This window comes from Cynocephalus volans, chromosome 2 (assembly GCF_027409185.1).
Source record: "Cynocephalus volans isolate mCynVol1 chromosome 2, mCynVol1.pri, whole genome shotgun sequence".
Classification (NCBI taxonomy): domain Eukaryota; kingdom Metazoa; phylum Chordata; class Mammalia; order Dermoptera; family Cynocephalidae; genus Cynocephalus; species Cynocephalus volans.
Window position 1 is genome coordinate 201,753,542 of NC_084461.1, and position 129,649 is coordinate 201,883,190.

A 129,649-nucleotide genomic window follows, 5' to 3' on the forward strand; every position below is an offset into this window, starting at 1 on the left:
ATCTAAAGCCAGGATCCCCAAGGGTAATATTCTCCAAGGAAGAATAAAGCAGGAAAAAAATGGTGTACAGGCAAAGGACAGCAACAAGGAATTTTGTCTGTCTTGGCTTGGGCTCAAGATGAGCAAAAAAAAAAATTCCCCTAAGACTGGATAAACATGGACCTCCGATCACACCAATTTGGCATTTAAATGTGTACTACCTGCATAGAAAGGAACCCCCAAACTGAGAAAAGTATAAACCCCAGGCCAGGGAGGATAATATCATGGGAGACCAGGCAGAAGCAAATGTTAAACCTCCCTGCTAACCCAGACACACCCTCAACCTTGACATCCAGGATTCCCACAGATATGGCCATGCCAAAGATTAGCTTGCAATCCCAAATTACAGAACACGTGAGAATGCAAACCACTGAAAAACACTCCTGGAAAGACAGTGGCTGCCTTTAGAGAGTAAGAGAGGGAAGGAGGGAAGCAAGACTGTAGATTTTTACTTAATACTTGCCTAGGCAGTTTGAGTAAGGAGTTTATACTGCTTTCTTATTTCAGTTTTAAAACAAGAGATATTTGAGTTGAAAAGAAAGGAAGGAAGGAAGGAGGGAGTGAAAGAGAGGAAAGGGGAAAGAAGGAAGGAGGAAAGTCAGCTTTTGTAGCCCCAGCCCCAACCTCCAAAACTGCTCCCCTTCCTCACCCCTGCGCAGCTATGGGCTGTGACCTCTGGCTCTAGTGATGCTTCATAGAACAGAGTTGGGATCTCTCCTACTTGCCAAGGATGTTTTCATAAACAGTGATCAGCCACTTTGCCTAAAATCCATAATTGGGGTCCATGCCACCAAATTGCTTCCAACAGAAGGGGCCCTCCTTTAATTCCTCTGCTGGCACTAATCCATCACTAATCTCATTTCCACCTCCCCACTATTCCTCAAGCCCTGCCATCTTTCTCCACCCCCAGCCCCTCCACTGTCCCAAACACTTCTCATGCCTTGCTCAGGGGTCAGTTCACCCGGCTCTTCCTCTGACCTTCCACCAGCCCATCCTCCAGCCAGCATCTGGAGTAATCTTTCCAAAATGCAAGTCAGATTACTCCCCTGCTTGGAATGCTCCTACCAGTTCCCACTTGCTCAGAATGAACTCCAAGATCTTTCCACAGCCTACAAGTTCTTAGGAGACCTGATCTCAACTGACCAGCCCCATGTTATCACCCATTATGTCCCTCCCTGCTCCCCCACCTACCCATTCTGTTCCATTCATACTGGCGTCTTGTAGGCCTAAGAACACACCAGCTCAGGCCACAAGGTCTGCACAGAGGAGGCACGTCCTCCCCCTGGTCACTTTTCTTGCACAGGCAAACTCTTCTAGTCCTTCAGGTTCAACCTAAATGTTCTTGCCCTTGGGCAGCCTCACTGTACCCACCTGGAGCAGATGCTGAAAGTGCCTCCCAAAGATGTCCATGCCCTAATCCCCAGAACCTGTGAATATGCCACCTGACCTGGCAATAGGGACTTAGCAGATGTGATTAAGTTAAGAGCCTGGAGATGAAGAGATTATCTGGGTGGGGTCAGTGTCATCCCAATGCTCTTTATAAGATGGAGGCAGGAGGATCAGAGTTGGAGAAGGTGATGTAATGACAGAAACAGAGAGATTGGAAAGTGCTACAATGTTAATTTTGAAGATGGAAGAAGGGGCCACTAGCTATGGAAGCTGGTAGCCTCTAAAAGCTGGAAAAGGCAAGGAAATGGATTTTCTCGCAAGGGCCTCCAGAAGGAGCACAGCCCTGCTGACTCCATGATTTTAGAATTTCCAACCTCCAGAACCGTAAGATAATAAATATGTGTTGTTTCAAGCCATAATGTTTGCGGTAGTTTGTTACAGCAGCCATAGGAAACTGATATAGTGCCCCACCCACATTCCTCAGACCTGACCATCTCTGTATTCTCCAAGGTTGCTTTTCTGGACCTGGGGAAGGCACGCTGGAAGTGCTGAGAACTAATAGCTCTGGGAAGCCAGTGTATCAATACCTCAGCTCCCTCTCCTCACAGGGGCACAGCCCTGTGTTAGCTGCTTTCGCTGCCCCATCTCACTGCCCCACTCCCTACAGGTGTGACCTGCAATCATCAAACAAACCGCTTGCTCTTGAATCTTTGTCTCTGAGCAACCCAAACCAGAGCCCCTCCTCAGAGAGAGTTTTCTCTCTCTGCACCCCTCCCGTATGCCCTCCCAGCACCTAGCATAGCTGTACCTCCATGTCTTCCCACTGGGATTGTCAGACCCTCAAGGGCAGAGTGATGTCCCTGTCTTTTACCATGGGCTCTGGGGCCTGGCACAGGTCATGGCATGCTAGATAAGTGTTTGTGGAGTGGCTGAATGAATAAATGAGCTTTATAAGGAAAACAGAGCATCCTCTGGAAGATGCACAGGCATTCATGCTGCCAACAGAGCTTCCAAACTGGTCCTCGGGGGCTCCTTTAATGGTGCCCAAGTTCCTGCTGCAATTAGCAGCCTCCATTTGCATGCAAATAATGGAGGCGCCAGAACACTCAGGAAGTTCATTCTCCTAAGTGGGTTACACGTGCCCCCTGCAACCAGCACCTGCTTGTAGGATCAGGCTTCCCCATCTCTGCAGATAGTACTCCCAATGAGGGGCCCCAGGGAGTACCCTGAGTCTGCCACTGATTCCACACACTCTCAAGGAAGTGTCTTGGAGGCACCAGGAGGTTTCCCACCTCCATGTCTTTGTCTAGGCTGTACCTTCCAGCTGGAATTACTTTTATCCATCTGTAAAACAATCGTTTATCATTCAAGATTCACCCCAAGCAGGACCTCTTGGAAGTCTTCTTTCCTTCCCTTCCTTGGACTACCCATCTGAGCCTCCGCTGTCCAACTCCTCTGACACTTTCGGTGTCTCAACCCCCACCCCAAGGCAGGATCCCTGTCCATTCCTCTCCATGCCCTGAAGCCTGGCACACAGTAGGTGTCCAATACTTGCTGACACGTACAGTTTCCTCCTCCTCCTTAGCTCTAAGCCTGAGAAACCAGGTCCCCACCCTATGTTGGGTCCCCAGCCCAGCAGCTGGCCACAGCTGGAATCTTGGAGGCCCAAAGAGAAGTACTAGGAGGATTCCTAGATGTCTCTGGAAGGAGAGAAGAGAGATGGGTAGGGAGAGCTAAAGAGCAGAGGTGGCTAGACGAGGGGCAAGCCCCCCAGCTCCCAGATCCCAGGGTGCCACATCAGCACTGGGCACCCTCACTCTGTCACCCATCAACACTGCACGCAGAGACCTGCAAAGAGCCTTCTCATAAGTTCCCACTGGGTGGCATTTGGAGGGCTCAGGGTGAGGGGAGAATGAAGTTGTCGTTCTTTAAACTGCCGAACAAATAGACAAGACAGGGACCCTGGCATCTGGATTTGGGGCAGAAGGTCCAAGCCTTACCCCACGGCATAGCTCAGACCTGTCCCATGAGCCCAGGTGGTGCGATGGGAAGAGACCAGCAGTCATGCCCCAAACGCTTCTGCTGGCTTTTCCTCCTCGGTAGGACCTGGCGCCTCTCAGCCTTACCACAGGGCAGCTGTGATGATTCAATCAGATGAGTTTTCCAGGACCTTAGAGCAGTCACTCATCCCACCAAACTACCTCTAATGTGCACCTACTGTGTGCCAGTCACAGTGCTAGGTCCACAGGGTTGCGCATAAAACAAAATAGAGGGGGACCCCTAGTGTGTGAGGGAGGGGAGGAGGGGCAGACCAGAGCAGAAGGCAGAGGGGAGAGGGTCAGAAAGGTGGGAAGGGCAGGTCCCCTAGAGCCTGGCAGACAGCTGGGAAGGTTAGATTTGCTTCTAAAAACGACAGGAAGTCCAGACAAAGTTTTAAGAATAATTGGAACCCCTCAGCCCCACCACCAAAGTGCTCAGAGCAGGTGTCTCCTTGTCTGGCATCCATGGGCATCCAGCCCTTTCCCCAAAAACACCCTGCCTCCCCTTTGCAGCTGCTTGCAACCTTTGAACACTTCTGGCACACTCTCAAAAACTAGAATCCTTGGCCACCCTCTCAAGAGGGTTAAATCACTCAAAACAACACTAGAAAAGTCAGGGATAGTGGTGAGAACCAACCACAACATGGTGTAACAAAGAGTCTGCAGCCATCACACCATGCACTTGGTCGCTGTTCAGGTGGAACATGCCCCACCCTGCCCTGGTTCTCTTACATATTCCCAAAGAGAGGTGGCTTGTTCTAGTAAATGCACCATCTTTCTTTGGGTGGGTTTGTACTTCTCCTCTCAACTTCTCACACAAGGTGGTCCTTGCTCAGTACATGCCATGATGCTGTGAGACTCAGTTGACCAGAAGGAATGAGCAACCAAAATTTAGAAGCCTCCTGGGGAAGGGTTTCCTGCCATCTGCTGATGATCACTGACTTGGGAATAGTGGGGATCCCTGTTCTTCCTCCCTCTGCACCCCTAGACTCAGATATGCAAGTTGCTGCCAGGCCTTCTTCTCACCAAGAGTTAGAAGATTTGCCCACAGACCTGGGGAAGAGGTGAAGCTGTCACAGCTAGTGAAGACCAGAGCATTCATTCTGGAATGATCTGGAGCCAATGGTGTGGCTGTAGCAGCAGCCTCTTCCATCGGCTTTCTCCTCTCAGCCAGACTCCTGGGCCTGACCCCAGGGCTTTTGCACCTGCCGATCTTGCCTGCCTCACCTCCTTCCATAGACCAACTTTCCCTCCTTATTCCATCCTCTTCAGGCCAGTCAGCAGTCCCTTCTCATCCTCTGTACCTTTGCACGTGCTGGTCCCTCTTTCTGCCCCTGGCAAATTTATATGCAATACCCAGCTAAAATGTCCCCTCCTCCAGGAAGCTCCACTGACCCTGAGTCTGTCTCTGAACCTCTGTCACTCTGAGTCCATCTCCCCCACTGGACTGGAAGGTTCTGGAGGGGTTGAGATTGTGTTTTATACCTTCACAGTTGGCCAGCACCCAGAACTGGGCAGTCCGAGGGAGTCCCATGCTTTAAACTCCTGAGCCTCAGTTTCCTCAACTGGATAATGTGGTCATCACGCCAAGCTCCCAGCATTGTGGGGAGGAGGCAACGAGTGAGGCCTGTGAAGCCCACACGGAAGCTGCACGGGGCAGGGGAACTGACTGGCTGCCGCTCACAGCAACCTGGGGTGGAGGGGCAAGGCAGTGCCAGCCCCAGCCTGGGGGGAGTGAGGACAGCAACCCATGTGCATCAGTCCCCTGCTGGGAAAAAAGGCACCAAGCAGAAGCACAGACCATGTGTCATTTACTCCTTGGGACTCAAAGATACCTTCCTCTCCTGTCCTGCCCCTGACCCTGCATAGCGAGAGGTCCCTGCCAGGTTAACACTTGCTGACCTCATACCACACCGGTCAAGAGACCAAAAGGAGAACGTGTTCCCCAGCCAGGGGCCAGCTGTCCTCACAGAAGTCACGAGGCTCAGCACAGGTGAAAGCCGAGCCTGAGAGTCACAGAGGCGCTGCCTCCCGCCCTTGGCCTGGCCAAGATGGAGACAAAAAGGGAGAGGCTCCCCCAGTTCCCAAGAGAGTCCTGATGGCAGGAGCTTCCCGGACGTCATCTCGAATCCCCACACCAGCCCGGTGAGGCGTGCACCCTTAGTATTCTCTCTCTATAGGTGGGGAAGCCGAGGCCGATTGTTGAGGGACACGCCCCAGGCCTCAAAGCTGGTAAGCGGGGAGCTGGGATTTGAACCAACAGCTGTAGGACACTCCGATCCTATCTGCTTCCTAACCTTGGTCAGTTTCTGCTGAGGTGTTTCCAGCCTGGGGACACCTCTCCATTCTCATGCTCACACTGTGTGTGCAACTGAGGAGGCCTTTGAGAAACAGCAAATAAAGATACAAATTGTCACTCAAAGCTTCTGGGTGTCATCTCCACCGAGGCTCAGAGGGCTCGGGAGCCCAGCTCAGCCAGCCCCATAACTCGCGGCCTGGAAAGAGGGGGATTTGTGCCGGAAGATCAAACCCCACTTGGCCCCCCTGCTGCCTGGGGAGGGTCGGGAAGAAGCCCAGATCCATAGTCACACCTAATGACTTGCACTGACTGAGTGCCCACTGCAGTTGCTACCCCATGAATGGCTTTCTGTCATTTCCTTGCACATGCCCCTCACCGTCCCACCTCCCAGCTGTTATGCCCACAGGTCCTCCCTCACCCTCTCAGCAGATATCCATTGAGCTCCCACTGCACTGGGCACTGGAGAGAGAATAGCACACATGATGGACATGGTCCCTGCTCTGTTGTCACATGGAGAAGACAGACACTACACAGGTAAGTGAACCAATCACTAAGTAAGTTAGGATCGCAGGGGAATGAGATGGAGATGAACTGAGCACTGTACATCACATAGGGGCAGTCAGGAGGGCTTCCTGGAGGAGGAGGCAAGTGAGCTGAGAGCTAGAGATGAGAAGGGGCAAGAGTCTGGGGGAAAAGTGTGGATTAGGGGAATGCAGCAAGAGAAGTACCTGCCCAGTTCCTGCTATAGAATGGGGCTCTCTCAATGCCATTCATGACATCTGCCTAACATCTCACCGTATGACGACACCATCCTTTGGTGGCTGAGTACTTCACAGTTTACATATTGCAGACCACTTTATAGTCTATAAGGCATGTTCCCACTCAGGACTTTCTCGGCTCCTCATGTCTGTCCTGAGGTGCATAGACAAAGCAGCTGAGGCTTAGAGAGGGAAACGTCATTCAAGGTCACACAGCCAGGTGTCCACCTCCTAGCCCAGGCCTTCTGCCTCCCTCCACCCGCTTCTCTACCTTCCCCCAGAAGGCAACGACTGGAGGACCCCTGCCTCCGCCCCCTCCCAGGCCCACCAGCCTCAGGGGAGGGAGGGCGGCTCTGCACCAGCCCATATATAACCCACTCCGTGCACCTTCTCCACATTAATAAATGGGGAACCGAGGGGTCATAAATCCTGGGGCTGCCAATGTCCCCGGGACCAGCTCTTTCTCCGGCCACGCACTAGTACTTTTTACAACCCATTAATTAGTCCCTCTAATAAAGTTTGACAAAATGATAACTTGCCCATGAAAAGTGTTGTAATAAATACATTTTCCCTAACTTTCAACCATTCGAGCATGGCCGCCTCATAAACCCTCTGCCACGGTTCACTGCCTTATTGTCTCTCTATATTTCTCCATCAGCATGGAAGTTCGGGGCATGGGACCTCGTGGACACAGGATAAGCCTGGGCTACCCAGCAGGCTTATCCTGTGTGACTCCGGCTACCCAGCACCTCCAGGGAGAAGCCATGGTGACGCGTCTTCTACTCACAGACCTGCAGGGGCTCCCACCTCCCAGGACGGTGATTCCCAAACTCTAGTCCCACCTTCTCCAGTCCCCTTCTCTCCACGTGGGACCTGAAGGAACCATTTCTGGACATTATGTTTTCTTCAAAATGATTCTTCTCTTACATAAATTTATTTTGCAAAGAAACTTTGTATCATCAATACAAAAAACTGGAAAAGCAGTATAACAAGTCCCGAAAAGGAAATAAAAATAAATACAATGAAAACAAAACAAAAGGAGTTCGCCTGGCGCTCTGAGCCTTAGGCCTGCCTTCTCTCTTTGTTGTAGAGGGGGGTCAGCAGGCTAGAGAGGTATGAAAGACACCTCAGCACCGAGCCAAGACTTGCTCCTCAGTGTAGTCAGACGATCTGAAAGAGGATTTCAGGAGGAGCGATCTCCCTTGGTGAGTCTCTGATCGAACACTACAGACTATGTACCACCCAAGAGGGTCTGTTTAGCAGCTGGTGTGGCACCCACGTGGGCCTGGGGTGGGGGTCTGGTTAGAGGAAGGACCCAGGGCCCCATCTGTAAGCCCCAGGTGCATGCCCAGCCCACTGTGTTGCAGATAGTAACATGAGACAGGGTTCTTCCCATTTTATGGAAAGTTGAGAGAACAACCACTGTTCATAGGAAAAAGCAAGAACTCAAGGGTTGTTTATGGAGAGCAGGCTGGACTAGAATTGGAGTTCACTGCTGGCCCCCCAAATCATCTGTCCCTTTCCATTTATAACCACTCGGCTTGACATCTGACCAGCACTGATCCCCTGAACCTGCCTGGAGGTCCCGGATTCGAGGCCCAAGGTCTCTCAGGCTTCTCCACTGTCCCGCGCCATTCCAGCCACAAGACCGGGTCACCTCCCCATGATCCTCCTCAGCGCTGCCGACATTTCTCACTCACGTCACTTGAGTTTGTGGGAGGGTTATTATTCTCCGTCTCTGCGCCAGCTCCGGGCTGTGTGCGGAGAGGGGCTCAGTTGGTGCTGTCTGCACGAGGGCGCGAGTGAGAAGCAGGATGCCCGATGACTCGTTACGCCCACTTCACAGATGAGCAAAGCGAGACCCGAGAGAAGACAGGACGAAGCCAAGTCCCCAGCGAGTCCGGAGCAGAGCGAAGCCCCTGAACCCTGCCATGTGCTCGTTCTTCTGCAGCCACAGAAGCACCAGGGCTGTGCAGTCTCCAATCACTGCCCATGTCTTGGGACCCAGCCCCCCTAGAGCCCACCCGGACAGGCAGGGACTTCCTATTTCTCCTCCAACCTCAGAAACTTGCAAATCCACCAAACCAATGGCCCACCATCATTGCTGACCCAGGGAGCCCAGCCCCAGGCCCTGGCCCCACCGTCACACCTCACAGTGCTGGCCTGGAGCTCCACAGGCCACTGATGGCAGGCACCCTGCCCATGCCCGCACCAGGTGCCCCAGGTGGACACTGCCTGTATCTCTGCTGAGCCTCCCAGTAATCCTTCTAGGATGGGGTGACTGTGCCCATTTGACAGGTAAGAAAACTAAGATCACAAGAGGTAAAGGCACTGGGGCCAGCCCTGAGGACCCTGGTCCTCACTCTGAAGGGCAATCACGGGGGAAGGCCCTGTTCTGAGACTGCTGCATGGGAAGAGTGATGTGTCTGCCACATGGTGCCTAAAATCCCACCATCGGTCCCATCACTTGGAATAAAGTAATGTGTTCCCGAAGGCCTCTTTAAAATAGCAGCAAGGGCGTCTAGTACAGTGAATTAAGGAAGACCTAGAGTCTAGTTGTGGTTGTGCTACCAACAGACTTCATGACCTAGGATGAGTCTATTCAACCCCTGGCACCGGCCCAGTGTTCCTGAAGTCCAGACAGGGGAGGGGTAGGGAGGGAGAGCTGAGCCAGAACGAGGTTCCCCATGGTGTGGAGTGTGTCCTAAGAGCTTGATTTAGGGGGATATATGAACCCAGCTAATGAAATCATTGTTTTCCTTTCCAATCACTTTTCCTGATTACTAACAAGTCTCTGTTTGGTGCTGACGTGTCTTTAACACCTCCCTTTTTAACAAAAAACAAGCAGGACTCAGGCTCAGAGCCCTCAGCAGTCTGCGGCACCTGGCTGGATTTTCACAGAATCGATTGCATTTTTGTTTAAGGTCACCATCTATTTAGGGCAAGCGAAATGCGTTTCCCATTTACTATAGCCGTGTAAAGTGTCCTTTTTAAATACACTCACTTAAGTTGAAAGAATGAGTTGATTTAATGAAAAGTACTGAATAAATATGAGCATCGGTGGCAGTGAAATTGGGAAAGACTGCAGAGTGGAAGGTGAATGATGGGCCGGCGGGCTCTCTTGGGGCAGGTGGAGGCTGCTAGATCCACAGCCTGCTCGTCATTATCAACACCCCCTCACTTCACAGTTTACAAAAGCCTTTCCCAGCCTAGTCTCAGATGATGCCTTCTATGCCTAGGCATTTTATAGTGCCCCCCCCCCCATGGCCATGGCCACAGCCAAGTCCTGTAAGCTTCCCAGTCGCCAATCATAGGCTGTCACAGGCACTTTACAGGCCTCATCAAACTGCCCCCCACACCTGGCTTGAGCAGAAGGCACAACTCGAACCCCACATGCCAGAAAAGGAAACTGAGGTGTGAAGAGGCTGAGGAACTTACCCAGAGTCATACAGCAGTTTGTTTCCTGTGGCAGCTGTAACAAATTAGCACAAACTCAAAGGCTCAAAACAACAGAAATTCATTCTCTCACAGTTCTGGAAGCCAGAAGTCTGAAATCAAGGTGTCAGCAGGGGCACACTCCCCTCCAAAGGCTCTAGGGGAGAAGCTATTTCTCGCCTCTTCCAGCTTCTGGTGACCCCAGGCGCTCCTCAGCTTGTGGCTACATCACTCCAGTCTCTGCCTCTGCGGGGTCTGTCTTCTTCCCTTCGTCTTCTAAGGACACTTGTCATTGGATTTAGGGCCCACCCTAATCCAGGTTGATCCCATCTTGAGAAAGATGAATTACATCTGCAAAGACTCTTTTTCAAAATAGCCACATTCAAAAATAAATATAAAATTTTTTTTAAAAAAGCCATGTTCACAGGTTCCAGGGCACACATTTGGGGGGTCACAATTCAACCCACTACAAGCAGTGTCAAGATTGATGCTTAGAAGAAAGCCTCCTGGTTCTCTCCACCCTACACACAGGCAAACACCAGAGCCCACCTCCCTTGACCGTGCCACCACTGGCTGCCCATCCTGCCCCCTCATGCCCAGGGACAGCAGGCACCTGGGACAGCAGGGCCCAGGCCTCAAGGTCCTGCCCAGATTCATGCACCCATTTCATTAGGGCAGAAGACTGAACTCTGCTCAGTGATACCAGCATCAACCCACCCACCTGCCTTGGGACCTATCTCTTGGAGGAAATTTATAGCCATAATTTAGCAGGTGAATTATGGCTGCTGGCACCTGAGCCATGAGAATTGCCTGGGCACATTAAACCCACTGATGCCCTTTGCTACTGGAGATGCCCTCGCAGAGTCTGTAAAATAGGGGATGGCAGAGAATAGGGACCTCGGGGGAGCTGCAGGGCCCACACGACTGCAACAGCCTCTGGAGCTGGGGCAGAGGCCTGGTTTCTGTAAAAGAGCTGCCTCACCGGGTGAGCTACAGTGGGTCCTGGGCCACCTTCTGGGTGCCAGCTGCCTGGTGATGCCAAGTGTAGTGCAAACCTGCAGGGACCAGCACATCTCAGCACCTAGGAGATGGATAGAAATGCAGAAACTCAGAAACCTACACTGCATCCAGACCTGCATGCTAACAGCCCCAACCCAGGGATGTGTGGCCATAGTCACCTTTGTGAAGCACTGGCAGAAAGCATGGAATGGAGTACGTCCTAGTCCATTCGGGCTGCTATGACAGAATACCAGAGTTTGGGTGGCTTACAAACAACAGACTTCTCTTACAGTTCTGGAGGCAGAGAAGTCTAAGATTGAGATGACAGCAGGTTTAGCATCTGGTGAGAGCTGCTCTCTGGTTTTCATTGTGTCCTCACATGGTGCAAGGAGCTCTCTGGGGTCACTTTTATAAAGGCGCTAATCCCATTCTTAAGAGCTCCACCCTCATGACCTAATCACCTCCCAAAGGCCCCACCTCCTAATATCATCGCCTGGGGGGTTAGGTTTCAACACATGAATTTTAGGGAGACACAAACCTTCAGTCCGCAGCAGAACACAATCTATGCAAGCCCGACGCAGCCCCATGAATCCAGTCCCCTCTGTGGCCCGTGCACGCATCCACAGTGCTTGCCACCCCCCACGGAGACACACTGCACTCCATTCCTCACACAGGTACACATGCACCCATCTCACACCTTTGTGCAAACACATGCTGGAGGTGCCCACACACAGCACACACTCGCACATGCCCTTGCACACAGCCTGGGCCAAGCTCCCAAATGGCTCACTGATGGTGGGATTTCAGGCAGCTGAGAAAGACAGCTTGAGGCTCTTCTCATACAAGTTTGTTCAGTCAGCAAATGTTTACTGGTCAACAATTGGGTGCCATTTGTGTGCCAGGTGCCTGCGTGTGGAGGTGAGGAAAGAGTCCCCAGACTCAGCACAGGGTCCCGATATGGTCTGACGGATGCACCACAGATGGACATGCACAGTAGTGGGACAGGGGAGGGAAGGAGAGATCAGCCTGTGGGGAGTAGGAGGACCAGAGAGATTTGCCAGAGCCATGCTGGATCTCAGCAAATGAGTAGCAATGTCCTTGGCAGACAAAGTGAGGAAGGGCATTCCCGGTAGAGGGAACAGAAGGAACAAAGGCCTGGAGGCATAAATAGATGGTTCCACACGGGAGAAGGTACAGAATGTATGCCAGGCCCTGATACCAAAGCTCGTAAATTGGACTTGAATCCTCCCATCCTCTCCACCCCAGCCAGCAACCCAGCCAGGCCATGCTCACCTCTCCCTTGGACCCAAACAACAGCCTCTTTGCTGAGCTCCTTGCTGGACTTTAGTCTCACTCCTTCCAGACCCACTGGCCTCCCTCAGCAGCCACAGGAATCTCCCTAACATGCAAATCTGATCGTGTCACTCTCTGTGTAAGCCCTGCCTTTGCTCCCTAGTGCCCTCAGACTAAAGACTAAACTTTCCAGGTTCCTCGAGTTCTCTCCAGCTCTCCTACTCAGTTGCATCTGGCATGCTGTTTCCACCCTGCCCAGCTCTCTCACACTGCCGCACCTTTCTATGTGCTGTTCCTTCTGCCCGAGGGTTCCTTTCCCAACCCCTCCTCTCCACCTGTCAAACTCTTACTCATCCTGCAAAACCCATGCTGCCGAAGATCTCCCATTCTACAACTCATGCTGCCTTCCCTGACCTTTCAGCCTGAGTGATGTTTGCAACGGGAGCAATAATTAAGCCTCAGGGGTCAGGTCCTCAGTGGTTTCTTTGGCAATTCAGGATCTGAGATAAGACGGGGGCAGGAATGGGCCAAGGATTTAAGGTTCAGGCATACCCATGAGGCAACCCCAAAACATTTTGCAATGTTTTTTCTTTTATTCTTTTATTTTAAATTAGATCTTTATATATCAGAAGTTAAGAAGCTCAAAGCATTTCCAATGATAATCTTTTAGTGTCTTAAGACAGCCAAACTGGCTTGATTTTTATTTCCTGAGCTTTTTAAACATTTAGGACAAAAGAAGCCCTATTTTACAAAGAAGGTAAACACTCAAAACCCACTTCCCCGGGGCTTGGACTAGATGGAGGACAGAGAGAAATAACAGTGACAGCAATAATGGTAACGATGTGTACCAAGGCTCCCTGAAGGGGAGCTGTGGACAAGGCTTCTGACTATAAAAGAGGTTGCGCAAATCCACATAAACAACCTCAAACCACGGAGGCAGTAGGCCACGAGCTGAACTGGGGTGTGCAGGGATTTCAGAGGCTGCTGGGGGACCTGTGGCAATCGAGGAAGAAGGAAGTCTCCCCTCCCACTGCTTCAGTGACCTCCATTCCCCACCCCCCGGGACAAAAGACAGACCCCCAGGGGCCTAGCATGGACTTCCAGCCCTCTGCAGTTATTTTCAATCTCTCCATGCTCAATGTCAATGAAGGTGAAGATGCACTCAAAGGTGAAGCTGGAATTAGGTTGTTTGGAATTCCTAACTGATGCAATTAACAGATCCCAAACACTGTTAATTATGTTTCCCATGGCCAGTATACACAGAGGCTGATCGATCCGCCCTGGGCTGCCAATTACGGAGGCGCCACAGCATGAAGACTCCTGAGGAAGTGATGAGGCCAGCTCAGGCACCATCAGGGGACTCTGGGGACTTCCCACCAATAAGGCTCCATGCAGACCCACTTGCTTACCTTTGGGGTGCATAGCCAGCAGGCTTAAGCCAACAGAGCTGGACAATCAGACCCAGACAGCAGGAAGCCCTGAGACCCCTTCACTTGGCAGAGGCAAATGGCCCTGACTTCTGTACATGTTACTGTGTGTGTACATGAGGTGTGTTTGCACCAGGGTGTGTGTGTGTGTGTGTGTGTGTGTGTGTGTGTGTGCAGATGGGACTGCAGGTGCACGTATGTGAGTGTGTGCAGGGATGTATGTTAGCTAGATGTTATTGTGGGTATGGGTATTTCTCAGTCCATTCAGGTTGCTATAACAATATACCATAGACTGGGTGGCTTTAAACAATAGACATTTATTGCTCACAGTTTTAGAAGATGCGAAGTCCAAGATCAAGGCACCAGAAGATTATGTGTCTGGCGAGTGTCTGCTTCTCATTGCATCTTCTCCCTGCATCCTCACATAGTGGAAGGGGTAAGGCAGCTCTCTAGGGCCTCTTGGATAAGGTCACTAATCCCATTCATGAAGCTTTACCTTCATGATCTAATCACCTCCCAAAGGCCCCACCTCCAAATACCATCTCCTGGGGTGGTGGTAGATTTCAACATGTGAATTTCAGGAAGACTCAAACCTTCAGTCCATAGCAGGGTAGATGTAGGTGTGAACCAGGTTGAGTGTGGGATATTAAAGTGTGAGTGTGCGAGGCAGTGACAAAGAGGGCATCTGGATCAGAGCACCTCTAAAGGAGTCAGTTTCAGAGTGTGGGGGCAGGGCTAAGTGCAAGTGCACATGTGTGTAACTGAGGTTTTGAGTGTCAACAAAGAGGGGGCTGAGAACGTGTGAGTGTGTGTGCTGAGGACACATGGGTGCATTGGTGGCCCACTGTATTCCTAGGCATAGGTATCCCCTGCTCCTCCCTGCCAAAGGATCACTCTACCTTGGCACCCAGTATGGCCATGGGACTTGCTCTGGCCAATAAAATGTGAGCATGCCATGTGTCATTTTTGGGCGGAGTTTGAAGAGTCTGTGCATGGTTCATTGTCTCCTTTGGTTCTGCCATGACTACAGGAAGAGAGAGGCTGAACCATCGGTAGGATGGGAGGGAGGAGGAGGTGCAGCAGAGGCCTTGCCCAGCCACGATGGAGGCATAGTGTGAACAGGAAATAAGCCCCTGCCGCTGTGCAGTGCTGAAGTTTGGAGCTGTTGTTACTGCAGCATAACCCAACCTCGCTGACTGATATGGGGACTGTGTGTCCTTGTGAGTGAGGGGAGGTGGAAGAATGAATGTGGGAGTGGGAGTGGGGGTTTGAAGGTGAGTATGTTCTCCCAAGTCTCTCAGATCTTCCTCTTATCCTGCTGCCAGCTCCACACAGCAACCAGAAGACTCTTTCTAAACCCAGAAATGACCCTGTCACTCTCAGGGCTCCTGCCACACTGGCCTCCATTCAACATGTCAAAGAGCTTATGCTTCCTCTCCCCCCAGGCCCCTTACACATGCTATTCCCTCCTCCCAGAATGCTTGTCCCATATTCCCTTCACCTAGTTCAGATTTCAGCTGCCGCTTCCTCAGGGAAGCCCTCCCTGATACACACCCTCATCGCTTCACATGGCTCTCTTTTGAAGCACTATGTGCATACTCAATGAACGCATATTCTCCCACTAATCTGTGAGCTCCCTGCTGGGGAGTGGGGGGTGGGGAGAGTTGGGACCTGTTCTCATTTACTGCTGTGTCCCTAAAACTGGCACTGTGCCTGGCACACAGTGGGCACTCAATAAATGCTTGTGAATAAGCAAATGAGTGAGTGAGTGAGTGCAATGTGTGCATGTGTGTTTGTGGGTGTGATGGTGTGTGGACATGGGTTGTCCCTAGGGTGACAGCTGTTACAACCCAGCCTTGTTCATCCTCTTTGTCCCCTACCCCTCTCTTCTCTCCACCTGAACCTCAGGGGATGGGACAGCCTCTCCATCTTTTTTGCATGTCTTAGGGGCAAGCAGAGGTGACCTAACAAGGGAGAAGGGCTCCGGGACTCAGTCAGGCCAGGAGGGGAAGGTCTGGCTGTAGCCAGCAGGGCAGGCTTACAAGGGATGGCACCACCCTAGCCAAACCTAGAAAGACAGAAAGGACTGGAACACAGGCCAAAAGGGACTGAAGCAGGTGGGGTGGGGAGGGTTGCCCAGGTGGAGGCACAGCATGAACAAGAGCAGGACACTCTGACCTGTTTGAATTAAACTCCATCAATTCAGGGACCACATCTGTATTGCCCACCATTGTAATATGTAGAGCTTAGCACAGTGCCTGGCACACAGTAGGTGCTCAATAAATATGTTGGAAAGGAAAGAAGGAAAATGTACTACTCTTGCAGGGCTTTAATAAATCAGTTTCAGGGTCCTGAGCACTAATCAGAGTTCTGCCACTTATCAGCCTGTGAGCCTGGGTAGGTGACTCAGTTTCCTGCTTAGTAATAGGAAAATAAGACTTGCAGACTCCTGTGATAGACAATTGCTGTTTCTGCCCACAGAGCACCCATTTCCTCTTCTGGGATCAGCACCATGATTCTCCCTAAGGGATTATCCGCCCTTCTACAGTCTGTGAAGTTTGAAAGAGACTTACCCTACCCCCCAGCTCTCAGAAGGGCACATAACCCAGACTTGGCCAATCAAAGTGCTCCATTCCCTGGTCCTGTGATTGGCTCAGAAACATGCATGTAACCCAAGCACAGTCAGCGACAATGAGCCCTGGAACTTGTGCTGAAGATATTAGCTAAGAGCCTTTTTTTTAATCCTGCCACAGTTCTGAGAGAACATAATTCTGTTGTTGCCCAAGAACTCCATAATTCTGGAGCTTCAGGTAGAGATTGCCTGGGAGAGGAAAACAAGGCCAGGAGAAACCAATCCTGCTGACATCGTTTGAGCACCTGGATCCAGCCACACTTGAAACCAGCCTAAACTTTTTTATGCCTGGCACATAGTAAACGGTGTACAAATGGTAGACATTATTAACAGCATAGGGTCTGCTGTGTACTAGGTGCTTGGTTAGGTGAGTTCCTTATTTCCTTCACTTCCCTGCCCCTGAAAATATTTTAGCATTATTGCCATTCCTGTTTCTGCCCATTACAGATCCTTCATAAAGGATTATGGGGCCACATTCAGGGCATGAGCAAAATGTATTAATGGTAGAATGTCTGTCGGAGCATTTTCCCAACAAGCTGTTCTTCTTGCCCGTGAAGATGCTTAGGAGATGAGACAGATGCCAAAACTAATGAGGTCAAGAGTCACCGTGATCCTTGCCCAGCAAATTCACAGCAGTCAGCCATTCAGGCCCTGGGACAGCCACAGGGAAGAAGGGAGTGGGAAGCCTAGGGGTCTTCAGGTGCTGAATGCCACCCCATTAGGCCAGCACTGAGGTCTGGGCTTCTAGGACTGAGGGCAAGCTCCAATCAGCAAGAATGTAAGTGCATTTAGTGGATGCCTACTGGATGCTAGGCCTGTGCTGGGGCTGTGGTAGTGAATAACACACAGGTCCTGCCTTTGCCAAGTGCCAAGTCTAGAAGAAAAGACAGGCAGGTCAGCAGGCAGCTCCAACCTCAGTTGAACAGGGATGGGGGAAAAGGTGTGGGGGTGAGGGGGAGCTGACCTGGCTGGAGGGAGCAGAGAAGACTTCCTTGGGGTTGTTTGTGGACTGAGTTGAGCCTTAAATGATGAGGAGGACTTAGCAAAGAGAAATTGAGGGAGCAGGGGGCAAGTTCCTGGCAGAAGGAGCAAAGGAGTGATGTGCACCAGAGCAGGTGGGGAGTGGAGAGATTACAAGTGCAGCAGGGGCCTCTCAGAGCACGTTAAGGAGCTCAGGCTTTGGGCTGCAGCACTAGGGAGCCATGGGAGGGCTTTGATCTAAGGAGTGGCCTGATTAGATTTGGGTTTAAGAAAAATCTCTCTAGCCACTTTAGGATAATGTGGAAGGAGGAATCCTGGAGGCTGTTAGAATCACTCAGGTGAGTGAAGCTGGGGGCTGAGATTGACGCAAGGGATTTCAGGAGCAGAATCAGCTGCTTTGGAGTTAGATCAGAGGCAGGGTGAAGAAGGAGGCCTAGGGAAAGAAATAGGATGCTCAAGTTCAAGGCCTTGCCTCCCGTGGCAGGGCTGCAGTTTTCTCTTCTGAAAATGGGGCTTCATGATATCTGCCCCACCAAACTCAGAGGGTTGGCATGAAAAGCAAGTGAGATGATGATTGGAAAAATGCCTTGGAATGTATAAAGCAGAGGTCGGCAAAATTTCTCTGTAATGAGCCAGATAGTAAATACTTTAGGCTTTGCAGGCTGTAAGTTCTCTGTCCCTTGTAGCACTCAGCCGCCACCGTAGCATGAAAGCAGATGTGGATGATGCATAAACAAATGATGTGGCTGTATTCCAGTGACCTTTATTTACTAGTCTGTGGGTTGTGGTTTGCCAACCCCTCGTTTAAAGTGATATGCAAATATCAAGGCTTTCTTCTAATCACTCCTGATATCTCCTTTGATCTCTTGGCCCTATCTTCTTCCTACTTTCTTAATCACCAAAAATCACAGCCCAGAGAAAAAGAAAGTACTTCTCCCTGAGCACCTATTTTATAGATGAGGAAACTAGCCCAGAAAGAGGGGAAGACCTAGCCTTAGCAGGTGTTTTAAAACTGCTTATTGGATGAGTGAATGGACCTTTGGGGATCTAGTCCATGGATAGCACACGTGCCCCAAACAGCCAATCCCGTACTCATGGCAGACATCACTAATCAATCTCCAGCATGTTTTTCCATGAAGCATTGATTTGGCTTCTAAGTCCTCAAGTCAACATCCTGGGCAACCACCTTTAATCAATATAGGCACTCAAGAGAAATGGAATTTAGTTCAACCTACCTGTTTTGTAGATAAGGAAAGGGAGGAGAAGGAAGGTCTCATGGGGAGTCTGTGCAGACCAGCTGGTGCCCTCTGGCTGCCCGCTTCATCCAGCCTGTCCAGAAGCACCAGAGAAGCTGGCATCCAGCTGGGAAGGCAGGGGGTGCCAGGGAGAAACACAGCTGGGCAGCTGGCATGGGCCCCTCATAGCCCGTCCACACTGCAATCAGCACTCTGGCGACATCCCTTCTGTTCTCTGCCCGCCTGCTCCCTACAGCTGCTCTTTTGAAAGCCCTGCATGGGAAGCTGTTGATGCATTTCTCTGTACCCTTTTCAGACCATTGTCCCCTCATTGGCGCCAGCCGTGTTCTTCTCTTGGCCGCTTAATTAACAGTATTATTAATGCCTAGAGGAAAGAATCACCCAGATCTTCTCTCACAGCAACTCACGCTCGGAAGGACGAGCTGCAGGCAATCAGGAAGCAGAGGCTGGTGCCAAGAGATACCCCCTCCCCACCATCAGGGTCCTCCACTTGCCAGTGCCCAGCCAGGCCCCATGGCCCCACCTCCTTTGAGCAGTCATCAAGGGCCCATGAGGGAAGAGGCAGGGAGGAAATGGCTCACAGTGAGCCTGTCTGGAGGCAACCAGGCCTGGTCGATAAACCCTGCTCTGAGCAATTGGTACAAGTTAAGCCTCTGGGGAGAGGGTTTAGAGGCCCAACCCTGCGATGGGCTCAGAACCCACCAATCATGTTCTCACCACCTACATGCAGAGAAGAAGCAGAAGTAGATGAACACTATGTCCCATAGCTGTGTGACTTTTGGCCAATCCACCACTGTCTCTGTGCTCAATTTCTTCCATGTGAAAAGTGCTTCCAATGCATCTGGTCCTGGGCTAAGCCTTATATGTGCATTATCTCACCTATTTCTTGTTCCAGTAATCCACTGCTATATAATAGAACACCCTGAAACTTAGTGCCTTAAAGCAACAACCATCACAATCTGTAATTTGTGCAGGGCTCAGCAGGGATATCTCACCTCTGCTTCACATGGCAATAGCTTAGGCAGCTCAACTATGGGGTGGAGGATCAACCTCCAAAACAGCTCACTCACATGGCTGCCAAGTTGGTCCCGGCTATTGGCTGGGAGCTCAACTGGGGCTATGCACTGGGTGTCTCCATGCCTCCCCCATTGGCTGCTTGGACTTCCTCACAACATGGTGGCTGGGTTCCCAGAATGAGCATCCCAAGAGAACCAGGCATGAGTACATGACATCTTTGTGCCCTAGCCTCAGAAGTTATAGCTTCACTTCCATTGTACTCTGTTGGTTGAGGCAACCACAAATGTCCACCCAGATTCAAGGAGAGGGGACATAGACTCCACCTTATGATGATGGAGTGACGAGATTCTATAAGAGCAAAAGGGATGGAAGATATTATGACCATCTTTGAAAAATACACTCTGCCACATTCTTCAAAACAACTGTGATGTAGGTACTATTATTATTCCCATTTTACAGATTAGGAAAATGATGTTCAGAGAAGTTAAGTAATTTACCCAAAGTCACACAGCTAAGTGGCTGAGCAGGGAAATGAACATAGGCAATCTTTGAATTTTAACTTCAAAACTTAGGGTTTTCAAACTTCTTTTTTTTTTCCTAAACTACAAAATATTGTTTCCTAATAAAAATCTTCCAGGGATGATCCGTGAAAGAGGGGGAAAAACAAAGTGGGGAGCCTGGGCCCTGACAAGGCCTCCAAACTCCTCTCAGGAATTCAAATTTCCAGGAATCAATTTGAGAACCCTCAGGTATGCTGCTCCCCAAGTCCCATCTGGGCAAAAAGAAAGATCCATTCCATCACCTAGTTGGTCGACCTGGTCTGGTCCTGGGTCTCATTGTTTTATTTTATGGGATCCCTAGATCACTGCCCCTCCTCTAAGTTAAATCCCTGCAACCCAGGTTGCTTCTCCATGCCCCTGACCCCCATCCCAACTCCCAGTTCTTGCTGGATGTGATGTTTAAAACAAATAGCAGTCGGCCAGGTAAAGGAAGTTGGAGGAAGGGTGTTCTAAGCAGAGGAATCAGCACGTGCTGAAGGCTGGAGTCAGGGCAGCAGGGGCACAGAGCACGAGCAGGGAGTGGCATGAGCGGAGGCTGGCAGGAAGGGCAGGATTAGGGCACGCAGGGAGGGGGACTTTACTTTGAGGGCAATGGAGAGAAGATCTATGGAAGGGTTTTGAGCAGGGGAGAGCCATGATCGTACTTGATCTTTTGAAGAAGCACTCTGGCTATGGTTTGGATGATGGATTGTTGGGGGGAGCTGTACTGGAAGGGGTTCAGTCATCCTGGGGCTGGGGGTTTGGGGGGAAGCACCAGTGGCTCTTGGTGCTCAGTGGAAGTAGAGAAAGAGCACCTGGGACTCAGGTTGGTCAGTTCCAGCTGGACCCACTGTCTCTGTCCCTAGGAAGCTCCCAATAAGCCAGTTCCCAGGGACAGAGGGGCAGTGAGGAAGAGTAGGTGACTCATCAGAGCCCCACCCCAGGCTGCTTGCTTAGCTGCTCCAGCGTCAGCCTGAGGCTTCTACCCGGCTCTGTCCACCTGAACCTCACTCCTAGGATGCCTGACGTGTTCTTTACGTGGAAACTTTGACATGAACACATTTTAACTATAAAAAGAGGGGTTTAAAAATAGCTACCTTGTCAGGAGGTGTAGGGAAGAGAGACACCCCCACCCCACGCACAGGAGTCAGGTGGAGAGTCACCTGACACTTCTCGGAGCTGCACCTGTCAACGCCGCCTGTCCTCCCCACCTTGCTCTGGATCAACGGCAACTTCTTGGAGATTTACTGATGCTCTGGGCTCAGGAGTCTTCCTGCCACTTTAGGCGAAACATCTCTGCAAATCAGTGATGTCTGCCAGCTTTGTTCTCTCTCCTCCCAGGGCTCAGCAAGGCTGAAGAAAACATGCTGCAGCCCTCAAGGGGCCAGCTGGTGGTCCGGGGGAGCTGCCAAGGTATTGATTATGTGGCTCTGTACATGTACACCTCCCTATCTCTTCCCTACTGGGTGATCTTGAGCATGTGCTTTGACCTTTCTGGGCCTCAGTGTCCACATCTGTAAAATGGGGCCCATACCACAGGGAGAACAGAGAGGCACTAGGGGATGGGGAAGCACCCAGAAAGCTGGAGCTGGAAACCCCCACATTCACCATGCAGGTCCAGCCAGTGCCCACTTCCCATTGAGACACTCAGCAGACAGCATAGCCCGTGGGGACAGCCTGAGTGCCTTCAAGCTGCTTGATTAATGTTCCATTTAGTGCAATAAACAATACAATTACTCAACTCCTGCAAACTCCACTCTGAGTGGGGTGGGAAGGCAGGGTGGGCGGGCAGGATGGGGCTTCCGAGTCAGCCTCGCTATTAATTAGAGGTACTTAAGCACAGCCCTAGAAAACCGATGTCTCACCTCAGCTACTGAAAGGGAGGGTGTGGGGAGTGGATTAAGATGACGTCTCACGGTCCTCCATATGGCATCCGGCAGAGGAGACAGCCAGAGATGGCTTAGGAAAAAGGCACTGTATCCACACACACACACACACACACACCAGCCCCATGCTCTCCCAGTCACTGCCTGTTCTCTTTGTCACAATGAACCTGCATGACAAAATAATGGCATATCCTCAGTGGTACCCGATGCTAAGCATTTATTGCTCACACATCTAGGTGGCTGGTCAGTTGGCTCTGCAGGTCTTGGTTGGGTTCACTCTTGTGTCTGGGGCTTGGCTGGCTGTCAGCTGATCTAGGCTGGCTGTGGCTGGGATGAGTCGGGTGACTTGGTCCTGTTCCACATGCCTCTCATCCTCCAACAAGCTAGTCTGGGCATGCCCTTCTCCTGGTGATGGCAGAGAGCAAGAGGGAGCAAGCCCAGACACAATAGGACTTGCCCCATGTCTGCTAACATCCCACTGGCCAAAGCAAGTCACATGGCTGAGCCCAACATCAGAGGAGGAGGACACTGCAAGGCCACATAGCAAAGGGTGTGGATACAGGGAGGGCTGAAGAAATGAGACCACTCTTGCACTCAATCTACCAACTGCCAATCCTCCTCTTGGTCCTAAACCCAGCACTGGGAAAGAGAGGATGAGCACACCCAACTTCCCAGAGAAAAGCCTTTTTAAAGAGGGATTGGAATGTGAACTGGAAGAAATATACTAGAACTGTACAAAGTACACGAAATCTGGCACCTAAAGGGCAAAACCAAGGGTTGGTTTTGTTTGCTCTGCAATAGCATGAGAAGCACATGTGTTTTCATCAAGCTTGAAAAGAAAAACCAGGAAAAACTATGAATGTTTGCTTTGCTTTTACTCAGCCAATGCTGAGATTTCAATCATGGAATCTCTAGCAACCAAAAGCAAATGGACCCTGAGACCCACTTATGGAACCTCCAGCTTGCCTCGATGAAGATCTTGTGGAGAATGCTGCCATGGGCCCATCCCATGGAGGAACCTGCACCCCTCATAAAATGTTAATCATTCTGATAGCTGGCATAGGTGACCCCCATCCCAGGAAGGTCAATTTCAATCCTGAACTCAGAGTTAGAACTAATACCACCCCTCATAATAAGAGCCAACACCAACAAAGAGAATCTCCTTGAATCCTCCCCACTTGGAGAAACAGGTACTATTTCATCCCCATTTTATTGATGATGAAACTGAGGCTGAAAAAGGAACAGTGGCAGGTGTCAATAAACTGGGAACTGGGATGCAAGCCCAGGAGGTCTGATTCCACAGCCTTTGCTGCTGGGCCTTGATGCCTCCCTGAAGCGGAAATGCTCATAAAATGTCAGGCCTAGGCTGGCTGTTTTAAGCATTTAGACTGGTCCACAGTCAATCTCAGGAGACCCAGAGAGGAGACCCCCTGTAAGGACCCAGTGTCCATGGACTGAGAGCCCAACCAACCTGCTTCACCACTCAGAGCTCCCAGTACAGACTCACACTGTCTCCACTTCTGCCTTTTCCTAAAGCTCCCAGCTGGATGCATAGAAATATACACTTCAGCTTTTCAATTCAAGCCCTTGCCCCTTCCCACTTTCCCTTGGCTTGACTCCACATCCCAAAATCTCTTAGAAACAACCCCAATTGGACCCATCCCCAAGAATGTCTCTGTATCCATTAGATTTTGCTGTGTAATAAACCATACCAAAACTTCCTGGCTTGAAACAAAAAAACATGTATTTAGCTCACAGTTCTGCTAATCTGCATTTTGGGCTGGGCTCAGCAGGGCTGTTCTTCTGGCCACAGCCAGGCTTACACATACATCTGCAGTCAACTGCCAGGAGGGTTGAAGCTAACCCAACCAGGACAGCTCATCTCTCATCCCCCAGTGGGCTAGTCCAGGCTTATTTTCATGGTGGCTGGGCAGGGTTCTGGAAAAGAGTAGAAACTGCAAGTCTCCTTAAAGGCCCTGCTTGGAACTAACACAATACTATTTCTACCACACTCTACTGACTAACACAAGTCACATGGCCAAGCCTAGTGCTATAGACTGAATTGTTTCACCAAAATATTTGGATATTGAAGCCCTAATCCCAAATGTGACTGTCTGGAGATGGAATTTTTAGGAGGTAATTAAGTTTAAGTGAGGTCATAAGGGTGAGGCACTAACCCAACTGGATTGGTGACTTTATAAGAAAAGGAAGATCTCTCTCTCTCTCTCTCTCTCTCTCTCTCTCTCTCTCTCTCTCTCTCCCCCCCACTATGTGAGGATACAGTGAGAAGACAGCTGCCTGCAAGCCAGTAAGACCCCACCACATTCATCATCACCATCATCATCACCACCATCACCACCATCATCATCACCATCATCACTGCCACAATCATCATCACCACCACCATCACCACCATCATCATCACCACCATCACCACCACCATCATCACCACCATCAACACCATCATCACCACCATCATCATCACCATCATCATCACCACCATCACCGCCACCATCATCATCACCACCACCATCACCACCATCATCATCACCACCATCACCACCACCATCATCACCACCATCAACACCATCATCACCACCATCATCATCACCATCATCATCACCACCATCACCGCCACCATCATCATCACCACCACCATCACCACCGTCATCATCACCACCATCACCACCATCATCATCACCACCATCACCGCCACCATCATCATCACCACCACCATCACCACCGTCATCATCACCACCATCACCACCATCATCATCACCACCATCACCACCACCATCACCACCATCATCATCACCACCATCACCACCATCATCACCACCACCATCATCACCATCATCATCACCACCATCACCGCCACCATCATCATCACCACCACCATCACCACCGTCATCATCACCACCATCACCACCATCATCATCACCACCACCATCACCACCGTCATCATCATAACCATCACCACCGTCATCATCATAACCATCACCACCACCATCACCACCACCATCACCACCACCATCATCACCATCATCATCACCACCATCACCGCCACCATCATCATCACCACCACCATCACCACCATCATCATCACCACCATCACCACCATCATCACCGCCACCATCATCATCACCACCACCATCACCACCATCATCATCACCACCATCACCGCCACCATCATCATCACCATCACCGCCACCATCATCATCACCACCACCATCACCACCATCATCATCACCACCATCACCACCACCATCACCACCATCACCACCACCATCACCACCATCATCATCACCACCATCACCATCATCATCACCACCATCAACACCATCATCACCACCACCATCACCACCATCATCATCACCACCATCACCGCCACCATCATCATCACCACCATCACCGCCACCGTCATCATCACCACCATCACCGCCACCATCATCATCACCACCACCATCGCCACCGTCATCATCACCACCACCATCGCCACCGTCATCATCACCACCATCACCACCATCATCATCACCACCATCACCACCATCATCATCACCACCATCACCGCCACCATCATCACCACCACCATCACCACCATCATCATCACCACCATCACCACCACCATCACCACCATCATCACCACCACCATCACCACCATTATCACCACCATCACCACCATCATCACCACCACCATCATCACCATCATCATCACCACCATCACCGCCACCATCATCATCACCACCACCATCACCACCGTCATCATCACCACCATCATCATCACCACCATCACCACCACCATCATCATCACCACCATCACCACCACCATCACCACCATCATCATCACCACCATCACCATCATCATCACCACCATCACCACCATCATCATCACCACCACCATCACCACCGTCATCATCATAACCATCACCATCACCATCACCACCACCATCACCACCATCATCATCACCACCACCATCACCACCGTCATCATCACCACCATCGCCACCGTCATCATCACCACCACCATCGCCACCGTCATCATCACCACCATCACCACCATCATCATCACCACCATCACCACCATCATCATCACCACCATCACCGCCACCATCATCACCACCACCATCACCACCATCATCATCACCACCATCACCACCACCATCACCACCATCATCACCACCACCATCACCACCATTATCACCACCATCACCACCATCATCACCACCACCATCATCACCATCATCATCACCACCATCACCGCCACCATCATCATCACCACCACCATCACCACCGTCATCATCACCACCATCACCACCATCATCATCACCAACATCACCACCACCATCATCATCACCACCATCACCACCACCATCACCACCATCATCATCACCACCATCACCATCATCATCACCACCATCACCACCATCATCATCACCACCACCATCACCACCGTCATCATCATAACCATCACCATCACCATCACCACCACCATCACCACCATCATCATCACCACCACCATCACCACCGTCATCATCACCACCATCTCCACCATCATCATCACCACCACCATCACCACCATCATCATCACCACCATCACCACCACCATCACCACCATCATCATCACCACCATCACCATCATCATCACCACCATCACCACCATCATCATCACCACCACCATCACCACCGTCATCATCATAACCATCACCATCACCATCACCACCACCATCACCACCATCATCATCACCACCATCACCGCCACCATCATCATCACCACCACCATCACCACCATCACCGCCACCATCATCATCACCACCACCATCACCACCGTCATCATCACCACCATCACCACCACCATCACCACCATCATCATCACCACCATCATCACCACCACCATCATCACCATCGTCATCACCACCATCACCACCACCATCATCACCACCATCACCACCACCATCACCACCATCATCATCACCACCATCACCACCATCATCACCACCACCATCACCATCATCATCACCACCATCACCACCACCATCATCATCACCACCACCATCACCACCACCATCACCACCACCATCATCACCATCATCATCACCACCATCACCACCACCATCACCACCATCATTATCACCACCATCACCACCATCATCACCAGCATCATCATCACCACCATCACCGCCACCATCATCATCACCACCACCATCACCACCATCATCATCACCACCATCATCACCACCGTCATCACCATCTTCATCACCACCGTCACCACCACCATCACCACCATCATCACCATCATCACCACCAGAGTCCAACCAGGCTGGCACCCTAGTCTTGGACTTTCAGCCTCCAGAGCTGTGAGAAAATAAATTTCTGTTGGTTAAGCCACCCAGTCTATAGCATTTTGTTATGGCAGCCTGAGCTAACTAAGACATCCAAATTCAGGGGATAAAAAATAGATTCCATCTCTCAATGGAAGGAAATGCAAAGCCACATGGTAAAGAGGCATCAGTAAGGGAAGGGGCAGGGGATGAGGAATTGAGACCTTTTCTAATCACTCTAACTCCACTGATCCCACAATACAGAATTTGTACACCTGCTTTGGAATAACACAAGCATTGTGGCTCCTCCATTTTCTAGCCATGTGGCATTTGGTAAATCATCCAGCCTAAGACTTTTTATTTCTATATGCCAAATGGGGATAAAAATAAGATCTACCTCATGGAGCCATCAAGAGAACTAAACGAGACAATGTGTTTGAAGTGATTACTGTCCAATAGGTGCTCGATAAACCTTTGCTCACCATCACCAACACCACCCTCACAGACCAGTTCCATGAGGATTAAAAACTTGACCTGAGTTTAAATTCTGTCTCAGCCATTTGCCAGCTTTGTGACTTGGAGTAAATCCCTTGACCCCTCGGCACCTTTGTTTTCTTATCTGTAAAATGGAGGAAACAATACACACCACCTCCAAGGACATTGTAGGATTCCATAAAATAATCCCTACAAGAGGCTTAGCTCAGTGACTGGCACAGCATAGAGTTCTTGGAAATGGGAAGTGATTATGATTATTAATATATGTAAATAGGAATGTTAATAGCCATCTCAGAGAGCAGCTCTGAGGAACAATGTGGGTAATGAACCACGGAGGAGCCTTGGAAGCCAGGAAAGGCTTGCGTTTATCGACACAGTGTTAGTCGCATGAGACAGAAACACAAATCCAGTCAGCTTAAGCAAAATAGGAGACGTTCTTGGCTCTTGTCACCAAAAATTCAGTGAAGAGGACAGGTGTGAGGCAGGCCACCAGGACACCAACCTCATCTGGACATTGTCTTCATCTGCTGCTCTCTTTACTGATCAATTTCTTTCTTCTTTCTCTCCACAGAGTGGGGGACACGATCCTAGACAGCTCAGGGCTCACCTCCATGGAGGAAAAGGGGCTGCCCTCACCCAGTGCAAGAGCAGAAATCTCAGGGAAGGGCTCTGATTGGCCCAGTGTGGGTCACATGTGTATCTTTAGACCAATCACTGCAGTCAGAGAGTGGGACATTATGATCAACAGCCCTCATCAGAAACACATGTTGAGAAGAGGAGGAACAGATGCCTGGAAGGAAAGGGGGGAAGGGTAATATTCAGGGTAGATAAAACCAAAAGACCAAAAGGCCTGCTTAGGCTCAGCTCAATCCCCTTCAGATCTGCTTTCCCCATTTGACAGATACAGACCTTATGGCTCAGCAAGGTCAAGAGACTCACTCAGGTCACAAAGAAGGAAAAGAAAAAATCAGACTTTGAAACTTCACTCCCGACACTCTGTGATGCTATGTCTTCTGGAAGGGTCTCTAGTTCCCAGGCAGCCCTGTTCAGCACCTCTCCCAGCCTGGCCAAATTCCCCTGCCTCATGGTCCCTGTCAACATGTCCCTGGCACGCTTACAGAAAGAGCCACAGCATTCGGCTGTTCACTCCTGGAACAGTTGCCACAGCCCAGTGCTGCCGGCTCATTCGGCCGAGTCTTGGAGTTGTCAAACATCTCGGAAGCAATCGCCCACATATTTTAGGTCCAGCCAAGGCAGCCTGCCTTTGTCCAGCATCATTTGCTATGTATTCAAAGAGAAATTGGATCCATATGCACCAAATTCCTCCACACTCATCTCACTCTGGCCAGGGTTTGGCACAAAAGGGCTGTGGGCTGTGGAAGGGTTTCCCCTCTCCCAGAGCACAGCTGCTAATGCCAAGAGGATGACAAGCCCCCAGCTGAAATCACGACCAGCACCTTCAAATGCTCAGCCCATAGGGTCAGAGCAGGACAAAAGCTGAGGAGGAGAGAAACCTGACATCTCAGTGCCCTGGGCATAGGGGCAGGCTGGGGCACAGCCTCTCCCAGCTTCTGGCTAAAAGTAGGAGGCACGGAGCCCCGAGCTCAGTTTTCAGAAATCAGGCCAGCCTGGCACCCCATCCCTGCTCTGCCGCTCTTTAGCTAGATAACCACGGGCAGCCTCAGTTTCCTCATGTGAAAAACGAGGATAAAAATGGTGTGATCCCATGGGAAAGTGGTCTAATAATACCAATGAGATGAGCAATATAAACGTAGATGTTAGTTGATACTATTATATATGCTGTTTAACATCCATCACCACCACCATCATCACCACTGTCACCGTCACCACCGTCACCATCACCACCGTCACCATCATCATCATCACCATCACCACCATCATCACCACCACTGCCATCCCCATCATCACCACCATCATCACCGTCACCATCACCATCACTATTATCATTGTATTACCATTATCATCACCTTCATCACCGTCATCATCATCATTACAATCATCACCATTAGCAGCAGCACTATCATCATCACGATAACCACCATCACCATCGTCATACCATTTTCATCACCATCACCATCACCATTAGGCAAAGCCTAGTTGTTAGGCCAGCACTGATGCCTTTATTCCCACAGCCACTGTCCTCCTGCAGGTCACCATCATCTTTAGCCTGGAGCACTGATAAAATCTCTTAACTGCCTATCTGCCTCTAGTCTCACTCCCTTCAAAACCCTTGCTCCTGCTCAAAACCCTTCCGTGGCTCCCATCACCCATAGAATAAGTTCCAAGCCCCTTCACGTGTACTGCGGCCCTTCCCCCTCAGGCCCCTTTCCACCTTATCACCCACACCCTATAATCCTTGTCACATCAAGTGGTTCTGCTTTCTATTAAGTATGCCATGCTTCCCTATGTCTCCAGGACTATGCACCAGCTGTCTCCTCCACCCAGAATGTTTCTCCCTGTTGCTTGTCAAACTCCAAGTGACCCTTCTGGGCTCAGCTCAAATGGCTCCTTCTTAACAAAACTGGCACTATATTCTAGCTGGACAGCATTGCCTGCAGAAGGCTCTGGGCCTGTTTGTTAAAAAGGGAGATGAGCAAAAGCTGGAGAGAGGTATTAAAGACACATTAGAACCAACAGGAGTCTTTTTCTGATGTCATGAGAGGAATTGGAAAGAAATAGCTATCTCCACTGAGGAATTCAAAATTATTTCTCTCATGCTCCACTGAGGGGAATGCAGCCTTCAGGAGACACTGGCAGGCATCATGTACCAGGGAGGGGCTTCACGCAGGGGTCTTCCTCCCCGCCATCCTCTCTGAGCAGAATGGGCCCCACTTTTAGGGACATTTTTTATGGCTGAAGTTACATCATTTATCCTTCTCTGAAGCAGACATTCCTAGTTCAAATCCCAACTCCACCCTTCTTGTCTATTTGAAGGACTTAATTTCCTCAACTATACAATAGTTGGTTGTGCTAAAGGACCTCTGGGGACCCTTCCTGTCCTAAGCAAGGAGACAACAGCCTTTCAATCTGACAGACCTGAATTCCATCTGGCAGATCCGCGCACCCTTACCATGAGACTAGAAGCTACCCTGCTTGTTGTGAGCATGCATTAAGCCTCAGTGTCTCTAGCAGGGCGGAGAATGCCCTCCCCTTGCATGGGGTTCTGAGGGGACTCACAGCTATTATCCATTCCACAACTAGAGCCCAGTCCTGGGTTGCATCTGGTGGGGAAGTGGGTTAAAGAGGAAGCCCAAGAAGGCTAAAAGCCATGAGGGGCCACAGCCAGTCCCCACCCACTCCCCCACCACCACCACCACCACCACATTCCTTTAAAGCTGCAGCCTGCATGACAGAGCATTTGGCTGGAACCTTTAAAAAAAAAGTGATTTCAGAGAAAATGCAAACAACAGGGGAAAATGAGCTGCAGATGGTGCCTGACTCCCAAAAGAGCACCGACCCGGCCCCCTGCTGGGTTCTCCATCAGCACCCCTTATGCCTACCCCCCCACCCAGCTGACCCACTGTGACCCTTAGAAGGGTGTCCCAGAAGAGCCAGCCAAGTGGGGGAGGGCCCAGCCTCCTTCCTGAGTAGAGGAAAGGAGAGAGGGGGCAGAGCTGTCTGTCACCTGCCTGCTGAGCTAAGCTGCACAACTCCTGGGTGTCAGGCCCTCCCTTGGGATACCATGAGGACTTGATCTGATCCCTCTGCCCCAGGAAGGAGGCAGAAATCCTCAAGCCCCATTGCCTTAGGAAATTACCCTAAGTGAGGCTTGCCCACCTCGCTGGCTCATCTCCTAACTCCCTTTTCTCACTCCTGCTGCTCCAGCCACACTGGCCAACTTTCTGTATCCTCACACACATCGAGTTCTTCCCGCCTCAGGGCCTTTGCACTTGCCAGTTCCTTTGTCTAGAAGGAGTTTAAATCTCACCTCTTCAAAAGACCTTCTCTGATCCCAACCCATTATTCCTTATTAAAATACCCAGTTCATGTCATTTATAACTGTTTTCACAACTAATAATAAAGCATCAGTTTGTGTTTACTTGTTAATTGGTAGAACCAGGTCAGTGTGTTCATCAGTAGGATGAACATGCCTGGAACATGGAGGTTTTTAAGTATTTGTGGGAGGGAGACATGAAATGTTTCCTGCTTGGGTACTTGAAGAAAAAAAGAAAGAGCCATTTGAGCAGGGTTCCAATGGATGAGTAGGAGTTCATGGGCTGGGGGAAGGTGATGGAGGCAAAAAGAGCAGGGAGATCTGAGCATGCAGGCCTGTGGCAGTGTGGTCTGGTGGTTCAGGGCCTGCAGGTGAGCTTCAAATGGCCTGGGCTTAAGCCCAGCTCCCACATTCACAACGATCTTGGGGGAGTTGCTTTAGCTCTCTGAACTCTGTTTCCTCATCTATAAAATAATAAGGTTGGGTGAGGATTTGTTGAAAACATACACAGGTTTGGCACAGTACTGGACACAGTCAACTGAATAAACAAAGCAGCTGATATTTTCATGCAGGGACTTAGCTGAGGGACTTCTAGACCCCAGGCCTGGGAAAAAGAGAAAAGAAGGAGGGAGGGAAGGAGGAAAGAAGGAAGGAAGGAAGAGAGAGAGGGAGAGGGAGAGGAGAGGAGAGGAGAGGAGAGGAGAGGAGAGGAGAGGAGAGGAGAGGAGAGGAGAGGAGAGGAGAGGAGAGGAGAGAAGAGAAGAGAAGAGAAGAGAAGAGAAGAAAAGAGAAAAGAAAAGAAAAGAAAAGAAAAAGAAAGAACCTGACACATCTAGGCCACGAGGCAGGGCTGTCAGGATTTCTTCCAGTTCCATGCAGAGAGCCAAGTTCCAAGAGAAAGTTTGGCTGGGGGCCTAGCCCAGAGAACTGACTGGGGTGGGGGATAGGATTTGGAGTCCCATGACCCCTGAGCATCTCTTTTGGGGGCCGTGGCTCTAACCTCCATCTCTGCTTTCACCTCTACTCCTCGAGTTCTTAGGCTTTGGCACTTTCCCCTGATATCCCTTCTAATTGCCAAGCCTTTGCCTGGGCCATGCCTCTTCCTGGAATGCCCTTTCTCTAGCTGTTGAAACTCTTGGGAAATTTATAGCCCACCTCCAATGACACCTCCGTCAGACACTGTCATGAAAGTTCAACCTTCTGGCCACCTAAGAGACAATTATAGTTGCAGCCTCTGCTCAGGGTCTGGAAGTTTCTAGTCAATGCCTGTATGTTTAGATTAGTGGGCCCTGTCCACCAAACTGGAAGTTCCCTAAGGATTGGGACGAGGTTATTATTGACCAGCACACAGTAGGTAGTCAGCTAACACTTGCTGAATGAATAAATAAGTTCTTGAACTGCAGGAGGCAGGGAAACGAGTTCATTCCCAATTCTGCACCCCCCAGCACCCCTTTCCCGTGAGGCTAATCTTATCTCCAATCCAATTTTGAAGAAACTAAGGTTCGGGGAGGTCCTAGTTTGACCACCTCTCATTTCATCTGGGTCTTTGCCCCTCTCTATACCTCAGTTTCCCCATCTGTAGGGAAAGCAGCACCCTGGAACAGGGCTAGCTTCATGAGCGTGTGACTCGTACAGTCATAAGCAGGTTATGTCTAAGACTGAGTGTGTGGGGGTGGTGACATCCCCAAGAGGCCACTTTCCATCCAAACTTACTTCAAAGGCAGAAAGAAGGGAATGACATTCTAAGAGCCCCATCATATCCTTTCTTATTTGTATTTACTTATGCTGGAAAGGAATGACCTAGAAGGGAAGAGGAAGACTGAATAATCCATAACTCCTTTTCCGGTCGGTCTCTCCTCACACATCGGTAAGCCCAAGGCAGAGAGTGTTGATAGAACGTGCATGTGTCAAAAGTGAAATGAAAACAGCTGAGTTCATTTTGAGCAGCGTTTCCACTGCTCTGGTAAGAACGAAATACATCTGTGTACATGAGCTGCAAATGCCAATTGTGTGATTTCTATGATGCCACGCGCGAGTTAAATGTGCCAATACTTGCACTTAAAACTGGCATTGCACAATATAAAGGTGAGTGGTAAAATTCATGCTAATAATTTACAAAAGTTTAATTTTTCTTTACCTAGAAGGACATTAGATAGCAAATAAAAAACACCACCACAAGGCGAGAGAAAGACTGGGGAAGAAAAGAAAAAGCTTGATACTCTAGTACCTTTTTTCATGCTTTTCCCCCCACTGTTTGAACAAGGAGCTCACATTTTCATTTTTCACTGGGCCCCACAAATTGTGTAGCCGACCTGCCCTGAGATGGTGAGAAGCCCAGCACAGCCAGTCTGAGCTCAGGGCCCATAGCCCCTGGTCCCCCACCCCTATCTGCAGCTGGCCTAGCCACCCACTAGCCTCCCCCATTGCAAAGGGTCAGCAGTGACAGGGCAGCTGGGGGGTTGGCGGAATCTCTCAACCTGGGGTTTGCCACCTGTCCCAGAAGTTTGAATTCCAGAGCCCACATCCAGAGGGTCACATCAGAGGGTCTGGACAGGGGCCTGGGCAGTGGGTACCTTCCACATCCATCAGCTAATTCAGACCTTCCAGAAAGCCTCCAAAGGGACTCACTTTTACAGCTGAGGAAACTGAGGCCCAGAAGCAAACTGGCTTGCCTAAGGTCACGCAGTGAGCAGGACATCAGGTAGGTTTGAACTCAGGCCTGTCCAACACTCCAAACACTCCTCCAGGGGGAACCAGGCTCTTGGGACCATGAGTGGCTTCATGGCCTGACCTGTTTCTTCATCTTCAAACTAGTCATGACCTTCGTGAGCCTATCCCCATGTCTACTTTTAACACAATATGGGGGAAGGATTCCAAAAAAACGTGAGTGTTGTTCGTGGATAACTCCAGTTTGAATCCTAGCTACTGACCCCAGACAGGTGCTTTCCCTCCAAACTGGCTTCCTCATCCCTAAACCAGGTTTGAGGACTCTATAAATCTCCAGGTACATGTAGACCCAGGGGTAGACGTCACCCCACATGCCCCCAGCATGAGCTCCACAGCACAGGATACTTTGCTCTCTCCCCCTCTGGATCCCACGAGCCTGAAGCAGAGTTGGGCACATAGCAGATGTTCAATAAATAGTTGCTGAATGAACGGATGAATAAATGAATGATATCAGTAAAGGAACACCACAGAATGTGTACAATCCTGAAACCAAAAAGCCTCTAAAAACAGAAAGTTCTCAAACTCCCGTGCCTGAAGGTCTTTCTTTATCCCACCTAACATGAGTATTCCAAAGGGTTTTAATATGGGATTACAGCCCCCGAGGGTGTCACCAAGCATAAAATCTGTAGCCCTGCCTGCCCTCCTTTCTAAGTTCTCCAAATTCCAGATTTGGAAACACAGCTGGCCCCAGGGGGGTCCATATAAGACGGTGGTCTCTGTGTCTATATCAATAATATTCAACCCCAAACATGAATAGAACAGTTACAGGTAATGACCAGCCACTGTGAACATGACGCATATTATCTCATCCTCCCCTTACTACCCCCATCTCACAGATGGGTAAATCGAGGCTCCTAGAGGCGAGGTCCTCAGGGTTATGCAGGGTTTGTGTGGCAGAAGCAGGATTTGAACCCGGGCCTGAGGGCTCCTGCCATGTCGATTCTCATCATTCACGCTGCCCAGCCCCTTTCCCCTCCCCCTGCCTAGCCTTGGTGCCTCAATGAGCCCTTTGTCCTCTGAGGGGCTCAGAGCTCCTGAGTGTCCCTCCTCAAGACAAAGGCGTGGAGGGGTGAGGGCTGCTTGGGGTACCCAGTGGGGGCTCCAAAGTCATAGCTGGAAAGAATGTGGGATTTCCGTGGGGAAAGAGGGACCTTAATGGTGGGAACAAAGGCAGCAGCCACAGCGCACACTGGTCCAGCCCCCCAGCCCCAGGAGGAGGGGCCAGAGAAGCAGAGTTCCCACCTCCCCTTAGGAGAGAGGCTGCCAGGAGCACCGTTCCTGGCCCAGACCATCAGCCTTGTGCTGACCAGGAGCAGGGGAGGTGCAAAAACCAGGTGCCTCTTCCTCCCACAGCCTCTCTTCCCACCTCCCTAGTGAACAGCAGCCAGAAGGGCACAAAAAGATTTGGCCTGGACCTGCCCTGGGCAGGGAACAGTGCATTTATCCAGTGCTTACTGCATGCGGGGCACAGAGTGAGACAGGGAGAACAAAAAAAAAAATGGACCCTGAAAGACTCAAGCTGGGCTGAGCTCTGCCCTTGACTGACTGTGTGGCCTCAAGCAAGTAGCTATGCCTCTCTGAGCCTTATTTTTATCACCCAGTAGGGGCTGGCCCAACCTGGCCCTGGGAGGAGCACTGCTCAGCCGCAATCTGAATCCTCACAGCCCTAGGAAGGGGAGCTGACACTGGCTGCCCAGGTGACATCTATCAAGTGGCTTAACCTCACTGTGCCTCAGTTTCCTCCTCTCGAAAATGGGGCTCATAACAGAGCCCGCTTCCTATACCTCTTAATATAACTACTCAATGCATGTAAAATGCTTAGATCAGGCCCCAGCATGAAGCAAACATCACGTAAGTGTTTCCTGTGTTTGTGAATGTTTAGTACCTCCCTCTCACAAAGGGGAAAACTGAGGCACAGAATGGTTAATTCTACCACCAGCAGCATCTTACATGTACGAGTGTTTGCTCAGAGCAAGCCCTGTGCAGAGCCCTCTTACTGCATTTAATCCTTACATCTCCATGCAGCAGGTGTTAAAATTGGCCCCATTTTCTAGATGAAGAAACTGAGGCTCAGAGAATGGCCACCCACCAGTGAGCAGGATATAGAGCTGATAGGCCATCTGCTGCCCAGCCCCTACCTTGGTGTAATAAAGCTAATGCCCCTACCAGGAAAGGCCATGGGAAGACAATCAAGGGGACGCTGCCAGACCCAGGCTCCAGTCCCTCCTGCATCCCCACTCTCCCTAAAAAAGAGGGCGGCCACAGGGCTTTGCTGGGAGGGGCGCAGCTATCCCTGTTTGCTCAGATCCCTACAAAGGCGCAAATAGAACATAACCTCTTGCTGGCCCACAAGCTAGAAGCTTCCCAAACATGCATCTGGGCCAGCCACTCACATCCTAGGCAAACTTGACCCACAGATAGCATGTTCCTGAGCCTCAGTTTCCTCATCTGCAAACTAAGAAGGATTCTGAAGCCCTCATCTTGTATGGCTGCCTAAGCATTGAATGTGCAGGGTGAGGGCCTCACTGGCACCTGGCACACAGTAGGTGACCAACACCCTTGGCAGCACAGGTTCTGATAACAGGCACGGGTGCCAGGGGTGCTCCCCAACCACCACCCTTACCACCTGCTGGAGTTCACCACTTTCAACTTCTTCTTTCTGTCTTTCTTTCAGGGAAGTCTTGCCTTGAGAGATCCCTGGGGGCAGGTGCCAGTTTAAGACTATTTTTCAGATGGGAAAACTAAGGTCCAGAGAGAGGACCCGTGGCTAGTTAATGGGGAATAAATCACTACCTTGCACCATCTGTTCAAATCTCACCACGTGCCCCACCCTGCCAGACTGGAACCTTCTGGAGGCTTCAGAACAGCAGACAAAGGTTTGGATGGGAGGCAGGCAGGCCTGGGTTCCAATCACAGTTTTGTGTGTGACTTCAAGGCAAATCATTCCCTATCTCCAAGCCTCCGTTTCCTTCCCTGGAAAATGGGAACAAAAAGCCTGAGCTTACGGTTGACAGACAAGAAGTCCCAGGCATGTGCTCCATGGATGGCAGCCGGTGTCAGCTGCAACAGCAGCATTTGCAATCCCCTCCCCCTCCCAGCAAGCCAGGAAGGACACTGGAAACCCCAAGTCCTCCATAGATAAAGTGGAGCTCCCAGCTCAAGTCAGGAGACCATCACGGCCATTCCCTGGTGGATCTGAGGGTCTCCTTCCCTGCATCCCTGACCCTGGCACTGTCCCCTCAGGCACAGCAGCTTCTGCACACACAGATCCTTGCGTCACCTCCCTCAGCAAAATGAAGTGAGATGAACAGCTGACATCCAATGAGTTTCAATGAATAGAGCCAGAGAGCCTGTGAAACAGCCAGGCCCTGGTGATGAAGTAGCAGGTGAGGTCAGGACCAGGACAGAGAACTTCAAGGGGACACTGAGATTCCAGGGGAGAGTGGTGAGGCAAAGAAGATGCTGGAAGCTCATTTCAGTTTGGGTTTTTTAATGCGCCAGAGTAAGAGGCTCAGGATGGGAGCGGGATTCTGGAAGTCCCTTGCTGTCCTGCCCTTCTACGCACTCTGGGCCCAGGGGAATGGTTATCATCATGGCCACTTTGCTGTTCCTCCAACATGCCAAGGATGCTCCCACCCCAGGGCCTTTGCACGTGCTGTTTCCCCTGTCCAGACATCTGCTTGGCTAGCTCCCCAACTTCCTCAGTCTCCTCCTCTGGCCCACATCAGGGTGGCATCCCTGAGCAATCCCCTCTATTTCCTTCCCCAGCTATATTAGTCTTCATAACAGAGTTCACTCAAGACCTGTTTGTGTTTTTGTGAGCACAGTCATGAGCAGTCCCAGGAGTGCGCATCAGCCAGGGTTGGAGTCTGAGCAATCAGCTCTGGCTCCCAGACACAAACCCTGTGTCCCCACCCATTAGCCTCCTCAGGAGGGAAGGGCAGAGGGCATCAAGCAAGAAAGGGGGACCACCAACATCCCCTTTCACTCCACACACCTCTAGTGAGCACCTACTGTGTACCAGGCTCTGTGCTGGTGCTGTGGATACTGAGGTCAACAAAACAAGTCTCCTGCTGCAAGGAGCTGCCATCCTCTCCTGCTACCCTGGAGCTGGGTCTCGGGACAAGGGACGGTTAGTGGGAGGAGGCAGGGAAGCAAGTATTTAGTTCTGGCCCTGGCTTTGTTGCTGATGTTGAACAAGACACATGATTCTCCCAGCCTCTGTTTCTTTGCATGGCAAATGGACAGATTGAGTGATGTTTCTCAGAAGTCTGGAGCAGAGTGGCACATGAGCTGTCCAAAAGTCCTAAGCAACTCCCAACCTCCCAGTGATAATGTCACTCATTTTTCAATTCTATCTAAGCCTTTTCTTTTCTTTTTTTTTTTTTAAGATGACCAGTAAGGGGATCTTGACCCTTGACTTGGTGTTATCAGCACCACACTCTCCCTAGTAAGCCATGGGCCAGCCCCTATCCAAGCCTTTTTTATTCCTGTAAAGAGAACATCTCAGCTCAGTGCTACTAGGTCTTTAACATTCTCTCAAACATGTTGATCTCATAAAGAGAGGAGGTCTTAGGTCAGGGGCATCGAGCAGGCTATAGGGACATTGTGGGGTTTCCAAGGTGTTTATTTTAGGATTGTGGTAGGACACACTGGTATCTATTTCTTCTAGATCCCTTCCCTCTCTTATCCATTCTCCAGAGGGAGCATACTAAAATTCCAGTGTAACCTCAGCTTAAAATCTGTCCAAGTGGCCAAAGCGTAAACAAATAGATCAATAGAACAGAGAAAATAGACCCCTACATAAACAGTCAAATGATTTTCAACAAGGACACCAAAGCAATCCAGTGGGGGAATGGAAAATCTCTTCAACAAGTGGTGCTGTGACAATTGGATACAATGGAAGTAAAGACTCTTCCCTCTGCCTCACACCACGTGCAGACCTTAAACATAATGTATCTTAGAGCTAAACATAAAGCCAAACTTAAAACCACAAAGCTGCTAAGAGAAAGACCCCAGACAGGACACAGCACTCACCAGAAAAGAAACTTGATAAAATAGACATTGTGAAATCTTAAAACTTTTGCTCTTCAAAAGAAACCATGAAGAAAAGCCACAGACTGGGAGAAAATATTTTCAACACACAGAGATGGGGCTTGTACTCAGAATATATAAAGAACAATTACAAGTTAATAATTAAAAGAATGGATAAACAAAATTGGTCTATCCATACAATGGAATATTATTCAGCCATAAAAAGGAATAAAGTACTGATACCTGCTATAATTTAGATGCATCTTGAAAACATCAGGCTAAATGAAAAAAATCAGACACGAAAGGCCACATATTATACCATTCCGTTTACATGAAATGTCCAGAATAGGAAAAACGATAGAGACAGAAAGTGGATTAGTGGTTGCCAGGGGCTGGAAGGAGGGGATAAGTGGGCTTGACTGATAATGGGTATGGGGTTTCTTTTTTGGTGATGAGAATGTTCTGGAACTGGATAGTAATGATGGTTGCACAACACTTGAATATACTAAAAGCCACCAACTTATGTACTTTAAATTCATTAAAATGATGAATTTCATGTTATGTAAATTTTATCTCAACAACAACAAAAAAGATTCTTCCAAGGTTCCTGGGACACCTCATCAGGCTATGTTATAAATACAGACTTAAGGTCTTACCCCACCCTGTCACACTGTGTTACAATCGCAGAATTTGGTATTTATTCCTAATCACTTCCAGGTCAGCTCAGCCCAGTCTGGAGGCAACAACGTGACATCTCCCACACCCTCTGTCCCCTCTACAACTCAATTATAATGTCCCAGGGTAGAGTCCTTTCTGCTAAGCCCCTTCTCAGGGAAATCCATGCCTCACTCTGTTCTTAAGATACTTTTCTAATCTTTTTAAAAGGAAAATGGAATCGGACGTCCTTCTTTGTAGCTCCCCTGGCTCTCTAAGGACAGAGGATCCACCTGATTTCTCTTCCACCCCCTCCCATGAGACACTGGGGCTGTCACCTCCTTAGGTGGCCTCTTTTGCAATTTCCTGCTCCCTTTTATGGGTGAGCGTCCTTCCCTCTTTCATGGTCCATGGCCGTGGCCCTCTGGGCCTCCTACCCAACTTCACTTTGCCTGGAGCACCCAGAACACAGCCAGTGGCAGTGATTTAAGGAAATCGCATTGTCTGACTTCATCATTTCACAGATAGAGAAACTGAGGCCCTGAGATCTTAAGCCCTTTGGCCCCATAGCAATGAACAACAGAGCCAACTTTCAGGTCAGTCAAATGATCTGCCCTCTCCAAGCTAAAAAGTCAACGTGTAATATAATATTTATCACTTATTGAGTACCTACTAAGTGCTGGGCACTCAGTTAACAAATGTTTTACAAACATTACCTCTTTGAGTCTTTCAAGGGGTAGGTGCCCTCATCCCCACCCTACAGCTGAGGGAACTGAGGTTCAGAGAGGTGCAGTTACGTGCCCAAGGATGCCCAGCAGTTACCCAAAGCCAAGTCATATCCACTCTGCTCTTCCTCGCCAATCAAAGGCTGAGCAACTGTCAAGACACAATGCAGTAGAGTCTCTAGACTAGTACCGTCTAGTAGAAATAGGATGCAAGCCACGTGTATAATACTCGAATTAAAATTTTCGAGTAGTCACATGTTTGGGTGTACACACCCTAAGATGACCCCCAATAAGTCATGTCCTAGTATAATCCCCTCCCCTTAAGTGTGGGTGGAAACTGTGACTTACTTCTAACCAACAGAGTTTGGCAAAGGTAATGAGACATCACTTCTTTGATTAGGTTACATTATATGTCAAAAGGTGATGGGATGTCACTCCTGTGATAACATTATGTTACATAAGAATCTGTCTTAGCAGACTGGAGTGATACTCTCCTGCTTGCCTTGAAGAAGCACACAGCCATGCTGTGAATTGACTGTGGGTCAAGTGGTAGGGAACTTTGGGGACCTCTGGAAGCTGAAAGCAGCCCCAGTCACCAGCTAGTAAGAAACCAGGGCCCTCAGTCATATGGCCTCCAGGAAATGAATTCTGCCAACAGTCTGGATGAAAAGGATGGATAAACAAAATGTGGTATTATTCCTCAGTCAAGCCTCCAGATGAGGACACAGCCTGCCAGCACCTTGATTGGCCACCCTGAGTCCCTGAGCACAAAACCCAGTTCTGCTTGCCTGAACTCCTGACCCACAGAAACTATGACACGATAAATGGGTGTTGTTTCAGCCACTATGTTTGTGGTCATTTGTTATGCAGTAATTTAAGAAAACTCATGCATCACATTTTTTAAAAGTAAGAAAAATAGGTGAAATTATTTTTATTAGCATATTAAAAGTATATACAAATTATTAACATTTCAACATGCAATCAATACACAAACTTTTCATTTTAATTAATGAGATACTTTATTTATTTATTTATTTATTTTCTTTCATACTAAGTCTTTGAAAGCCAGTGTGTCATTTACACTTAGAAAACATCTCAATTTGGACCGGCCACATTTCCGGCACTCAAGAGCTACATGTGGCTAGTGGTGACCATATTGGACAGTGCAGGTCTGGACATTTAGTGGGCTCTCACTGTACACCTGCATCGCCCCCTCCATGTTCTCAGTGCCCAGCACATGGCAGAGGCTCACAGGAATCCGAGATTCCTGATGTTAGAAATGGTTACTAGTCACTGAACACTTTCTGTGAGCAAGGCATGTGCGAAATCCTCATTTGAGCCCCACGATCTCCCTATGAAGTGCTCCTTACTGCTATCATCCTCCCCACTTTACAAATGATAAAATTGAGGTGCAAATAGAGGAGACACTGGGCTCCAGAGTCTGGGCGGCGACCTGCCCACATGTCCCCCTGGGAATCTGAGGCTCATCCCAGCCAGAGCCCACCAAGTCCTGAAGCCCTCCTCCTCCTCGCACACACACAGTCCAGGTGAACCCCAACCCAGAGTGACTTTAGGATCCCTAAACAAACTCCCCTGAAAAGCTCTGCTGGGTCTGGAGAGGAGGTGACGTCTCTACTTCTCTGCGCCCTTTCTTCTCCTATTTTTCCTAAGGGCTGACCCATCTCTGACAAGGGCCCTCCCTTGCTCTAAATGACTTAAAAACAACTCGATCTGGGGATGAGGCTTCTGAGAACTTGCAATCTGAGTGCATAGGGTCACAGATGTCCAAATTCAGTGGGGCCTTGGGTCACCCACATCCTCGTCACCTTAGGGGTTGCCATGGTGCCACCCCAATTTAGAGAACAAAGGATTGAGGCCCAAAACAACATCTCTCCAAGATACAGAAGACATTTCCAACTGTATTCAATCCAGAATCTTCCTCCAGAGAATGTGGCCCCTCTGAGGCTGCAAAAATGTAATTCACTCAACATCCACCTACCGTGACGGATAGAGCACCTCTCCTGTACTCAGCACTGTGCATGGGGCTGGATGGGCCACCACCCTCCCAACCCAAACTGGGCCAGGGTCCCCAGCAACCTTCTGCTCCCTAGTCTGCCAGGGTTGTCAATGAAGGGTAGAGATGGGACATCTAGCCACGATGGTGTTTCCTTGTAATATGGCAAGGCCCTGCCTGCAAGGTGCACCAGCCTGCTGCTGGACCCAGTCCTGGTCCTTCTCAGAACCAACAGGCACCCCAGTGTTGCAGCCCCCATATCTTATGTCCCACCCATCCCCAACCATGTGCCAGTCTGTGGTCCTTTAGGTTCTTGGGCCCTCAGAATTCCTTCACTCACTCATCCATTCATTTCACACTAGTCTGAAGCCTCCCAAGGGCCCACACCTAACACTCATCATTCTTGTATCTTCCTTCCCTCCCTGGGTCCTGAACACGGTCATACACCACTGCCACTCTGTGCAGGAGACCTTTCAAGGTGAAAGAGATTTTTAAACTTTTCTAAACTACGGTGAATATAGAAGCTTTGTCTTCAAACTTTATGTTCTGACAAGTATGTTATTACCTATAGAAAAAAAAACTTTAAAAGTTGAAAGAATGAAATATAAAAATTTTGTAGAGTTAGCATCAACTTATATGCTGGGGTGAGTAGAATAAGCTCTTATTCATCCTTCAAAACCCTACCTGGACATGACCTGAAGAGGGAGGCCTTCCCCAAGACTCCCACATGGGGTTCATGAATCTCCTAGAGTGACGTCCATCCCTTGCACTGCCGTGGGCTATTGGGCATATTTCTCTGTCTATTTACTTGTCCATATCCCCAGTGCTCCCTTGCTAGACTGTGAGTATTTTAAGAGCAGGGTGATCCATTTTGTCAGTCATAACTGGACTCAAGCCACTTTCTAACTGCACATCCTTGGGCACTTCATCTCCCTGAGCCTGTTTCCTCATCTACAAAATGGGACAATTCTGCCCTGGCACAAGGTTGCCATGAGAATTAAATGAGACAATATGAGTCTATTAAGTGCCTAATATAGAGTGTGGTCCTCAATTCATGGTAGTTTTATTACTTGGATTCTCAGTGCCTGGCACATAGTAGGAGCCAAGTGGATTTGTTTCTTGAGTTGAAATGAAATAGTTTGAATTCCCTGAACCTGCACATGTCCTTTGGTTACTGGTAAGAGATGGGGACCAAGGTCTCTGAGTCAATTCCAGGAGGCAAATCTCTGCCATGGTCACTCTCAACAGTAGGTGGGTTGCAGGAAGTACTCACAGAAAAACATTGTTCCTAACTCGGAGGAGTCCAGGAGGCTCATCTTGATGATGCCAATGGGAAGAAGTAACCCAGGTGTCAGAAGAGGACCAGCTGCCCCTCCTCTGGACCTGGCACTGCACTCAGTGTCCTGCCCACAGAACAGATCCATAGGCTCAGTAGCACTCTTACACCCACTCAACTGCCAAGGAAACTGAGGCTCAGAGAGAGTACATGCCTGCCTCCTGGAGACCGAGTGACTGCCGAGGTCTTTCCGCTAGGATTCCAGACCCAACACCAAAGCAACTATGGGGAGTATTCTTCCTAAATATACCCTTTGCCTAGATGGGGAATGTGCTGGACACAATGAAACTTTTCACCAGCTACTGCCAGGCTGAGGAGTTTCATTAATATTGTTGGTTGTTTTAGTGTGATGCTTTCAGGGGTAGAGTCATCACAGAGACATATGTCGCAGAAACACATATGTAAGCTGTTTGTCTCCACACTAAATGGCCACATTGCTGCTCTCAATCTGCCACTACCATTTCGGCCTCATCTTCCTGCTTCAAACTGGCATCAGCCCCACCTATAGTAGACTTCTGCTCTGCTGGGGCTGGGAAAGAAGGTAACTGCACCTGTTCCAACTGTGTAAAGTAAGAGTTCAAAGGTTCTGACTCAGTAGTCCAGCGTGAGGCCAGAGACCTGGAGTTGTGCCATTGGATGTTTCTGCTGCCAGGGTTCTGCAGACAACACTTTGAGAAGCCCTGAGAGGTAAAGGTGCAAAGGGAAGGGGCAGGGAAGGTCTGCAGTGGCCTCACGCCTGAGGCTGCAGGTGCCAGAGTAAAGCTGCCGCCTGAAAGGTGGCCTGTGGGCAAGCCAGTGCTTTTATAGGGCCCAGAACAGGGCTGGTGCTTGCAGTAACCCTCAAGCTAGATATTATTTGGCTCCATTTTAGAAATAAGAACTTGGAGGCTGGGGTTAAGCCACTTGTCCAAGGTCCACGGCTATAAGCAGGGATGCAGCACCCAACCCAGGACAGCCCGATTCCAGAACGCCGTCGGCTGTGCTGTGCTCTGATGCTGCTGCCGATGCTAACAGTTGATGCATGCGGAGCCCTTCCTACGTGCTGCACCCATATATGTCGTCTCCTAGAACAACCCCACCAGCTAGGCCCATTTCACAGATGAGGAAAAGCAGCAGATGAGAAGTTGTGTAACTTGCAGGAGGTTACCAAGTTTGCTAGGGTCTGAAACTCAATGCTGGAACCCAAAAGAATCACCACAACACAACATGGCCAACTTGATGGCCTTCCCTGTCTCCCTCCTGCACTAATCGGAACCAGTGGTTCTCAGCCCATGAGTGATCTTGTCCCCTAGGAGACACTGGGCAATGTTTGGACACATTTTTGGTTGTCACAACGGTGCGGATGGGAGGGAGTACTACTAGCATCTAGTGGGTAGAGGCCAGGGCACAGGGCAGCACCCCCGCAACGAAGAATTATCAGTCCCAAAATGTCAATAGTGCCAAGGTTGAGAAACCCTGAAGTGACCCAACTTAGAACAGCATCAACAAACACACACGCTCACTACAGCATCCAGACCTATGCCCCTATATCCCAAGGAATTTGAAGAGACCTACAGAAAAAGGGGAGGTGTGGGAAAAAAAGAAAGCCCCACCCACAAATGCACCACAGTCACCATTAACGTCATATTTATTGTTATTTAGCTGCTCAGGAAAACATATACAGGTATATACAATATGCATGAATACAGAAGACTGCACTTTACATATTTTTTTAAAAAAGAAAGAAAAAAATAACACTCAATTTCATGAGCTATTGTCACAGTCTTCCAACCAAGCATTTCAGAAATGAATTTCTTTTAAGAGTCAAAAAAGATTACAGGATTGCCTAACACACAGCAGAGTTAAGTTTTCATATTTTACATGTGCAATAACATTTTCATTTTCTTTCCCGAAGAGTTTGCTATGCAGTACCGATTACCAGTGTTTGGAGTCTCGTGTGTTGGGTGTGTTTTTAATTTGCTTTTATTTCTTCCATTAAACCAAATTTAATGAAATAACATCCTTTTGCTTAAGGCTATTTTTAAAGCTGTTCCATTCTGGGGTCGTGGGGAGCGAGAAAGTTTAAAACTTCAGGGGTTTCCAAGGTTACTAGGACCATGAACTGATGGCCAAGTGCTGATGGACTCAACGCTGGGAAAGTCAAAGACAGAAGTTAAGACACTTTGCTCCCCGGCCTTAAGCAATTAAGGAGAAATCATTCCTGTTTAAAAAGTAAAATGATGAAGCTCTCAAACAGCTGTACGTTGCGGAATCAGAGGGACATGGAGTTTTGCCCAGAATATGGCCGATTCTCCCGCAGCCCATGGTAGGGGGGAAGTCGCCTCCCCTTTTTGTTCCTTTGGTAGCAGAATGCAGGAACTACATCAGCCCGCACCTTCTCTCTGATAAATCCACGCCACCTGCTCTATCTGCCCTCTGCAGCCGGGGTCTGCCCCTGGCCAGACTATCCAGGACCGAGGACTGCCCAGACTCACACCCCAGCCAAAAGGGCTGGCTGAAAAGGAAAAGGAGGAGGGAGGAGAAAGACTGAGCTTTTTCTGGCCGTTTCTCTTCCTTGGCTGAAAAGTTTTTTGAAATAAACAATGTGGGCGTTGTATGGGGAGCCCAAAGCCTTCAGGTCACTTGCTAAAAAAATCCACATCTGTAAATTCTGGGGACCTGGAGCGGGGTGGGGGGGCTCAAAATGGAGCATTTGGTTAAGATATGCTCATTAACAAAAACTGAAATAAAATATGAGTCACCAATTTTGGTGAAGTGATGTCAGTCACTTTATGTCTGACCCGCCCCGGAATCTACATGCTCCCCACCACCCCCAGAGTCATAAATGCAGGCATCAACAGCACCCCAATGTGCCCGTCCCTGCCAACAATCGGCCTCCAGTGACCACTGCTCATCTCTGCACAAAGGAGAAGTTATTCCTTCGGGAGACACATGGGATGTAGCTTTAGTTTTGCAACAGGGTGAGATTAACTCAAAAGGGGAGGGAGAGAATTCCAACATTCAAAAATAAAAGGCCCAGGAGTCAAAGTCATTAGTTCTATTCTTTCTCCCTCCTCCAGCCCCCTGGAATCTGCAAACCCCTGCAAAGAAATATACCCAGGCTGGAGAAGGGGGACTTTGCAGGCTGAGCCTGGGGTTGCCTCGTCCCTCCCAGGGATGGAGGTTGCCCGGTTGGACTGGGGATGAAATGCGAGGATTGAGGGAGATACACTCAGTCCCCTCTTTCTTCCCCAGGATGCCAGGCCAGGGACAGCTGTTGGGAAAGGGAAAGGGCCCAAAGACTCTGCAAGCTGGAAGGGCACCATCCCCCATGCAAAGGCTGCCTAGCATAGCGTAAAAACGCAGAGCCTGGGTGTTTGTGTGGAGGCCCAGAAAAGGAGAGAAAACACCCCTGTCGAACATTCTGACTCCTTCCCACAGAGCAGGCTGGACCCGTCATCGCGTCCACTGCAGAGAGGGGCGGCTTCCAGCAGGAGAAGAGAGAACCAAGCTAAAGGGAGCTGAAGGCTGAGCGTGTGTGTGGAGGAACAAAAACATATATCTCTATTTTCTTAGGAAACAGACAAAACAAAATCCCAGGTGGAATACCTAGGGGGGGCATTAATTGTTTGGCTCCTGCCGACTGATGACAGTTGGGTGTCAATATGTAATATTGTGATGACAATTTGACTTTCACCCGGCAATATTCCAGAACTACTATTCTCCAGGATTTCCGTTTTAATAAGCAGTGAACAAAGCAAAACAGAAAAAAAAGAAAAGAAAGAAAGAAAGAAAAAGGGAGGGGGGAGGGGAGAAAAGGAAAAAGAATTAAAGAGAATAAAAAAGGAAAGCAACTCTTGTCTTATTACGAAATAACAATACTTGGACATACAGCAGCATGAAAATAAAACAAGAAAAGAGGTCATCTAAAAAAATGTATGCCAAGATTACAGAAAAACGGGGAATTATCTAGCAGGAAAAAGGCTTAAGCAAAAGTTTGCTAACTGCAGAAGGGTTAACACTGGTAACATACTGTGGCAGACAAGTTTCTTTTTTAAAAAAATCTCTTGAGGTTTTTTTTCTCCCCACCCCTTTAAATTAACCCTTTCCGGTCCATATGCCACTAAGCAGGTACCAACCTAGAAAAAAAAAATTCATCCACTCAGCAATAGTGGCCCTTTCAAATTAACAGGGAGATGGGGTCGGGGAGAGGGGGGAGGAGACAGAGAAGGGGAGGGAAGGACCTGGTCAGGGAGGGGGTTTTTCTTGTCATTCAAGTTAGGGCTGCCACGAATGTCCCGAATCTGTTGGAGATGTCAGAGTGCAGGGACCGCCAGGTGGGCACGGAGGCTCGGGCCTTGGCATCACTCACGTCGTCTGTGCAGTGAACAGATAGGCACTGCAAGTGGCTGCCGGGCTGGGTCGCTGAGGCCTTGTTCGCCGGAAGGTCGTGGGCTGTGGGGAAAGAAGGAAGAAAGGACAAGGACGTCAGTGGCATGCTTAGCTCTGAGGGAGGCCCTGATGTGGGACAAAGTGACAGAGGCATGAAAAGAGAGGCAGTGTCCATGTCCTCTTTCCCTGGCTAGAAGTAGTCTGAGGGCATCGAGAGATGTTTGGTTTAAATCCTTCTGCTATTGCCTCTGATTTGGCTGTGAGGCCTCAGCCAAGGGAAGGTCCCCTGGTAGGTCTCAGTTTCCCCCTTGAGAAGTAGGAAAATTGGGCAGGATAAACTCAGGGTTTGCCCATCTCTGATTAGAGTTCCCAAAAGATTAACTGGACATGAGGTAAGTCAGGAAGGCTTCCTGGAGGAGGGGCACCTAAACTGGACATCAAAGGATATGTAGGAGTTCACCAGATGCAGTGAGAGGGTGGAGGGGAGGGTTGCCCAGATCTAGAACATAGCCCATTCTCATGTCATCCTCATAACAGACCTTTGCTGAGATCCTACTGTGTGCTGGGAACATCCTTAAACAGTGCCAAACTGCATACCAACCCCAGGAGGTAAGGATGGTCACCTCTACTTTATAGCTAAGAAAACTGAGACCCGGAGAGGGAAAATGACTTGCCGCAGGTCGCACAGGAGAAAGTACATGGGATGGGGAAGGTGAATGCAGGTTCCCAGCTCAGCACAATGGGAGCAGGTAGAGGCCAGACGCCCACACGTCCCCAATCCCCAGCTAAGTGCACCTTCCAACCACTCCGCTTTCAGCCTCTTCCACCTTCAGGGAAGGTTCTGCCTCTTCCTGGGGTGCAGGGGCTGAGATGCAGTAGCAGTAGCTTTGAGAGCAGGCGGAGTGGGAAGGGAGGAGCACTCTGGGGCACCACGGATGGCTCATTCCCTCCTGCCATTTGGCCTTAGCTTTCTAGTCCTCCATTTACAGACGAGGAGTCTGAAGCCCAGAAAGGCACAGAAACTTTCCTGGAGTCACACAGCTCCAGCCTGAGGGCTGAGAGACTCGAGTTCTAGCCCCACGAAGGGACCCAAGTCAAGTCCCCTCCTCTGAAAATGGGAGTGTCCATCAGGCCCACAGACTTCTTCATGAGGGCCAGTCAACAAGGCTATTAATGAGTATCAGGCGGTTGTGTAAACTGTAAGGTGCTGTCCTCACAAGGACAGAGGGTGAAGTGCTCAGAGCAGTAAAGACTGAGAGTCTGGACTCCCTGACCAGACCAGCACCTAAGCACCATCCCCAGCTGCTGTCTGAAGGGACTCTGGGTGCCAGGGGTGGGGGAGTCTATTCTTCCTCCATACCCTCAATGAAAACCCCCTCAATTCCCTTCTCACTCAGTTACACAGCACCAGGAACACCTCAAATCACAATGATCTCTCTGTTCCACACACTGGAGAGAAAAGACTTCTGATGACCATTCACACCTTAGTATGAATTAGACCAGAGCACAAAAAACTGGGAGTTCTGAGGCAGGGAAGGAATGGAGCAGTCATTTTAAAGAATTTTTACTTTACTGCTGCCAAGTGACCACTGGCTCTGTTCTGAGATCTACTACGTGTAGACAAGTATTCTCATTATTGCTCCTTTCTACAGACTGACTCTCAGAGAAGACAAGTGACCTTCCCAAGGTCACACAGCCAAGAAGGGGCAGGAAGTTGGTTTGAGTATGGGCCAGTGGTGAATTTCTGCCTCAGTAGAGGTGAGGAGAGCTGAAATTGGGAGTGGGGGCCCAGCTCCAGCTGAGGGAGCACACCCAGATACTGAACTCCACGACCGGCCCGCCCTCAACACTCTTTACAAGCCCAGTCAAGGCTCTGTGCCAGGCAGGAGTCACCCTGCCCACCCAGCCCTCTGGGATTAAGCAGAAGGCCTCCCCCAGGAGCTGAGCCACGGCCTGCAGAGAAAATCCTCCCAGAGGGATGGGCCCAGGCAGCTGAGACCAGACCATGACTAACTGGGTTTGGGGCCCCCACCCTGGAGTCCCAGAAACACCCAGCTCTGGGAGATGCATGTTGGGAGGAGCTGGAGCTGGGGAGAAGCTTCCTTCCTTTCCTCCTTCCCTTATTCATTCAATTAATAAGCCTTTACAGAGGACCTACGACATTCCAGGCATGGCGCTAGCCCTGTGCTTCCACCAAGGAACAAGACAGATCCTGTCCTCCCCCACTTCCTGGAGCTGACAGTGAGGCCAGGAGACAGCATCACTTTGTGACCAAAACAGTCACTTTGGAGTCAGAATTCCACCACTGTGTGGCCAGGGCTCCACTTTCCCTCTCTGAACCTCAGTTTCCTCACTGGTAAAGTGGGGGTGATGTCATCTCCCTTGGGACCTTGTAATGGCCTGACACACTGAGATCCCCAGACAGGACTGCTAGGACTGTCATTAGTATCTGGGAGGGCCAGAGGGGCAGGGGTCCTTGCAGCCACCTGGAAGTCAAGCTCCTGCCCATGAAATTGAAATCAGCCCCATTTCACAGAAGAGGAAGCTGAGGTTCTGAGCCCAAGGTTTCAAAGCTGGTTGGCAGTGGAGCCAGGATGCTGCTAATGCCACACCCATGGCTTCCTGGGAAGCAGGTGCCCCAGGAAGCTCGAGGTGTCAGATTCAGGGTTCCTTGGCACACAGCAGGCCCTGGATTCTAGCAATACCGATACACAGCTCCCCCACCTCTGCTCGAGCCCACGCTTGCCTTGCTCCCAGTGACACCATACTGTTTAATGCCCCCAAAGAAATTTTATTCCAAGCACTACAAGATCTGGATTGGGGGGTGAGGTAGCATCTGCTAGAGAGAGATAGACAGATTCTGAAAAGGGGCTTCTTCCTCCATTTTATACACATTATCTCAAGGAATCGACATGGTATGCTTGTGCCCATTTTACAGATGAGGAAATGGAAGCCCCTGTGAAAGCGGAGATAAGACCTAGGCCCTAGTCCTGAGCTCCGGCTCCTTTGTTCTGTGGCCACGAGCACCAGGAAGGCGAAAGGAAATCGGCATTTCCTGAGCAACATGCTGGGACAGAGGAGGCTGGGGACTCATCTGGAGCTGGGTTTGCTGAGTGATGGTTACAGATTGACACAGATGGCCAAACTTCCTAAAGATGCTTCATTCCCAGATCACAGACAGTTCATAAGCATACCGTACACCAATGCCAGGGACAACCGATCTTTTGGGGGGTGGATTTAATGTGGGCGGGCCAGGCACACAACTGAACACTACTGTGTATTATTTAACTCCATTCCCAGCAAACCCTGCAATGGGGTGACTCTTCTCCCCACTTTGGCAGGGTCACCTGGAGCTCAGAGAGGGTGAGGGGCTTGCCTGATGTCACAGAGCACAGGTGCAGGATTCCCCAGCCTCTGCCTAGGACGAGCAAGACAGCCAACCAGTCTGGTATCCACAGGGAATATTTTTAAGACAGAATATTATTCTTCAGTTCTTGACAACCCAAGCATGACCAAACTCATCCTCCCGCCGGATTCATTCCAGCTGGGGGGACCCAACACACCCTCAGACCGCAGCTCCCTTGGGCTGCTGAGTCGCTGCCGATAAATCAGTCCCACAGAAGCCTCCTCAAGTCATGGCCTGCCCCAGCTCGGGAGAGGCCCTCAGTCCCTGTTCCTTGGGGTGGCGGGCATGCCGTCCCCGCACACACCAGGACCCAGAGATAAAAACCACCCCCTTGCCAGCTCCTAGGGTTGGGGGGAGACCCTGGAGTTACTCAGCACCCAACACTGGCAGACAGCACAGAGTCTGGTGTGTGTCATCGTGTTTTCCACTTGTGAGTTGCTGGCCTCCCCCATCAGACTGTGGTCACATGGAGAAGGGGCAGGCTTGTCCTGTTCAGCTCCACACAATGCACACAGCAGGCGCTCAGATAGATGGTGCCTGTGCACTCACTGTGAGGTGACTCTCATCCCTATTTGACAGAAAGACTGAGGCACCAAGGGGAAAGGGGCTGCCCAGGGGCCAGCTCTGTCCTTTCAGCCCAGGATTTCCAGCTGGTCATGCCAAAGTCAAATCCCGGATCCCCCATACCTGGGCAGCTGACCCCTCATCTGTAACTTGGGGATGGTGATCCCTAGCGTGCCCAGCTCAGACGAGCTTGGTGGGACCACAGAAGAGAAAGAGCAGTCCCAGAGGCCAGGGCATCATGACTTGAAAACATGTAACCCCATGTGTGCCTCACCTGATTCAGGTGAACAAAGGGCTGAGGTGGGGGCCTTTGGTTTATGGGGACAGTAAGAGGTTTCCTGCCCTACAAGGACATCGATTGGCTAGGACGGACCATCTCACATCCCACGCCCCAGATCAAGGCCCGGAGCTGGGACACCCTGATGTTCCTCCTCCCAGAGCCTCTTCCCAGCCTCTTTCATGTGCGCAAATCCTCACTGATCCATCCAGCCCCTTCCCATCCCCTGCCACCCCCTCCTTGAACCACAGCATCTTGTTGGGTCATTTTTGCCAGCAGACTTTGTACGATGCGATCAAGGCATGGGCTGCCCCCTGCTTACCCCACTGTGATCACGAGACTCATGTCGGATTTTGTCTTCTGCACATCTCAGCCCACAACGGGCGACAGTCAGTTCCATGAAGGGAAGGAGAGAACCACAAGCAGGTGCCAAAAATGCGACTGCGTGAATAACTAATGTCACTTTATTTCTCTTGCAGGATTCAACAAGGCCAGCGGCTACCATTTGCGGAGCAAGGGACTTTTGTGCAACAACTTCAGTTCTTGGAACCTCCGTTCTAGGAAATGGGGGAAATAATAGGACCAGCCGTCACGGAGGCAGCTAGGAGGATTACAGGAAATGATCCATGTAAAGCGCTTAGTGCGCGGTGCCTCCCGCCACCCTGGCTATGAGTACTGCCTGTCGCTGTTGTTAACCAGCCTGTGGGTGGGCGTGGGGACCCGCAAGGCAGGGAATGGCTGGCTGGGGGGCTGTGGCCCTTTCTGCTGGCCACAACAGGAATGAAAGGAGAAGGGAAAAGAGGTGCCTGTATTTACCTGGAGATGTTCCATTTTTCATTTTGCCTCTAGAGAGGCCGCCCACAGAGGGGGCAGAGTCTTCTTTTTTCTTTTTTGTACAGTCAGCAAAACAGGCCCTGCCATCACCCCACTCTGTGCTGAAAATCCCCAGACCAGGTTCCAATTTGGGTGAGCCAAATGCTCAGGCGTCATGAGCTGGGTGGGGGCAGCTGCCATCTCCGCAGCCTCCATGGTTCTCCCAGCCATTCTACCCTTGAACCCCTGGGAAGAGGACTTCTGGCCTAGCCACCTCCTGCACCCCCTGCCCACCAGGGCGAACGCCAAAGGCATGGGGGGAGGAGGGCAAGGTCTAGCTAGTGCCCCGATCCAGGGTTCCCTGGCTACTAATCCAGGGTATGGCTCGGGCAAGGTGCTAGCTAACGTTGGCTGTAACATGGGAATGATAAGAGAGCCTACCTTACAGGCTGCTAGGAGAATTTAGTGAGATAATAGAGGGAAGGTTTTCAGCACACAGTGAGCCCTTAAAAAAGGTTAGCTGCCTTACACTTACTGCTCTCTAACAGGCCAGCGCTTTGGGGGCAGCCAGAACTTGAACTGCCATTTACCAGCTTCCTGCTGTGGATGGGACAGTTTCTTGCCTCTGTGGGTGCTGGGGCCTGCCCCGCCCCCCAAAGCACTGAGGGTGGGGAACCAGGGTGCGATCCCAGGCACGGCAGGCAAATTAGAATTCCGTGCGTATTTTTAACTCAGAGCTTATGTAAGAAGCAGTGTAGGCCCCAGAACACAATAGCAAATGACTCTCGCTCAACTCACCCTCGCTGGATTCCGACAAAGGGAAATGTATTTTGGTTTTTCCTTTATTTGGACCTGGTCGGGGGAGATGCTGGTTTCCGTGACAGCTGCCACTCAGCCAGGGTCTGGACACTGGGTCTGGAAGCTGAGGCAGGCCTGGCAGCCACAGGGCTGGGCTACCTCCTCTTGGGAACTTTGTACTGCAGCCTGGGAGTCCTTTAGGTGACCTCCTAGACACATACATACGTACGTCCATGACTCCCAGACCTTTGTAGCTCCTGTTCCCCATTTCCAAGAAGGGCTGGGCCATCACTCTCGAGCTAGCCCTGGGCATCTCATGTCACTCTTCACTCTTGCCCATCCCCCAGAGTCAGCCCAGGCACAAGGGAGGAATTTTGCCTCCAAAATCCACCCACTTCTCTCCTGCCCCTTTGCCTCCACCCTCGTCTAGGCCCCCACCATTTCCTGCCTGCAGCAGCCACCCTTGTTGCTCTCTCTGCTTCCACACAGGCCCCCAAGCCCATTGTCCTCTGAGAAATGGGTGAGTTTTCTGAAGCACCAACCAGAGCAGGCCTCTCTCCTGATTAAGCCTTCCATGGCTCCCAGTGCCCCTCGGATAAAGTCGCCAGGCTCTCTCCTGCCCTGAGAACCCTCAACAAAGCCCAGATCCTTCCCTCCTCCATACCTTTTCTCCTGCTGTTTCTTCTGCCTACAGCACCGCCCCCTCCTCACCCCTGCTGGCTCCTACATCCTATACAGCTGGCAACCTGAGGCGATGTTTCTCCAATGCCCCTACTTAGAGGTACGTGACCCCTCCCCCTTGCTGGCGGATGGCACTCCCACCCCCAGCCACCACCTAGCTAGCCATAGGTAAGTGCTGCCACATGTCACTCAGGCAGAGGGTGAGGCGTAAGGTCAGGGCCCCTCACCAATAGGCCACCAGAGATGGAACTTTGGGGGCACTTTGCGGCCAGATGACCAAGGTCTGTATCTCAGTGCCTGACTTTTTTCTCAGCAGGTCAAACTTGGGCAAGTCACTTTCCCTCTCTGAGCCTTTCTTCTCTGTGAAGTGGGGATAAAGACAGCACCCAGCTCTTCACTGAGTACACAGGTTCTATCGCACCTGGCCTATGGCAAGTGCTCAGGAAATGGCAACAGCTATCAGAGCAGCTGGAAGTGGAGGGAGCAGAGAGTCTTGCCCTGTGGTAAGCGAGGTCACAAGGCTTTCTAATGCAGTGCTAAGGCCTGTCTCCAAGAACCCACCACCGGGGATGTGAGGGACCCAACACCGGTGATGCTGGGCTCCACAATCCAACTAGAATCCTTCTGCAGGTCCCCATGACCCCAAGGACCACCCCACTTTGGCTGCCTGTCCACATTTGACCTCTGGGCCATGTCCCCTTCTCCAGGGAGTTTGGTGAGGGCCAGGGGACTCACCAACTCTGGGCACAGGGGCAGGAAGAGCAAATCTCAGGCAGATGTCGGGTGGCAGAAAGAGGGTCTACATGGCCACCAACTAAAAGGACAACAGCAAACCTAAAACCCTACAGCCATCTCCTACTCCACCCCTGCCCCACACCTGGCAGCTTGGAGGCTACTCCAACTCTAGGCTTGGAAGCCTGGGTACAAATCCCACCTTGGACTGAATCTAAACTCTGCCTGTCACCAGCTCCATTATCTTGGGCAGATCAACTTGCTGAGCCTCAGTTTCTCCATCTACAGAAGGGGGTAACAATCCCTCCAGTGAAGATCAGAAAAGCCCGGCCTGGAGACCCTGAGGGCAGACACACCTTTGCAGCTCCCAGCTGTCTCTCTGCTTCTTGGCACACAGGAGGCACCTGACAAGTATTTGTTAAATACTTTAATGAATGACATTCTCACCCCAGCTCTGTCACCTGCTTGCCGAGTGACCTTGAGCAAGTCACTCCCCATCCCTGGGCCAATTTGGTCCTCTATAAAATGACTGGTGGTGGGTGGACGTACAACCCCCCTGACTCCTTCTTTCCCTCTGGGGCAATCAGATTTTACATTCTATGCAGGCAAGAGGCTGGGGCAGGACCCTGTTGAAGAAACAGACACTAAGACACCTCACCCTAATCCCAAAGAAGCACCATCCACCAGCCCAGGGATCAGGGACTGAGGGACAATGGCTGGCAGCCTGTGTGATACACCACCCAGGCATCTCACAGGGGCCACACAGACCCTGAGGCAACCCAGGGGACCAGCCACTCCTCAGCCCAGCTCTCTGCCTGTGTCCCCTGCCCCTTCTCTGCCCTCCATCAATGACAACTTCAAGCAATGGTGTCACCAAGAAATGGTGACAACTGAGAAAGGGAAAAAGGAAAGCTGGCTGCGTCTCTGTGGCTGTCAGCTCCCGAGATATACCAGTGAACACTGACAGCAGACTCAGCCAATCTCATCCAATCACCCCAACACCCAGGAAGGAGGACCCCACACTCCAGCCCATTTCACAGCAAAGGAAACTGAGGCTCAGGGAGGGGACGTCATGGGCCCCTGGTCACACAGCCAGCCAGCGGCAGAGCCAGGGTCCCAGCCAGGGCTGTCTGATGTCAAAGTGAATGGCTTTATCAAAGTCACATGAAAAAGGAAAATGTCCCCAGCCTAAGTAGTGTCCCCTCCCCTCCCCCTCCCCCATCGACACTCTCACTTTTTGGAACAGGACCCTCAGGCTCACAGATGGAATGAGAACCCCGGTGACACAGCCACCGAGGACAAAACCGACAGTCCCCTCCCCAGCCTTTCTCCACAGACCCCTGATGAGTTGCAGCTCCCACATCGGCCCATCTGACAGGAGGCAGCACACGGCACAGAAAGCGCCCTGAGCGAGAGGGAGGCCCCCCAGCTAACAGTGGGAGGGGCCCCGAGAGGACCCCCCTTCCCAGGCCCCACGAGGGTGAGGCAGGGGCCTCGCGCCGGCTGCCGTGGCAGCGCAGTCTGCCGAGACGCTGGCCGGGCCCCGGGAAGCCTTCGGAATTTAATGTGAGTTGACTTGGCTGAGGGCAGCTGTCATTTAGATTGAGAACTGGCCGAGGACTCCACAGAAAAGAAGCGGCAAGGGCACCATGGGCACCAGGCTGCCAGGAGCTGGGGGTGGGACCGGGAATGAGAGATGAGGCTGAGTCCTGGGACCTTTCCCAGCCCTGACGGAGCAGCCAGGTGGTGGTGAGGGCCACAGTCCCCAGGATGGACAGGGCAGGCTCCGCACGCCAGGCCTGAGCGTCTCCAGTGGGGTTTCTTGTTCTGGCGCCTCCAGCCAGGTGACCAGTGACCTGTGACAGATGCAGCCCTGCACAGCCCCAGGCCACGCCTGGCCTCAATGCTGCTGAGACTTGACAGGCTTGGGGGCTGCGGGCCCACCCCTCAGCCTGCACCTTCCTCTGACAGTGGTGTAGCAAGTGTGCTTGTGCGGGAAGAGTGCTGCCCAGAAGCTCTGGGGAAGTGAGTGCGTCCAGGCCTCAGTTTCCTCATCTGTGAAACGGGGGTGGTGATAGGATGGATCATTCTCAGTGGGCCACTGGGAGGGTTCGGGGATAATACAAGCAAAGTACTTAGCACAGGGCCAGGCACCAAGAATGCCCCAATAGATAGCAGCCACTCTTAGTTTTACTGGTATTATTATTATTATATTTGAGATTCCCCACTTCCCACTCTCTGTTTTCTTGCCTTCTCACCCACAATTCACACACGCAGTGTTAGACCCAACACTGGGTGGCCCAAGTCAGGACTCTGTACCTCTCTGAGCCCCAGCATCCTCATGCATAAACTGGGACAACTTACCTGCGCTGGCCCCGCACTGAGCTCCTAGCACTCTGGCTGGCATGTGGTAAGCCGTTTAACAAATAATTATTTTTATTAGAAAAAATAAATACACACATGAATTTCTTTAGAATGAGAACCTCATTGTTTCAGCCCATTAGAAGAAAGACCAGACACAGTGGCAAGTCTGAATTTTGAAAAATAAGTTTTCCAAGCTCTGAAGCCGCGGGTGGAGATTCTCAGAGCAGCGGCCTCACCCCGCCATCCACGGGTCTGCCAGGAGCTCTGGGACATTTCCTGTGTCAGATCAGCAGCCCTGGAAAGTGGCCTGCACACCCAAGCAAGTTCCCACAGCACTGTCACATCCCCAGGAAAGGGCTCTGCATGGGGGGAGCAGTTGTGGGACAGTCACAGGCTTTGGAGACAGAGGCCTGAGTTGTGTGACCCCAGAACAGCCACTTTGACTCCCTGAGTCTCCATTTCCTCATGTGAAAACTGGGTTCATTCATTCCTGCCTTGCAAAAAGAAAGATGAATGTCACCCAGGTGGTACTCAATGTCCTGCTACTATAATCATTTCTCCAAATCTGGGCTTGGTGTAGCCTGGGCACAGGGGCCTGGGCTCAGAGAGGTGACACAGGCCATGTGCCCCCAGAGTGCCCAGCCCGGTGGAGAGGTGTTCTGGTGAACATGAACCTGCAAAACAGAGCACAATCCCTGTCAGACAAAGGCTGCCCTATGCTGTGGGGCCTGGGAGGGAGCTGGGCATCTGGGAAGACTTTGCAGAGGAAGGGGCATGCAACGAGGGTTTAAGGAAGAGTATAAAGCTTTGTAGGTAGAAAAGCAAGAAGCGCACTCTAAACCCAGGTGTTACTCTTCCAGAAAAAACAGGAGGCCAGCCCAGGGACCCTGATTTAGGGCCTGGGGGGCAATGGGGGAAAAGAAGGCCGCAAAACTCAAGTGGGATCAATCACGAGGGCCCCAGAAAGGAGTTTGGCCTTGTTCCTGAGAGCAATAGGGAGCCAAGGAAAGCATTTAAGAAGGGGAGAGGCGTCAGGAATCTGTCAATATTAATAAGAGGTTTGCGCCTCATCCATTCTAGCCTTGGTGTAGAACACCTGATTCAGAAACATACTCCCTTATTGGGGAAAAGGTCTCTTGTGTTTTCCAACTCTAAGCAAGTAGGGGGATCAAAGTCCTGCCCCCATGGGAACAGTACCCTGAGAGAGCTCTGGTCTAACTGGGCTGGCTTCCAGGTCAGACACCTGTAACTTAGGTCCCAAGAAACCCAGCTCAGTTCCTAATCCCAGCCCTTCCACATCTCAGCTGGTGACCCCTACAACGGACTCCACCTCTCTATGCCTCCACATCCCCTCCACACGATGGATGTGATCATCCTCCCCCGTGTGTCACATCAACAAGTCCTCTCTGAAGCTACAGGTGGGGAAACTGAGGCCTAAGGAGGAGTGGATATGTGTCCCAGGTCATCCAACAGTGAGCAGAAAGGTTGAGGGCAAGTCACTTAAGATCTTTGTGTCTCAGTTTCCCCACTTGTGAAATGAGATCATATGCCAACTGGGCAAGGCTGCTGAATGAATGACATTTGATAATATGAACTACAACAGATAACAATGACAGTTAACACCAACCACATGTTCATGCTTTTAAACTCACTAATTCCTCACCATGACCCTGGAGGGCAGCGTCTATTCTCTCAGCCCCATTTCACAGGTGAAGAATCTGCTAGGGTCAGCAAAACTACAGCCCACAAGTTCAAAGTTGGCCTGTTTTCATAAGTAAAGTTTTACTGGATACAGAAAGGCTCATTTGTTTATATTTTGTTTATGGCTGTTTCATGTAATTGGAACAGAGATTGTATATATTGGTCAGAGTTCTCCAGAGAAATAATGGTTAACCAAATATCTGGGCACCCCAAGACCCAGTCAAGTTGACACATAAAATTAACCATCACATTGTATAACCCACAAACCTAAAAAAATTACTATTGGACCCTTTAGAGAGAAAGCTTGACCCCTAAGCCTGAGGCTTAGAGAAGTGATGTCACTTGTCCAAATTCCCATAAGTAGGAAGTAGTAGCCAGGCATCCAGTGGGTGCTCAACACATGCTCCTGATCTGTGAAGACTACCACCATGACACTCAGGGATCAGAAGTGTCCTTTGTTCACTGTGGCCCTGGTCTTCCTTCTTGGGCTACAAGCAAAAACCTTCCTGTCTTCTGACTTAAAAATCAAAAAGACATTAAAACACTGGTTGTGGGCAGGAGGTTGTTGTAAAAAAAATCATTCCAGAACATGTCCACAAAGGCAATAGAAGAGGAGAAAGGTGGGTTCTCCAAGGCAGAGCGAGTCTGCCACATCAGGCAGGAGAAGATGAGTGGCAGGTCCTAGTGTCATCTAAAGACCCCCTTGTGGAGTTCCATGGCCCCGTGAGGCAAACCACAGCTCAGCCTCAACTCTGGGAAGGGCAGAGTGTGTGGTGACAGGCCAGACAGGTGAGGCCTGAGTGGACATGGTAGGCAGATCATCAACCCCAGGGCTGGCCCGGGGTTCTTGCACTGGCTGATCTCATTAATCCTCTCAACAGCCCTATGAGGTCCAAGGTCACACAGCTAGAAAGTAGCAGAGCTGAATTCAAACCTGGTTCCATGTGAGTCCAGAGCCTGTGTCTTCTTAACCACTCCCTGGTGTCTGCCTGGCCTGGGCGAGAGAGATGGGTGGAGCAGTAGAAGCTTCCCTAGGCTTAGGAGGAGCTGGTTGGTTGCTCCCATCAAAACAACAGGGACAAAGCCTCTGGGACACCATCCCTAGCTGCACCTCCCGAGGGTTCTGGCAGGTCTAGCCTTTAGCTTTCTGGGGAGAAACATGCTGCCACAGACAACCCCCTCCTCCCTTTTCCTCCAGGCTGGGCTCTCCTTCCCCATTCCAGGAAACCAAGGTCTGGCTCTGCCAGAAGCCGGCTGTGTGACATCAGGAGCATCACTTGCCCTCTCTGGGCTGTCATCCCCTTTGTAAGTGGCAGGAGTGCCAGCTGCCAGGACTGTGATTCTGTGACCTGAAGAGGCCACCTAAGTGGGTGTCCCACCCCCAAATTATCCTATGGATTGCTGGGAAATGTTTGCTAATGTCTACCTTGGGGGTGGGAGAGGGGTTTGAGGGGTGCTATTGCCTTGGCCCCATGTGTTCCCTCTGAGCCTGCAACACCCAGAGTGTTGTCTCTGGTGTTGACCTGGGAAGGTGGGGTGTGGGCTTTGAGGGAAAGGCAGGGGCCACCACATTCCTTTCAGGCAGGGAGTTGGGAAGAGATGGGCGCAGGGGTGGTGGCAAGTGACTAAGTCGATCCTGGCCTCACCTTCCATCAAATTTTCCCTGGACACAACACATTTTACAACACCTCCACACTACCTTGTGGAAGGATTGGCTGAATTTGGCCTACATCTCTGGTACGGAGAAGCAGGATAAAGACCCAGTGTCTCTCTTCCCAGGGCAGAGGTCACAGTTCCTAGTTCCTGTGGTCTTGTGAAAAAGGCAGAACCAGACCCTAGGAGACTGGGCTGGCAGGTGCAGTACACTGGGGAACCAAAGGCCAGAGAGGGGTAAGTCAGGGGCAGAAATGTGACTAGATCAGAGGATTGCCAGCCCACCCAAGACAGCACTAGGTCCCCTCCTCATTCAGAAGGCTTGACCATAGAGTTTGTGGTGTGCTGTCACCAAGGGGTGGCAACTCTATTCCTGCCAACTCTCTCCTCTTCCTAGACCACCACTGTTCCTTCCCCCTTCACCTGGCAAACTCTTCTGCATCCTCTTTCCTTGGGACATCTCCCCAAGTCCCTCAGTGGGCTCTGGTGCCCCCTATACCATAATACCTCCTGCTAACCCTGACTTCTCATAACTGTCCTGCTCCCTGCCACAGCCCCAAGAAAGTGAGTTCCATGAAATCGGGGGTGTTGTCCACCCTATACACCACTGTGGCTCTGGCACTTAGCACACAGTAGGCCCTCAACCAATATGTGCTGACTGCATCAGTCCCTGAGGGCAAGAACAAACCCTAAAGAATCCCTAAAATGATGAAGACTCAAAGCACACACATCACCTGGGCCTCCAGACAGACCCGCATAGGAACTTTCCAAGGCTTCTTGGGTACAATTCATACAAGACTTCACTGGGAGGTTTGCCTACCACCCCCCCACCCCCACCCCACACACACACACACATGCCAGAAGAAAAGAGAAGGGACGAGGGAACAGGAAGAAGGAAGAGAGAAGGAAGGAAAGACCCCCTCTCCTAAGTGCCGTCACCCTGCCTTGCCTCTTGGCCTGCCCACTCTGCATCTAGAAACATCTGCCTGTTTCCTGGGGGGATAAAAGCCCAACACACTTGTCATCTGCGGGTGAGGGGAACACTTGATCCAACCGGCCTCACCTACTTGTAGGATCTGAGCCCTGGAGAACCAGGCACCCAGGAAGCCATGTAGCACACAACAGAAAAGCCTTCACCCTCCTGTGCAAAGCTCACCCACCTGAGCAAAACTCCTGCAGAGGTGGCTCCCTGCTGCCTGCGGGCAGAGCTACAGAGAGCGCTGCCTGTGTCTGTTGCTGAGCAACAAACTTTCACCCAACGACCAACCCAGAGTTCATGGCATGCTTGGGATGTAACAAATCAATGATCTTAGGAGTCCCCACAAGCTCAGGGGCTCTATGAGTCTATGGGTGCCACTAGCTACATGTGACTTTAAATTTTTTTAATAAAATTTAAGGATCAATTCCTCACTTACAACAAGCTACATTTCAAGTGTTCAACAGCTGCATGTGGGTAATGTGGATACTGCCCTGGACAGGGCAGATGTAGGACATTTCCATCATCACAGAAAGTTCTAAGAAACAGCACTGATCTAGAATAATAATCTACAAAGTCTCTCCTAATCTGCTTCAGTGGCTGTTGTAACAACCAGTTTTTGTACAAAAGGCAAGCAGCGTCATGTTCGAACAGGAAGGATCCGTAGATCGAGGTACATGTTGGGCTGGGAGGAGCTACAGAGATCATTTTTTCGGGATTATCAACCACCTGGGATTCCCACCAAAACATATTTCTTCTTGAGCCCACAGCAGACATTGCTAATCAACACTCCCTGCTATGGAACCCAGACACAGCCTCAGAGTCTTTCTCAACACGATGCTCCAGGCAGCCAGAACTAATCAAACCAGATTAGCGCCTGACGTGGAGTCTGCAAATCTCACCTAGTCTAATCACAGACAGGAAGAAACTGAGGGCCAGTGAAATCAATTGACTTGCCCAAGGTCGAATGATAGGTCAAGGCCAGGCCAGGATTAAAACTCACACCTCCCGCCTCCCATTCTCCCCATCACACCTCCCCCATTAAAGCTGTGGATGGTGAAAATTCACAATCCTCAGAAAAGAGGCCTGGAAATGCAGTGATTGAAGACTAAGAAGAATGATGATAATGATAATAACAATGATGCTAATTTATTGATCACTTGCTATGTGGCCAGCCCCAAGCCTCAGTTTTCATTGGTACCTTCCTTTATTCTCATACAATCTATACTGCATGCATTATTATCTCCATTTTCTAGAAGATGAGTAAAGGGAGATTCAAAGACCCAGGGGGACTCACCCAAGGTCACACAGTCACTAAGTGGCAATCATAATCCAATATTGATAACAGGCCTCCAGAGCATTCAGTATTGAACACATGATTTCACAGTCCTCACCCTCACCCCAGGAACACAACCCCTAGCTTCACTTTATAATATCCATCCCTCAACCCCAAGTCCTTTCTGGCAGGTACAGCAGGTGGGTCCCACACCCTTAGCCACAAGGCAATGGAATCATTAGTTGTGTATAACCTGGACTTTAGAACCACTAAAAGGACGATGGGGAGGGATTCTCATCACCCACCACCCAGTGGGCACCCAGAGTCAGAGTCCAAGGACAGACAGGGGCTTGAAGGGCAGCCATTTCCAAGTGGAGAAACTGAGGCTCAGTGGAAGAAGAACTCAGGCTCCCAGGCCAGTGGATTTTCTAATACATAAATTGCCAGAGAGGACCCTCTCAGGCAGGCTGTGGGCCAGGCAGAGAACCACATGGGTTCAGGTCCTACCTCTGCCTTTTCCTAGCTGTGTGACCTTGAACAAGGCACTTTCCCTCTCTGGGCCTAAGACTCCCGCAATGAGAGTAATAGTCCTGCCTTGGTCAAAGAACACCAAAAATGTAAATATACAGTATAAATTGTAAAAAGGGATGGTTATCATTATTACCAAAAGTTCACAATATAAACCTGTCCTTAACTTAGTCTTAAATATACCCATACAAGGTATTTTGAGCCCAGAAAATAAGTCTTCATTTCCATTTATTGAGCAGTTTCTCTGTGCCGAGTGTGGTACTAAGCACCTTCCAAGTGCTCACTCAGAGAGTGGCAAACTACAGCCCATGGATCAAATCCAGCCCAACACCTGATTTTTGGGTTTTGGAGGTGTTTTGCAGCCTGTGAGTAAGGTTTTCTGCAGCCTGTGTTTTTTCCTTTCCATTTTTTCATGGTTGAAAAAAATCAAAAGACTATTTCATAACAAACAAAAATTACGTAATATCCAAACTTCTGTGTCCATCAGTAAAGTTTTATCAGAACACAGCCATGCCCATTCATTTGCACACTGTCTATGGCTGCTTTTGCACGACAGGCACAGGGATAGGAAGTTATGTAAAGACTTTATGGCCTAAAAAGTGCAAAATATTTCCTATCTGACCCTTTGTAGAAAAAGTTTGCTGACCCCTGCATTAATTCATTGAATGGTTTTACAAATGAGAAAAACCAAGGCTCAGATAAAGGAAGTGGTTTGTCCAAGGTCCCACAGCTGGGAAATGGTGTCGCTGGGATTTGAACTCTGGGGAGAAAACACTAAACCTTGGATTCCATTGCTGTAAATCGACTGTTGGGATTGTCTGGACAAGCTGTGGGACACGTGTCCTGCAACCTGATGAAAAAACTAAGCGCAATACTATTTCCTGAGACTGCTTATACATAAAATAAGGACAGAGGAAAGGGGCTGTTGTGTTCTCTGGCCCAGCCCTCATTACAGCTCTCTGCCCTGGGGAGAAATTGCTGCTGCGGGCTTAAGTTCACGGGCAGCACACACCCAGCACCAATAGGCCCAGCACCAGCCCAGCAGGTGCCAACTCAGCCCACTGCCTCACCTCATCTCGGCAGAGAAATTGCCCAAGACTAATTGCAGGTAATACTTAATTTTATCAGGGCTAATTACATGAAATTAATCCAGCTTCTACCTGGAAGCATTTGTTACCATTCGTCTTTCGAGGGAGCAGGCGTGAAAATGGAGGCATGCAGGAGCAATGGGATGTGGGGAGAAGGAAGAGGACACAAGACTTGGACTGAACAAGCAACAGGCGTTACAAAGTAATCAGGTAATGATAACGGCTGCACTTACATGAGTGCCTGCTGTGTGCCTGTGCGTAATGACGCACGGCTTGACATCACTTAACCCTGGGACAAGCCCAGGCAGGTGCAGACATCTATGCAGTAGTATCGAGGATGGTGGTGTGGCAGTGAAAGCCAGGCTCTGGTTGAAGCCATACTTGGCCACTTCCTAGCTGCATGATCTTGGACAAGGCAGCTCACCTCTTGGACCTCAGTTTTCTCACCCGTGAAATGGAAATAAGGATAGCAAACTGCCCCCACTGGTTTCAAGGTGTTGACAAGCTAGCACAGACAACACTCGGCCCAGTGCTTGGTACTTAGCAAGTGATCAATGGATGCTGTTATCACTATCATCACCATCATCACCATCATCATCAAAAGCAGTGCAACTCGCAGGGTGGGGCTTCCTTCCTCCACAGGGCCCAGTCTGAGGCTGGGGCAGGGGAGGATCAGGAGAAGAATTTGGGGAAGGCCTAGCTTTCTCAGCCTCCCCAAGGAGGCCCCACACACAGAACCTCTGAGCCAAGAAGCACAGATGAGGCCCTGAACAGGCCGGGAAACCCAGGCTGCCCTCCCCCGCCAGACTCTGGCCTCCCACCCAGGCCTCCAGGAGCCTCATGTGGGGGCACAGGATCCCCCGGGGCACCAAGAAGAAAAGGGGGCCCCTCTCCCACAGCTGCTGCCATTGCCAGCCTCCCTGAGGCCCGAGGGGGATCTGGAGCTGCTGTGAAAGGCCGCTGGGCGCCGGGGGGTTCATTCAGCTGTTTTCGGGTGGCTCCAATGAGTTCATTTTACCGCGGCAGAATATTAAACAGCTCCTGGGGAAACAGATGCTGGGCTTTGGATTCAGAGCAAGGGAGGAAGGGAGGCCACAGGCTGGAGAGGGGAGAATTCGAGTTCTGCTTCAGGCAGCTCCAGACCTTTCCTGGCTCAGCGAGGCCTGAGCTGTTGTCCCAGAGACCGGTGACAGAGGATGTCGTGTATGAGCCCAGGCTGGCCTCTTGCTCCGTTCAGTCCCCACAGCCGACCTAGGAGGTAGGAACTCCACTATGCCCATTTTATAGACAAGGAAATTGAGGCACAAAGTGACAATGTGACTTGCTCAAAGCTACACAACCAGAGTGAGCTCTGGGATTCAAATCCAGGCCCCAAAACATCATCTTGGTCCTTTTATTTATTTACATGACTTTCTCTCACCACCCCCATGGTGCCCTCTCGGGGGCAGACACGAAGCAAACAGCCCCCTGGACAGACCTGGTGCTGCTAAGGTCAGTGCCTCCTGTGGGCTCAGATTTCCCTCCACTCTGTGCAGGAAGGATCCCAGTTTCTATCATTCTAATAATAATCCCTGACATCTGAATGACTTTTTTGGAGGCTGCAAAACACATCTGGGTGTATCATTTCCTCTAAGCTTCACCGCAGCCTCCCCATTCCAGGTGGGAAAACTGAGGCCCAGCCATTAAAGGGTAGATCCCAAAGCCACTGCCCAGTTAAGGGCAAAGTCGTGAAGCAACAACCTGCCCCCGCCCCACCCCTTGCCATGCAGACTCAAGATCCAGATTCATCCCACCACCAGCTGAGGAAGCTGACATTTCCTCCCCACCACTGTAGCAGAGAGAGGTGAGATGACTTGCCCGGGCCCACACAGCCCCAGGTCAGAGGCCCACCCCACGGGCTGGGCTGGAGCAGAGCCTCCTGCTTCCAGCTCTCACTGGCTCCCACTGGGAATCCCCCACACTCCTGGCTATCCACGGAGGTGCTGATCCTAACGTGGGGTTTTTCCCCTGGGGACTTAGTGGTACCTGCATTTTTTCTTCTCCTATGATTAGTAATAACTAATAATAACAATAGTTAATGTGTATTGAAGCTTACCAGGTGCGAGTTATCCATTGGAAGGCTTTATGGTATGAACAGTTTTAGTGCCCACAGAACCCCATGGGGTTGACACTGCCATGGTCCTCACTTCACAGATGAGGAAACTGAGGCTCAGAGATAATGACATTCATGATAATTACTGACCTAAGCCACTGGTAGACCAGACCCCATGTACCCCTGACAACACCCCAACCAGTGTGCACCCTCCTAAGCCCCACTTCACAGACCATCCATCTCACATTGCCCTTGGCAACTGCACGGGTGATGGAAACTGAGGCATAAGCTTTATGGCCTTTTTCCTGTTTCCATGGACTAGCAGTATCCCCACACCAAGGGGCAGCCTAGCCCAGTGGGCAGAAAGAATGGGGGACAGATCGGGCTTTACCACCTGCCAGCCACGCCCCCAGGCAGGTCCTTTCCTTCTCTGCACCCTACCTTCCTCATCTGTAAAATGGGTGCAGAACAGTAGCTGCCTCACAGGGGCATGAAGATGCTGTAGGCAACACAGAGAAGGCACTGGCACATGCTCGGCTCTCCAAACTGACCCTCTGCCCTCTGAATGGCTACAGAATGTTGTAAGGAGTCCAAAGGCCATATCTGAGTCAGGCTTCTCCTCTTACTGGACTCTGGGGGTGGGGGGGGGGAATCTGGTATACAAGAATCAAGGGTTCAGAATCCAATTCCACCCCTACCTGTTACCAGCTGGGAGACAGAGCACATCACCACACCTCCTGGGCCTCAGTTTCTACATCTGCATATAAGGACATCTCCTGAGACACTAACAGGGTTAAAGCAGTGAATGTGGCCTTGGCCAGGCCTGCTGCATGCAACCACACCCAAATGATGGCATCTCGATCCTAGTCCCTACCACACCATAGGTGCTCAGTACATGCTGTTGGGACCAAAACTCCAACTTGACGTTGTTCTAAGTGATGCCACTGTGACGGCCCCACCAACACCACAGAATTGATTTTTAGCTTAAAACCCTAAAAATGGAGTCCCAGTGACAATATCCCCCAACTCTAGTGAAGAGAGTGGAAAGAATTGGCAGTGTCCCTGAACCCACAGTCAGGGGCTGGGCTCCAAAGGGTTAACTCAGCTCTGATCTCTCAATGGCACAGACAGCAGCTGAGGCTGCCCCCTGCTCCCTGCTGCCTAAAGCCTGACCCCTGACATTTCCACTCCCAGCCACACTTGCATTTGAAAAAGGGAAGGAAAAAAAATTAACCATCCACACAGAAAACAGGTGGGGGGGGGGGCGACAGGCGAGGTATGGGGGCTGCAGATTTCCTTTAGTGAGTTCAGTTCACCCAAAAAAAATTTTTTTAAAGACCTAGAAGGGAGGCAGAAGGGGAAACAGGAGAATGAAAAGGTGGCAGACAAGTTCTCCGGAATCACCGGGCACCACTAAATTTTCTGATTAATTAACCCTGAAAGGGGCCTCTCTTGCAGCCCTTCCTGGGGAGGGCTCTGTCTGGAAGAGCCCCGTTTGCAGAGCGGGGCGGTCTCTCTGGAGGGATTCACTGAGAGGTCCCAGGGGGAGTTCAATCCCCTCTCGAGGACGCGCTGTAGTCAAAGCCAAGGATGATAAGGAATTTATCAAATGAGATTTACACAGGGAAACCCTAATTAAGAGGTTAGTCTCCAGTTTAATTGCCTTCAAACCTAGGCAGGCAGGCCCAGGCAGATGGATTTTCAGCCCGACCTCATTAAAGAATAATAATAACCAAATAGAATACAAGGTAAAATCCAAAGTCCACTGTGGGGCTAATAAGGGGGAGGTGGCTTCAAAGAGGGAGGTGGGGGGCTGGCCTAACCCAGAATCTGCTCATCCCCCCGGGCCTGCTGTCCTTCTCTCTCCCTCTCTCCTCTCTTGAAATTTGGTGGTTCTGGACTCCCCTATCCTTGAGGTTTTTCCTCCCCCAGCCCCTGCTCCCCTTGAAGCTGGCATGCCGAGATATAAATTGGAAGCATGCATACCCCCCCTCCCAAGGCAGACACCACATACCAGACAAAACGACTGCAGGCCTGGTCATCTGGGGTTAAGAATGGTTTTTGTTTTTGGAAGGGAATGTGGAGGAGCCCAAAGGAACTGGCCGGGACGATTGTTCCAGGAATGAAAGAGAGAGAAGGAAAAAGAGGAGGGGGCAGAGGGTAGACGAAGCAAACACCTGGGGAACCACAGCTGGAGATATTTTTCTATCCCCCAGGGACTGGCATGCAAAAAGTTTTTGCACTGGTCTTTAATACGCAAGGGGAAATACGGATACCCCACTCTCTACAAATAGGATTTTGCTCCCTATAAACCCTCTTCACCACCCCACCTTTGTCTGATTAAACCGTAAATGAATGCTTGAGGCAGAGAGTCTGAAGTGATTTCTTCCTAATGCAAAATCAAGAAGAAACCTCCAGCCAAATGGACTTGCTCACCATAGCACGGATTTGGGGAGAAACAAACAAGAAAAATCCTACAGAGACCGTCTTTTCTGTCCTCTCTCATGACCCAACTGATGACAAAGCAGCAGGTAACAGCTATTGGGACTTCCTACCAGCCAGGCACTATTTTTAAAGGCTACACATGGTTTATCTCATAACTGCCCCGAGAAAACACATCACCGTCTGTACACAGAGTACAAGGCATGATTAATATTCTTTTAATATTATTATCATTGGTGCCATGATTTTTAGGAAAGTTTCCTAACACTAGCAAGGGGCTGATTTTCAAAACCTTACACAAACAGGGAATCTAAGAAGTAGATATACAGGACCAGGGTGCTTAAAGAGACCACCCTCCGAAACTCTGCAGGCAGCTCTCTTACTGCCCTCTCAGGAATAAGGGATGCCCACCGTCGGCAGGGAGGCCCATGCCTCCACTTTCTGCAGAGAGTCACCCCACCCCTGTAGGTTCCCAATTCCTCCTGCCCAGGAGGTGGAAAGCATCCATATCTATGCTGAGGCTTAGAGACATCTGTGATATGCCAGACTGGGCTGAGCATATCATTCCATTATCTCCCTTAATCCTCACCATGATCCCATTTACCCAAAAGATAGATGAGGAAACTGAGGCTCAGGGCAGTGAAGGGATTGGTCCAGTGGGAGGCTCAACACTAGCTCCCTGAGCTGTTCTCCCTGAGGTCTGGGACATAAAAGCCAACCCCAATGGCCAGCAGTCAGGTGACTAAAGAAAGAAACTCAAGCATCCTCAGGCGGGCCCTGACATCTGTAACAAGCCTTGCTTGGGTGGGACAGTGGCTGTGTCCCAGGCCACAGTATCTCAGGACAAGTACAACTCACAGAAGGAGGACCAGAGTTGGGAATGGAGAGAGGAGGTGGCAGGATTGGGATTAGGAATTCCCATGTGGAGGGCCCCCTCCCTACCCTACTCACCCCTGCAGAGACGGGAGCAGGGATCCCTGAGCCAGCCCCACCCCCGCACCCCTCCTAAGTCTCAGGGGTCAAAAGTGGCAGGTTGTAGGGGTGGCCGTTCTCCATGCTGTCTCTGGATGGGGCACTCACCCCCTAGTCCTGAGACCAGAACAGGATGCACCCCTGCAACAAAGCCCCTGTGCACCTGGGCACACAGAAAGTACCAGACACACAGGCAGAAGCTCCCTGCTCACCAGGGTCCTAGAAGATACCAGAATTGACCCATCGGACAGACAAGGAGACCGAGGCTCAGCCAGATGGCACAGCCCTGCCCCAGTCACACCAAGTCACCTCCCAGCCCCCAGGCCTAGAGTTCTGAGCGCTGCCCCTTCACCTGTGGGGAACAAGTGGTGAAAACTTGAATAGCCAAAGGCAATTGCTGGGAGGGGTGAGACCCCTGAGTCAGTTTTTATCATGAACTTTAGTTGGTGGGAAATACAGCTTCCTGTCTCAGTGTCTTTTGTTCTGAGCACAGGCTCGGACTGGCCTGGGTATGAATCCGCAGTGTGCCCCCTCCCCACCAGGTGACCTTGGGCAAGTCACTTTGCTTCTCTGAGCCTCAGTTTTCTCATCTGCAAAATGGGCTTGGCATGATGGGCACTCAATAACTGTGACCTGTTATGATTTCTGTGCTACTCAAAAGAAAAGCTTTCAGAAGGTGGACGCCAGGCCTGGGTCACCCAGCAGCCCAGCCCTCCACTGCTCCTTGGGCTGTGCTTTCCTGTCAGGGTGACCTCTGCCAGGACTGCAGAACAATGGCTGGGGAAAGAAGGAAACAGAATCTCCCTGGACAAGGACATAAATCATGGTTTGTCCAGTTCAGGGAGATAACAGACATCCCCCATGTGCCCCTAGCCCCACCTGTGGCAGGCTGAGTCCCTGCCTTGGGGCCTGAGTACCCCATCCTGGGGGTGGGGGAACACCCCTGCCCTAACTTGTGGCCTGGGTGCTCCAAACTATCAGGAGAGGGTTTCTGCCTCCTCAGAAGGAACCTGGACATAAGGGAAAGGAAATCAATTTCTCAGACACTGTGGGCTCAGACGAACCACTGATAATTACACATCTACTATGTGCTGTCAGATCCCATACCTCCTGTTCTCACTACCTACCGTCCCTCAGCTACCATCACACTTAGAATAAAATCCTACTGCTGATCTGACCGTGCCTACTTGTCCTGAGTGGCCAGGCCACTGCCTGCCTGTACTGTCTCCCCCACCACAAACACCTTCCCCTCCTTGTTTCTGCAACAGGCCAGCTCAGTCCTGCCTTAGGGTCCCCACACTCACTGTCCCCTTGCCTAACACCCTTCTTGCAGAGCTTGACACAGCTGGCTCCAGGGTGTGGGAGCCCATTGTTAAATACTCCAGAATTGTGTGATCTGGCTAAAGGCTGACATCACTTTGATAGCTTGAAATCAGCCATGCTGGGAGGATTTACACCACAGTTATCAGTAAATGCTACACATCACAGCTTTGATTTCCTCTGCCAGAGAACCGGGTGTTCAAGTTACCAGCACACCACTGGCTGGCTCCTTCTCAGCCTGCAGGTCTCAGCTTCAGATCAAAACCTCACAGAGACCTCCCTGGCGGCCCAGCCTGGTAACTGTTGTGCATGTTGCCTTCCTTCTACTCCCTGTCCGGCCCTACTCACCCTGTGACATTGCTCATTTGCTATTTGTCTTTTGGTCTATCCCCTCCCCTCGAATGTAAACTCCACAAGGGCAGGGGCTTTTGTCTATCTGGCTCCCCACTGGGTCCCAGCACCTAGACAGCATCATCACATGCTAAGTGCATGATATGTGTTTGTTGAATGAATATTTATACCAACACTTCTGAATTCAGACTTTAGTACCATGTTTTGAGTATTATTTTGAACCTAACTTCAATCACTCACTGCAGTTTCAGGTTTCTCAGCCTTGGCAATATTGACATTTTAGGCTGGATAATTCTTTGTTCAGGAAGCCTTAGCACTATTAACATTTTGGGCTGGATAATTCTTTGTTTGTTGAGAGTGGGAAGGACTGTCCTGTGCATTGTAGGCTATTTAGCAGCATCACTGGTCACCATCTATTAGATGCCAGTAGCATCCTTCCTCTCTGCAGTTGTGACAACCAAAAACATCTCTAGACATTGCCAAGTATCCATTGAGGGACAATATTGCCCCTGGGTGAGCATGTTACTCTCCCCAGTTTGCAGCCAAGGACACTGAGAGTTGTGACTTGGCCAAGGGTCCCACATAGGAACAGAGAATGCCCCCTCTCCGGCCCACTGCAGAGCTCATGCTCCCACCAACCTACCTGGCTTCTCATCCCCCACAGCAACCCTCTGAGAGCGTCACGAGGATTATACCTGTGTTCCAGGTGAGGAAATTGAGGCTCAGAGAGGTAAATCACTTGCCCAAAGTCACACAGCACGTAAGTGGTAAAGCTGGGATTTGAATCCAGGTCTGCCTGACTCCTAAGCCCTCCCACTCTGACCGAGGGCAGGGATGCTCACTCACTGTCAGGCTTTCTCTCTCTGTTCAACACAAGCCTGCCAGGGTCCTGAGGCCCACCTGAGGTGCCAGACACAGGGGTTTAATTTTTCCATTGCCAGCTTCCAGACTGTTTATGGCTGGCTCAGGCTCCTGGCAAAGTGCTCAGAGGCCGGAGGCTCATCTCATGAATTCCTTCAACAAGAAAGCTGACCATTACTCACGCATATCAGGGAACCGTTCCTTCGGAGCATAGGGAGAGCTGTCAAATGGAAGAAAAATACCTCGGCGCTCCCATCCCGCCGCCAGTGACCCGTGCCTGACCGCGCCAGGCTGTGACCAGCCCAATGCCTGCACAGGGTCTGACTGCCCCCAACAAGGAGAGGGTCTGCACAGGGCCCATCCCCCTACGCTTCACAGCCACATGCCAGTCCAATAGTGAGGCCTGAAATTGCTATTGCAGGGACAGCGGGTTCCAGCCTGGCCCTGCCCTGTGACACCATAACATTTACTGAGCAAGTCCCCTGTGCCAGGCCCGGTGCTAAGTGCCTAGAGTACAGCCTGGTGTGGTTTCCCTCCAGCCTGCACTACTCACTAGCTTCTCTGTGCCTCAGTTTCCTCATCCCTAAGATGAGACAAACAATAACAGCAAAACTACCATGTACTTCATAGGTTCATCAAGGTACTGCTTGTGAAACCCCTGGCATACAGAAGGTGGTCAATACAAACTGGGGCTAGCAGAGCAGTTCCTCTGTGTCCAGCAGGCTACTGAATATCAACTCACGTATATATTAACTCACTGAATCCTCTTAGCCCCATGAGGTAGGAACTATTATGATCCTCTTTCACCAATGAGGAAACAAAGGCACAGAGAGGTTAAGTAACCCGCCCAAGGTCACACAGCTAGAAAGTGGAGTTGCCGGTGTTTGAACCCAGGTGGTCTGGCTCCAGAGGTGTGCTCTTAACCACAATATCATAATGCTAGTTAAAATCATCCTATTAAGTCCTCACAGTACTTCTATAAGGTAAGCACTATTTTTTTTTCTTTTTTTCAATTTTATCAATGAGGAAACCAAGCTGGGAGCAGTGAAGTGGCTTGTCTAAGTTCACATAGCTTAGAAGAGTCAAAGGGCCAGGTCTGAACCCAGACCCCTCATCTGCAGGATATGGTGCCACTGCAGCTCCCCCAAGGTCAAAACCATCTTCACACAACATCCACCTCCACATGAGGAAGGGGCTCAAGGGCTGCAGCCATCAGGATGTGGGTCACAGTGCTTTCTTAAAAGGTTTTGAAACTTCTGGTTTAAGAAGATCTGATTCTGGTCTGTGCAAGGCTTAGCCAGACAAAATCAGATCCTAGCTCCCAGGTGAACGGGTAGAGGGACAGGAAGGAAAAGCTGGGCCCAGGGTCAGCTACAGTCCACTCCTCGCTCTGCGGCTGCACTGTGTGACCTTGGCTGAGCTGTCTGCCCTCTCTGGGCCTTACTTCTTTCAGCTGGAAAATGTTGTGGCAAACGGGCACAAAAACAGAAAGAACGTCTTTCCCATTCTAGAATTTTACCTCAACTTTCACCTTCGTGCTGTTTTGATCGTGAAAACTGAAAGTGTGTGTTTAGGAGGTTCTTCTAATGCAGCACTGCAGCGTCCACCGCCGTCAAGTCTGGACACTTAAGCTGCCAAGCCAAGGCTCCCAAATATCTCCACGTACACACACCCGGGCAGGGAAAATTGGGTCAGCAGACACTGGCCCATGGCAGCCAATGCGACGAGCTCTCAAAGACTTTCCACTATGCCGCCACAAGCTTCTGCTGGTCTGCATGAAGTCAGCCTTCTAAGAAGTTCTGAACTCCCACTCTTCCCGAAATGGCCACGCAGGCCCTGGCAAAGAGCCAGCTACTGAACCACCCCTCGTGGGTACTCAGAGGCTGAAAGCAGCGCCTTCCCCAGCTGTCACGTAGAAGGGAGCAGGACAGGGGCACCTGGGTGTCCCCTGCAATTGTGCAGGAGCCAGGCAGAGAGGGACACAGTCAGGGGATCACAGGAATTCTCTCAGACAAAGGAGGTGAGCCCCCCTCCCAGGCCAAGCCAACCACAAACAGCTCAAATTTCAGGACCAGTCTCTCTATCCGTTGAAACTACCAAACACCCCCAAACACACCCTTGGGAGAAGAAAGGAAACGCAAAAATGTGGGCAAATCCAGCCCCTCTCCTTATTTCCAGCCTTGACGTGGACAGTCAAGAGACAACTGCCATTAACAACTGCTGCACAACCTAACTTCAAAAATTGTGGACACAGAGTAGGGAGGGGAAGGGGCCTGCTGAAAACTGGGACACCAGTTTTCACAGGCTTAAAAACAGATCAATTTTACTCTAAAGTTTAAAATGAAACATGTTCCTGTTTGGGAAAAGAATTTCATTAGGGGGAAAATATAATATAAAAATACCCATTTAGAAAGAATGTGCTATTAATTCTTAGCACTCTATGCAGAAGGGAAAATTGCATTTTTATCTAAATGGTTTTTCTGCATAAGCCATTTACAATATTCTTTGACTCTCTGTAATAGGCCCTGCTACCATTAGTACTGGGACAACCAGGCTGAGGGCTGAAATCGCCCTCAAACACATTTAATACATAACCCCTGAAAATCTATTCCAACGGGGACCTCAGCAAACAGGCCCGGCATTTCTTTTTTAAGGAAGAAATAAATATCGCTGGGGGTTCAGGCAGGGGGGTGGGACTGGTGTGCTGATGAGGGAGGAAGGGATAAGATGGTTTAAGTTAAAAGCAAATGTTCTGGTCCCTTTAGCCAGCTGTAAAATTGCAACCATTTTTTGGTTGTGCGACTGCAACCATTCGACCGCCTGCATGTATGTAGATTTGTGTGCTGGTATCCTTCACACACACACACACACACACACACACACACACACACACACACACACACACACGAGTTTCCATCAAACAAGCAAACAAGGAAAGGATGAAATTCAGGATATGAAAACAAACTATTTTTAAACGCTAAAGCAAACACACCAAGATAGTAATACTGCTATTTTCCCATTAAACCAAGTTTCTCTCAATTTGAAAAGCGAGAATAATCTAAACAACACTTCCAAACACGCTGCACGGAGTCTGGGTGTTGTGGCCTCCACCATGCTTAACAACGGATAAACCCCCTTCTTAGGGAAGCAACATCACAGGCAGGGATGGGGCAGGCCACTTTGCCACATCTGACCACGTCACACTCAACGTGTCCTCCCCCACGACCTTGCACATCTCAAACTTCAAAATGCAATACTTTTTCCTTTTCCCAAAAATGTTTTTTAAAAACTCTTCCAACTCTTTTTCTCTTGGATTCCCAAAATAACTACTTACTTAATACCAAATGTTGGGGAGCTAAATTCATTCATTAAGGAAATGCAGGGGCCGTGGTGGGAACGGAGTGTGGAGTTCCTGTGATTTTGCTGCTAGGAACCGGAATGCCTCTGGCTGCTCTCTTCCGGCGTTGCCTGGCCCATAAATTCTTCCTTGAAAACCAGGAGTCCAGAAATGTCATAATTATAGCTGATACAGGTAACAGGTGTGCCCCTCTGTCCCCCATCCCCACCCCCACCACGGTCCTCCAGACAAGAATCTGGAAGATTTAGTGGTCTGGCCTGGGGTGTCGTAATTACTGGAAATGACTCTGGTTTTAAGGGTTAGATAAAGACCCTCTCCAAATTTAAGGCCGGACACCAATGTCCATTAGACTTTAATGGGCCCACATAAAAAAAGAAATTGTATGCCCATCGCTCCAAATGCCTGTTTCCCCAGCGCCTCAAGGTCATTGCAGGCTGGCGCAGCTCTGAAAGTCCTCCGTCCGGCCCTGGCTCTGCAAAGGCAAGGCCTGGGTGGAACCGATGTGCAAGGAATTAAGCAAATGGGGGGGGGGGGCACTTAGGAAGCCATTTGCTTGAAAACTTTGATGGCCAAAACCTGGTTTTTTGGTTGTTGCTATTGCTATTTTTAAAGTGGGATTTTAACCCATCATCTGGAAGCAGAAAGACAGGAAGGCTGTGGGGAGCTCAGGGAGGAAGGGGGGTGGGTCGCCGAGAAGCTGGACTAAAATGCCCGCCCCATCAAAATGACACATGCTCCCCTTTTGAGACTTGGTGTTAGGAAAGGCCAAAGCTGCAGGCTGTTTTGCTTTGTTTTTTTCTTTTCCCCGCTTTCAAGACTTATGCGTACTTTTTCTTCCTTCTTTGGAAGTCAAACCGCGCGTTTCTTAAAAGTTACGCACACACGCACACCCCACCATTTGTCAAGACAGCAGAATGGAAGGTGCTCAAAAGAGATTCCTAACTCTCCTCCCATATGAACAGACCTCTGGTCCACACCGGCACTCGGCTCCCAGTCAATTAAGAATTAATGCTCGGAAACTTTCCGGGGTCCAAGAACTAAGGCATCAGGAGGAAGCCCATGTACTTTGGCTGTCTCCAGGGAGGCTGGGTTTGCTGAACGACTGGGCTTTTTCTCCCTCCACCCCCCCACCGCCACCCCACACGTGATAGGTGAAGGTGCCACTCACTCTTTCTCCCTGTCCTAGAAGGGGGTGGGAATTGAGACTGGGAGGCCGTTATTCCACGATGGGGGAGCAGGCCCCATTAATGCACACACTCAAGTCACACATGCATACACACACACACACACACACACAATTCTAATCCCACCAAATGCTTCACACACACTGAGCACAAAATAAATGCTTATTAACTAAACTGACCCAAAATCGTGAAATGTACAAGTAAATTAATCATGCCTCTCCCGGAGGCCTAACAGGATTACAAATTCGGCAAACATTGACCACACTGAGATCAATAAGCTTCCAACTGAACGGTGCCAAAACTTTGTATGAGCTTCTTCTTGGGGAAAAAATTATTTTTTCATTTCTTATTAAGACTTCTCAGGCCCGTGTGTGTGTGCATGCGTGTGCGTGCACACACGCGTCCATCCACACAAGCAGAAACCAGCAAAAGGCATCCAAAGCTTTATGCCCAGACAATTTAGAAATAGTCACGGCATAAGGATCGTGAAATTGCTCCTGTTTAAAAAAGCCAAATTTTGGTCTACAGCCTTCCTTCCCTCAAATACTAAACAACCATCAAAAGTTACATTGCAGGAGATGAAAATGGTCAATTTGTTTTTTGCCAATTAGGCCTCACTACAAAAGCATTAAGGGCTTCTGATGACTTGACTGGGGGGTCCCCTGAAGGGGAGGAAAGAGGACACTCTAATTCCTCCAATTCCTTTCCATACTCAGCTTATCTCGAGCCAGGGAAATCTTCCTCTTGCTGAATGTGTCCTTTCTTTAGTTCCCTTTTGCCTACCATTCAGAAAAAGGAGGAAAAAAAATACATATATATATATAGTGTGGGAAGACATCACAGGGTACACTTGCGTTTCAAGGCAGAGGGACCTGCCTGCAGCATCTGCGAAAGCCAAGATTATCACTGAAGAGGCTTGGTGCTGGGAGAAAAGACTCGGTGGCCACCTTATGGGGTCACCAGGAGAAAGGTCACTCCCTTTTACCACCCCCTTCACCCCTCTTTTATGGAAAGATCTGGGCACATCCTCAAAATTCAATGCATCTGTAGCAGGCTGCATGGGGGGCTGGCTCCTCTGCAAGAGTTGGCCACAGGCACGATCCCGGGGCTCAGCACACCCAGGCCCAATAGGGCCTTCATCCCCTGTATGCCTGCCTTGGCCCCGATTGCTAACAGACCCACAATACAATCATCCAGTCCTGGGCTGGGTCCTCCATATCTATTCCCCACCCCCCCCCCCCATACATCTGTGGTCACAGGGGAGCCCCATGCCCAGTAGGGAAAACTGGTCCCAGAACTTTCTATCCTTTGTGATGGCCAACACTGGCCCCAAGCAATGCATGCACCCCTAGCGTTGCCCAGGAGGGGATGTCATAAATGACTCCCACATTTATAAGTTATCTTCCACTCCTGAACCCCAGGAGTGGATAAATAACATTTTGACTCGTACAAACACACTACTTTCCGTTCCATCCATCCCTCTACCATGCCCCCACCCCAAGAGAATAAACTGCACCCCAAACTCTAGCCAGTCTCCCTAACTGGGGGAGTTTCTCTCTCTGCTTTCTGGCTCATAGGCAAGGAGGACAGAGCATCCATCCACATCAGTACTTGGGCCCTAAAATTCTCCAGGACTTTTTCAAACAGCCCACGAGGACAGCAGAGAAACCACTAACTTCACAGCTAATTCTCAACCTACCCTTACTTTCCCTAAGACTGAGCTTTGGGGATTTCAAAGCAGGCTAGCTTTTTCTGCCGACTTCCCCAGCCCCTCTCTGATCATAAGATGGGCCCAGAGGTATTTTATTCCTGGTGGTTGTTGCCAATCACTCGACAACGCTTGTGTTCCAAGATTCAAGGGCGTCTGAAAACACTGCTTCACAGTAACTGAAAAGGGTCATTTCTTTCTTTTGAAACCTCGCCCTGCCCTGAATGACTGGATGAGCAGGAAGGTCATGTGTATGTGTGTATGTGCACACGAGTACGTGTGTGCATGCGTGGAGGGGTTTACTCATTAACAGTCACCTCACATTTCGGGAGCTCCTAAATATGACCAGGCAAACCAGATGAGACCCATTGAGGCCCTCAACATTGGGCAGATGGATTTCCCAGTCACAGCACACAAAGCCAGTTGCGTCAGGAAGGCCCTGAAACCACGTCACACCAGCGAAATTTTTATCCCGAGGTTTAGGATAAAATGAAATCTTTGTGCCCAAAGACTCTCTAAATGCTTATCAGCACCAAGAAGGAAAAACTAATTTTAAATCCTCACAATCGAATGCATCTACGGACCACTCAGTTCTCACAAGACAGGCTGCTGGAAGAAGACGTAGGAGGGAAAAAGCCGAAGGGGAGCCTAAGCACCCAAGTTAGTCCATATTTCCTCCAAAGGCATGACAACGGCTGTCTATTTCTGAGTAACTATGGAGATCGTTCTTTAGACGTGCAGGATGAAAACAAGACCTGGTTCTCTTCCAGGTGCCTTCAAAGCACCCAACTTTCCAAAGACCTTCAACAGCAATAAATCCCAAATATGCCTTCACCAAAGGGTCTCCCTGTTTTCCTAAGCCATTTACCAACACACCTCGCTTCACCCAAACCAAACACTAGCACAGATAAAGGACTTATACAGGTAAGTCAGAATGCAACCCAGAAAATCAGAGATGGAAGGAAGAATCAGAATGCCAGGACCAAACATTTTGTAAGGAGTCCAGGGTTTTCCACAGAGAGGTCAAAGACGGGAAGTAAGACCAAGGCTTTAGGTCACACAGTCAGTCCTACAAGTTCTAAGGAAAGTGTGGCCATGTGAGTTCACTGGACCTCCCAGTTTTAAAGATCAAAAAATAAAAACCTGCTTCCCCCCAACAATGTGAGTTTGTTTGTACTGGGATGTTCACTGGGATTTTTTCCCCCTTTTGGGGGCAGTCCATTCCATGTAAGATGTTCCTTCCGGGACATGCAGAGAAACCAGTATGTCATCATGAATGCGCTAAGACCTTTAAACTGTTAAATTCAATCGCCTTATGTTTAAAGGGCATTTGGGTCCCTACAATGATGTACAAATCATGAAAGGACACACAGACGATAGCTATAAAGTTCTCTCTCTGATCCAGCTTCACGAGAAAGCAGTAATTATGAAAACCTACCAGCTTTCTCAGCCAAGACAGAGAATGAGAATTTGGGTCCCCCACTCAGTAGGTACCAAGGGTGCTGGTCCAACATCGCCCTGTCAGGCCAAAAGTGGAAGCTATCAGAAACCTGAAACAGCCCCTTGGATTTCAAGATTCAGGGAAACGTGGCAGTTTCCTCCCTCAGTGCCCCTTCTGGGCAAACACCATGTTGGAAGCAGACAATCCACTTGCTTCCCAAACCTTGGAAACGGCTGATTAAAATGCAGACCAGCAAACAAAGCAGACCTCAGCATCCTATAATAATTACACCCTGAGAAAATGATATCTTTCAAATGTCCCTCCCCACTCAAGTAAATTAAACTTAACTCTGCTTTCTGATCCTGGCTGCAAAATAAGTTTGGAGTCTTTGCCCCCTAAAGTACAAACCCAGGGTATCTTCTCAGCCACACCCTACAAAGCAACTGGTTGCCCGGGTGTTGGATGTCTTGTTGTCAGAAGATGGCAGGAAATGAACAGGGCCACCTTCGCGCTGGGAGATCCACCAAGAGAAATGTGCCAGTGTCCCAGAACCATCTCTTCCTCGGGTCCTGTTCATGGTCTCTCAAGGGCCTTGAGTGGCACTGAGCCGGGGACTGCCAGCTGAGCTGTTGTGCGTCAGGACACAGAGGGTCTCTACAGGCAGGGCCGTGACTAATTTGAAAGCCCAGAGAAGTCCCCGCCACATCATTGGTACCAAAAGATTACAATAAAGGAGTGGAATTTCCATAAATGAGAAGCAGCGTCCGCTTCCCACAACTGGGGGGAGGAAGGGGGGCTGATTCAAAGATTCCTCTCCTGGCAGGAAACCGGTGTTAGCTGAACTCCGCCAGAGAGACACCTCCACGCACGCTCACGCACAAAACCCAGCAAGGGGCGACGTGCGTCTGCTACTGAAATACTCCTGATCAAAGTCACCCACAGCCCAGGAGGCCCAGGAGGCCAAGATTTCATAATTAGGATCTTCAAAATCCTCCCTCTATTTTTAGGACTCGCGCTCATTCAGTCCTTTACAGAAGCAGAACCTGTCAGCTAAGGCCATTGAGACTGAAGGGTTAGCTCCTTTCCCCGCTTGCCTTGGGAAAGCAGATTAAGGGTAAACTGGAGGAGTAACTTCAGATTTGATGGAAATACACTTGGTCATGCATATGTATATGTGCGTATGCTGGGGTGGGCTGAGGGAGAAGGGGGGCTCCTGCACACTGAATTGCATGGGGCCCTGTTTTCCTCCCCTGAGTTCCAGACCCAGACCCAGACCTAAGGACCCCCTTGGCTGTGCTCTCTCAAGCCAGCCCCCAGACCACTTCATTGGGCTCAGTGTGTAAGAAGGCAAGGAAACTTGAAAAATTTCCTCCAAATGCCTCTCTTCTCTATCACGCACTCATGTATATATCAACATCTCCACCACAAGCAATCAAATCCCACACTCAAATCTGTCCACCCAAGACATGCCTAAAAATAGCCGCCATCCTAAAACAAACACATCGCCGGCAAGTCAGAATCCTATCTTGAGTCCCAATGATGAAGCCCCTCTAGCCCGAAGGCTTGGGTGGGACAAGCGAGAAAAGGATAGAAGGCAAACCCACTGGTTACAGGAGGCCAGGCTGAACCAAGGACCCCTCCATCATGAGAGGATTTGGTGTTTTTATGTTGCGATGCGCTTGGGAGGCCTGCTCACCCTTGCACACTCCCCAGACATTTGATCCTATTATATAAACAGCCTTTTAATCTCTAAAATTAACCAAACAGAGGTAAGTACAGTATTCCTTACTAAGAATATTTCTCTCCTAAACGCTTTCAGTAAAGCAGATCACTCCCTGGGCAAAGAACGCAATCCGACATTGTTGTTGCTCAAGTGGTGAGAAACAGGTCACAGAGTGACTTTGCTAAATTTTCCAATTTTCCGGCATAGAGTGACTTTAGGAGATCCTGTGAAACCCAACAATACACTCAAGATTGCCCTTCCACGGTGGGAAGAATTTTCCTCCTCTATTTCACCTGGTCCTCCTGGACTGTTTATTAAAGACATATATTTTATATCAGCAGAGGGTATCAAGTAACTTCTTGGCGAGGGCAGCTGTATTTTCAGGACCTATTAAGATTCTTTGTGGAAATTTAAATATCTCTGTCAGGCAAACAAAATCATATCAGGAATCATAGAATTTCATTGCTAGAAAGAAAAATTAGATTAACCAACCCTCTCCTCTTTCCTAGAAACCTCAATAAAATAGAAGTAAATGTCAATACTCTCTTACTTCTGGTCTGAAGGGGCCTCCCCAGAAATCTGAATGAATTTATACTAAAGATAGCTATCCTTGAGGAAAGCCTTTCAATCTCCAGACATTGTATATATTTATATATATAAAAATATATAAGTACATATTGCATATTAGAAAGCAATGGCTATTTAAAATCAAAACAGCCAGAAAAAAACCCAGTGGCAGAAACCATGACAAGTTCAACACCGCTGAGCTTCAGCCCCTTAAAACATCCTTGTCCTTTATTAATATTTAGTAGAAATGTATAATTGCAAATGTGTGCTAGGTTGGGGTTTTATGTCGGGAGGCGGGCAAAGAAGACAGGTTTATTACAGCCATGAAATATTAAACAAGCACCAAAGAACAGTAGTTGTATGTCCTGGACTAGCCAGGGAGCAGGCAGGCCCAAACGTCAGCTGCACAAAGGGGGCCCCTATCTGTTTACATTACTCCTGATTAACACCTGCGAAGTTTTGGGTTACATCTTCCGGAGGCACAAAAGTCACATGAAGGCATGCAATCCGTGCTGGGTGATTGCACAGGGAAACTGGACTGCAAGGCTCTTTGCCTTCACCAAACAAGTTTGAGTGAGCCTTAAAAATTCTCTCCATGATGGGGAGGAGGAAAACGACTCAGAAAAAAAACAGAGCTTTGCTCTGAGGCTAGAACCTACTCTCACCCCAAGTCTGCCCCAGGTCTAAAGAAATTCAATGGTCAAATCCTGCTTGCCTAGTATTTCTTAGTGCTGATTACTATGTTCCGGCTGGAACACTAAAAGAAGCATGAAATTCCAAAAATTTCTCCCACATCACTGTAAAAATATCATAATTCCAAAAAGGGCAGGATTGCTTGCAGAGTGTGTACTGAAATCGCTCCTATTTCAATGTGTGTGAAAGAACATTTTTAGACTACCCTGGATTTCAAGATACAGAGCTGCCAACGGAAAGGAAGTTTGGAGAGGATAAAATTATTACAGAATATGGTCAATTCAAGTTTTAAAAATCATAAGGGGCTGGAAAGGGGAAAACATACTTTTTCCAACTTAATATCCATTATCTATACTCTATCATTATTTCTCCTCTCTCTGTTTTGAGATTCCTTCATAGCCACAGCCCGATTACCAAGATAGGTAGATAATCTTGCAAACTATTTTTAAATTCACATAATCCTCATCGATTTAATAGATGTCTGAATAGGCCCAAACTCAGGCTGGTTTCTTTTTTTTTTTCCTTTCCACAACTTCACCCATCCCCCCCCCCAACTTTGTGCAAACAGAGCCTTACGATCAGATGTAGAGTTTCATTATATGGAAGTTGTTTGGTGGGTTGACTAAGAAGTCAGAGGAAGCATAATTTGGAGAGGCTAGCTTTCCTGGTTTTAAAAAAAATTGTCATCACATGAGATTCTGGTCTAGACTTTTCAAGAACTAAAACATGCCACTCAAGTTCCCTTCCCTCCAAAGGACATCTAAAGCCCATAAGACAATCTGGGCACGTCCCAGTGGCTACACGCCTTGTGCAGTTCTGAAGACTTATTCGTTCCCTCCAATCCAAGCATGGATCATTTTGTTAAATACCGACTAGTATTTTGTCATCGGAGCGAAGAATTTCAGAAACGGTGTTAATATTTAATCACATTAGTACTGGCGTGTTTTACGGCGTGACAAAATAAAATATCATTACAGAAACGGGCTTTGCCTGAAAGGGGGGTGAAAAACGTGCTTGCTGGGGCTGGAAGGGATATTCAAACCCATTGGACACCACTGCTCCATGGCTAATGGTACCATGGGCATGTTTTTAAGGAAAGGCAGAACATTTTGCTTTAAATTTTTTTTCCTTATTCCATTTGGAGGTGGCACACTTCACTCTGATTTTCAGCTGGGGACTCAGGGGCCTGTAGAAAGCTCTGTGTACCTATTTATACAATGCGTGCAGATGGAACTGCAGGGTGTTATCATAATGAAAAGTTTAATCATCCTTATTTACTACCAGTAAGGGAGCAGGAATCGGATGCAGATACCTTATAAAGCCTTAACTAGCAGCCCCAAGGCTGCAGAAGCTTCCAGTGACCTCAATTCGGTGCTTTATCTAGGAAACTGTCCTTCCCACATCACAGAGTGGGAAACAAAGGAGGTCAAGTGGGTGTCCCTGCCAAAGCTTATAAGGCAGCCAGCCCCACCGGTCCCTGAAGGAAGTCCCTGTCCTCCTGTCCTCCCGTGTGCAGGGAGGGCTTCGATTTGCTTACAGGGGAAATCAGCCCTAAAGTGACTAGCATCTGTTTCCAAAAAATATTTTCGCTCGTCTGACTGTGATAATGAAACAAACAAAACAAAACATTTCTTTAATGACATTTCTTCATTCACAGCCTGTATCTTTCTTTTACCCAGTAAAGGAAGGACTAGGAAGTAGGTAGGAAAACACCTTTTAAAAAATCTCATTAAAACTGCCCTATACCTCTCCACCTAGTCTACTAAGGCCCTTGACAAGACTCAAAGGTGAAGTACTACTGGTTTTTCTTTATTAATTCCCTAAATCAGCTTTTCTTTTTTAAAAAAAAAAAACTTTTCTCACCCCATTTTGGCCAATATGTTCTTAATTACTTGGGGCGGGGGCAGGCAGCCAGGCCAGGCCAGGTAGAAGTGACAGGGGCTGAGATTTGTGCTAACCAGCTATCGATCGGGCTAGATCGAGATGTTGTGTACAAGAAAATAAAAGAGGGGGAGGTGGGCAAGCAAGCAGGATGCTGCGTCCAACTCCATTTTAAAAAGGGGGGGGAGGAGAAGAAGCTGAGGGTCCCAAACTAACCAATTTATGGCCTTGCCTGGGAGAAGCCTGGAGAATGCTGATGCTGGCCGTGGCGTCTGCTGTGCATGCTAAACACCCAGCTTCAAATAAGAAAGCGCGTCCCGGGCGTCCCGGGCTGGGCAGTAACCGCAAACAAAGAGAAAAGCAGAGAGGCTGAGGCCGCATTCATGAATTAGAAAACCTAAGCGGGAAAGCTACACAGGATGGGGAGTTCTGAACCACCCACCTCCCACCCTACTCCCATTCCTCCCCCCTTTCTCCCCCCACCCCATCTCATTCCTAAAACCTACCCTCACCTTAAATCCAGGGTCAAGAGATGGCTGGATGTGGGGAGGGATAGGAGAGCGAAGGCAGGGGAGGAAAGAACTGACTGTAAGAAAGGGCAAGAATCAGGGGACACATTTTTTTAAAAGACAGGGTTAAATGGCCAGCCACTGGCTCCATGGTAATATTCCCTGCAATGAATCCAAAAGAATCCAACTAGGGTTTAAAAGAAAAAGGTAGGAAGGGGGAAAAACTGATGTTACCTAATTTTAAGAAGCCATTAGCAATATTTTTTTTAAAGCCCCATTAAAATAAGATGAATATCTACTGCAGCCCAGTCATCTCTAGGTTAAAGAAAACTGTTAACTACTCTAACTGGTCCATTTACTAACCCCCACCCCTCCCACCTTAAAAGCCCCCAGGCCTGGTGGGGAGGGGATGCTTAGAATGCAAAGGAGATCTGGGACAGCACATCTGTCACCAAAGCCAAGCAAGATACTGACAAACGCGGGTCCTTTGTGTCTTAAGACTATATATCCATATCCTCATACGCAAATGATGTCTTGACTGAGTGGTCTGGTCTCTGCCAAGCAGATTCCACCCCAGCCCCGGCCCCCCTACCAAATGTCAAGGAGATGCACCCTGAGAGGGCTGCCTGCCTCCTACAATTCCGACAGGTCTCCAGTTTTTCAATGAAACTCTAATAGCTAAGAAGAGACAAAACAGCTATTCATTAGGAACAAATGTCAAATGAGGCGTTGCCTCTGAGTGATGCTGCAGACACCTGGCTGGGAACTTTTTTATAAAGATGCTGGTACCTAAAAGAACCAGCTAGAGGTTGGCTAACTAGGAAAAGGTGGGGAGGCATTAGTACAACTTCCCAGGTATCCTGCCAGAAAAGGTGGCGCACAACTCTTTAAGAAGTGGACCCAGACTGAATGTTGAGGGTAGGAGGGGCCTTTGAGCGCTGCACACCAGGCAACTCAGCTAAAACGGGGGAGGGGTGTAACCCTACAGCGATGCCCAAAGGGCTGCCATCTAAGTTCCTACTGCTCTGTGCAACTAGAATCTACCTGGCAGCACCTGGGGGAGGGCGGGCGGTGTCTGTCCCCACAGCCCTTGGTGTAACCAAAGGAATTGGGGATCAGGAGGGCCTGTGCCCTCCAAACCCCGAGGGACCCAAGGGGTGGAGGCTAAGGCCTGCACTGGGGATGGGCGGCTCACAGGACAAGTGAGAAGGGAACACGCGTGCGCATATACCTTCTTTGCTGTTGGGGTTCTGTGGTTTGGCCTTCTCCCAGGGCGCCAGCGTCTTGTCGTCGTCCGCGCCGTCCACCAGGGCCTTGTCAGCGGGCATGTACCAGGCGGCACTGTGCTCCGCCATCAGCGAGTCTAGGTCGATGGTGCTCATGGCGCTTTTCACCGCCTCTGAGCAGCAGCTGCCCAGCTCGCTGTCGCCATTCTGGGTGCCCGAGGCCCCGACGGCGCACTCACCCTTCTTACCACCCTTGAGCCCCAGGGGCTGGTCCTCGGAGATGCTGAACTGCTGCCTCTGCAGCTGGATCTGCGCCTGGAGGATCTCCAGGGGGTGGATCTCGTCGGGCGGTGGTGCACCGCTGCTGCTCGTTGGGGTCCGGACCTGCTCCAGGCCCGGCGTGCCCGGATGGCCCGTGCCCCCGCCGCCATAGCTGTCAGGGGTCGAGGTAGAGGTAGACATGATACCCAGGCCGAGCGGGGGCGGGGGCGCCTTCGGTCCGTGTTCCCCGGCGCCTACCCCACGGGGAGGGAGTTTGGGCGAGCCGGTCACCAGGGGGCTCCTGCTCGCTTTGGCCAGGGCCGGGGGGTTGTCGGAGCTGGACGACACCTCGTCCTCGTTGGCGTAGCTCGTGCTCACCTCGTCCGAGGCGAACTCGCCCACGTGCGGCGAACTACTGTCCGACTTGGCCCCGCCATCCAGGGATGCCATGAGGTCCGGCTGGTCCCCCAGGAGCAACTCGGCTCCCTTCCCCCACGACGGCGACGTAAGCGCCTTCTCGTGGGGCGTCGGCGCCCCACGCGTCTCGCCCGTGGAGCTTCCTCCGACGGCCACGCCTGTCGCCTGCTGCTGCCCTGGGCTCACCCCGGGCGCGCCCCCGCTGTCCGGAGCCGCCGAGTACTTGTCGAAGAAAGTCCCGGGGCTCACGTGACCACTGTCCCTTTTTCTGCGACCTCGGCCCCGGCCTCCGCCCCCGGGAACCGGCTTGCCGTCGTTCCCCGACGTTGATTCCAGGGTGTAGTTGGGGGAGAGGCTGGTGCCGTCCCCGTGGGCGGGCGGGTTGGGAGGCCCAGGGGCTTTGGAGCTACTGTTACTGGTCCCTGACGGGCCTCCAGGTCCTGGGGCCCCAGGAGCAGTCCCTCCCGGAAAGTAATCCGAGCCCGGGTTGCCGGCCACGGCTCCGCCGTCGGTCTCATTCTGGCTCAGTTTCCTCTTGCCCTCGGGCGGGTTCTTCTTGTTGAAGGTCACATTGAGGTTGGGGGCCCCGAGGCTGGCTATCATGTTCTGGCAAGCGGTGGAGAGCGCAGCCAGGCAGCTCTGGCCGAACAAGTTGTCCTTGGAGCTGGGCTTGTTGAAGGAGCCCAGCGAGAGGGCGCCCAACTTACTGGCCGAGGTGCGCTGGCTGGGCTGGAAATCGGGCTGCTGCGGATAGGCGCCCCCGCCGCTGCCGCCGCCGCCGCCACCGCCAGAGCTGCCGCCGCCCCCGCCCGCGCTCGGCGGCGAGTTCACGCCTGGACCGCTGTGCGGCGTGGCCTGCCGGCTTGCTGCGCCAAACGGAAAGCCCGGCTGGCCCCCGAGCGCCGGCGCAGCAAAGTCCGGCGGCGGTGGCCGGCGCTCCGAAGGAACGCTGGGCAGCCCCACCCCAGCCCCGGGCGACTGCAGCTGGCCCAGGCTGGCCAGGCTGCCCCCGAACTGCAGGCCCGGCGAGGGCAGCGAGGGCACGTGGCCCTCTCCGGGCATCCTCAGCGGTTCCTGCAGAGGGCCCCGAAATAGCACCCCCGAGCCACTGGGCGGAGGAGGAGGTGCCAGGCTGGGGTCGTGCGGACCGCAGTCAGCTGGCAGGCCCGAGCCACCCATCCTGCGGGGCAGCAGGTCTCCAGGCGGCGGGTGCGGACCTGGGAACCACGCGCTCTCCTGCGCCAAGTGCGGCGCCTGCTGCTCGAAGGTGCCCAGGCGCCCCGCGCCCGCGCTGCCGCCTTCGCGCTCAAAGTTCGGCTGAGCTAAGCTACCCACCGGGCCGCCATGCACCAGGCCGCCCTGGCCCACGTCCCCGGGGTGGCCTAGCTGGGCCAGGTTAGGCTGGCGCAGCCGCTGCTGCTGATTCCGCGACGCCATCTGTTTAATCATGAGGGCCGCGTTTTGGCGCTGCTGCTGCTGCTGCTGCTGTTGGTGCTGCTGCAGGGACTGGTTGTCCGGGGCCGGGTGCTGCAGGGGCGGCCCCGAGGGGAAACTGTCGGGCACAGGCGGTGTGAACTCGCTGGGTAGGCCAGGGTAGGCGGAGGGTGAGAGGTGGTTGTCCAGAGCGCCGTTGTGCATGCTGCCATTCCACGAAGCGCAACGGTCCACTCCCGCGCTGCCCGGGAAGTCGAAACGCGGCCTCTTGGCCACGTTCATGTAGGGGGGCGCGTCGAAATGCTGCAGCCGCTGGTTGGGCGCCTGCTGCGGAGGAGGATGCTGCATGTTGAAAACAGACTCGGAATAAGGGTGCATGCTCCGGTTCTCCAGCCGGTGGATAGGGTACTCGAATTGCGCGTGTTGGCTGGGCAGCATGGGGCCTCCGTCCTGCAGGCCGCCGCTGGGCGTGCCCGCCTCTCCCTGCTGGGGCCGCGGGAGCGCAGGTGGGCACGAATTTTGTCGGACCAGAAGCCCGGGCGGCGGCGGTGGCGGCTGCTGCTGCTGAGGCTGCTGCTGGGGTTGCTGCTGAGGGGGTGGCGGGCCCTGCTGGGGAGGCTGCATTAATGGGTGCCTGGAGCCCACTCCGGGCTCCAGACCCACAGGCATTTTGCGGGCCCCGCCGAACCTCTCAAAGAACACACCGTGCTGCTGCTGCTGCTGCTGCTGCTGCTGCTGCTGCTGCTGCTGCTGCTGCTGCTGCTGCTGCTGTTGCTGTTGCTGTTGTTGTTGCTGCTGCTGCTGCTGCTGCTGTGGTTGCTGGGCGTGCATTTTGGACAAGCCCACCATGCCCGCGGCTCTGGGCATGGCCGATGCACCCGGGAAAGCGCCCCCGGGAACCTGGCGACCCCCCGCATAATGAGGCAGATGCCCTTCGGAGTCAGAGGGCGAAAACATGTCAAAATGTCCCGAGGGCGCTTCGCCCGGGTAATTGTATTCCAGCGAGTCGACGGCTCCTTGGTTCGTCACCCTCCGGGGCTCCAGACTGTGGGAATCGGAGCCGCTGGAGGCGGGCAGGCCATGGAAGGAGGCGGCTCGGTTAGGGCTCTGGTCCAGCGGCAGGCATGGGGCAGGCACAGCGTGGCCCGAGGCGCCCGAACTGTGAAAGTCCGGGAGGTTCCCCGGTCGCTGCGGGCCGAAGCTCTCCGGCCCCTGGCTCTCCGCCATGTGCTCATAACCCTCGGTGAAAGGCGGCTGGCTGCCCAGGCCGCCGGCTGCGCCGCCGTAGCCAAGCAGACGACCCCCGTGCAGGCACGAGGCCCCCGAGTCCGGGCCGCCGAAGTTGCCCCCGAAGTGGGGGTGATGCTGGTGAGGGTGGTGGCTTCCCGGGTGGCCATGGTGAGGCTGCTGGCCTCCAAAGAAGCCGTGCACAGGCTGTGCCTGCAACCCCCCCGCGTGCAACTCCGAGTGGCCCCGCGCGTGGAAGCCGTATGACTCCATGTTCATGCCCAAGATCGGGGGCTCGCCCAGTGCGCTCATGGCAGGGTCCACGGGGCCAGGGGGACCCCCAGTGTGGAAAGCCGGGGCCTTAAAGTGGGTGTTCATGCTCAGTCCGGTCTCGTTAAAGTTCCTCTCGCCCTGGCCAGCGTTCCTGCTGTTGATCTGGGGCTCAAATTGGTCCAGCCCAAACATACTTGGCGGGGGGCAGGGGGGATCAATAGGGCATGACAGCCTGCTCTCCGCGGCGCGCCTCCAGCCAGCTACTCGTTCCAGCCCTGGATTGGGCGCTCCGGGACGCTGGGCACCGCGGGGGCTCAGCGCGCACCGTCACCCCGCCTGGCGTGGGGAGGCTGGGGGCTATCAGCTCCAATCCCGAAGCTCTGGCTCTTCCCGGGTCGGGCCTCTCACATCTTGCGAGGCCGCCGGGCCTCCAGGAGCCGTGTTGGGGGGCCCATGCCCCGGGCGGTCGGCACAGCCGCCGGTGGGTTTGCGGAGAGGGGACAGAGCCGCGGGTGAATGGAGACGAAAAGTTAAGTGGGGGGAAGGGGGCGGGAAGGGGGTTGGGAGAGCAGAGCGATCACCTTCTTAAGTCCGATCGGGTCTGTTGGGGAGCCCCAGGACGCCGCCCGCAGTCTCTCGGAGTCCGTGGCGGAGCTTCTAAAGGTCGGGGAAAGACCCTTCAAAAGCTGCGGCTGGCGCCGGGGCACCGACAGAGCGGTCCCTCCCCCCTCCCCTCGGAGTCCTCGCGCTCCGCAGCCCGAGCCTCCGCCGAGCACGATCCGCTCGCACAGTCCCCCCGTCGGCCCCTGGTGAGCGGCGGCTGCTGCTTCAGCGGGTCGGAGGACTGGAGGCTCCGCTCGACATCGCCGGTGCCAGCCCCTAAGCCGAGGACGCAGAAGGGCTGGGGAGGCGGCAGGCGCCGGGGATTGGAGCGGAGGGTCGGGGGAAAGGCGAGGCTTCCCCGCTCCGCGGCGGGTGCGCTGCGCGGCCACGTCCGCTGCTGGACGCTTCTGTCCTCAGCCGTTGGGTCTCTGAGTTCACGGGAGTCTCCGCGCCCCGTCGCAGGCGCGGGCGGGCAGCGAGACGAGGGGTCGGGTCTCTCCAAGGCTTCGGTTCCCTGCCTCCGCGCCGAGGTGCTTCGCGAGTCCCCCTCGGACCCAGGGAAGGGGGGGCGTACGCGGGTTGGGGGGCCACGCTGAGCCAGCAAAGCTAAGGCGTTCTGGGGGCTCTCTCGGAGCCGGGAATGGGGGGGCGGGGGCAGCTCCGGGGGGGTCTGCGCACCCCTCTCCCTACTGGTGGGGGGGTCTCTGAGTGGGGCGTTCCGAGGGTCTCGGCTCCCCTCTCTGTGTCTGTCTCTCGCCCAGCGCCGGGAGAAGCAGCAACAAGTTTTGCATTTCAGCAATCAATTTCAGCCATTACATTTGCACCAATCAGCGCCGCCCAAGCTCCGGGCTCGGGGCGGGGTTCGCTCTTAAGGTGGTCCGGGGTCCTGGCTGCCGAGGCCCCCGCCACGAACCCGCGCTACTCCAGCCGTGGGGTCCCCCGCACCCGCCTCGCCTCGGGGTCCGGCGCCGGAGCGCTGGGGGCGCGCCCACGCCTCTGGGCGCTCTGGGCTGCAGAGGGAGCAGGCAGAGGAGAACGGCAAGAGCTTGGCTTTGTTCACCCTCCTCCCCATTCACGCTGTTCCTAACTCCCCACCCCCAACTGAAGCGATACCCGCCGGGCGGGCAGGGGGCGGGGAGGTGGGCGGTGAGCGGTTCGGGGCGCGCAGACAATGGGGTCGCGGGGCAAAGCCACTGGACTCGCCACGGAAAGTAACTACGTGTCTACTGCGCTTCAGCCCTGGGGTGAACCCTCGCCTCTCCGCTAGCGGAGCCCAAGTTAGCCAGCCTGGGATTTTCCTGGAGGTGAAAGCAGACGGAGAACCCCAAAGTTGGGATTCTCCTCGAGAGACCCGGGTGCTTGCTCACTTCTGCCCCGTAGGGCGCTCGCAATTGTTCCCTATCCCCACTATCTGGGGTTCCGGTTTCTCAGCTGCCGGTTTCGGCTCGGAGGAGCCACGACCCCTGGATCACTCTATGAGGGGAGTGGAGCCCGGAGGAGAGGCGGCTGGGAACCCCGAGAAGACCTGAGCGTAGCGGGCGCGCCCGCTGGCCGGAACACCTTGCTCCGGTCACCCCGGCCAGGGTCCAGACCCTCTGCGAGCGCGAGTTTGGCCTCCTTAAGAGATCAATTAAACTGAAGAGGCTAAGGAACGGAATTGGGTTGTGATACTAAAATCAATAGAAGTAATTTAATATCTGCCCTGCTCTTTATGTAATATTTATCCCAATAATCTTAGTTAAAATGTTTAGATCTTCCTGATCCCCACCGAGGCTGAAATCTATCTTGCAATTAGAAGTTGGAAGTTAGAGGTGATGGAGGGTAGAGGAGGTGTTTATTCTGCGTGCCTCTGTGTGTGTGTGTGTGCGTGTGTGTATGGGAAGTGTGGGGTGAAGGCCTTTAATTTTTCTTACCATAAAATATCACGAGGCGATTTTGCACGAGACCAGCATTCTCAGGAGAAGGGGAGAAAAAAGAACTTTTTTTGAAGTGCCCCTGATATCGCTATTAAATCTAAATAAAATTAAGCATGGTGTATAAAAATGCCTTTTCCCCCCACAAAAGAAAGTGTTTATCGCCCAAGTCTGTCTAGCGTTTGCTAAATTGTGCATGAAATCTGAAATGAAATAAACGTTATAATAAAACCAACCCCCGAGCCCTTTTTATTTAAAAACCTCAGAGTAAGCACTTCGCCGTCGCGGCACAACTTAAAAAGTTACCACGTCGTGCGCGCAGATTCATTGGTCCCCGGAGTTGCCGCTAGGAAAGCAGCGCTGGGTATTCCAGAACCCACAAGCCTGAACAGTGGGCTCTCAACTTTACGGCGCGGGGGCTGCCAGCCGGTAGAAAGTAGGGTCTTGGGGGATTTCCAACAAAAATCCCCTCCCCCACAAAAATTAAAAATAAAAATAAGCAATAAAAACCAACAACTTTAAAACTCAGAAACCTGAAGCCAGCTCAGATCCAAGGCCCTTCCTGGGGCCTGCCTCCCTGTTGTGGATGTCTATAGATATTTTTTTCTTTTTGAAATTAAAAATGAAAATTATCCCCACCAAAAATGGGGTCCATAAATAAGCATCGGGAAGAAGTATTTGTACAGGGTGGTGGAGTTTTTAAAGGATTTTTCTGCAGGATCAGGTTGTTGGTCTGTGATTAAATATTGATTTTGTGTAATTAGTTTTCATGTGAACTATCCTCTTGCTGATAGCTTAGAGGTTTCAGAACTAGAAAAGAAATGGAATTGGACATGGAAATTATTACTTAGCAAAGTGACAGGGAAGTGAGAGCCAGAGAAAAAACTGAGGCTTGGCTGATTTAGGCACAAAGAAATAAAGGGCCTGGGTATGCCTCCAGTGACCCATTCCCAAGGACCTAGGGCTCTGGGGCTCTAGGGCCAGAGCAGGGGGGACCTTGAACCTCCTGGACAGGAAAGAGGACTAGGAGGGGGAATGGTTAGAGGGAGAACCCCACATGGGCAAAGGCCTGTGCAAAGTCCATAACACTGGGTCACATATTCAGTTGGCTCTGCATTGTGGCTGTCTCAGGGGTGCCTACGTAAGGAGCCTGTGTCTCTATGTCTGGAGGGAATAAGGAAAGATGGGGACCTGTCTGGGGCCTAGGGTGGGCCAGGGAGCTGGGAGAATGGCTCATAGGCCTGCAGTCTGGGGAGACCCGGGCCGGGGTGTGCACTGGGCTGAGGCATGACTTCATACAAGGACTGGATGAGAGTCCCCAGCACACCTGGGCAGGTTTCCTGTGGAATAATTCTGTGTGCACCAAGGAGGGGGTTGTGGGAATATTTGTTTGGGGCTGTTTCCACTAGTTAGCTCTACAAGGTGTGCGAGTGTCTGAGAGGAGAGTGTGTTTGGGCTCGGTTGTGTGTCTGGGTCACCTTCTTCTTACACTACGAATGTTGTGCAGGTGTGTGGCATGTGCCTACATTTGTGTCTTCGCTTGTGTGGGGTGCCAGGGCATCTGTACATGTGTGTGTAGACATGCATGTATCTGTGGTGTCTCCACGTGTGTGTGTGTTTGCTCTCTGTCCCCCAACCCTGTGTTTGTCTGTGCAAATTCCTCTGCATGTACCTATGTGTGTATGGCTCCCTCTCCCCTGTGTGCCTGCATCCCTGCTCATAGTGTGTCTCTTTTTTCTGCAAGTGTGAGGGCGCGTGCCTGTGCTTATGCCCATCTGTGCCAGCGTGTGCGCCTCCATGGTGTGGGCGCCCCTGCGTGTGCCTGCGTGTGCACTCTGCCTGCAAGGGCCCACGGAATGTCTTTGGAACAGACACATTGCCCCCTAGCGCTCAGAAGAATCAAAGTCCCCGCAGGCACAGAGCCAGGAGCAGCGGAGCCTCAGGGCCACCCCCAGGCCTTGCTACTTCCTCCTCTTTTTCCTCAGCTGAGAGTGCTAAGAGTGCTGGCACTGGCCAGAGGGGGCTTCCTGGGCCCAGGAAGGAGGAGACACAGCTGGATAGGGCCCCAGAGCTGGACAAGGATGCTTAGAACTCAGTTCAAGGGAACTGCCTGGAATGGCCCCCAGAGCTGCCCAAAACATTCCCACTCTGGCAGAGAGCCTGGTAGAGCTGCACCAGCCCAGGAGTTCCCACCCAACAGGGGGCCTCACTCGTGAACGCCCCACTCAAGACAAGCATGAATCAACAGACACCCAACACCTTTGACCCAGAAGACACTCTGCCTTCACACCTGCCCATCAGCCCCCAACATCAACACAGACACACATACTCATACTTGCTCCAGAGGGCATGTGTCAGCACACATACATGCACACGCACCTCCATAGTGGGTGTCAGCACATACACACTCATATACTGGCATAGTGTGTGGAGTCAGCACACAAACACACTCACACTCACCTTCAGAGTGTGTGGATGTGTCAGCACACACATATGCACATCCGTTCATAGTGGATGTGTCTGCACACATTCACACACCCTTTGTATTTGTCCATTCTGTATTGCTATAACAGAATACCTGAGACTGGGTAATTTATAAAGAACAGAGGTTTATTTGGCTTGCGATTCTGGGACAGCTGCATCTGGTACAGGCCTCGGGCTGCTTCTACTCATGGCAGAAAGCGGCAGGCAGCTGGTGGGTACGAGCAGATCACACGGCAAGAGAAAGCAAGAGAGAGAGGGAATGTGCCAGGCTCTTTTAAACAACCAGCTCTCTAGGGAACTCACTCACTACCCCAACCCCCCAGGGAGAGTATTAATCCATTCATGAGGGATCTGCCCCCATGACCCAAACCACTCCCAACATTGCCAGTTGGGGATCAAATTTCCACATGAGTTTTATGGGGGACAATACATCCGAACTCTATCAGCCCTCCATGCTGGATGTATCTGCACACACACGCTCACTCATCTCCATTGTATGTAGATGTGCAGTGCACGTACACACACTGGAGGTGTGGGCACACACACACACACACACACAAACACACACACACCCTCCATGGTGGAGGTGTCTGCACACTGGCTACCAGGCACTGAAGTCCTTCTGTGTCAGGCTCAGCACTAAGTGCTTTATATCCATGGTTCCATTTCGTCCTCACAGCAACCCAAGGAGGGTAGGACTCTGAACCCAATTTCCAGATGAGGATTTGGAGTCTCAGACTGGTGCACCAGCCCAGTCTGTCAAGTGATTTTCCTAAAGTCAAATAGTGGCAGAGCTGGAATTCCAATCTACCTGCCACGGAGGCTGGGATCTTAACCACTGCCTGTGCTACTTGAATGTGACAGCTCAGGTAAAACACTTAGCATAGTGCAGGGAACATGGTAAGGGTCAGGAAATGTTAGTGACCTTTATTACTACTGCCACTCTTGTTAATAGTATTGTGATTATGATTCATATTATTCTCTGTGTGTCTCTCCCACACAAACATGAGAAACTAGCACAGACACACACACCCCAGTATCCTCAGCCTTCTTTCCCTCACTCTCAGACCCTTTGGAGCTTGGAAACTTGGGAATCACAGCAGCCCAAGTCCTTCTTGCAGGCCAACTCTCCTAGGAGGACTGGAGGGGAACCTACTACTTCTGGGGTAGAAGATCCGCAGAAGGACCCCCTCCCATGGGTCAGTGGTGGAAAGTGTACAGGCTTTGGCATTACAGATCCAGATTCAAATCTTGTCTTTACCACTCATGAGCTGTGTGACCTTAGGCAAAATATTTCCTTCTCTGAACCTCAGTTTCCTCTGTGGGAAAGGGGCATCATAGCCAGTTCGTACAGAGCATAAAGATTAGAGACAATGTTTGTGGAGTGGCACAGCCCGTGACACATGCCAGCCACTCATTAAATGGTAGCTCCTCTTATTACCATTTTTATCATTATTATTTCTCCTGCATTTGGATCCAGAGAGGTGAGAGCAGAGCCATGATCCCAGAGAAATCTGGTTTATTTGACCAATCAGGCTGGCCTCACCAGCCAGGCTTTGAAGAAAGGATGATTCTCTTTGATGTTCACCTCAACCTCCCCCACCGTGTGCTAGTGTAGATGGGTGTAAGCCCAGTGTCTGTCCAGGGAGCACCCAGGGCCGAAGCCTTCAGGAAGCCCTCACTGTGGCCAGGACAGAGGAGAGAGTAGCTGACTAGAGTCAGAAGGGATGAGACCCTCCTGTAGCCACAGGCTGCAGGTGCTAAGCAATAGCATCCCCTCCTTCTCTCTACACATGATGCCTGATACCTTTTGGGGTCTCTCCTCTGTCTGTCCACTGAAAAGGCACACATTGAATGGTTACTATGTGCTGGGGCCTGGTTCGAGAACTCAGAAAAAAAGTGGAAGACACAGTCCCAGCCCTCAAACCAGATGAAGGAAAACAGAATTTGATGTGAAAAGGACAACATTACACACCTATAAGGGATAAAATAACTTTTCCGGAGGGGGAAAAATAGAGAAGGGTTCCCAAAGCTGTGTTTTGAAGGTAGAATAGGAATTTGACAACCAGACAGGGTCAAAGGATTTTCCAAGCAAAGGAATCAGGTTAGACGGGGTGTGGGAAGGTTAAAGCAGCAGTGAGCATAGAGCGGGATAAGGAAGGGGAAGGATCTGAAACTTAGGAGGTCAGCAGGACTTAGACCAGGAGGACATCAAGGGCAGGTGGGAAAGTTCAGACACGGTTCTTGGGAGCCATAAAAGGTTTTAAGCAAAGCCAAGTGACATAGGCAGAAGCAAGTTTAAAAGAGGCCCTGGAGACCTGAGGGTCTCCCCTTTCTTTGCCTTTCAAGGTGGCCCCAGAAGCCATCTTCACTTAGTTTACTCGGAAGTGGGGACTGGGAGAGGGGGAAGTCTCGAGTTTGTCCCCAGGCAGCCAGCACAGAGCAGGCCAGTACCTGCTGGCTCTCCAACCCCAGGGCTGTCTGCACAGACTAGAACCCCCTCTTGATTTAGTGACTATAGATGCTGCTCCCTGTTGAGCACAACTTCCCACCCATCCCTCAGCTGGGGTTGGCTTATGGGCATTTACAAGAAAGCTGGGCCTCCTAGGTTTAAAGCCCAGTACTACCATCCCCTGACCACACAACCAGGTATAACAGTACTGTCTCCAAGGGTGTCAGGGAGGCAAAAATTGTGAGAAAGCACTCAGTCCCCACTATATAATTTCTATAAATTATATATACAATATATTTTTATTATTAGTCCTGTGAGGTTCTTTTTTTTTTTTTTTTTTTCCATTTTATAAAGGAGGAAACGGGCACAGAGAGGTGAAGGGACTTGCCCAAAGTCACATAGCAAGTAAGAGACAGAGACAGGACTCAAGCCAGGCCTGGCATGGCTTCACCAACAGGTCACAAACCAGTCACAATGCCTCCTCCTTTCTCAAGCCCAGGGCTATTATTTAGAAGGAGGAGCCTGGCCCACGGTTCTGCAGCTTGAGTCTGGGTCTGAGCCCTGGAGACTCTCAGCCCTGGAGAGGGGTCCCCTCCTACTCCACTCTTTGCTTTTCTTCCCTACTCCCCCACTTCCTAGAGGCCTCTGAAGCATGACCACAGGGGTTTAGTATGGAGGAGCCACTGAATTTTCTTTGGATGATACCTGAGACAAGAAATGACTGCTCCCCAGCTCTCCTCTCCTGGCGGGGCTATGGGCACAGAAAAAGAGCTCTGGCCACTATGGGGCATTTCAACTTCCCAGGCAGCCAGACACTTGGGGGCTGAGTCTCCATAGCTTGCTTCCAGCTTCAGGCTCCCTGGACAACCCCACCTTCCCTTGAGCACATAACACTTTCATGAGTCAAGCTCTAAGCATACAACATTCTTAGCTGTGATATGGAGGATCAGAAATGGGGCAATGGTTTGGAAGCATGAATAGCAATAGTGATAAGAGCCACCCCTTTTCTGAGCACAGAAACTCTCCTAGACCTCACTGAATCTTGAAATCAGCCCTAGGAGGTCAGTTCCCCCACTGTCCTCAAGAACCGAGGCTCTGAAAACCACAGTGACTTGTTCAAGGCCTGACAGCTGGCACATGGTAAGGCCTGGTTTCAAACTTGGGTCCTAAAACCATACCACCACCATCTCCATCTATATGGATTTCTCTTCCCCAGATGGCATCCAGCTCCGATCTTCTGTTTTCCATTCTCTAAGCGGAGTGTGTGGAACCCAGGCCCTGATCCCAAAATAACTCAAACCAGCCCCACAGGCTGGAACTGAGGCCCTGGCGACTCCAGGACTCAGTTCAGTCTCCCCTTGAAAAAGTTCCCATTCAGCAAAAAACATAGAGCATCAGGCAACACACAATTAGCCAGAAAATGCAAAAGTTTGGGCAGGGTTCATAATTATTCCACAAACCTATTTAGCATGATCGTGGACCCCTCCCCCTCCTTCCCAGCAATCAGCAATGACTGAGAAGCTAGCTGAAAAAGCAGCTTCATAAACACGACCAAACAAGCATAGAGGACAGGGAAGCTTAAAGCCTTTCAAATCAGCTGTCTGTTGTCACTGCCCCCCACTCCCATCCCGTCCTCTTCCCTCACACCCAGACCCTGCTGTTGAAGGTCCACAGACTTGTTCCACAGTGCCTCACCTGAGGTTGTCTCCCAGGAAGGAGCCCCACATGCAGCTGGAGTCTGAAGCTGGGCTCTGCTATCAGCAGCAGTGACAGCAATTGGTGTTTGGCAGGTAGCTCCCTGTTTGCTCAGGACTGTCCTGTTCCTCTTAGCTTTCCACCAGGGAGGGGCATGTTAGTGTGGCTCAGAGCATCACACAGATCTGAGATCTGTGACCTCAAACAGCTCCTTCTCCTCTCTGTGCCTCAGTTTCCTCATTTGTAAAACCAGTCCCCAGCAGTTCCTACATCAAAGAGCATCCGTGAGGATGGAATAAAATGATGGAGGGTATCATAGCTGTGCACCACTCCTAGGAGGTGAGGATTCTAAGGAAACAGAGGCTCCCTCTGTACAGCTTCCTGGAAATGTGAGCTGGTGTAGGAAATGGGGGTGCCTTGTAGGCATCCTCTTGCAACCAATGATAGGAGGGAAGCTGTCTCCAGTTTCTGTGTGTTCACCATGCGCCAGGCTCCACATCGAGTACTTTCCATAGATACTTCTAATTCGCACATCATCACTACAACTGGGGTATGCGTGTGCCCATTTTATAGAAGGGAACTTAGAGGAGGCCACGTTGTTTTGGGAAGGGGTGTGGGGAGAGTTCCTCTAAAATAAGAGTCTGTACCTGTTGCCCACAGGGTCCAGGCAGGCACGAAAACGAACACCCCAGGGAAGGCTCGGACACCCCGCCACCTTTCCTGCCACCAGTCAAGCTGTCTAAGGGACTGTAAAGTGGGCTGTATGGATGGTGGGCTCTGCATACCCCTTCCCACCCAATGAGGAAACAGAGCCCAGAGGGAGTAAGTAATGTGCTTATTTGATAAGATCACTGGAAACGCTCACAAATCACCAGTGCTCAGCCTGTGGCAATACAACCAGCTCTTCCTCTTAATGCTGTTTCGTTTATAGCAGGAAGGCAGGATGGCCCAGAGGTGAACATGGTCAGCCTCAGGCTCGGCTACTCATACTCACTTTACCCCTGTGAGCCTCAGTTTCCCCATCTGTCAAATGAAGAGAATAATAGTTCCTCTGGTTGTCAGGGAGGGTGAACCAGCACAGAGCACTTAGCACATAGTTAACACTCAATAAACGGCAGCTACTACATGGAGTGAGGCCCCTGCAGGGCGGGCCAGCTCCCTCCGGGGCAGCCCTGAGAAGGATTGATGAGGTGCCTGCTCACATGTTTGCTCCTGCTCAGACCCTGTCTGTCCCATCCCAAGGCTCCTGGCTCAGTCCGGAGGCCTTGCCATGCCAATACCCTGCCAGCAGCAAGGAGGGGCATTGGGCAGAGAACCCTTGCCGCAGGGCTTTCTGGGTCAGGCCCCAGCTGTGCAGGGCCCACCCTGTCCTGGCTGCTTCAGCCCCAGCTGAAGCCCAGCCACATCCAACATTTGCCACTGGGCCACCTGGTGAGCTCCGGGCAGGCTCCAGGCGCCAGCTGCCCCCACCTTTGGCTCCGATGAGCTCATCTGGGTTTGGTAACTTCCAAAGCAGCCAGGAATGTTTGCTCAAATGTTCCAGGCCCCGGGAGCATAAAGAGCAAGCCGGTGCCCTCCATCCCCCTTCCCCATGCAAAAAGCAATCTGCTATAACTCACACAGCCTGGCTTCACCAAGCCCAGGAGACAGATGCAGCATTTTGGAATCTATATCACTCAAAAAGAAAATGCCTCTTAAATCACAGACAGACGGGAGAGAGCAGGGGTGTGGTATGCAGGGACCCAATGACGCTGCAAAGGAAGGGCCTGGAGGAGAGTAGTATTACCACAAGATCTCCTCCTGCCATTGGTGCAACTGCTATCCCTTCTCCACCACGGGAGCCTCAGGTGGAGGGAGGGAGGCCTGGAAGTTCTTCCCTGACTTGCACACTGAGTGTGCATGCACGTGCACACACACACACGTGCACATGCACACACACATGTACTCACAATGATCCCAATCATTCCCAGGCCCTGTTGAAATCTCTGCCCCTTCCACTTCTCCCCTGGCCCTGGCCACCATCCTCCCCACCTGAACATCAGCCAGGATCTAAATATGATCAAATCAGGTTACTCACAGCCCCCCAACCCCATCCCCACCCACATCCTTAAAACATCCAGCAGATTCCATCCTTTCAGAATAAAGAAAAAATTCCTCACCACAGTCTGCAAGGCCCTGCATGCTCAGCCCTGGTGACCTGGCTGTGCCTGCCGCAGTCCTTCCAGCTGAGCCACACTGACCCCTAACTCCACCCTTTGTACCTCCTCCCATCACAGGCCTTTGCAGGGGTCGCGCCCACGGCTGGAGGGCTTTTTGCTTAGTTAAAGCACAGCCATCCCTCAGCTCAGCAGCCACATCCTTAGGAAATCCTCCCTAGCCACTCCTACCAGATAATCCCAACTTTGGAATGTTCTCCTAGCCCCAAGGTCTGGCTAGCGTGACATCCACCAGCATTATCTCGTGGGATTCTTTAATGAATCTCTGTCCACTCCACTCCGTAGTGAGCACCAAGCAGGCAGGCGCTCTGCCTGTTTCTGGCCACTGCTGTTTACATTTTATTCATTTATTGAATGAACGAGTGAAGACACTGTGCCAGCCAAGGAAAGAGGCAAGGTTGGGGGGTCAGAGAGGCATTTCTAAGACCTATCAGATCTAACCCAACAGTTTCACAGAGCAGCAAGGGCTCTTACAGTCCAGTCTTCCCTGTTCTGCCTTTCCCCTCTGGAGCCCTCCTCTCTGGTCTCATTATTACTTGTCCGTCTGGACCCAATAAATTCCTATTCATCCTGAAAGGCCCACTTAGTGTTTTTCAAACTGTGCAAGTTGGGAACAATTAGTAAGGAGAGTGGTACATACCATACATACAATGGAATATTCGTCACCCATACAAAGAAATGAAATTGTGATACAAGCTACAAAATGGATGAACCTTGAAAACATTACGCTAACTGAAATCAGCCAGATACAAAAGTGCCATTATTATACTATTATTCTTATAAAAGGTAACTAGAATAGGAAAACAGAAAGTAGAATAGAGATTACCAGGGGCTGGGAGTAAGGAGGGATGGGAGTTACTGTTTAATGGGTACAAAGTTTCTATTTGGGATGACAAAAAAGTTCTGGAGATGGATAGTGATGATGGTTGCAGGAAACTGTGGATGTACTTAATGCCACTGTACTCTACACTTAAAAATGGCTAAAACGGTAAAATTTATGTTATGTGTATTTTGCCCCAGTAAAAAAAAGAAAAAAAACCTCAAGCTACACAAGTAAGAATTATTTGGTGAAACTTTAGTTTCATTTGTATGTGTGCTAGTGTGTTTGTGTAAAATACATCTCCAACTTTGGGTCAAGGTCAACTAATTTTGAAAAACACTGTGCTCAGGAGTCACAGATCCTCAGAAGCCTGCCCTGACCTCAGGCAAGGGCACATCCTCCCGACTCTGTTCCCAAGCCCCTTCATGCCGCTGACTCATAGCACTCGGCAGGCTTCCCCTTGCAGTCTAACCTCAGGTGTACCTGTTTAGCACCAGGACTGGACCACAATCTCATCAGCCCTCATGAGGGCTGTGTCTCATTGGTCTTTGTGCCCCCAAGATACCAGGCTCGGTGCCTGACACAGAGCAGGTACTCAGTATTTTTTTAGAAATGATCATGATAGAGGTGAGTTCAATAGTCCCAGATTTGGATTTGCCCCAGTTTCAAGCCCCAGCTATGTGAGTCTGGGCAAGTCACCTCACTTCTCGGGGCCTCCATTTCCATTAATAATACTGTTAACCACTGTAATTTATTAAGCACTTGGTATACGCCAGGCTAAGGGCTTTCTAAACACTGACTCATTTATTCAACAAATGTTTTAAGTACCCTCTATGTGCTGGGCGCCAATGTTCACAAAAGTGTTACCTCGTTCACAAAAATTATTTATTAAGCACCTCTGATGTGCCAGGCACAATGCAGCCCCTGGAGATTCAAATGTGAGCAGGCCAAGCAGGTCCAGGATCTTTATCTTTATGGATCTTTATCTTATTGAATCCTGACTGCATCCATTGTACAGACAAGGAAACTGAGGCCAGAAAATTGTTTGGCTCCAAGCCTGGCCTTATTGCTGCCTCCCATCACCCTATGAGGTTGTGCAGTCACAGTACCCAGGACATGAAAGGAGTCAAGTTCTTCCTCACCCCACAAAGGCTTCATGAGCGTTACTGTGTGCTAGGCCAACCTCCTCTAGCTGGGGAGATGAATACAGGAACAGTGGCTGAATTGCCGGTATGGGAAAGCTCTGGGCCTGCAGGAACAGAGAGGAGACCCTGGAGAGGACAAGAGTTAGGGCAGGCCTCCTGGAGGAGGTGACATGAAAACAGAGGTGTTGCAGGAGAAGCAGGAAAGGAAATTCCAGGCAGTGAAACAGCATGCCAGGAAAGAGACCCAGATGGCCCCCAGTTACCTGTTAGGGGGGCTGGGATGAGAGGGCTGGTCCTCATTCTAGTTTGCATGGAAAGAAGAGATCACGTGTGTCCTTAGAGCATTGGCTGCCTGGGCAGCAGGAAGATGCAGAGGAGAGGCGTCTAGAGAGATGGAGGCAGTGTGGAGGAGTGGAGGGAACTCAGTGGAGCTGAAGGGGAATCAAGCCCCACCTTGCCCCAGGCAACCCAGCATCTGTATTCACAAATCCCATTGTCTAACTGAAAGAGCAGGAAAGATCCTTTCAGTGCCCAGAGCTTCCTGCCCTGGGGAGGGTCCCCGTGCCACCTTTACTACACATTCAGACCACCCTTGGACCAAACGTGCTTGTCTTCCCGGGGCACCATCCCAACTGAGTCCTAGTGAGCCCCTGCAGTAGGGGAAACTGAGGCACAGAGAGGAGAGGGGACAAGATTAGGCCTGCTGCAAAAGACAATTCATTTTAATCGACTTTAATTGAGCACCTATGATGTGCCTAGATTCTGGGGGTTACCAGCAATCCTTGGCTTTCCTGGGCTTTAAGTCACGTCACTCCCATCTCTGCCTCCATCTTCATGTGGTATTCTCTTTGTGTGCCTCTGTATTCAAACTGTTCATTATATTATTATAAGGGCATCAGTAATATTGGATTTAGGGCCCACCCTAATCCAATACGACCACATTTTAATGTGATTATATCTGCAAAGATCCTATTTCCAAATAAGGTTACATTCACAGGTTCCAAGTGAACATGAATGTTGGGGGTACACCACTCAGCTCAGTGCACCCTGATTCTTATAAGTCAGCTAGAATGTATTCCAGGGGCAACAGATTTTCCAGGATATACTGGATAAAACCCACAGATAAAAATGTTAGGCAACTTTGTTCCAATTTAGCCTATGTTATTTGGTTAGGTGTTAAAATATATCTTATCAGGTAACATCACAAAACATTTCATTCTTGTTACAGTCAATCTGCATTTTATCTCACACAACATTTAATAGGTTCTACCACCTATTAAAATTAACAGAAAAAAAAAAGAGGCTAAGTGCAGACTGGTTAGGGCTGAGCAGCTTATACAATTATCTTTTATTCAAGGCAGAGGAAAAGTTTGATTGTGATTCAGCTTATGGTGGGGTACATTTCCCAAAATACTTAAGAATTATTTTACAAAATAATTGGAATTATTTTATACTTAGAATTTTGTAATATTCATAATAAATATTTTATAATAACTGTGTACAAATATATAATCTATTTCTGTTGTTTTGATCAATTGTATGTCAATGGTAACTGCAATAACTCAAGGCAGAAAAAAATATGTACTGTAACCCTCAGAGCCTTATAGTTACAGAAAAAGAGACAAATACTAAAACTTAAAAAAAATAATAAGCTGTGTGCAGTAATTTGGCCTGAAGAGAATGATTGCTGGGTCTAGAAGTAACAATATTTCTGTAGCATGCAGGATGGGCTGAAAGAACAGGCTGAGACCACACTCCTCTTTCTGGATCCTTCTAACGCTCTAGCCTGAACACAGCACAGTGAGGAAAATGAAGTTCAGAAAGTCAAGAGGACTTCCACTGTCAACAAGCAACTCCCCAGCAGAACTAGATCTTCTGACCCCCGATTGTGAGTTTCTTTAGTTCCAGAAAATCAGAACCCTCTTCTCCCAACTCCCAGAAGGAGAAATGTCCGTACAAGTCCTCCAACCAAACACAACTACCCAAGAAGTACTTCAAGCTCTACAGAATCTAATTTTGCCCTGGAGACAACCAGAGCATGGGGTCAACTCTACACTCCCTTGGAGAAGGCCTGAGTTTGAACGGCAAGAAGCGGCCAGGCCCTCTCTGCACATCTCAGCTGCAGATGTGTCTCCACCACGCCTCAGATGTCTGGAGAAATGTGACTCTCATGGACACAGACATTTGGTTGTCTCCTGGCCGTTACAGGCACGCATGAGGGCACCCTGCCTGATGGAAATATGTTTCAGGAATAATAGGCTCTTCGACTTGGTTTGACAAGCTCCTCCCAGACTTCTCTGAGGTCCTCATTGCTAAGACAAGACCAACAGAACCCCATGCTCACCATGACCTTGGGATGTTGGAGGAACCATACAGGGGGTTTGACACCAGCACACAGGGAAAGTGCACAACCCCTTTCCGAGGCCACTACTGAGGGTTCTTCAGAGGCCCCCAGTCCAGCCTCTGTGCACTAAGCAAGCCCACCCCTCTCCCAGAGCCTCTATTTCCTCATCTATAGATGGAGCAGTAAGACATCCTCTTCCTACAGAGTCACTGGGAAAAAGTCACTTTTTTTAATGAAGGTGAAACTCACATGACGTAAAATCGACCATTTTAAAGTGAACAATTCAGTAGCAATTAGTACATTCATAATATTGTGCAACCACTACTTCCATTTAGTTCTAAACATACTCATCACCCCAAAAGGGAACCCTGTCCCCGTTAGCAGTCAATCCCCATTCCTCCCTCCCCTAGCCCTTAGCAACCATTAATCTGCTTTCTGTCTGTATGGATTTGCCTATTCTGGACATCATACAAATGAAATCATATCATATATGGACTTCGGCAGACAGGCTTCTTTCACTTAGCTTCATGTTTTCAAGGTTCATCTGTGCTGTAGTATGTGTCAGTGCTTCATTCCTTGTTACGGCTGAATAATATTCCAATGGAATAATATTCCATTTTATGGATAGATCACAATGTGTTTATCCATTCAACCATCTTTGGATATTTGGGTTGTTTCCACTTTTGGCTATTGTGAATAGTGCTGCTATAAACATGCATGCAATAAAGTTGCTCCTTTTTCAGTACCTACTATATGCCAGCCATGGTGCTGGACACTGCAAAAGCAACAGAGAAAAGGCTAGAAAACTGGTGGCTCCTTTGAATCCTGGGTCTGTGTGACATAGCAGGTGCAGATAGTAAAGTGCGTTACCTGCTGGGCAGCTCCTCTTGTGCTTCTCCAGCTCCTGGGTCAACAAGTATTGGATGAATGAATGAATGAATGAACCAATGTCTTTGTCTTGTTCATTACTGCATCCCCAGTGCCTGGATGGGGGTGACACGCAGTAGGTACTAAACATACATTTGCTGAATAATTAAACCTAAAACCCAATGACTGGTCCTGCAGAGGAACATAGGGCTTGGGTTAGATCTGAGTTCAAATCCCATCCCCAGCATTCACATCCTGGGTGCCCTTGGCCAAGTTCCTCATTTGCTCCACATCTAGAAAAGGGGGATAGCACTGGTGCCCCCTCACCAGACTGCTGTGATGAGGTCACCAAGGCTGGGCACACCGGGGAAGGGGGATTGCTGGCCATGGGCCCTGCAGGGTTAAGGCCCTGCTGTGTCATGTGGCTTGTGGCCCTTCCCGCCAGGACAAAAGGCCCAATTTAATCCAGCCGCCATCACCGCTGCTGCCGCTGGGGCACAATGCGGCAAGTTTGTGGCCAACGTCTGCTGATCAGGTTTCGGGTAATATCCCCGCCAGCCTGCCTGGCCCACCAAACAAAGGCCTCTTTGTTGCAAATATATTTTTTAAATCCCTGAAGATATTAGCAGCCCAGGGGAGCTCATGCTGCGAAACAGTTCAGAAATTGTTTAAAGAACGTGTTTCAAACTCAAGCATAATCATTTCAGTGGAATCTGCCCCCTGTGCTTTCTTATCAGGAACAAGATTAGATCAGAGCAGACTTGGGCCTTAGACCTGGGCTAAGAAGTCTCCAAGACCAAACAATACTAACACTCATCATAACAACAATGCCAGCTGCAATTTATGGAGCCCCTCACTAGTGCCAGCCCGCTAATGCATGTTACCTCCAAACCTCATCACTTTGAGAGATTCAGCCTGGGAGCCCCACTCTACAGATGGGAAAACTGAGTTTTAGGGAAGTGTTAGCTCAGGTGACAGAGCCAGCCTTGAACCAGGTCTGTTGGATGCTCCAGACTGTTTCCCATGTGCCCTTTTCATGCTGTCGATGGCCACAGATGTGGAACACATCCCCACCTCTGACTTTGCCCCATTGGGCCCCCAGTAGGGCATCAACAGCCACCAGGTCTCATATCCATCCTATTCCTTCAAGGTCACACGAGTGCCTCCCTAGGCATGTCTTTCTCACCTACTGTTCCCTCCTCTGAGCAATGCTATCAGTTTCCAACCACGCCGTACTCTTGAGTTGTTAATAAATGACAGAGACAGTTAATTCTTCAGAGCTGTATAGTGGCCTAAAGCATGTAGGCACTTTTGTGCCCCTCAGAATCAGGAGAGCACTGTGGCAAAGAACTTGGACTTGAATCAGAAACATCAGCTCTACCTCAGTTTTCACAAGCTGTGTGACAAACTAAAAGTTAATTCAGGTTTATCAATAAATGAAACTTAGAATTGCCATATACCCCAGCAATTCCACTCCTAGGTATATAACCCAAGAGATTTGAAAACAGGTGTTTAAACAAAACTTGCACACAAATGTTCATAGCAGCATTATTCACAATAGCAAAAAGGTGGAAACAATTCAAATGTCCATCAACTGGTGACCAAATATATGAAATGTGATTTCTACATACAATGGTATATTACTCAGCCATAAAAAGGAACGAAGTACCGATACACACCACAACATGGGTGAACCTTGAAAACATTATGCTAAGTGAAAGAAGCCAGACACGAAAGGTCAGATATTGTATTTACATGAAATATCCAGAATAGGCAAATATCCAGAGATGCAGAATGCAGATGAGTGCTTGCCAGGGCTTGGGGGTGCAGAGGGCAGGGGAATATGAAGTGGCTGCTTACTGGGTACAGGGTTTCTTTGGATGTGAAGATTTTCTGAGCAAATCCATTAGTCTCAAACCATGCTGTACACTGAGAACTAATTAGAAGTAATGATTGTACAACACTGTAAAAGTACTCGGTGCCACTGTATTGTACACTTTAAAATGGTTAAAATGATAATTTTATGTTATGCATATTTTACCACAATTTTAAAAATAACAAATGCATGTTACTCTCCTTTCAGGCAAGAGGCAGTATGGGGAACAGGAAAGCCCATCACAAGTCACAGGTCCCGGCTGAGCGAAGCCCAATATGCAGGGTGCCCTGGGGCATGTCAGTGAACCTTTCTGAATGTCTTTGTCCTCCTCTGTGTATTGTGGCTATTGCCCTTGGCCCTGCATACCTCACAGGGCTCAGGGGAGGTTCATGAGGGAGACCAGGGGCCCAACATAAAGTGCTACAATGAGGTTATAATCGTTTAAAGGAATAGCACTATGATAATAAGAGTACACAAGAATAGAACCCTTGGGCTCCATGCCGACAGCTAGATATCCCTTACACTGGTCAAGCTTTCCTCTCTTTTGCAAAGTGCCCCACCTCAAGTTACCCCATAAATCCCAGGAAAGAAGTCAGGCCATGTATGAGACGGGGTTCTGCAAGTGTGACCTGCCAATGCATTTTCTCTGGCTGGCTTTCCAGAGCACACTCCATGAGAACACACATGGGTCCAGCTCGTGGCTCACTCGGGAGAGTGCGGTGCTGATAACACCAAGGCCCCGGGTTCGGATCCCATATAGGGATGGCCGGTTCGCTCAGTGGCTGAGTGTGGTGCTGACAACACCAAGTCAAGGGTTAAGATCCCCTTACCGGTCATCTTTTTTTTAAAAAAAAAAAAAAAAAAAAGAACACACATGGAGGACCACAGGGAGCCTATGTCTGCTGCTGCTGTTAAGTGCAGCCTATCTCACTGGCAATCTGTCTTGGTACGTAAGGCCCAGGAGCAGCAGCTGCAGGCACGCCAGCCTCAGTGCCCCCTGCTGGCACTCTGGATGCAGGCCGTGTTCTTCTTAACCTCTAGGCCTTTGCACATATTGTTTCCCTCTGCCTGGAACTCTCTTCCACTGTATTAGTTTCTTATTGCTGCTGTAACAAATTACTACATACCTAAAGGCTTAAACCATACAAACTTATTATTTCCCAGTTCTAGAGTTTAGAAGTCTGACATGGGTTTCACTAGGCTAAAATCAAGGTGTCAGCAGGGATACATTCCCTTCTGGAGGCTCTGTCCTCTTGCCTCTTTAAGTTTCTAGAGGCCACTGTATTCCTTGGCTCATGGCTTTCTTCTTCCATCTTCAAAGCCAGTAACATTGCATCTCTCTAACCATTTTTCCATGGTCACATCTGCCTCTGAACACTGGAAAGTTTCTCTGCTTTTAAGGACCAATGTGATTAAATTGGGCCCATCTGGATAACCCAGGCTAATCTCAAGATCCCTTAACTTTAATCACATCTGCAAAGTCCCTTTTGCCATGTAAGGTAACATATTCACAGATTCTTGGAATGAGGACATGGACATATTTGGGGGCCATTTCTTTGTCTACAACTTCCTCTTACCTTGACTAACCCCCACTTGCTCAGTAATTCAGTGCATACATTTTGGGTGCCTACAATGTCCTGGGTACCGTGCTGGAGATACAGAAGTGACCAGGACAAATGCAGCCTCTGCTGTCATGGACCTCCCAGGCTGGCAGGTCTCAATATAGATAATCACTGCCTCCAAGAAGCCTCCCTAACTGTTCCCTTGGATCCTTGTGCTGCCTCCATCCCAGCACTGTCACCTTGTGAAGTCACTGGCCTGTCTCCCCAGTTAGACTCCTTAAGAACAGGGAGTGTGTCTCATTCACCTCCACATTGCCAGCACCCCTGCCTACCACAGAGTGAGCACTTGGGACAGATGGGTTAAATAGGTGAACCTGGCTTCTGCCCCTCCTTCCTGGCTGTGTGACCCTGAGCAGTACCTTTCCCTCTCAAAGCCCAGTTTCACTGGCTCTGAAGTAGATATATACAGCAGCACCTCGCTTTGGAAATTGTTGCAAGAATTAAATCAGACAAGGCCCATAATGCACGTAGGAGGTGTTCAACCAAACGGCAGTTCCCTTCTCTCTTTGGACTGTTTCATGGAGGCACATTCTGAGTTAAATGACCCTGTGGGGTTGGTCCCACACCTCAGATTTCCCCATCAAAGAACTAGGTCATAGGGGCATTCATCACAGTCCCATCCATCCAAACACAGTGTGGCTGCAGATGCCTCCTGAATATAACTCCCATTGTAGAAATACCAAATGCCACCTTTGGAGGACTGGTTAGAAGCCTGAAAGCTAAGTCTTAGCAAGAAAGCTACATGGAAGCTAAAAACATATCTAAGCACACAGTAGGTGCTTACATCCAGCATCATGTTGCAGTGAAAGTCTCGACTTTGGAGTCAGGCAGACCTGGATTCAAATCACTGCTCTCCAGTCATCAGTAAATAAACTGATCTTGGACAAGTCCTTTCAACTTCTCCAAACTTGATTTTCCTCCTCCACAAAATGGGAATAATAAGAGGACCTGTTTGTGAGGAAGAAATAAGGGATAGAAGTGCCCCCCTTGGCACCTGGCACATAGTAAGGACGAGGTTGTGGGGAGCTATAATGATTAGAGAAAAGTCCCATCATCACTGAGAGAGCAGCCAGGAGATGGGGCCCCTGGAAGTTACACAGGGTCAGCCTCCAATTTCCTGAAACTTGGCGACTCCTACTCGCCTCACAACTTTGGAAAATATTCTCTTAGCATTTGCAATTCTTGATCTGGGCCCAAAGCTGAAATTACTGCAGACTTTTTTTCTTCTCCTTTTTGACAGCTTGAGCAAAAGGAACTGTTTTTGAATTTCAGGAGGGGAAAAACACACGCGCGCACGCACACACCCCAAACAGCATCATTTTGCAGGACAAAATGTCCCCTGTGCTCTGGAGCAGGCAGCCCCGGCCCCACTCCGGCTGGCCTCACAAACACTTAGTGTCACTGTGGGTTATGTAAGCGTGGTTTGGGCCTGTGAGGTTGGTCATGGCCTTGGGTTTTGAAAGGAGGCAGAGGAGTTTGGGTAAGAAGCTATTTGGCTTAAAATAAATCCAGGAACTCAACACAGGAAAAAAAAAAATCCCCAAGACTCATATTCAGATGTATAGTTGAGTGTCCAGAATTCAGATAATGCAAGCCAGAGTTTGGCTGGCATGCCTTTCTCAATCCAATCATGCACATGGGTGGGGCCAAGAGACCAGGGGAGGGGCGTGTCACAGTGTGACCTCTTCAGTGGATAAAGGGCAACGTGCAACCACATCACTCCTGGAAGGAAAACACCAATTCTTAATATTTTCAAAACAGTTTGTGCGTTTGTTCACTGAGTTTCCAGCCTTTTTGTTGGGGCTCCAGATTTAGTGATTACTACTGGCCAGCGGGGCCGGGTTAGGCAAGCAAGATCTGTGTTCCAGGAAAAAGAAAGCAGGCGATGTAGGTAACCAACTCATCCTGATATCCCTGAGACCTTCCCAGTTTTAAAACCGAAAGCTTCACATTCAAGGAACCCCCTCAGTCCAGGGCAAATGGCAACAGTCACCCTACAAGAGAGTATAATAATGATGGGCATCATAATCATTACGGAGTAGCAACTAAGTGCCCCTTGCCAGGACTTATATACATTGTCACACCTCATTCCCTCAGCTGCCTTTTCTAGGAGGTTTATTATACCTGTTTTACAGATGAAGCAACTGAGACTTAGAGGAGGAAGACATAAGGTGGGGAGGAGTTGGAGGAAAGGAAGACACTCAGGGCTTTTATTAAAATCGGAGATTCCTGGACCCCACTTCAGGCAATCCAACTCAGTAGTTGGGGAATCTGCACTTATAACACCCCTGGCAGTTCTATGAGCAAGTAATTTCACATGTGCAAAACCCAACTCAGCTCCATTGGAAATGGACTTGGAAGTGAGTGTGGAAGGTTAAGTTCAGTGGGGACAGGCATTCAAGCTGAAGGATCAGCATGAGGAAGGGCACAAAGGTTAGAGAAAAGAGAGTGTGAATTTAATGCCCTTGATGGACTGCATAAGAGAGAGGGCTGCTGATGACAGATTCGGGCCTGGAGGCCTTGAATGCCAGACTAAGGAGTTTGCACTTTATCCTGAGGGCACTGGGGAGTCATGGAACAGTTCAAGCAATTGTGATGAGGTCAAATATGTACTTTGAAAAGGTAATTCCAGCTCTTACACAGCAGTTATGTTGGAATGGGGTATGACTGGAGGCAACAGAACTTTTGTTAGGACGAACGTGACAGAAACTGGCTGATCCAAAAACGGAAATTCATTGATTCACATAATTGATTCTAGCTTCAGGCATGGCTGGATCCAGGTGCTCAACTTAGAAACTAGTCTCTCTCCATGTCTTGGCTCTGTTGGCTTTTTTTCCAGACAGGTCCTCCCTCAGTGATGATAAGATAACCTCCAGAAGCTAAAGGCTTGCTTCCTATGGCTTAGCAGCCCCACCAGAGAGAGAATGCCTGTTATATAGTACTTTCAACCAAAGTCCTAGTGTTGGCACTTGCTGGCTCTGATGGACCCATCCGTCAGCCAATTCCAGTGGTTTTTCATTGGCCAAGTCTGCATCAAGGCTCACCCCTGGAATTAGGGAGTGGGATCAGCCCCACCCCAAATTTACAGTCTGAGATAAGGGGCAGGGCTGGTCCCCAAAGGAAAATCTGGATTCTGTTCCCAGGATCCTTGATCACAGACCATTTGGAGGAGGGAGTGAAGTGCCCTAGCCTTGGATTACCATCCCCATTTGCCTTAAGTGGAAACAGAGAGGTAAAGTGACTGGCAGAAGGTCACACAGCAACCTAAGGGCAGTCAGGATTCCAAACTTCCTTCAGACAACCACTGAGACCAACAGTTCACAATGGGGCTCCCTGCAGGGTGGGATTTGTGTACACTCCCTGAAAACAGACCAGAGAAGCCACTCTTGGATTCTCAGAAATTTAAGAAGAGACTCTAGCAGCTGCCCTCTTGAAAGCCCCCTCTCAGTGTCCAATAATTCTGCAGGCAAAAATTTTTTAATTAATTTGTTTTTTAATTGACAAATAAAAAAATATATATATATAATATACACACAATGGAATATTATGTAGCCTTATGAAAGAAGGTAATCCTGTCATTTGCAACAACATGGATGAACCTGGAGGACATTATGCTAAGTTAAATAATCCAGGCATAAAAAGACAAATACATCCTGATCTCACTTACACATGGATCTAAAAAAGTCAAACTCATAGAAGCAGAGAGTAGAATGGTGGTTACCCAGGGCTGGGGGTGGGGTGTGGAAGAATGAGGAGATGTTGGCCAAAGAGTACAAAGTTTCGGTTAGATGGAAGGAAGAAGTTCTGCATGTAAACCTGAAAAGGGGAGAAGCTTCAAGCATCTCTGGTCTAGAGGCAGGATTGAACAGGGCCTGGAATCCTCCAGAACAAGTCACACCTCACACATTGTGCTCTCTGAATTACAAGGTCACCAGGAGGAGAAAGAGCCACAGGTTGATGGAGCTGAGGTCCTTGAGGAATATGGTTCCACACTGAGTCTTTGCTAGGCACGATTTATTCTGATGTGCAGAGCTGTGGCTGTCTGGAACAGGGTCCTTGCAGCGTAGGCAGGGGACCTAACAGCACTGAACTTCCCAGTCACCACACAGCATGCACTATGAGGTTCTAGTCCCCTCACCTCTCTGTCTCCTCCCCAGGCTGTGAGCTCCAGGAAGGCAGCGGCCGTATGATCTATGTCTCCAGCACCTAACATGGGCTAGGCACACTCAGAGGTCCCAAAAATAGTTGTCTGATCAATTGGATGGCTGTCTCAATAGTCTTGCACACCTCCAGGCACAGAAGGTTCACTGCTGCCCAAGGCAGTCTGTCCTTTTGTTGAAGAGCCTTACTGGAAATGCCGTCCTTAACCCAAAATGGCAAAATTACAGAGCAAGAAATAGGTATCCTCCACTTTAGAATTTATCCTCAGGAGAAAATTCAAAAGCAGCAAAAACAAATAATCAATAGGTAGGTGTTTATGCTAGTGCTGTCTATTGTGCTGGAAATCCAGCAGTAATCTGAACAATTCACAGTTGGCCAAGATTCTGTGTGTGTGTGTGCGTGTGTGTGTGTGTGTGTGTGCGCGCATTTTAGTTACTCTTGAGATACCACTACAATGGACAACTTAGCAACCGTTAAATATGTGAACTATGAGAAGCATGTAGAAACATGAGGAATTGAGATCTAGCAGAAAGTTAGGAAAAGCAGAATGCACATCATGCCTGCAGCCACTAAGCTAAATGTGCAGACAGGAGGGAGTGGAAATATGCAGGGAAGGAAATGGCTACGCAGCAGAGTGGCGGCACCTTAGGCTGTCTCTAAAAGTTTCCTTACAATTGTATCCCCTCATCATAGAGGTACTATTATTCCCATGTTAGAGACAGGAAAACTGAGGCCCAGGGAGTTGAAGCCACTAGCACGTGGTGGATGCTGGGAGAAAGCCAGCAGTTGACTCTGAGCCCATACAAGGAGTCCTTGTGTGATCCTGTTTGTCATCTCCTGCCTGGGCCTATAACTTTGGCAGCCCTCCTGAGAGCTGAAGCCCTCCTCCTTGCTCCCAGGGCCTTCTCTTCTCTCTGACCATTCCCCTGCCCTCACTGTTCCTCCTAAGATTTGGTTTCAATTCCCCCATCGCAGACCAAAAAGGAGCAATGGCCGGAGACACCCGCACAATAGACAAGAATTGCCTGGAAATATCCATGCTGCTGCAGCCTGACTTTTCTGTAAATCTCAGGAACAAAAGCCCCCGCACCCACCAGGGCAGCACTGGGAGGAGAGCAAATAGCCATGTGTTAGATCCACCCAGTGTAGCCATCTGCTCCTTAGCATGCAATTAAATCTGACCCAGCAATTACAACTTCGCAGTAGACGACAGCCTCATAACCACAGCACATCCCTAGGCTCCAAGCTCTGTGGAGAATTCCAGAACATCATACACTGGGCAAAGAGCCCCCTCTTTTAAGGAAAGTGGAATAAGTAACCTGACTGCAGAAAGAAATGAATTTGCTAGGCCATGAACTTGTATTATCTTCTCTTCCTGACAACTCATTGAGATGCATGTTATTCTCGTTTTACAGATGAAGGCTCAATTTGTGGGTGACTAAACTTGTAAGAGCTAGAGCTGGCCTCTGAAAACAGGCTCATCTGGCCCCAAACACATCCCTTTCCTCCAGCACAAGCTAAAGGGCAGAAACAATCAAAATCTCTTCCCTCATCGATCTCAGCCTCAAATCCTTTGCTTTTGAGACACTCCTCTGGGAGTTTGCTGGAGACACAAGCCCCCTATTCAGACATTCCCTCAACAAATGTTTTATTGAGCATTGATTGTCTGCTAGAATCTGTGTGTGGAGGTAGGGAAGCCATCATGAACAAAAAAGGCCTGACCCCTGCCCTCTTAGATCTTATAGACTAAAGGGAGAGGCAACGTTCAACAAGCACATGAAGCTGTCCTGTTGGAACGATGCAAGGAAGGGTATGAGATGCCATTAGAACACAGGGATCATGGAGAGCTTCCCAGAGGAAGAGCCACATGGCTAAGAGCTGAATGCAGAGTTTGAGGAGGGTGGGTAACAAAGCAAAGAGACAAGAAACCACACCAGGCAACAGAAACAGCATTTGCAAAGGCCCTGTGGCGGAACCAAATAAGGTCAGTGTGGCAGGAATATAGAGAGTGTTCAGGGAATAAAATGGACTTGGACAAACTACTAACACCAGTGGTTCCAACTTACATGTGCCTTGTGGCCACTGCACACTGAACTTAAGTTTCCTATACATAATCTCCTTAAATCCTTACAATGTTTCCAGGTGAGGATATTTCCTCCCCATTTTACAGTTGGAGGAAAATGAAAACTCAGAGATGTTGGAAGTTCCCAAACCTGGCAATCCACTCAGCCTGCACACTCAGCCCCAGGGGCGGGGGGGTGGGGGGGGGTGGGGAGGTGTAAGTTGTTCTGTGACTGGCTCTATGAAGTGTGAAGCACTTCACACACATTATTTTAATGAGTCCTCTCAGCAACATGTGACACAAGGACTCTTATTACCCCATTGTACAGAAGAGAAAAGTGAGGCTGAGAAAGGAAATGTGATCCACAGAGCCCAGAAGCCGCAGAGCTGGAATCTGAATCCAGGTGGGCTTGACCACAAACCCAGGGCTGTTTCCACAGTATCCCAGTTGCAGCAGCTTCTAAGAATCTGTTGGGGTTTGGCACAGGCCTCCCCCAGCAGCCAGCCCCACCTTGTACACAGAAGTGGGTGAAGGATTCATATTTGGTTTCTCATGTTCTTGCCACTGTAGCTCTGATCTGTGGCTTCAGCAGGTCCATGGGCTTAACAACCTCCAGTCGCAGAACTGAGTGCCCTCAGTGACCATCAGCATCTTGCTGTCAGTTATCTCAGGACGCGGCCCCCCCTTGTCCTCCTCATGGGTCTCCCTTATTATCACCCGATTCCTTTGACACCCCCCACCACCTTGGCTGTCATCAAGGCACAATCGGGTTGAAGTTCCCTTCACTACTGCCTCCATCTGGGTTCCCCCAAAAGCAGATCCTGAAGCAAAGATTTGGGGGTGGGCCCTTTGTCTGTTAGGACAAAGTAGAGGAAGTAGAGTCAGGAGTGGGGAAGTGAGAAAGGAGGAAAGCCAATAAAGGAAGCTTTAGGGAGGTTACCACTGAGGACAACTGGGGTGCAGTCCTGCTGGGGACCTCTGGGAAACTGTGGACCACCCTTCAGTTGCCCTACCTGAGGGATGAGAGAACTGGGATATTTATTCACCAACGCTCATCCCTCTGGCTGAAGGCTACTCCTGGGGTGGAGGTGCACGTGGAGGTGTTAACTCTCCAGCACTTCTAGCCAGCCTGCCCACTCACAAGGCCAGACAACACCAGTGACCTGCCAGTGACCTTTAGGGTGGGCTGAGAGATGTGGTTGGAGAATCAGTTGCAGGAAGTTCCTTTGTCCATCTATCCAGGCTCCCAGGCAGCAAGCATTTCTTGAGCATCCATGTGCCTGATGATGTTATGTTCTAAATGTCCAGAGACAGCCTGGAAGGGCAGAACAATTGAGTACCTACTATGTTTCAAGTGCCAAGCTGAAAACTTAAATATGCTGTTGTGGTGGATTGAATTATTTTCCCCAAAAACTCATTGAAGCTTGAATTGCCTCGCCCATGTTTTATGTACTAGCAACTTAGCCCCCACTGTGACTGTTAAGAGGGTAGGAAATCCTATTATGATAATTGAAAGGTGGAGTCTTGAAGAGGTGATTGGGTTATAGGACCCTGCAGTAGTGAATGGATTAAAAATGGTGGTCAGGGGTGTGGTTCTGAGGGCTTTAAAAGAAGAGGAATGTGTCTCTCTCTCTCTCTCTCTCTCTGTTTTAGCCCTCGGGACAGGGTCCTCACTGGGTCACCCTGGTGTCAGGTTCAGACAGATTCAGCTCTTAATGCCACACTGCAAGAGGAGACTCAACCCCTTTTAAGCCATGGATTAACTTATTTTAGTTCCCTGTCAAAGAGAGGCAGAAGTCTGGAGCTGGTGCTGACGGGGCCCACACCACCAACACCCTCCTCCCAGCCTCCATCAAGATGATTCAGCCCAAATTATCCCCCTAAGTGTCTCAACCTGTGTGGACTCCCAGTTGGGGACCTCCTTCCCCCAAACCCACATTACTGGATCCTGGAGGAATGCAGATAGGCAGAAAAATACTCCCTCTCTGAAATAGAATGTTGCCTTCCAGGCCTTTCCACTATTCCTAATAAACCCAGTTTCCACGTCCTCTCTTGAGGGGAAGAACTATCCTTGCATTGACATCTGGATCCCACCCAGCAGAACTCATGGCACAGAGAAGCTATTCAAGACAAGTGTGTTAGACAAGTGGAAGGAAAAAAAAAGAGAATCAAATAAAATGTTTGGTCATGGAAGCAAAAATGAGGCCTCTGAGGAAGAGGGGAGCTACAGTTGAATCAGACTCCCTTAGCAAGAACAAGAAGACATAACAGTAAAACAAGCAGATACAACAGCAAGAACAAGCAGACACAATGACATTCCACACAATGAAAGGATACTCAGAAACTTTCAGGGGGGAGGGAGAATGCACTAGGAGGTAGGTTTTTGTATCTGGGACTTGGTAAATAATCTTTTATTGTCCAAGAAAGCTCTCCTAGTGTGAGGGTATTCCAAAATGTTCAAGGAAAGATTTCTATTATCTTTTAATTCCATTTTTTGCATGAACTTTTTGAGGTACCCTTGTATATTGGTTTTATGAATACCTAAGTCCCATGAATGGAACAAGTATTTTTTTTGAAGACCTACTGGGGAGGCAGATTATGGCCCAGAGGTTCCTGGCCCAGACTGTGCCACAGCAGGCTAGGAAACACTGGGAATCTCACTTTTTAACTGGCAGGTGCACAGGAATGAACCAATTCCCTTGAGGATACTCATCCATGAGTGGCTCAGTATCATCATCGGTCTAGATAGCACTTCAACCTCAGTCTACTCCTCTCCCTGCTGCCATAGACATGGGCCATCATGAATTTAACATGGTTTCATCCTTCCAGGCCATCTGCCACCCCTTTATGTATATACTTATGTACCCAGGAATAACAAATAGCATTGCCTTGGGTAGATGGTTTTTAAATGAACAAAAATGGTATTATCCTCTGTGTCTCATTTGCAACTTTCTTTTCTCTGTCAGTATTCATTTTAAAGATTCGTCCTTGCTGGTAAGTGAAGCAATTGCTCACTCCTTTTAATTGCTATACAATATTCCATTTTATGAATATCCCTTATTTTATCTGTCCACTCCCCCATGAACGGGCATGTAAACTATTTCTAACCCTGCCTTACTCAATATCTCATTTCTTTAATTATTTTGATAAAAATGAGGAGCCACAGATGACTTCCAAGTTTACATAGGCTGGCCACCTAAAACACAGACCTCATCCCCAGGAAGTTCACAGTCCAGTTGAAAAGACATGATTTGTACATACACAAAAAAAATTCACTACATAGCTGAATTAGGTGGCCACTTAGTGTCTCCACTCCTGTCTCTGTTATTGGCTTCTAAACCCTCCTCACGCTTTGCACCTGCCTGGCACTCCTGGGAGTGAGCAAGGCCAGTGAGTGGTGTAACATATGTGGGGGGCATAGGACACAGCTCTGCTGATTCCATCAGGGGGCCCTGCCTGGTCCATCAATAGTAGCCCAGGCTGGGCAGCTTCCTACCCTAGCCCAGCAGGACATAGCTCATGTCACGCAGCAGGAATCCTCTTGCTGTTATTTATGTTGGCTGCAAAATCCAGGAAATCATCGCTGGATATATAGCCCAATATCTTGGGATTAAAACCTGTTAGCATGAATCTCATTCCCCAGTATTCCCCTGTGATCCAGACCACAGGGCCTGCCTGATGATGGATCCGGATTTGTTGTTACAGGGAAAAAGAAGGAAACCAGAGCCCATGTCAAGCAAGCTCAGAATCAGATCTACAGCCCGGTGGAAACACTGCCATATGCTTAATTGTGCTCCAATTACACAGAATGCTGCAGAATCACTGCTCTGGGGTGGAGAGACACTAATGGCCATTATTACATTTGGACAGCCCTGTTCAGTTTTATGTGATCTTTGTAACTACCATGTGGTTTACCAAGAATTTCTGGCCTATTCTAACATGGGAGAGACAGTAAAGTTACTCATTTGCAAATGCTTACTGAGTACCCGGTATGGACCAAGCCTGGTTCTAGGCACCAAGGATAGGGCAAAATAGGCTCTCATGGAACTTCTAGTTCAGTGGGGAGACAAGCAATGCGCGCACACACACAATGCCAATAGTGGTAACTGCTGTGAAGAATTAAGAACTATGATGGATAGGAGGAGGGTCATCCAGAAAGACTGCAGGAAGAGGGGACATGTGAGCAGCTGAGTGGGGTGAGGTAGGAAGCCATGAGGGGCTCTAATGGAAGAGTGTTCCAGGCAGTGGGAACTGCCAGTGCCTGGTATGTTGGAGAATAAACTGGCAGGAGGCCAGTGTGGCTGGAGTGGAGTAAGGGAGAAGAGGATCAGGAGAGGATGAGGATAGAGGGGCTTCGGGGGTCATGGCAAGGAATCTGCATTTCACTCTGAGCTACATAGGGGAGTTTTGAGCAGAGGAGGATGTGACCTGTTTGATACTCAAAATAGTCACTGTGGTTCCTCTTTGGGTGGGGAAGGGGCCAGTTAGGAAGCTCTGGAACAACCACCGTGGGAGAGAGGATGGTGGCTGGGCTGGGTCAGGATTGAAGCGACAGAAGTGATAAGAAGGGTTGGATTCTGGACAGATTTTGAAGGTTGAACCAACAGGATCCTGATGCATCTGATGTAGGGTGTGAGAGGTGCACTTGACCCAGTCAGGGAGCTGGGGGCTGAGCCAGGTCTCCTTTTCTTTTCTTCTTTTTTTTCTTTTTAAAGATGACCAGTAAGGGGATCTTAACCCTTGGCTTGGTGTTGTCAGCACCATGCTCAACCAGTGAGCTAACCGGCCATCCCTATATAGGATCCGAACCTGGGGCCTTGGTGTTCTCAGCACCACACTCTCCCAAGTGAGCCACGGGACAGCCCTTGAGCCAGGTCTCCTGCTCAACCGTGCCCAGGGCTTGCTCCACTGCAGCCTGTCACTGGAGCTTTTGTTCTTCCACTTGAACAAGCACGCTGCCTGCACTAAATCCAGTGGTTCAAGCCAGCGGGTTCAACTCCTTGTTAAAGTGATCGACCACCCAGCTCCTTTCTGCAGTTGCAGATTCAACTCCTCAGCTCTATTCTCTCTTGCCAACAAGATGGTCTTAGGCAGGGTGTAGGACCAGGCCCCTGGGTCAACCACAGTGTTTCATGGACAAATAAAACCCATGCAAAGAATCCTTTCTGTTTGCAACAACTTTAAAACCACAATGCAGAGAAGAGATCCCTTCTATCTTCGTAGTACAGACGAGAAGACTGGACCAGAGGTGACCAAATCTGCTGCCCAAGGCAACAGGGAAACTTGAAGTAAAGCTGGGGGCTGAGCTCAGGTGACAATGGGGTGACACTCATGACCCGAGTGAGCCCTGCACAGGCTGAAGAGCAAAGGATTGTAGTGCTGGGATACTGCTGGGGCCAGATACTGGTTCCCACTCCTTCCCTATGGCTTGGCCTATTTCCTGGGCTCCCGGTCCCCACCACCCAGCCTTGAGACCTCACACTTGAGTCTACCTTCATGCACAGCTGTGAGTATTTGGGGAGCTGTGGACTTTAAACATTTGAAAGCACTGCTGGGCTTCATTAATCAGGTGCAAGGGGTCCACTTTCTTGTTCTGTCTGCAGAAGATCCCATAATGATTAAGGAAGAAAGAGTAATTCCATTTTAGAACGTTCATGGTTCCAGTCTATTCCATTTTAGAATTTCTTAGATCTAATTCTGTCTGCAGAAGATCCCATAATGATTAAGGAAGAAAGAGTAATTCCATTTTAGAACGTTCGTGGTTCCAGTCTATTCCATTTTAGAATTTCTTAGATCTAATTCTTTATTTGTCCCATCTTGAAATTTTCAAAGTTTTTATTCCTTTAAAAACTCACCTAGATCTTATGCCCACCCTACTAGAAATTCCTTGATCTAAATTCTCATCTCGTCCACCCCAGAACTTTGGAAATGGATGTGGGAAATAGGTAGAGGTCACTTTTCCCACCAAGAATATTTGCTTGTAACCAATTATTCCTTCAGTCAGTCTTTTCTGAGTGGCGACTGTAAGCCAGGCAGAGGTGGGAACTGAGAATAGAGAAGTGAACTGGGCAGGAGGAAGTAAACACTATAAGTAAACGATGATATTGCGAGTTAAATCCATGCAGAATGTTCTATAGGTCCACTGTGCACAAGAGTGAGACAGCATAGGCCCTGCAGGCACTTGTGGCTTACTGCTATGTTTCCCAAGTTCAAGTGCTCATCAGAATCACCCATGGGAACTGATCAAAATGCAGATCCTGGGGCCGGCCCGTGGCTCACTCAGGAGAGTGTGGTGCTGATAACACCAAGGCCACGGGTTCGGATCCCATATAGGGATGGCCGGTTGGTTGCTCACTGGGTGAGCGTGGTGCTGACAACACCAAGTCAAGGGTTAAGATCCCCTTACTGGTCATCTTTTAAAATAAATAAATAAATAAGTAAATAAATAAATAAATAAATAAATAAATTTAAAAAATGCAGATCCTTAGGCCTGAGCCCTCAGAGATTCTCACTATGCAGGTCTCGGGTAGGTAGGGCCCAGGTAGGATAATCAACTGTCCCAATTTGCCCAGATCTGAGGGGTTTTCCAGGAGGTGAGACTTTCAGTGCTAAAACCAATCCTGGCAAACTGTCCTGGGCAAACTGGGGTGGTCAATCCCCCTAGACCCAGGAGTCTGCGTTTTTAACATGCTCCCCAGGTGATTCAGACACGGGTAGCCCACAGGGCCAGGTGAGTGCAGAGAGGAAGCCCTGAGTCCCAGTTTTCCCTGGGTAGGCAGGAAAACACGGCCAGGCTCTGAGATCCAGGAGGAGTTTGTGGGGACAAGGTTGGCTGGCAGAATGCAGGTAATCCAGACAGATGGGGCAGTCAAGGATCACTGGAGTGAAACAGCCATTGGGGCCTAAGACCCCAAATCTTCTCACCTAGATCAGAGCATTCCCAGCATGGTAGTCTAGTGCAAGAAATAAAAATTAAAAAAGGATTGATTAGTCCAACTGAGTAGAGACGTCCAAGTTTGTCGGGGCCAAATTTTCCAGCAGCCCTCATCTGGGCACAGCTGAACTACAGCTTCCGTGAGCTGCAGGATATTTGGAATAAAGGCTCAACCTTGGAGAAGTATTAATGAAAATGTCACAGGCGCTAAAGTCAAAGCAGATGTGAAGTCAGCTACACGGGCAGACATAGCTGATAAGAAACAGCCCAGGAGAGAACAAAACCTCTTGAGATTAGGTCAAGGGCAGACAAAAAAAAAAATGACATCCAGGAGTCCCCCATGGCAACTCAGAGGAACGCTGTCGCTCCTGTGGAACAAGCTGACATTTTTGTGCTGCTGCGTTATATATTGACATCCCAACAGGGCAGCGTTTGGAGGCCTCCACATCAGCAAATAAATATTACGTCTCCATCTTCAGCTAAGCAGAGCTGTGGTGCATTCCTATTACTTCATGTGGATTAACCATCTGGAAGTTGAATCAAGCCACAGAGTAAAGAATGGTATCCAATTTTGCATTCCCCAAAATAAGCCGTACTAGTCTCAATTTATGGCAGATGGTTATGCAGTCTCAGCGGGCCAAAAAATCTCTCTGCAAAAGAATAAAGTTTATGCCAATTACTGTAATAGGAACCAGCACAACAACTGTGTGGGGTTGACTAAGATCGCAGATATTGCTGTATAGCTCATAAACTGCAGGGGGCCAGGGGAACGATGGGGACCCAGTTAATTCATTAAGATAATGCAAGAGAAATGAGGAGCAGAATTAGTCATAAAACAGAAATATTTCCTTGCAAAAGATGGGAAAGAATCGAGGTGGAGTGACTCTTACTTAGTTGGGGCCTGGCCTGGCTGCTCAGTGGGAAAGGCATGGGAGGAGAAGGATTAAATTCTAAGCTTCTTTATTCATTCAAAATAGGTCTGCTGAGTGTGGACTATTCTGTGGCAGGCAGTGGGCAGGCTCTGAGTCTATGATGGCCAGTGCCACTAGCACTCCTGGTATCAGCCTGGTTGAGATGGCAATGTCCATCTAGTCGGGAGGTCTGGGGAGGCTTCTTCTAGGGCATGGCTCCTGGGCTGAGATGGAAGTATGAGGTCTGGGCCTAAAGGACACCCTGGGCTCCCCCACATTTAGTAATATGACCTGCAGCAAATTACGTTAACCCGGGCCTCAGTTTCCTCATCTGTAAAAGAAGGGTAGTTATGAAGATTAAATGAGGCCAATTATGGGTTGTGCTTAGGACAGTGCCTAATACATAGCAGATACTATTAAGTGTTGGCTGGTATTGTTATTTTTGCAATCAGATAAATTAAGAGGAACAACCATGGGAAGAATTAAGCAGGGTTGGCAAACTACTAGCCCTTAGGCCAGATCCGGCCTGCTGCCTATTTGTGTAAATAAAGTTTTACTGAAACACAGCCCTGCCTGTTCATTTATGTAACAGCCACGGCTACTTCCCCACTGCAAAGGGAGAGCTGAGCAGTTGCAACAGAGACCATATGGCCCACAAAGCCCAAAATATTTACTATCTCGCCCTTTATAGAAAGTTGGCTGATCCTTGATCCAAAGGAACGAGTGGCTTTTGTGATGTCTATGATGGTTGTTCTAGGCCTAATCCTAAGCCACCCCTCCTCCTTGGGGGAAGTCTCTCATCCTACACAATGCCTCTCTAGGAATGACATCTTGGGAGAGAGAGCTACAGGACACCTTGGATGGGAGCACTCAGACATCCTGGTAGGTGGAAAAGTTGTTTCAAGGCCTCTTAAGCCATGGGGAAGTGGAGGCAGTGCTGAGAGAACATGCCATCAGTATTCTAGGCTGCGGGGAGCCAGCATGCAACGGGATGCACAGAGGCAAAGTGTTTGTTTGGAACATACATTAATAAACACTGCAAGCCACTCCTCCGTGCCACTTCATGAACCTTCCTCAGTTTGGAGAGCCAGGAAATTCTGATATTGACTGATTAGTAGGTAATGACAAAATAATTAAGGGATCAACAAGGATGAGGCATGTCATGGTGCCTTATTGCTTCTCAGAAATCCAAGGAGTAAACGGACTCAACCCAAGGTCAAGTGTCACTGACTTAGGGCAACTCTGGGCCTAGTTTCTAGGCAAAGGCCTGGCCTTACTGGGTGCCATCAGAAGCCATGACACCAAGTCCAGGCTAACAAGTTAGCAGTGGCATCTAGAAAGCCCAATTTCAATCATGGAAAAGATAGAGGATATCTGCAAACCTTTCTATGAGTATAGCATTTAACAGCCACAGACGACTTTTTCTGGACAACACAGAGAGAAATATGCCAACTGAGAGGAGTTTAACTAACCAGCACTATCTTCATTGTATTTCATACATCAATGGCTTTTGTCAACATGTCAGAGCTCCACCCTTCAACATGAGGTTCGCATTGGTTGGGAGTCTGATGCTTGGAGCCATTTCAATGAGTAACACAGATGTTAAGGGCAGTAAAGAAATCAGCTCAATTCCTTTCACCTGTGACTGACCCACCAAGGGCCAGGAGATTGACGAGCATCATTGGCTCCACCTTAATAATGGCAGAACGAGGCTCATACTGGTCATTGGCTTTGGCTGTCCTGGTCTTTTGGACACCAGGGAGCCATCAGGTGTTCAAGCAGGGGCACAGAACCATCAGGGATGTTCTAGAAAGTTACCTCTGGCAGAGCCTGATTAAGGTTATGCATACATGCCCTCCCCAGCTTGACAAACTACCTAGCCTTACCAGTCAATTCCAGCCCACTGTCTGGGTAAATGAAGTCTTACTGGAACAAACACTTATCCGCTTATGTATTTTCTATGGCTGTTTTTGCATTACAAGGGCAGAGGTGAATAGCTGTAATAGACCATACGGCCCACAAAGCCTAAAATACCAGGAAGTTTACAAACCTGTGCCCTAGACGAGAGGATGATTCATCAGAGCATGGTTTGGACAAGAACATACAAAAGGAGTAGGATTTTGCAGGCATCTGGGGGCACTTTTTTTTTTTTTTTTTTTTTGGTCGTTTTTTCGTGACCGGCACTCAGCCAGTGAGTGCACCGGTCATTCCTATGTAGGATCTGAACCCGCGGCGGGGAACGTCGCCGCGCTCCCAGCGCAGCACTCTACCGAGTGCGCCACGGGCTCGGCCCTGGGGGCACTTTTTGAAACTTGGGGACCAACTAGGACTTCTGGCTGGGGCAACACAGCCAGTGATGCATTTAGGTGATAGGAGCACACAGTACATTTTGAGATAGCAGGAAGAGCTAAGAAGAGTTCGGATTTAGATTCCTTTACTTTGAAGAGTCTCTGAAACCTCTAGTTTAGGAGTCTGAAAGCAAGGAGGAAAGTGCGGGACTTGGAGCTCCCTCCTCTTTTCTCTCATCCATTACTACATCCTGTTGCAGTCTGAGGGCAGAAATTAGATTACCGAATTTTTGGTCATACTCCCCTCCATTCATACCCTAGGAATCAAAAGGAGCCTTGGCAGAGGGTAGGCAGATATTTGTTGTGGGGAAAAAAGGAGCATTTTGAGAGTCAACGTTTCCATCAAGGGAAGTGATTTTAGGGTATAACTATGGTGCCTACTCCCAAGGAGTTCCCAAGCTAACGTGGGACACAAAACATAGAGATTTAAAGATGACTTCTATTAATCAAGGTGTAGAGTCTGTAAAAGTCAAATGAGCCAAATGAGGGGTGTGGGTTGCTGCAGAGGGAGCCACTCCAAGTTAAAAAAGGGTTCCCGGATGAGGTGGCACTTGGTCCCAGGGCTTTGAAGAGTGGGTAGGAATTTGATTCCTTGAGGGCAGTCATCTCAGTGATCTAGAAAGATAGAATGGGAACTCAGCTCTTTCCCTATCATTTGAAAAGTGAGCACACCAAATCCAAGCCATAAAAAGACAACTGGTGGGCAACTGATATTTTTAAAGGCTCCCCACCTAATTCTAAGGTGCAGCCAGGTTAGAGAACCACTGGTTTACACGAACTGAATTTTTCAATCCAATCTCTCTAGCATAACAGAACACAAACGCAAGTAATGGGAATACCAAAGACACAGTCTGAAATAATGAGAACAGCCTGTAATGAAAGAGATATTCTTCTTCCATCAGGGACAAATTTTAATTCATGATTTAACTCAATGGAAGAGAAAACTGTAAATGCATGAGGAAGTCATGAAGCAGTGGTTCCTCATATGAGATTACTCTTACTCCCCTCTGGGGCGAGTAAGCCACCCGAAGGAAGTGGGGGAAACAAACACAATTAGTTTGAAATTCTTTTTAAAATAGATGCCTTGCAACACAGAACACAGTGCTCTCAAATGGAAGAGAGGGATGAACATCACAGTGTCAGGTGTCCCACACTACTGAGCATAGCTTTAATGCTTAGCTTGGCCTTGGAACCTCTACGAAAGGCAGCTTTAGAATATCTGCAATTTCTACTTTTCCCAGTGCAATCCAGTTGAAGAACTGGTTTTGAAGGAACATGCTGTTACCTAACATTTCCAAGTCAGAAAACATAACCCCCAGTGACACTGGCAAGGTTCCTGGGAAGCACTCCCAGCTGGCAGTAGATGCTTCAAGCTCAGCAGAACAACCTTTAACCTGTTCTCCAGCACTCTTCCTCCCTCCCTTCCAATCATGCAAAGTCCCAAACTCTTGTATGTGTAACTTGAAAAAATCTATTGTGGATCCACCGAACTCCATCTCATAATATTTTGTGGTTCTCATGATGTCAGATCTGAGGGTCTTAGAACAAAGTCAGAACATTCTCCTTCCAAATGAATAAGAAGAGGGAATCCTACACTGTGTCCTTGTTGACTAAGCTGCTGATGGACAAAAATGTTAACAAATGTCTCTTCCTCAGAGACAAGATTTGTGGAGGAGGTTGGGCTGTGAAACTTTACAGTTTAGTAAGTTGAAGAGGAGACAGAAAGGGTAAACTTTAAAAGCCAGGTGTTAGGTCCACAAGGACAAGAGATCTAAGTGATT

The 129,649-nt window shown here is 50.0% G+C and overlaps 1 protein-coding gene and 1 long non-coding RNA gene across 2 annotated transcripts; one reads left to right on the top strand and one right to left on the bottom strand.

Moving 5' to 3' along the window:
• Window positions 1-5,451: 5,451 nt before the first annotated feature.
• Window positions 5,452-7,540, top strand: LOC134370935 (uncharacterized). The gene is made up of 3 exons (XR_010022686.1): window positions 5,452-5,699; window positions 6,193-6,300; window positions 7,183-7,540. It is a non-coding gene; the product is annotated as an uncharacterized LOC134370935 (long non-coding RNA).
• A 38,316-nt stretch (window positions 7,541-45,856) lies between these two features.
• On the bottom strand, window positions 45,857-91,614 carry MN1 (MN1 proto-oncogene, transcriptional regulator). The gene is made up of 2 exons (XM_063086418.1): window positions 87,809-91,614; window positions 45,857-48,681 (listed from the first exon to the last, which is right to left on the bottom strand). The coding sequence occupies exons 1-2, from the start codon at window positions 91,605-91,607 to the stop codon at window positions 48,500-48,502; spliced, it is 3,981 nt and encodes a 1,326-aa protein (XP_062942488.1). The 5' UTR covers window positions 91,608-91,614; the 3' UTR covers window positions 45,857-48,499.
• Between the last annotated feature and the right edge of the window lie 38,035 nt (window positions 91,615-129,649).

Bases quoted from the DNA above. Each gene is read 5' to 3' on its own strand.
- MN1 (XM_063086418.1), bottom strand. From the start codon at position 91,607: ATGTTTGGGCTGGACCAATTTGAGCCCCAGATCAACAGCAGGAACGCT. The intron at 48,682-87,808 runs GTATATGCGCAC...CTTTCCCCACAG, and splicing joins GAACCCCAACAGCAAAGAAG to CCCACGACCTTCCGGCGAAC.